Here is a 144,179-nt window from a genome sequence, read left to right as displayed (position 1 = left end):
GAGGAGGAATTTAGATTTGTTAGGAACTGGGCAACATTCTGGGGAAGGGGGAGCTTAATTCGAAAGGATGGACTCCACCTTAACTGGGATGAAACCAGGCTGCTGACACTAACAATATAGAGCAAGTGTTAACAACAGACCCTGCTAGTGCTGTGGCGACAGGAGATCAATGATATCCTTGATCTCACAATGGTTGAGGCAGCTGCTGTAAGCATGATGAATGCAAGGTGTGATTTACTGGGGTTGAGAGAATTAGCCCCAGTTAGGATAGCGGTGAACCAATCACAGCAGCCTTTTTCCACCATGGCAGATCAAAGGCCAGGTGGATGTCCTATTGTCTCTGTGTTTTAACAGTGAACATGCTTAAAGATATCACTGGAGTCTACTGTGGCATTTTAAACAATCTTTTTGCCTCAAGGATTGAGACAGGGCCTCTCTGCTCCAGCAATGAATAAGGAATTAAAGATTTCTCAATCTAAGTCCAGACAGGATGTTTTGAAGGGGGAAATGGCCATGATCTCCCAACATAAACTTACTCCAGCTGATATTCAGCCAGCGGTGGTCAATATTTTTAGAAACTTTTACTATCGTCAGCTAGATTAGCCCTGATATTCAATGCTGGGCCTGTCTGGGCACTGGCACTGAATATCAGGAACTAAATCTGGTGAAGCTGACCGCCGGAACTTATGCAGGTCCCAGACGATATTCAGCAGGGGTCCACATAAGATAGAAAGGGGGCTTTTAGGGGGGGAGGGGGAGACAGGAAAGGAATCATCAGCATTTAGAAATTAAAACTCAGTTATATGGGTCCTGGCCGATATTCCTCTCCTGGCTCTCCCAAAGCCCCCTTTCTTCATACCCTTCCCCACCAGCTCACTAGACTCAAAATCCTCTTCCCCATCTGTAATGCCCACACACCCATCCCAAACTAGATAGGCCCCCTTGGGTCTACCTTATAGCCCTGATGGTCCTATCTGGACGGGGGTAGGGTATGGTGGGCAGGGAGGGGGGAGGATTTTCAGTCTCGCAAGCTGGGGGAGGTAGCATGAAAGAGGTGGGCTTTTTAGGATTCAAGGGGGGATCGGCTGTCCTAAATTCACCTGCTTAGCTATGTGCATCTTGGCATGAAATATTGCCGGCACCCGCATAACCCCTGGCTCCTCCCCAGTGCCAGCCCCTGTGCCACTCTTGATCTGCCCACTTTTTTGTTGGGCAATATGTGGTGATATTCAGTGTCACTGTCTGGTTAGGTGCTGATAAGCGATTTAACCAGCTAGGAGAACTCCTGCTCAGTTAAATCACTTTGAATATTGGCCAGACTGTATATTAATTACCGATAATACTACATTACTTAAGAAGACTAGGAACTTTGAAAATGTGGCTAAGAAATGGAATCTCCATTTCATTCATTTTTATTTATTTTTTTGGATTTATTAACCACCTTTATGAAGAGATTCACCCAAAGCGGTGTACAGCTAAGTCTGAGAAATTTTCATCAAATAGCTTATTGACATATTGAAAATTCCTGCTGTTAGTTCTTCCTATCCATCATGCCTTTTATCTGCTATCATTAAGAAAGGAACGTTTGTCAAGGGAGCAGCATGAACAGTCGTAGATTTCGTTCAATTGTTTGGACTTATCTGCCATTTTGGAGAATTCAAGTGAATGAGTTGAACCAGCTACGCTGACTATGACTTTTGTGCAGGAACCTGACTGTCCCTAGGGACAGAATTTTAAGATTGTTTTCTGTTTGTTTTGAATTAGGAATCTGCTGCTTTCTAATTTAAAAATATTTCCTGATGTTGCAAGGGCTACTCAGAAGAGGAGAAAATGCTTCTTCGGACCGATGCTTCAGTTTCTGGTCCTTTGTAAATGCAATAATGCATAATTAAATATCACCGCGTTAAATTTGCATTGTTGATCCTGCACAATTGCCTCTTTTTCTTGGTGATAAGAGTGATCATGGATCTGCTCTCATTTCTAGAGCATCTGTTTCAATGACTTGAGAAACTTAAACCTATTCTACCTTTGCTTATCAGGAGACTTTCTTTATTTACATGTTTGCATTTAGTTCTTTTGTTTAATTTGTTATTTCTCTTTTTATTATTATTTATTTATTTATTTATTTATCATTTAAATTTAAATTTCAAGCAAATGCTTGCACAGAAAAGTAGTTAAATACAACATTGTTTCTACAAGAGAAATTTAACAAGAGAAAAGAATGAATACACATCACTGAGATTCATTACATATTATGTTTTTAACATACTCAAGTCCACAATCTATGATTCAAGATTTAGAAACGTGGAAAACTGAAGAAAACTGAAGAAAATACCAAGAAACCAGACAAATAATAAGAATCAACACAACCAAATCCCAAACGGAACCCTACAGACAAATCCAACTGGGGTACAAAAATGCTAGATCAGTGGTAACTAAAACATGGAATATAACAGACTGGATTACCACAGACAATCTAGACCTCCTATTCATCACTGAAACCTGGATTCATGACCTTAAAGACCCTATAATTTTAGATCTATGTCCACCGGGATACAAAATTACCCACTGGACAAGAAATGGAAAAAGAGGAGGAGGAATAGCAATTATATACAAATCCGAGTTCATCATCACAACAATAACCAAATCCATTTTACCTCAACTTGAAATTGCTTCAGTAAGAATTAATCACTCAAACCTGCAAGAACACCTTACCGCAGTCTTGCTCTATAGACCACCAGGTAACTGGAGAGAATCCCAAACATACCTAATGGACTTTATCTCGAATACTTGTGTCTCCAGCTCAAACCTCATCATATTAGGAGATATCAATCTACATCTTGAAGACCTCAACTCAACCAGTACCCGAGAATGTGAAGAATTCCTACAATTATGGGACCTTCATAGGACACACACACAACCTACCCACAGAAAAGGACACACTCTAGACATCATCACACACAACTTTGACCCCAATACAAACCTTATACTAACAGACACTAAATGGACACCCGTACTATGGTCGGACCACTATAAAGCAAATATCTCCCTCCAATCGCAAACTAAAGGACCACCGAAAAAACAAGAACGGAAAACCTACACAACGAGAGGAAAAATAGATCCGGCAATATTTTGGCAACAAATTTACCAGAACGAATGGACAATAAAAACAGACACAATCCATTTCCTCCTAGAATGGGACGACAGATGCAGATCCATACTAGACAACATTGCTCCAACCCAAACTAGAATCTCACACAGAAAGAACTCAACACCATGGTTCAATGAAGAGTTGAAAAAACTCAAAACGCAAGTTAGAAGGTTAGAACGAGCTTGGAATAAAAAGAAAGATGACACCACACTTAATGCCTAGAAACAACTTCAAAGAAAATACAAATACACCATAAGACAAACCAAAAGACTACATTACAAAACTATAATTGGACCTATTTAGAATTGTCTCTTATTATCTGCTTGTACATTATTATTCTGTCATATTATCATCATGTTGAACAAAACCCTGCAATACTATATGTTTATTAACTAACATTCTTCCACTATTCATGATGTATTGTAAGCCACTTTGAGCCTGCAAAGAGGTGGGATAAGGTGGGCTACAAATGCAACAAATAAATAAAATAAATAAATAAACTATGTAGTTACAAGAAAGATCACTTTTTTAGGACTATTACGTCTCACTTTCAATTCTCTTGGTTACCAAAAACTCAGTGAGATGTGTAGGCTAAAAAAAACATATTTTGTTGAATGAAATCTAACTATACATTTGCAAGGGTAATGCAAAAATAAGGAAGCTCCCATCTGTAGGACTCCAGGCCTACTTAAAAGAAATTGACTTCTTCTCTTTTGGTTCTCTTTTGTGACGTCTGGAAAAAGCCTTATCTTTAATTAAAAAAAAATCCTTATTCCTATTTTTAAAGAAGAGTCTCATCATCCATACTTTATCAGGTGCTAAGACAACAGTAGCAATCAATGTAGAGGAAATAACTTTTTCTGAATCAGAGGATTCTAGAAGTGCAGACACATCCAAAGGGGAATCTGAAATCTCTTGTAATCCTACCGATTTCACAGGAGGATAATATATCCGTGAAAAGGGAGGTATTGCTTCTTTAGGAATTTGAAGTATCTTCTTCATGTATTTTATTAACATTTCTTTTGGCGAAATTGTTTCAAGTTTAGGAAAATTGATAAATTGGAGGTTATTACTTCTCTGATTATTTTCAAGCGCTTCAATTTTCCTGCGCAAATTCGTTAAATCTTTAGGATTTTTTTTCCTTCTGATCATAATTTTGTACTTTCTCATTTAGTTGTTTAACATCGTCCGTAATCTTTACCATATTATCCATTAAAGTTTGAGTTCGTGTTTTTAACTGTTGAATTTGAGGGCATAAGGCCTTAACAAGAGTGGCAATCAAGGCCCACAATGAATCTAAAGTCACTTCAGATGGTTTTTCTAAAAAGGAAAAAAATTGTATAGGCTGATTATTTTGAAGAGGAGTACTTATCTCACTTCTCGTAGCCAAGCGATCTCCCGCAGATGAAGTTGTTTGTCTCGCAGCATTTTTGGTATCCAAAACTATGGAACTGTCTGAGTTAACTCCCAGCTGTTCCCGTGCCTCATGTCTACCCGATTCCTCCAAGGGCGACACCATCGATGGGGTACTCGCTCTCTGCGGTTGCAGGGGTGGAGTCCTCTGGTCTGGGCTCAGAGTTGTTTCAAGCACCGACGTCAACTCTGGGCCTCCACTCACTCTGGTAGACGCTAGCATGCCGCTCACAGACCTACTTTCTTGTAGGTTCTGTACAAACGAATCCATAGGTCCGGTCACCGGGACAGCATGTCGACCTGAGGTCACCGTGGAGGTTGATTTGCCCCTTCGCTTAGGCATAGCGAAGGCTAGGACGCGAACGCAAAGAACGCTGCTATCACAGGTTCAATCTAGTCGGCCATCTTGAATCCGATAATTTGTTATTTCTTAAGACTTGGGTCAACTGCATTTCCAAAAAATAGTGGACTTTATATTGGGGCCTTTTACTAAAGCGTTGCAGCATGGCAATCTATATCTATTCCAGACTAAAGTTTAAATCTGTTTAACATTTATTTGCCATCATATGTCCACAATCCCTCATAAAATCTGTGATATTCACACCCACATGCCTTCCATCGTTCAAACCCTATGTATCTTATTTGCATATATATACTCCGCTGTGTAATCAGAAAATTGACCTTTTGCTCACATACAATCACATATGGTCCATATAGAGTCCTCTCAGGATTTCTCAAGGTTCCAAGCGTTTACACAGCTCCAATGTTCTTCCAGACAAACCAATTTCTTTCGATCTTTAACATCATTTTAATTATGTTGGAACCATCGTTGTCTCACGGCACTTATAGATATACTCCAAGGTAAGTACAATGTTCTGCCTGTGGACGGCTATCAACAGATACTGATGCAGAGAATCACTCCAATTGAGTGTCTTTACTCATCCGGGTCCTCAATGCGAGACCGCATTTCGTACTTCCTTCTTCAGGAGGAAACGTATATCAGAATCTGTCATGTCGCAAAACCAATAGAACAATCGTGAACATATCCCTCATTCACAAACCCGTATTATCAAATTAACTAACATTTAACCATATATTTTAGCTGCTTACCATCGGGACTCTTTTCCAAGCACAGGCTGCCGAGCAACCTCACAAGACTGCATACTCAGCCCTAAAACAGCGCAGGGTTTATACCATACTAACCCTGCCCATAGGCGTGGCGCTGAACTACGTCAGACCCATTCAATTTCAAGATTTAATCCCTTGGGGGAAACCGTGTTCAACATTAAATAACTGAATAGTGTCATTTCCTCCTCATGCAGACTTCTCCATCTGGACTAACACAACACATTTTACATCATCAATATTATGCCCTTTGGCAATCCAATGATTAACCAACGGGGTATCTTATTTGTTATTTCTAATATTACTAATATGTTCTGCTAGCCTATTTTTAAGTTTTCTCTTGGTATGCCCTATATAGTAGAGTGAACAAGGGCAAACAATACAGTACACCACCCTTTCGCTGTTACAGTTGGTGTTCTTTCTTAGATAAAAGGGTCTGCCAGAATTGAGGATTGCTATCCACGTAGTGTCCATGGAATATTTACAGTATACACATTTACCGCAAGGGGAATGACACCCTTGCGATGCATACTGGTGTGGCCATTTTAACATCTCCCCCAGGTTCGATTTACGGCGATATGCTATCTTGGGATGTTCACTGAACACTGGGTGTATCTGCACCATATGCCAATATTTATGTATAATTTGGCCAATTTGAGGAGCATTTGAAGAATAAGGTAATACACATGCTAATGATCTTTTCGCGGATGTCTGTACAGGAGAAAATAACCATGGTGCCCTTTTTATGATACGCATAGGATATCCGTTTCCTGAATCTGTCCATCATATCAAGCGCCTGTATTTTGAAATCATGCAGAGACGTACGTGATCTCCTAAGCCTCAAAAATTGCCCGACAGGAACACCTGTTCTTGGCTGAGTGGAAAGATGATATAATCATGCAGCCTTCTGAACATAGCTTGCAGGAAGGATTCTATGAAATGGCAGGTTGCAGATTCTATAATGCCAGTTCTTGTCCCAATGACATGCTGCAAATAGCCTGTTACAAGCCTGGAAATTGGCTGTTGCAAGGAAGGTTAGCACTGTGGTGACCTTCACATGCACAGGCAAGGCATGATTTCTTAGGGCTGGGCCTCAAGGTCATCTTTTAGCAGCTCAAGGAGGTCAACAATGAAGACTTTATTAAAGCAGTACCTCTTCCTCTGTGAGCTGTAAAAGACCTCCAGAGAACTCCCACAAGATAAACCTTTGAATGACCATGTTAATAAACGCATTGCTGCTGTTATGTTCTGATCAGAAAAAATGTTTCTTAAAACAAGCTACTAAGTATTAGTATTCTGTAAAATGCTTCTCATACATTCTCAGATATTCAGGGGCTGTCAAAAAAAAAAAATTACCCCTCCACTCCTTAATTTCTCTGGCCAGTGGCGTTCCTAGCCTGGATGACAACCGGGGCGGATCGCCGATGCACCCCCCCCCCGGGTGCAGCACGCCCCCCCCCCCCCGCGAAATGACACCTCCCCCCCTCCAGTGAAATGACCGCCCCCTGGGTGCACGCCGCTGGGGGGTGCCGCCGCACACGCCTGTCGGCTCCGAGTACGCTAACTTCGCTTGTTCGCTGCAGCTCCCTCTGCCCCGGAACATGAAATAACCTGTTCCGGGGCAGAGGGAGCTGCAGCGAACGAATGAAGTTAGCGAACTCGGAGCCGACAGGCGCGCGCTGCGGCACCCCCCAGCGGCGTGCACCCGGGGCGGACCGCCCCCACCGCCCCCCCCCCCTTGGTACGCCACTGCCTCTGGCCTAACTCCCTACTCCCCTAATTGTTTTTTTTTTAATTGGGTACCCCCACAGACCCACTTCCTATTTTCAATCCCTGATCTGTGATGAAAAAAAATCAGTCTTCATGAAACACAGCTCCAGCTACCAATACCTTTTGTTGAAATTTTGAGTTCCTCCATTTTATGCAAGCTTATCTCATGCCTATTCATTGCGAGTATCTTGTAAACTTGATTGGCTGGGTGTGTCCCAAGGGCCAGGATAAGAACCACTGCTTTAAACCTGTCGGAGTGCAAGAGTACACCAATGTACACAAGTTAAGTGCTGTGTGCATGTTTATAAGAATGGCTATGGTCAAGATTTTGAATTTTTAGAAGCAAATGGACACATTTTTGAATAAATTGATATACTATCTATATAGTGAACATATTAGGAGGTGGGGGATGAGTCTATGATTAAGAAGAGACCACGAGCAAGTATTCACCTTACAGTGAAATGAAAAGAGCCGTGGCAGGCACATGAGACTCTACCTCACGTAACACTATAGAGTTGACTCGTTGAATACACTCGGTCATTAGTTTTTGTAATTTAGATTGATACTAAGTGAGGCCGTAAACTGTTGGGCAGTAATATTAAAGTAAACATTAGCAGAACAGCACAATTAGAGTAAACATAGTAAACATAGTAGATGACGGCAGAAAAAGACCTGCACGGTCCATCCAGTCTGCCCAAGAAGATAAATTCATATGTGCTACTTTTTTTTATTTGTATTGTCCTCTTCAGTGCACAGACTGTATAAGTCTGGCCAGCCCTATCCCCGCCTCCCAACCACCAACCCCGCCTCCCAACCACCAGCTCTGGCACAGACCCTATAAGTCTGCCCAGCACTATCCCCGCCTCCCAACTACCAGTCCCGCCTTCCACCACCAGCTCTGGCACAGACCGTATAAGTCTGCCCAGCACTATCCCCACCGCCCAACCACTAGCCCCGGCACAGACCGTATAAGTCTGCCCAGCACTAGTCCCGCCTCCCAACCACCAGCCCCAGCACAGACCGTATAAGTCTGCCCAGCACTAGCCCCGCCTCCCAACCACCAGCTCTGCCACCCATCCAATGACTCCAGATCATCAGGAATGGTTCAGCTGGTCTTGGTTTTGCCTCCACTGCATGATAGGAGTTATAGATCCTCTTTCTCTTAAGAGAATTAGAAGGCATATCTTCCAACTTTTCTAATAGGATTATTTCTGACAACCCTGCTGCATTATAGGGCCTGCAACACTATTTCAATAAGTAGAATCAGGGCCTACCAATACTACACAGCTTTTGAATGTAAATTCAAACCAAGAAATGGCCTGAAATGTCCCTACTGGAGGGAGGAGGGGGGGGAGCTTATTTTAATCCCTTGGCAATTAAACCATTAGCTATTAAACATAGATGCAGAGAGAAGCACAGAAAACCAAAAGGCTAAGCACAGGGCTTTCTAACACTGGGCTTTTAATTCAAGGACTGAGGAGGAGCAAAAGATTAGGCCGAGAGCCTCGGTGTAGCTACCATTGAGTGAGCATGACAAAACTGAAAAAGTTTTGGTTGGTCTTTAACTGGCTCTGAAACTCCCTTCAGGGCAGTGGATCTCAACCCAGTCTTTGTATGTACAAGATAGATTTGCTTACAGCAGAGGAGTAGCCAGACTTCGGCGGGTGGGGGGTCCAGAGCCCGAGGTGAGGAGGCACATTTTAGCCCCCCCAGCACCTCCGACCCCCCCCCGCCATTGCCGCCGATACCGCCTGCCCACCAGTCATTGTCGACCCCCCCCCCCCGCCGACGACCCGCTCGACCCCCCTCCCGCCGCCAACCCGTCGTCGCCTACCTTTGCTGGTGGGGGATCCCAACCCCCTGCCAGCTGAGGTTCTCCTCGCAAAAGGCTTCCTTCTGTTACTGACGTCCTGCACATTGTACATGCAGGATGTCAGACTCACAGAACGAAGCCTTGCAGATCAGCTGACCTGCAAGGCTTCGTTCTGTGAGTCTGACATCCTGCACCTTGTATGTGCAGGACATCAGAAACAGAAGGAAGCCTTTTGCTAGGAGGACCTCGACTGGCGGGGGGGTTGGGGTCCCCCGCCAGCAAAGGTAGGCGACGGCGGGTTGGCGGTGGGAGGGGGGGGGTCGAGCGGGTCGTCGGCAGGGGGGGGGGGGTTCAGGGCCAAATCCATGGGGGCCCAAGCCCCACGCAGCTATGCCACTGGCTTACAGTGGAGGCTGTGCATGCAAATCTATCTCAAGAATATTTATCCTGAAAATTTGAATAGCTCAATATGTCCAAAGGACCGCTTTGAGAACCAGTACTCCAGGAAGAAGGTCACTGTGCAACTGTAGGGTTGCCATCTCACTCCAAGTAAACCAAAATAGGTTTAGCTGTTTTTGTTTCTGCTCCACTGCATGCATGAAGTTGTAGTTCTGATTTTCTTAGTTAAATCTATGGAAAAATCAGACCTTTAACAAGCTATCATCCGCCAGTCTGATTGCAGTGGTGCGGGAATGCAAACCTAGCTCTGTCTACAGTGACAGCAATAATTTTGTTTAGAACAGAGGCAGGCACTTCCCTGCAGCAGCAGCTGTATCATGGGGAGGGGGGCAGTGTGTGTGTGTGTCTTTTTCTTCACCACCCTATTCAGAAAGAGGCAGAAGAAACTGTGGTTGCCCAATCTCACAGAGGTATAAAGATTTCCCCACCCTAAGGGATGCAGAACACTCAAAAGAGAGAAGGTAGGACTAGGGCTGACAACCTGTCCCTGCTTGCTTAATTAAAGCTTAAAACTTTTCCTACAGCTGTCCCTGGGGATTCTGTAAATTGTTTGTCCTTTGTTGCTTGTTACAGCTGAAGAAACTTTGACTCCTCTGGGAGGGAGAGCTATGTGCACGGTTTGTGCTGATTCTGTAGCTGTCCCTGTAATAAACTAGGGACAGCTATAATGAGAGGGAGACTGAAATGTGTCCTAATAGTTATGATAATGTTATAAAGACCCAGATGTCTAATATGCAGCTAGAGGCAAGCTAATACAGTGTGCAATAAGCAATTTCTTTCCAATGGTACAGAGATTTACAAATTAATTTGTTAGTGCTTATTTAAAAAAGCTGTTATACTTTTCTGCTCTGAAATCCACTGCATGCATGCTCAGATATTTCTGTGCTGGGGCTAGGGTGGTCACCTCATCCCAAGTCAACCAAACAGGGTTATCCGGTCCTGGTTTTCTTCCACTGCCTGCATGAATTTGTAGTTCTGATTTTCTTAGGGCAGTGGTACTCAACCCTATCCCTGGGACACACTTAGGGGCCGTTTTACTAAGCCGCGTAGGCGCCTACCCGCACCCAACATGCGTCAGATTGGAGTTACTGCCCGGTTAACACGTGGCCCTTGTGGTAATTTCAATTTTGGTGCACGTCTGAAAAATATTTTTTATTTTGTGACGGGCGGCAGCTATACGTGTCAAGTGGAATTTGATGCACGTAGACGATTACTGCCCGGTTACCGCGTGAGAACTTACCGCTAGGTCAATGGCTTGCGGTAAGGTCTCAGACCCAAAATGGACGCTCGGCGATTTTCATTTTGCCGCATGCCGATTTTCGGCAAAAATTTTTAAAAGGCGTTTTTTGTAGGTGCGCTAAAAGATCATTCTGTGCGCGCTCAAAACACACATCTACACTACCGCAGGCCATTTTTCAGCTCACCTTAGTAAAAGGACCCCTGAGTTTGTCTGATTTTCCAGGATATTCATAATGAATATGATTTGCATTCAGTGCCTACATTATAAGAAACTACTTTAGCTCATAGTAACATAGACTGGTTTGAGGTCACTGTCCTAATGGATGGTCCTATGGCACTCGACATTGAGCTGGGTCAATGTTCCTTGGGGGTACTGCTCATGTGGTGCCCTTATACCAGTGATTATTAAACCTGTCCTGGGGGAACCCCAGCCAATCAGATTTTCAGGATATCCCCAAAAATCTATCTCAAGCATATTTATTGTAGATATCCTGAAAACCTGACTGGCTGGGGTTCCACCAGGACAGGGATGGGAACCTCTTCCCTATACCATGCTAAAATCATATTTTTTTGTAATTTTTCACTGAAGGAAAACAAGTGAATACCTCAATTCTCAATACATAGGGTTAGAACACTGTTCTTAGAAAACAGGCTGATCCAGTGCTGGTTTTATCTCACCTCATGCCTGGAAATCAGTGGAAGACTCATAACTTCAGTATATCTCCACCAATCAATAGGATTGGTTCCACCTACCATCCAAAACTGGAGCCAGTTGGATAAAAATTGAACTGAATGATCAACATAAACTTTTTACAGGTGCAGTCGGTGAGTGAAATCCTCCTTTTCCAAAGAGATGATTTCTCTGATATTCAGCTGGCAGCAGTCAGCGTTTTAAAAACAATGCTGCTACCCACTAGTATTCAGTGCACCATAACTGAAAATCTGGGGCTAATTTTGCTGGGGCTGGCCACCAGAAATTTTGTGGGTCCCAGATGATATCCAGCCAGGCCCGCATAAGAGAGTTATGTGAGCCCCAGCTGAATATCGGCCGGGACCTTCATAACTTGTTTCTTGGTTTTTTTGCCTCTTTTTTTGTCCCCAAACCCCTGAAAAAGCCTCCCTCTTCTCCCTCCCCCCAGCCCACAAGTCAGGATTCTCTCCCACCCTCCCCCAGGAATGACTCCCTGACCCCCCACCCTTCCTGTGGTTCAGGTAGGACCCCCAGGTCATCTACCTTTCCTCCCTGGTGGTCTAGTGGAGGTGCTGGGGCAGAAACAAAGCCCTCTACTCCTGTCCCTTGCTGCAATTTAGAAAACATGGCTGCCGCGACCTTTTAGCTATGTGGTCCCGACCCTTAATATTGCCTGCACATGCTTAACCCCCGGCTCCTCCCTGACATCACCCCCATATTGTCCCTGACCTGTCCACTTTTTCTGAAGCTGGTCAGAAGTGATATTCAGTGGCCCTGCCCCTTTAGTGCCAATGAATATTGAGGGTTAAGCGGTGGTAAGTGATTTAAGTGGGCAGGAGAGGATTTCAGGAAATCCACAGTTAATATGCATGGGATAGTTTTACATGTATTGCCTCCATTGTATGCAAGTCTCTCTCATACATATTCATCAATGATATCTTGAAAACTGGCTGGTTTGGGAATCCAGTTAATTGGGTTAAAACCCACTGGGTTAGAGGAAAGACTGAAGTGGGATACCTTCAGAAGAAATAGTGGAATTAGAAAAGGTACAGAGAAGGGCGACGAAAATGATAAAGGGGATGGGAAGATTTCCCTATGAGGAAAGGCTGAAATGGCTAGGGTTCTTCAGCTTGGAGAAAAGACGGCTGAGGAGAGATATGATAGAGGTCTATAAGAGATACTTGGAATGAGTGTCAAAATTCTGGATTTTTCTGTTGCATTTCAGGCAGTGTCTAAATCTCAACTTTAATAACATTGAAAATGTTGTTTAAAAAAAAAATAACAAGCAACTATTTAGAAAAAAACCCAGAGGAACTAAGAAGACCACTGCCTGGGAAAATTAGCTAGTGTAGCCAAATTTTCAGGCATGCAAATCTCTGTCATGAATATTAATTGTGGGTATCCTGAAAACCTGACTGGCTGGGGTGCCTCCAGGACCAGGTTTGGGAATCACTGCCCTAACGTATTGGCCACTGTTGAAAAGAGGAAACTGGGCTTGATGGATTTTTGCTCTGACCTAATATGAATGTTACATAAGTACATAAGTATTGCCATACTGGGACAGACCGAAGTCCATCAAGCCCAGCATCCTGTTTTTAACAGTACCCATCCAGGTCACATGTACCTGGCAAAATCCCAAAAAAGTACAATACATTTTATGCTGCTTATCCTAGAAATAGGCAGTGGATTTTCCCCAAGTCCATTTTAATAATGGTCTACGGACGTTTCTTTTAGGAAGCCATCCAAACCTTTTGTAAACCCCGCTAAGCTAACCACTTTTACTACATTCTCTGACAACAAATTCCAGAGTTTAATTACACGTTAAGTGAAAAAAAATTTCTCCAATTCATTTTAAATGTACTACTTTGTAGCTTCATCGCATGCCCCCTAGTCCTACTATTTTTGAAAAGAGTAAACAAGCGATTCATTTCTACCCATTCCACTCCACTCATTATTTTATAGACCCCTATCATGTCTCCCCTCAGCCTTCATATTCCAAGCTGAAGAACCCTAGCCGCTTCAGCCTTTCCTCATAGAGAAGTCGTCCCATCCCCATTATCATTTTCGTCACCCTTCTCTGCACCTTTTCTAATTCCACTATATATTTTTTGAGATGTGGCGACCAGAATTGAACACAATATGCGAGGTGCGGTGACACCATGGAGCGATACAAGAGCATTATAATGTCCTCACTTTTGTTTTCAATTCTTTTCCTAATAATACCTAACATTCTATTTACTTTCTTAGCTGCCATTGCACACTGAGAAGAGGGTTTCAATGTATCATCAACGACAACGCCTAGATCCCTTTCCTGGTTGGTGACTCCTAATGTGGAACTTTGCATCATGTAGCAGAATCCAGGTTCCTCTTTCCTACATGCATCGCTTTGCACTTGCTCATATTAAACATCATCTGCCATTTAGATGCCCAGTCTCTCAGTCTCGTAAGGTCCTTCTCATAATTTTTCACAATCCTCTTGCGATTTAACAACTTTGAATAACTTTGTGTCGTCAGCAAATTTAATTACCTCACTAGTTACTCCCATCTCTAGATCATTTATAAATATGTTAAAAAGCAGTGGTCCCAGCACAAACCCCTGGGGTACCCCACTAACTACCCTTCTCCATTGAGAATACTGACCATTTAACCTTACTCTCTGTTTTCTTTTAACCATTTTTTAATACACAATTGAACACTACCTCCTATCCCATAACTTTCCAATTTCATCTGGAGTCTTTCATGAGGTACTTTATCAAATGCCTCTTAAAAACCCAGATACACAATATTGACCGGCACAGCTTTATCCACGTTTGTTCACCTCTTCAAAGAACTATAATAGATTGGTGAGGCAAGATTTCCCTTCACTAAATCCATGTTGGCTTTCAGGCTTATTTTCGAAAGTGATCGCTGGCCATTTCCCAACATAAATCGGGAGATGGCCAGCTATCTCGCAAAAGCGGCCAAATCGGTATAATCGAAAGCCGATTTTGGCTGCCTTCAACTGCACTCTGTCGCGGAAACGGCCAAAGTTGACAGGGGCATGTTGGAGGCGTGGTGAAGGCAGGACTGGGGCGTGGTTATTGGCCAAACAGAAATGGCCGGCTTTCGCCGGTAATAGAAAATAAATAGCTGTTTTTAGCGAGCATTTAGGTCACTTTTTTGGACCCTTTTTTTCACAAACAAGTCCCAAAAAAGTGTCCTAAATGACCAGATGACCACCGGAGGAAATCGGGAATGACCTCTCCTGATTCCCCCAGTGGTCACTAACCCCCTCCCACCAAAAAAAAAAGAACTTTCAAAACTTTTTTTTTCCAGCCTGTATGCCAGCCTCAACTGTCATACCCAGCTCCCTGATAGCAGTATGCAGGTCCCTGGAGCAGTTGTTAGTGAGTGCAGTGGACGTCAGGCAGGTGGACTCAGGCCCATCCCCCCCTCTAACTATTACACTTGTGGTGCTTAATGTTGAGTGCTGCAAAAAAACCCAAAACCCATTGTACCACATGTACCCCTTCACTCCTTAGGGCTATGGTAATGGTGTAGACTTGTGGGCAGTGGGTTTTGGCGGGGATTTGGGGGGCTCAGCATACAAGGGAAGGGTGCTATGCACCTGGGAGCTCTTTTTTTTTTTAATTTCTTTATTTATAATTTTTTTTTTGTTTACATCCAATAATATAAACTTGAAATATCAGCAATAAAATAAAGGTAATCAAATTACAATAACCTAAACAGGTTAAATTATACAGGAAAAAAAATAGTTTACATTTGTCCCCAATAAGTGGATCAAGACACTAGGAAATTTAAATCTATATAATTAATCAAAAATAAAACGGGAGGGGCTATGGATGTCTACAGCCGACGTTAACAGCACTGTAATTAGGGAAGCAACACAGTTGGCGACTTAACATTTTCTTTAGATGAGATAAATTCTAACAATTTCAAAGGGGAAAAAAATATATAATTATTCATTTCAAAAGTTACAAAACATTTACAGGGAAAGTTTCCCTGGGAGCTCTTTTAATGTTCTTTTTTAATTTGTAACAGTCCCCCCCTTAGGTGCCCAGTTGGTGTCCTCCCATGTGAGGGGGACCAGTGCACTACGAATCCTGGCCCCTCCCACGACCCAATGCCTTGGATTTGTTTGTTTTTGAGCTGGGCGCCTTCAGTTTCCATTATCGCTGAAAACCGATAGCGCCCAGCTCAAAAACAAACAAATCCTAGGCATTTGCCCCGCACAACCCGTATTATCGAAAAAAAGATGGCCGGCCATCTTTTTTCGAAAATACGGTTTGTCCCGCCTTTTCGTGTGGCCGCCCACGGAGATGGCCGGCCACGGAGATGGGTGTTTGCGTTTGATTATGCCCCTCCACGTCTCATTAATCCATGCTTTTGAATATTGTCTGTAATTTTTGTTTTTTATAATAGTTTCAGGGCAAAGTGAGTCTCTAGTATGCTGGTCTGTTCATATATCTCTACAGCATATGAAGGAACTCTTGTGACTCTTCTGGCAGTTGGATGACACTTTAAAAAAACTAATATACCTCTGGCATACAATCTAACTCACTAGAATTAGGAAGACCAGGATTGGAAAATCCTTTCTGCTGAAAACATGGAGTTGGGTGGGCAAGACTGGAGTTAAGAGTAAATCAAGAGATTGTCTTTATCTGCTCCCAGCAATGCAGAGAGGTGAACATCCGCCCCAAGTAGGGCAACGAAAGCAGTCATAAGGGTTCCTGTAGAAAGCTAATGACCATGTCACTGATAATCATGCAGCCAAAGTAAATAAGGGTGTTACAGAGATTTTTCATTCAAGATCAGCATGTCACATGTTTAAGTAGAAAAGAATGCATGAACAACCTATTTTTCAATCTGATCATATGTGGAAAAAAAAGTAACCCCTCTATTTACTAAGCTGTGCAGCGCAGTAATGCCAACACAGCCCACTCAAAGTGCATGGGCTGCGTCAGCATTACGGCACTGCAGTCACTAGTGCGGCTTAGTAAACGGGGGGGGGGGGGGGGGGGGGAGGGGTAAATTTGGCTGAATTATATGTATATGAACAAATTGGCAAGTCTAGGATTTTAAAAACAGTTAATGTTTATATTTATTTAAACTACTTTCTATACTTCTCTCCAGGTAAATCAAAAAGGTTTACAATAATGCAAGTATACTATTAAAAGTGTGTTTGGGGGGGGGGGGGGGGGGGGGGAGAAAACGTACAACATAATCATACAGAAGAAATAAGGAAAATAGACAGTGATGTCACCAATCACCTACAACTGAGCCATCCATCTTATATCAGTGCTTTTGCTCCAAAAAGACTGAAACACATCTCAAAAGAGCCAAATAAAATAATTAGGCCAGACTTAAACTCCTAAAATTCATCTCAGATCTGAGATATTGAGGCAAAGAAGATGCATGTAGTGAGGTGTACTGTAGCCCCAAATATTTAACAGAGAGTGATTCTCTAGCTGACTCTCCCCACTAGGATGGCTCCAAGGGATGTATTATTGATGTCACTGAGATTATACATAGTATTAATAGTAATATAGTAAATGACAGCAGATAAAGACCTGAACAGTCCTTTCAGTCTGCTCAAATGTCACCAGATACTTGCACACCCCCTCAACCCCACCCAACAGAATCCCTCCACACACTTGCACACATACACTTACACACTTCCCACTCCCTACATGTCCCACCCCTCACACCCCCAAATAGGCACATCCACATATACAGAACCCCATGTACACATGCACATACCTTCCAAATACATCCCACAAAATCCAGCACACATGCCAACAGCCTCATACTTCCTCCCTCTCACATAGACATCCATCTCCCTACACACCCCACTTTACTCTTCCACATTTTACATGTACACCCATGTCCTCCACCCTCTGCACACGCATAACCCATCCACACATCCAACATACACCCACTCGCCTATACTCACACAGATACAATCCCCACCCACAAATACCAAACACACAGATGCACCTTTACAGCAATATTTACTGTGTATAAACACACAATCAGACCCCAACAACACACATCTTAGAATCCCCTATATACATAGTCCTTTTGCACAACTTTCCCAATCACACAACCGCCTAAGCATCTCAGAGACATCTTCTAAATCAATGTTTCCATTCTGAACCTGTGGTGCACAGACTCCTGGGGTTCATGAGACCATTATAGGGGGTCTGTAAGACACAGAAAAGAGTAAAAAGTCTTTTCATGCTTACATAGGAGAGGTTGATGTAGAGACAGGATCAGGAGAGTCAGCAGTTATGGGGGCCAGAAGAAGCAGAAGCTGTGGGGTTAGGAATGGAAGTAGCTGTATATTTATTTAATTTGGATTTTGCTCACACCTTTTGCAGTAGTAGCTGAATGTACTTCCCTGTCTCTGGAAGGCTCACAATCTAAGTTTGTACCTAAGGTAATGGAGGGCTAAGTGACTTTGCCAAGATCACAAGGAGCAGCAGGGGGCATTGAACAGGCTACCTTGGGATGTCAAGACTGGTGCTCTAACCACTAGGCTACACTAGGCTCAAAGTAGAAGCAGTTGTGTGGGTGGGAGCTTAGTGGGGATGAATAGGGGGTATGATCAGAGGCAGCTGTGGAGCCTGGTAACAGGAAAACTGGGATGAGCATCAACTTGCAGTGTCTGGGACCAACAGTGCAACATCAATTGGTGAGAAGAGAGATACTAATGGTGAGCTGACTGGCTGGTAGAGTCCGACTGGAGAGAGAGAGAGAGAGAGAGAGAGAGAGAGAGAGAGAGAGAACAAGAAGAAAGAAGATAAGACAGCTAGTGGAGACAGTTACACAGTTGAGGGGAGGAGGTCCAGGAAGAATGGTGGGGATGAACAGGGGGTCCCTGAACATTTTAGAGAGTAATAAAGGGTCTACACAACCATAAATGATAGAAATCTTAACTCTAGATACATGCCCCCAACATACACAAATGCCACCACACGTATCACCTGCACACACAGCCCTCCCTCCTTGCCTGCACACATCACCCCCATCTATAAGAATCAGTGTATGCCTAAACTGTACATTTCTAGATCTGAAGGAAGGATGGGTCTCATAGAAAGAGATTACATCTATCAAGCTACTATTATAGGCCTCCAGGCTTATCTAATGTCATCACCATTTATTGTTTATTGAATTTAATATACTGTCCTTTTTGAAGGACAAGTCAGAGCGGTGTACAATAAAATCAATAACATTAAAAGCAGAACTCCATAATATAATAGGAAAGAAACACTCAACCAAGGGATACATAAATTACACACTCATTCATTCAGAAACTGTGGACTCATCATTGAGCGCCATTGTGCTCTCACTCTCCCTTCTCTAGATGCAAAATTATAGAACTGCAAAGGCTACTTCAAACAAATACATTTTCAATGCAGCATGGACTGTAGTATAAGAATGTTCTAATCGGAGGTGTTTTGGAAGGGAATTCCAAAGAGATGGTTCCAGAAAATAAAAAGCAGAGCTTTGGGTAGAAGCACAATTAGCTTGGTAGGAGAGGAGTACAAGTCTATTATCATGTAAAGACTGGAGATCCCAATGCACAAAAGATGCAGAAATATGAAAGAAAACTTCCAGAATCCACTTCCATCACTAAACATGGACAGGCATTCGGGTGAAAATCCATCAGTACCAAAGGGGAAGGAAGCAGCAGAATTCTCAAAGGAAGAGAAAAAAAAATTTCAAGGAATTGAATCAGCAGGGGAGAAACAACAAATGGTAAATGCATAAATACAGCGGGCAATATAAATTGTTACTCCAGGAGCCATTCATCGATCAACACTGGACACATGAATAGTTAAAGAGAGGTGAATTGAAATCTAAGGATTAGTGATAGATACTTGCATCCCAGGACAGTGGATTACAGACAAGATGGTTTAAAGCAAGCACTGAAAAAAACTGGTGCAACAGACATCTGTAGATTCTGTAAGAAAGAGCTAGAAACAGTTATTCATCTTGTGAGTAACTGACTGCAAAGTGCTGACGGTGGAAAATGTTTTATACTGAAAGGCACAACAAGGTGGCACATCTCATTCGTTGGAAACTCTGTAAGCATTACAACATCAGTGTACCGGAAAAGCATTGGGATCATGACCCTAAGAGAATTGTGTAAAACAAAGAGGTTATGATAACTTGGGACATTCCCATCCTGACTGATAAGAAGCTGGATGCCAGAAAACCAGATATAGTTCTAAAAGAGAAAAACACCAGAATGGCATTGATTAAAGAGGTGTTTGTCCCAAGTGATTACTTGGTGAATCATGTAGAGAGAGGAAAGATCCTCAAGTGCCAGGAAATGCAGTCCAAGAAGACTAAGAAAATGTGGCAGAAAAGATTGATTAGCCTCCTTCTTAAGATACAAAGCCAGTTGACAACCCTTGGTAGAATATTAAATGACTATAGTGTGTAATTCATGTATTTTGAAGAGAAGTAGTCCATGGGATTACATGAAGATAAAAGATGTAGTAAGAAGGGGTGGCATTTTTCCTGTAAGACTGATACAGTCACAGTGAGGGGTGTGTAGAGAGGATTGATATGGCAACTGGGCTGTACACAAGGGGAGAAAATGGTCTAAGAATGCTGTTATATGTCACAGTTTAATCTGAGAAGAGCAGCCCTGATGAAGCTACAGAGTAGTAAATTTAAAATGAATCGGAGGAGGGTCACGTGATGTGCTAGAGGGAGTGAGACGTGCTCACAGTCTCTCTGAGGCCCCAGAGTCCCCTTTTACAACTAAAATCCTGCAAAATGACTGAAAGATGACATTGAAACCCACAGTACGATCAAGAGCATATGGAAAAGTATTTAGAGACGCCAATGAGAGCTATGGTGGCGAGAAACACCAAGAAAGAGAAAGAAAAGGCCCGGGTGGTGGAGGAAACCACTGAGAAACAGCCATTTCAGGGCGGAGCGATCTTCACTGCGGAGCAGCTTTCGCAGATCACGATGGCAGTGGAGAAGGCGATGGAGCCGAGACTTGAGCGGCTGTCCAGTCAACTGGCAAATTTTGAAGCCCTGCAAGTGGAGCTAACTCAATGGGCGGGAGAACTGGAGCACTGGGTGTCGGAGCTGGAGGACAGTGTGGCCCCGGCAGTGCAACAGATTAAACAGCTGACCGCCACGATTGAAATGATGAACACGAAGCTTGACGATCTCGAAAACAGGTCACGACGAGCGAACCTGAGGGTTATAGGGATACCTGAATCGGTTGGAGATCGAGTACTGATATCGGTGCTGGAGATATGGCTTAAGGAGGAATTTGCTTTATCGGATCACGCGGGGCCCCTTTGCCTGGAGCGGGCACACCGCGTGGGCCGATTCCAAGATGGCCGACCAATGCCGAGAGCAGTGATCATGAGACTACACAATTATATTCACAAAGAGGAGATACTGCGTGGATACAGAATGAAACGAGAGGAGACAAAATACGAGGGACATCTGGTGAGAATATTCCAGGATTACTTCGCATCTCTGCAGGAGCGCAGAAGGGCGTTCACGCCGATCTGCAGCCGACTACACAAGCTACAAAAGCAGTTTATGTTGATATACCTAGCAACACTAAAAGTGAAATACGAGGACAGATGGAAGATTTTTGAGGCTAAGCCTGCAGCAAGTGAATTCGTGAAGGAACTGGAAAGTGCAGCGAGCACAAGCAACAATGCTGCCCCCAAAGATGGAGACTGAAGGACGTTAGGCGAGATGGAGAGAATCAAATGACGAATGGGGATTATGGTTAATTGTTGTGAGTATGCAGGAGGTCTGAAATAACCGAGACGAAAGGGGGATGACGGGGCCTTACCATCAAAGTGACTCAGAAGCCACAGGGAGAGATAGAAGGGGGGGGGGGGGGGGAGAGGGAAGGGGGTGGAGGGGGGCAAGGGGGGAGGGGACGAAGGAGAAGTATAATAGGACAGGAAGAGTATTGGGCGTTCGGACTGTTCAGGAGGATAAGGGAACAAAAAGCTCTGGAAGAGGACGGGGTAGAACGGAATAAAGCAGAGGTATAGAGATAGGAACAAGATAGTAGTGTTGTACCCTGGGGGGAGGCTGGGTGTCCCAGGGGAAGAGGGAAAAGGAACACAATGGTACAGTTCAGAATGGAATCTAGGCTAAAATGGTAGGACAAGGAGTGCGCCTGGCCTCATGGAATGTCTGTGGTATCACCTCTCCAGTTAAGAGGACAAAGATTTTAGCAGCGCTAAAACGACAAAAATCAGACATAGCTTGTTTACAGGAAACGAGACTCTCACAGGAAGAACACGAGAAGTTAAAGAGGCAGTGGGTGGGGAAGATGTTTTGCTCACCGGTGAAAGGGAGGAGGGGAGGAGTGGCGATTTTGCTACACAGAACATTGGCATGCCAGGCAAAGCTTATGTTCAAAGACGAGGAGGGCAGATATGTAGGCATAAAGATAAATTTACAGGGGAGAGAAATGTTGATTGTAGTCACATATGCACCTGTCACGAAAGAAAGAGGGTTTTACGTAAAGCTACTGGCAGTCTGCCAGAAACATGCACCACTCCAGATCATACTAGCAGGAGATATGAACCAGGTATGGGACCCAGAATTAGACAGGTCGGGGGGAGCATCAGGGACAAGGCCTGGCAGCTTATCAATTTTGGAATCCTTTGGTAGAGCCCTGGGGCTGGTAGATCCATGGAGACTGCTGCACACAGAAGAAAGAGATTACACGCACACGTCAAGAGCCTATCACTTGCAGTCGAGCTTAGACTACATACTTATATAACAATGCGAATTTTCCAGGTTGTTAGAAGCAACTATTGGTCCAGAGGAAATCTCGGACCACGCAATAATCTGGGTGGAAATAGAGAACACAAAATATTTTACGCAGTCGAGGAGCTGGCGCTTCCCATCCTACTTGTTTTCCTCCGCAGAATTTAATAAGTATCTACAACAGAAGTGGGCGGAGTTCTTAGAAACTAATCAGCAGCGCTTGGGAGAGCCGGGTTTGTTCTGGCCCACGGCAAAAGTGGTGTTGAGGGGAGATATTATCGCATTTGTCACCAAACGGAATCGCCAAATAGCGCAGGGAATCATAGTGCTGGAGCGACAGTTTCGGGTAGCAAAGCGGAAGTACATACAGACGCGCACGCAAGAGGGATAGGAATTGATGATGGCTGCAAGAGTGGCGCTAAACAGCCTTCTTCATGAAAGGCAGAGGTGCGCGCTCATATACAGGAAATACAGGCTCTATAAGTGGGGAGACAAAGTGGGGGGAATGTTAGCTCGGCTTGTGAAGGGGACGAGAAGATCGCATTTTATACCGGCCCTGCGATCCAGCACGGGAGAAACGATTACCAAGATGGAAAACATAGCAGAGATTTTTAGGCAGCATTTTGTTAAGCTGTACGAGGGGGAACAAGAACAGAAAGAGGAAAAGATCCTAATGCAAGAGTACCTGAGAAAGTCAGGAATAACGAGGCTGGAAACAGAGCAGATAGAGCATTTGAATAGCCCGCTGACAGCAAAAGAGCTTCAACAGGCTATCAAAGCATTAGACTAATTTGGCGCCCGGGCCAGATGGCTACTCGGGCGAATTCTATAAAATGTTGCAGGGGCAAATATTGGGACCACTACTAGATTTATATAACAGTGCAGTAGAGGAAGGTGGATTTCCCCTTTATGGAAATGAGGCGTTAATAAGCCTGATACCAAAACCGGGTAAAGACTCACTGCGTCCGGGCTCATATAGGCCAATTTCACTGATCAACGTAGATGTTAAGCTATTCTCAAGAATACTGGCGGATAGGCTGGCCCCCCTGCTGCCCCGGCTGGTGAAGGAAGATCAGGTGGGGTTTGTGAGTGGGAGACAGTCAGTACTTAACACTCGGAAACTGTTGGTAGCAATCATACAGAATGCGGCAGGAACATCAAAGAGGCTGGTGGTGAGCCTAGATGCAGAAAGAGCATTTGATAGAGTGTTTTGGCCGTTCATGTATGAAACCCTAAAATGGGTGGGAATACGGGGATGGTATTTTCAGGCAATCCAGACACTCTACACAAACCCAAGAGCTAGCTTGCTGGTTAATGGGGTAACAATGTGGGAGTTTTCCATAAAAAGAGGGACCAGGCAAGGCTGCTGCTATCGACGCTGCTGTTTTTGCTCTCCCTGGAGCCGATATTGTGTGTGATTCGGGCAACAGAAGGGATTCAGGGAGCTCAGATAGGCGAACACTATATCAAAGTTTTAGCATATGCGGATGATTTGCTATTAGTACTAGATGAACCACAGGCCTCCCTAGATTGCCTTCTAAAAGAGCTGGAATGATACGGAAGGTTATCGGGCTTTAAACTGAATCTGACAAAATCTATAGCGCTACCACTGACCAAAAGTGTAAAAGAGGAGTGGCGTGGCCACTTCCCACTACAATGGGCAACAGACAAATTACATTACTTAGGAGTGGAAATACCAATTGATTTGTCTAGGTTGTATAAAGCTAATGTGGATCCATTGCTTGCTGAGACCAGGCACACTTTACAACTTTGGGAGGCCTGCCCTCTTTCTCTAACGGGATGCATAGCATTGCTTAATATGGTGGTGGCTCCTCGCTGGCTGTATCGATTTCAAGTGTTGCCATTATTTCTGAGGCAGAAGAGAAACTACTTAAGCAACTTATGCAGAGATTTCTTTGGAGAGGGAGGCACCCCAGACTTTCAATAGAGGTGATGCAGAAGCCGAGGTGACATGGGGGAATGGGACTTCTGAATATTAGGTACTTGACGATATCTTGTGCTATGAGACACATTAGAGACTGGCTGGGGGGGGGGGGGGGGGGGCAGCAGTTCTTCACAGCGACGCCAATGGAAGCAGAGATCTCCCCAGCAGCACATCTTGCCTGGCAGATACACACATCTACTACTACTACTTAACATTTCTAAAGCGCTACTAGAGTTACGCAGTGCTGTACAGTTTAACATGGAAGGACGGTTCCAAAGAGGAAACTAGAATTAGGACTGCGGAGAAACCTGCTGGTACTTTCAGCCAGAGAGGCATGGCGATGGCTGTGCAGGAGACACCATTTTTCAGCAGCAGTAACCCCCTACCTGCCATTGTACAACAACCCGGATTTCCCGGTGGGAACAACTTCCTCAGAGTTCCGGCGGTGGAAAAACAAAGGACTACAATATATGTACCAATTGGTTAATGACGAAGGACGACTCAAATCACAGGAGGAGTTACAAGCAGAGTACAAACTGGAAATGAAAGACACTGTTGCCTACGCCCAGCTGCAACATTACCTGACAGTCCTGGGGTGGGAGCACTTGAGCGAAGATGTACAGGATACATTAAATGATGCGTTGACACTGGGATGACAACATCCAGTCCCTTTATGATATCACCACAGGCTCTTGCAGGATTCAACGGAGGACATAGACTGTAAGTATCGGGCACGGGTTTGGTCACAAGAACTAGGAAAAGAGCTAAAAGAACAAGAGTTTCAAGAATTCTTACAATCCATTGGGAACGGACCAGTCTTTGCACGCAACTGGGAACTACAATATAAACTGGCGATGCATATGTACATTTCCCCAGAGAGAGCATTTAAAGCAGGCTTTGGGGAAACAGAAGAGTGCCCAAAATGTAAACAAAAACCAGCTAACCTGGGGCATATGATTTGGACATGCCCGGGGATTTACAGGTATTGGACACGGATTCTGGCAGAGGTCAAAAAATACTGGGGCCGCACAGCACAACAGCAACCACTATTGCTATTCGGGATATTTGTACAGGCGAACCCATCATTACCAGGCTTCAAATCATTTATGAAGAAGGCAGTGCTGATAGGCAAAAAAACAATTCTTCTTTGCTGGAGGGATCCGGTGGCACCGACAATAGGACTGTGGTGGAATCATATGATAGAACTGATGAAACTGGAACGGTGCAGCGTCAGAGAATTTGATTCTGAAGAGGGGAGATCTCTGCAGAAGACTTGGGAAAGGTTCTGGAATACTTTACAACCAGCAGCGAGGAGTAGACTACTTAATTGACTCTCTGGAGTTTTGTCTTTGTGACTCACGCCCAAACTGTAAAAGAATGCTAGGTTTTAGGGGGGGAGGGGTGGTTGGGGGGAAGGGAGAGAAGACGGAGGGGCGGGCTGGTGAGGGAGAGAGAGAGCGGGGGAGGGGGAGGGAGGGAAAGAGAGAGAATGTAGTAGATAGAGTTGAGTAAGGTTATACAGAAAATGAAACATGTTATGTTATTGATGGAAAGCAACTCAATAAAAATGATTTTTAAACATAAAATGAACCGGAGAAAATATTTCTTTACTAAGTTAGCTTAGCAGGGTTTAAAAAAGGTTTGGATAGCTTCCTACAAGAAAAGTCCATAAGCCATTATTAAAATGGGGAAAGTCCACTGCTTATTTCTAGGATATGAACAAAAATAGAGCTGTACTACACAGAAAGCTACTACTGTAAGGACATGTTACTGTGGGAGGTGTACTCGATTTAACTTAGGAGAAGTCTCATATTTTTATGCAGCCAATTTCACATCACCTCCCGGTGAATCTCATTCCAAGGTGAGAATGCGCAAAAAAATGTAACGGTCTGGCGCCGTAGATTCCCCTTGATAAAGCGTCCTGCGAAACAGGGACCTGTTGGGGTAGGAAAGGCATGCCGACCGATACAGATAAGTAAAGCGCAGACCACTGTGATTTTGTCAGTTTTGCTCCTGTGGGCACATGATCACTAGTTATTGGGAGGGCAAGGATGGAGAGTCTATGATTAAGATTATATACAGCGCATGAGATTCACCGGGAAGTGATGAGAAATTGGCTGCATAAAAATATGAGACTTCTCCTAAGTTAAATCGAGTACACCTCCCACAGTAGCATGTCCTTACAGTAGTAGCTTTCTCTGTAGTACAGCTCTACTTTTATTTATATTGTTATTGCAAGCAGTATTGGTAGAGATTAACTGCGATCTATTGGCAGTATTTCTAGGATAAGCAGCATAAAATGTATTGTACTGTTTTGGGATCTTGTCAGGTACTTGTGAGCTGAATTGGCCACTATTGGAAACAGGATGCTGGGCTTGATGAACCTTCGGTCTGTCCCAGTATGGCAATACTTATGTACTTAAGAGCTGGATGAGGAGAGGTAGTTCATTCTGATTCATTAATGAGAACCAGATGGAAAGATATGATATGAGGACACTGGATTATGTTCTTTAATGAGTCAGTTAGGATGCAGTAAGGTGCAGCTAATATTTTTAATAGAGCTGGAATCAGAGTTGTGATACATCAAGGTCTTGTAACTATATATTACCTCCCTATCTCCATTTCACTTTCCTGCCTTGCCTTTATTTTCCTCTCCCGTCCACCCTTGCACAAATCCATGCCCTTCTCTTTATAGGTGTGCAACTTAGCAGCCAACTCCTTGGAACGTTCATGACTCAGCATGTAAATTGCTGACCTTCCCTCTTCAAGGAGATGATAAAACATGATGTCCAGCAGTCATTGTCAACAGTCTGCAGGCTCTGGGACAAACTCTATTTCTTTATCTTCCCCCATATTAGGAGCTGTGAATCTTTTACTTATAAAGTGGGACAACGTTGTGAAGCAGCAGCTTGGATTTTGGTAAGAGCATAAAGTGCACATTTAATGCAGAGGAATACATGGGCTTTTGACACCTGCTCCATCTGAAGAAAGGATATATATGATTCTCGTTGGATCATTCTTCCCTTGGTTAAATAAGAATATTCATGGCATGTATGAACACTGAAATACAGAAGAAGTTCATTTACAGGCTTGTTGTAGGATGTCAGATGTTTGACATGCTTATTTTGAAGCTAATGTTAACATAAGGCATGGTGTACTTTCAAATATTTGTTTTTTCACCTTCAGCTTTAGAAGGGTAGAAAGATTTCTTAAATTTGGCTAATGCTTTTAAAGAGCTGCCTCCATCGATACATAAATGTCCCTGTGAAACAATGATTTCTTCAGGTGATGCAGGTGAGGGTCTCTTTCTGTGACTTCTGGTTCACATATCTCATTTTAATGACTATGCATCATTTTCTTGCTCAGTTACTGTAGAGTGGTAATACATGTGGAAGCTCAGGATGTATTCTGTGTTTCTATTGGATGCTATATAGCAATGATTCTTTCAGATGATGTGTGCATCTATGTGACTGCTCTATCACTTCATACTCGCATGTCTTAATTTCTAATTTTTTGCTTTAAAAAAAGAGCTTTTTTTCTATACATCCCCTTACCACATGACACATATAATACAAGTAAAAAAAAGGCCCGTTTTTGACACAAATGAAACGGGCGCTAGCAAGGTTTTCCTCGGAGTGTGTATGTTTGAGATAGTGTGTGTGAGTGACTCTGTGAGAGAGAGAGAGTGAATGTGCGAGTGTGTGTGTGTGACAGAGAGAGAGTGAGACTGGGTGCGAGTGTGTCTGTGAGAGAGAGAGTGTGTGTGTGAGAATGAGAGTGTGTGCCAGGGGCCCCCCTCCCTCCCAGTTCCAGGGTAGGCCCCCCTCCCTCCGAGTTTCAGGGTCCCCACCTCCCTCCCTCCGAGTTTCAGGGTCCCCCTCCCTCCCTCCTAGTTTAGGAACTCTGTGGATATCGAGTGAATTTAATCAGTAGAAGAGACAGTGTACTACAGCAGCTGTTGTGAAAAACTTTCAGAGGATCTATCACTTTTATTGAGCTACATTATTTTAAAATTTAGATTTCATAAAATGATCAGATACCTACGTCTCCTTGCTACCGCCATCACTGCACTCATTGCGGTAGCCATCGTGGTAGCGGTGATCACTTGTGCCGTGGTCTTCTCCAATCAGAACCAGCAAGGTGGAGGTGGCAGCAGCATCATCAGCATCCCTCACATCATCTATACAAACAGTGACAATGAGGACGATGATGAGCCCACCATAGTGGATGAACTAGCCTTCAAAATGGGACGTGAGGGACAAATGGACAGCCAGAACCCAACAGTGATTTTACAAACACTCTTTAAAAACCAGACAGAATGGGCCCCAGCATGGAGAAGGGCAAAGCAGAGAGCATCCAACCTCAGCCTACCAATTCCTATGGATTATCTCACGGCTTTGGTTTTTTATATCGATAACCAGGCCTCCATTGCCAAGACACTGAAGAAGGTGCAGGGGGAAAGCAGCCATTTCCCACAGCCTGGGCTACAGATCTTGCACTTCCTGAGTCATGGCCTATGGCTTCTGAAACAATTCAACCCAGGCTGCTATTCTGGTGTCTATGGAGGGGTCAGCCATACCCTTGGGGTTCATGCTGGCTCCCTGGTGCGTTTTGACTACCTGGCTGTTTTGTCCCTTGAAAGGCAAGTCACACAGGATTCCAGGAATGGAAGTTTGGTGATTGTCTGCACATGTCATGGTGTCTTACTGCAGAATATCACGGAAAGCACCTTGGGGAAAATAGTGCTGATTCCACCTTATGAGGCTTTTAGAGTGGAGAGACATGAGGGATCCACCTATTATCTCAGCTCAGTGGGGACCTGCAGTGGTTACAGATGTGGTGTGTTGGAAGGTAAGGAGTTAAACCCAAATGGAGAGATGTCCATTTTCTGCTCTATTGCAAATATGAATGGTAATGATGCATAAGAGGCAAGTATTTAATATGGTCTGATGTTTAAGTAGGGTAGTCTTGTGAGCAACATGGGGTGGAGTGCAGAGAGTGCAATGATCAGCCTCCTGGGAGCGTAATGAAGGTGAAACAGGAATTCAATTTCATGAAGCTTGGGATAGACAAAAAGGATCCTCAGTGGTGGAGGCAGGGCCGGTGGAATGGGGTAAGCAGGATATGCACGGCAGGGGGGCGCCAACATTCGAGGGGTGCCAGAAACTGTCAATGCTTTGCTTATGTGTTGCGCTCCACTGCAGGGACGCAGAGAGCCGGGGCCGGGCCCGGGACAAGGCCGCCCCCGGGCCCCCTGCCCACCTGAGGTTGCCCCCCCCCCACTCGAGGTCACCGGGCCCCCCTCCATCCGCTGCCGGGCCCTCTGAACTAACCTTAAACGTCTCCGTCCTTTTACCTTCGCAGCAAGCAGCAGCAGGGCAGACCTCTCCTTCCTTCCGTGCCACGCCCTCGCGGACGTTACGTCAGGCGAGGGCAGGACACAGAAGGAAGAAGTGGCCTGCCCTGCTGCTGCTTGCTGCGAAGGTGAAAGGAGGCGCTTAAGGTTAGTTCCGGGAGCGACAGAGAGCGGGCGGGCCGGACTGCGACAGTGCCGGGGCCCCCCGGAGGCCCAGGCCCAGGGACCTTTGTCCCCCCTGTCCATAGGCGTAGACTGGGGGGGGGGCGAGGGGGGGCAATGCCCCCCCAAACGACGAGGCGCCGCCGCGCCATTAGTTTAAAAAAAAAAAAACACATGCAGGCACGCGCTCCTCTCCATCCGCTTGGCTTCCCTGCCCTCTCTGTCTGCGTCCCGCCTTCCTCTGACGTCAGAGGAAGGTGGGACGCAGACAGAGAGGGCAGGGAAGCCAAGCGGACGGAGAAGAGCGTGTCCGTCTACCCCTCTCTCTTCCTCCCTCCCTCCGGCGCAGGCAGCAGTCTTTTTCAGCGTTCCTGGCAGCGGTAGCGATGTACACGCTGCCTTCGGCTCTGCCCCAAAGCCTTCTCTTCAAGTTCCTGTTCCCGCATAGGTGGGAACAGGAACTTGAAGAGAAGGCTTCCGGCGCAGACCGAAGGCAGCGTGTACATCGCTACCGCTGCCAGGAACGCTGAAAAAGCTGAAGACTGTTGCCTGCGCCGGAGGGAGGGAGGAAGAGAGGGGGTAAACGGAGTCACAATCTTGGACCTCGCGGGGGAGGGGGCAGTAGAAGGAAGATGGATTGAACTGGGAGGGGTGGGGAGCAGAGGGAAGGAGCAAGAGATGGATGGGACTGGGAGGGGTGGGGAGCAGAGGGATGGACCAGGAGATGGATGGGATTGGGAGAGGTCAGGCACAGCAGAGGGAAGGAGCAGAAGATGGATGGGATGGAGGGATGGTGAGCAGAGGGAAGGAACAGAAGTTGGATGGGACTGGGAGGGGTGGGGTGGGGAGCAGAGGGAAGGAGCAAGAGATGGATGGGACTGGAAGGGTGGGGAGCAGAGGGAAGCCTACTGGAAAGAAGACACTGCATAGAACAGAAGACACTGGGACCAAAGCGAATAGAAAAACTAAATGATCAGACAACAAAGGTAGATAAAAGTATTTTATTCATAATTTATTAATTGAAATGTGTCAGCTTTTTAAAATGTGCATCTGTGATATTTTGCCTGTAAATTTCAATTCCTTCCTCCATATTAGCATATTCATTTGCATATGTATATATGCAAATGATATGCTAATATGCTCCGCCCATTCTTTGCCCCCCCCCCCCCCCAAATGAAACAGTCAAACTACGCCTATGCCCCTGTCCCCCCCTCTCGGCGGCCCTGACCACTGGCCACTGCTGCCGCACATTACAGCCCTCTCAAGTCCTACCTTTATGAGCCCACGCTGGTGGTGTAGTGGCCTCTGCGGCTGTGGGGGCAGGAAAGAATCCCACTCTTTCCTGCTTGTTGCTGCTGCTCTGCCTCTGCTCTGCTCTTCTGTGCTGCTGGCATTTTTAAAAAATGGCTGCCAAGATTGCCACAGGAAGTTCTTTCCTGCCCCCAAAGAAGCCACTAGACCACCAGGGCCCTTCAAGGTAAGATCAGAGACTCTAGCACCAGCCCTGGGTGGAGGAGTGAAGAGAAAAACTGGGATAAGTCACAGAGTCTCCTCAGTGGTGGGGGAGTGAAGGGTAAAGACTAGGACAGATACAGAGGATCCTCATCAGTAGGGGAGTGAGGGGTAAAACCTGAGACAAATACAGAGGATCCTCAGTGGTGGGGAAATGAGGGGTAAAGCCTGTAACAGATACCGAAAATCCTCAGTGGTGGTGGTGGGGGGGGGGGGGGGGCGGTGAGGGGTAAAGCCTGAGAAAGATACAGGATCCTCAGTAGTGAGGGAGTGAAAAAGTCTGGGGCAGTCACAGAAAAACTTGATGATGGAGGAGAATGAGAGAACACCTGGGAAAGAGACAGAGAATCTTAAATGGCACAGGTGCAAGAGGAATAAATCCTGAGGCTCTGAGATGTTTCCCGTACCCCAGGTTCTCAAGAATCTTTTCTCTAGCATTATTGTTTAAGGCTTTTTCATCTCAGTCACTTCTGTGCTGTCATCTTGTTCATTTACTAATTTTGTCTCCTGGCTCTCCTTTCCATTCTCTTTTCTTTTGAGCTTGTCTCCTGCTTGCTTCATCTGACTCTCCACTTGCCTTTCAGATGTAGTACCTGTGCCGCACAGGAGCTCATTTTCAAAATAGAAAAACATCCAAAAGTGGCACAAAGAGGCAGATTGTTTGCCACTATTTTCAAAACCTATTTTAAAACCTATTTTCTATGCAATTCATATGCAGCTCATCCAAATCACAAAGGATAGGATGGGATGGGGTGGGATTTGGGCGTTCCCAAAACTTGGACGTTTTTCTGCCATAATGGAACAAAATAAAAACATCCGGTACTAAAAGTTAGATGGTCTGGTCTAGACCTGTTTCAATCATGACTAAGTCACAAAAGGTGCCCTAAATGACCAGATGACCACTGGAGGGATTAAGGCATGCCCCTCCATTAATCTCCCAGTGGTCACTGACCCCCTCCCAAACCCCCTCCTCCCCCAAAGATGTGAATGAAACAGTACATACCTGCCTCAATGACAGCTTCAGATGTTATGGGCAGTCCTATTAGAGCAGCAAGCAGGTCCCTGGAGTTGCCTAGTGGTCAGTGCAGTGCATTCTAGAGAAGGGGACCCAGGCCCATATCTCACTCTAACTATTACACTTGTGGTACAAAGTGTGAGCCCTCCAAAACCCACCAAAGCCTACTCAACCCACATACATGCGTGGGATAAACATAAAGGAATCCTGTTCAGAAGGAATGGATCCTCAGAAGTTTAGCCGAGATTGGATGGCAGAGCCGTTGGGGGGATGCGGGGCTGGTGCTGGGCAGACGTCTACGGTCTGTGCCCTGAAAATGGCAGATACAAATCAAGGTAAGGTATACACAAAAAGTAGCACATATGAGTTTATCTTGTTGGGCAGGCTGGATGGACCGTGCAGGTCTTTTTCTGCCGTCATCTACTATGTTACTATCCAGCTTATTTTCGAAAGAGAAAAACGCCTATAGTGCGACCTAAATCGGGAGATAGACGTTTGTCTCGCAAAGGCGCCCAAATCAATATAATCGACAGCCGATTTGGGGCGTTTCCAACTGCACTCCGTTGTGGAAACGAATAAAGTTGACGGGGGCGTGTCGGAGGCATGGTGGAGGCGGAACTGGGGCGTGGTTATCAGCCGAGGAGAGATGGGCGTCTTTAGCTGATAATCGGAAAAAAAGGCGTTTTTACCGCGATTTTGGGTCACTTTTTTGGACCCTTTTTTTTCACGAACAAGTCCCAAAAAAGTGCTCCAACTGCCCAGATGACCACTGGAGGGAATCGGGGATGACCTTCCCGGACTCCCCCAGTGGTTACTAACCCCCTCCCACCAAAAAAACCCCACTTTAAAAACTTTTTTTCCAGCCTCTATGCCAGCCTCAAATGCCGTACCCACCTCCATGGAGACAAACAAAGCAGATCAATCAATACTATATCATAAAGCTTTATGATATAGTATTATACAAATATATATGTTTTTAATTGTATTTGATTTTATTTGCTTTTGTAGAGCCCCTGACGCAGCCCTTGTGGGCGAAACACAGTCTGTGTCGGGCGAATCTCTGAAAATAAAGTTTTGAACCATATCACTGATTGATCTGCTTTGTTTGTCTCCACGTTGGATTTTGCGGATCACTTGCCATCTTGTTTCTTAGTACCCACCTCCATGACAGCAGAATGTGTTCGATCCTGTCACAGCCTTTCCCTGCGTCAGATGTGGCTCTCGGGTGCAGTACAGGGTCACATCAGCATTGCATTGTGGTGGGTGTAGGGTATTGGGCTCCGTGATTTCATTAGCTTGTGTTACAGTCTCACGATGTTGGTAGTTGGTAGGCTCTTCTCCCATGGTGCTTTTCCCCCTGCCTACTGGGTCAGAGTGTGCCCTGTTCTGTTTCCTGTTGTAGTCCATGCGGTAGTGGCCATTTTTGTAAGCCAGTTTTAGTTCCCTTTCCTGTGTTAGCCACGTTACAGAACTTAGTTCTTCCCTTGAATGTGGCTGAAAGAGGGCATTGTACAGCATTCTGCCAGCTCTGACCTACTGCTTATCTCAGTACCAGGGAGACTCGTTGCCAGTGGGGCACAACCTCTGATCTGCAGTTAACTGTGAGTAAAGGCGGTTATTCCAATAAAGGACGTTTTCGGAGAGATTAGTCTTCATGTGTCAACTGGTGTGCCAATGTTATATAGCAGCAACCAGTCCTAGAGGCCTGCGCGTATGCAGGTCCCTGGAGCACTTTTAGTGGGTACCGCAGTGCACTTCAGCCAGGTGGCTCCAGGCCCATCCCCCCCCCCACCTGTAACACTTGTGCTGGTAAATGGGAGGCCTCCAAACCCACTGTACCCACACGTAGGTGCACCCTTCACCCCTAAGAGCTATGGTAGTGTTGTACATTTGTGGGTTTTGGGGGAGGGGGTTGGGTGCTCAGCACCCGTGGTAAGGGAGCAATGCATGTGGGAGCTTTTTCTGAAGTCCACCGCACTGACCTAGGGTGCCCAGTTGGTGTCCTGGCATATCAGGGGGGTCAGTGTACTACGAATCCTGGCCCCTCCCACAACCAAATGGCTCGGATTAGGACGTTTTTGAGCTGGGCGTTTTTAGTTTCCATTATCGCTAAAAAAAACAAACGCCCAGCTCAAAAACGCACATTTTTTCAAAAATACGGTCCGCCCCTTCAAGGACCCGTTCTCGGAGATAAACGCCCATGGAGATAGGCGTTTCCGTTCGATTATGCCCCTCTATGTATATGTGACACCTGTAGCCATAAGAGCTATTTTACTGGTGCACAGTTGGGCACAGTAGGTTTTTGGTGGGGTTTGGAGGCTCACCATATAATAAAAGGGGGTAATGGTGAGAGGTGCACGTGGGACCTTTTATGTGAAGTCCACTACAGTGCCCCCTAGGGTGCCCCACTGCTCTACTGGGATGTCTGCGTGGCCAGTATACTAAGAATGGCTTGTTTTTGTACCTTTTTCTCTTTGATTTTTTTTTTTCACGAAAGTGGTCCAAAAAGTGGTACTGAACACAAAAAAATCTAGCAAATGGCCATTTTCAAAACAAAAAGTGGGACATGTTTCTGGTTTGAAAATGGTCATGTTCACTACTGGAGTTTTAAATGTTTTTTTCGTAAAACATCCAAAGCTTGGATTAAGATGTCATGTCGAAAATGCCTCTCATAGTATGCCCCAAGAGATTTATTTATTTATTTACATTTGTACCCCGCGCTTTCCTACATACAGCAGGCTCAAGAGATGTGTCTTGAGCCTTTATTCACACCTTTTCAGTAGTAGCTCAAGGTGAGTTACACTGAAGTACACTATGGAGCTAATTTTTCAAAGAGAAAAACATCCAAAAAGTGTCATAAAGCACTATTTGGATGAATTTCTTCTCAAAACGTCCAAATCGGTATTTTCAAAACCTGTTTTGCAGACATCTATCTATGCATTTTGACTGCAGTGTGTCCAATCACAAGGGGGTGTGTTGGGGGCACTTTGAAGTGGGATCAGGGTAGGCATAGGACATGCCTAACACTTGGATGTTTTACACCATAACTGAACAAAATGAAAACGTCCAGGGTGAAAATCTAAACAGTTTGGTGTAGACGTGTTTTTAAAATGAATAATGCAAAAAAAAAAAAAGTACCCTAAATGACCAGATGACCACTGGAGGGAATCAGGAATGATCCCTTTACTCCCCCAGTAGTCACTGTCCCCCTCCCACCCACCCCCCAAAATGTGAATAAAAACATTCTCTGAGGACAAGCAGGCCATAATTCTCACAATTGGGTAATGTGATCCCACGTTGCCCGGTCCGGAGCTTTTAACAAGTTTCAAAAGAGTGTGAGTGCCTTTTTACGCACTGTGAGAGAGTGGTTACAGCAGTTGTTTTTCTACTGCAGTGAAGGGTGCTCGACTTCTTGTCTTGCTCTTCACACCACTTGGTCTGAAGAGCTTTTGAGTGCCTTTCGGCAGTTTTGGTTCAATATTCTTGGTGTACCCAGGCACCTTTATTGTTCTAGTATTTTTCCCCCATTTATAGGTTTCGTTTATTTTTCCCTTGTCATTGGGACATTTTTAGGCCTTGGCTCTGACCACTTTTTTTCATGGTTTTTTTCTGGGTGTCTTGCCCCTTTTTTGGCACCATAGTGTCACTTGATTTGGCTGCAGAAGTTTTCCCATCCATGTCCATAAAAGTTCCCAGTGGTTTTTAGCACTGTACCCAGTGCAATCAGACCATCTCTGGTAAGGACACCCATTCTAGTGCCTTCAGTGTTTAGGGCCTGACCATAGCCCTGCTAACTGTGTCCTCTGTCTTTGTATGAAGAAACGAACCCAGTTAGCCAGAGAGGCTTAACGAGAAAGGATTGTTGGAGCCAGGCCCGATTCCTCGACATCGGCATCGAGGTTGGCAGCAGCAGCATCAATGCTGAGTACTGCACTGGCATTGGGAGCGTTGGTTCGTATGGCTGCTAGGCCTATAGACACTGGGAGCAGTGGTGCATTGAGTGAGTCTCCACTTGCCTCGATGTTGACTGCTGTGCAGGTCCCCCAGGACCAACCAGCATCAGACCAGACCACGAGGCAACGTGAGGATTCAATGTCGTCCTCGTTGGCCTTGTCCTCATTTGCCTCGATGCTCAACTACCGGCGAAGGACAAGAAGCATTGGCATCAATTGCCTTTGATATGCAGTGCCATGATCTCTGGGATGTCAAGGGACTCAGCACCCTAGAAGCATCGGCACTGGAAGGACTGCTCCCCCTCTGAAACCTATAACTATATCTCTTCCTAACTCTTCCCAATTTTATTCCACTTCATAAAGCACTGTATACTTCAAGACCACATTGCCCATTTTCTGCGTTCATCACCTCAACATCCATTTTATTTTCTACCTAATTCTCAGCTCTCAATCTTCAACATTTCTTCCTTTCATTCAACCATCTCCTTTCTGAGTGCATCTCATCTTCGTCACTGTCATCATGCTTCTTCTACTGTTCTCCATACTCTGTTGTTGCTTCTCCTGCTCTCTGCTGAGGATATCAATCCCAATCCAGGCCCTCCAAATCAACTCTTACCCTAGACTTAAAATGAGCCTTCACACTCGCACCCTAGAGGCTAAACTACAAACTCTCTAATCTTATTTCTATTTTTCTCTTTTCTCCCTCTTCCTTTCCTTTCTCATATGCTCTATGGAATGTCCACTCTGTCTTGCCTACATTCACAACCACTTTCCCCAAAATTCTATAAATGGCACTTTAAATTATATGCACAAATTTGGGCACATGCGTGTGCAATTTAATTGAATAATGATCCAATTAGCATATATAATTGGACCCTAATCATCGAGGCTAATTGGCTTTAATTAAAATTTTCCAAAAAGGGGGCGCAGCCATGGGATAGTCATGGGCAAATCAGGGGCATTCTTACAATTTATATGCTTTGTTATAGAATAAGGGGGATCCATGCCTAATTTAGGTGTGAGGATTTAGACCAGAGTTCAGTTGGTGTAAATTCTCACACCTAAAAGTACTCATGGATCCTGGCGCTAAGTGCTATTCTATAAACAGTACCTAACTTTGAGCACTGTCTATAGAACAATGATTAATTCTATTTTTTTGGTGCTGATTTTTTGGCGCCATTTGTAGAATTTGGTCTTTTATCTCTAATACGCTCCACCTTCTTGCTCTAACTGAGATGTAGCTTTTCTCTAAAGACTCTGCTTTAGTTGCTGCACTATATTATGGAGATTACCTTTTCTCCTATACACCTCACCTGGTAGGTTGCAGTGATAATGTTGGGCTGCTATTCTTCTTGTAGATTTCAACCTCTTCTTCCACCTCAGTCTCACTGCTCTTCTTCCTTTGAAGTCCACTCCATCTGTCTATTCACTACATTACCTCTTTGGGCCACTGTCATTTATCAACCCCCTAGTGCCCTTCTCTTCCTTTCTCACTGACTTTGACTCATGGCTTTTCTTTCTTCTCGAACCATCCTCCCCTTTTCTCATTCTTTGGGACTTCTATAATCATGCTAATGATACTTCTGACCATCATCTTATAACTTTCACACTTAATCACCCTCTCCTTCAGTCTCATCCAATCTTCACTAATACATTTAGAAATCTTAGCTACTGACTCTTGCACTCTCTCTATCACTGTTTCACCACTCCTCTCATCCACTATGTTATCCAAGTCTGCCAATGAGGCTGTCTCTTGCTATAATACTATTCTCTTCTCTGCTCTAGATACTCTCACTCCTCCCACTTCCCATTCTGTAATGTGTACCAACCCCAGCCTTAGTTGACTTCTAGAATCCCACTACTTATATTCCTGTGCCCACTCTGCTGAGCGCCATTGGCTAAAACCCTGCACCCATGTTGACTTCAGATATTTCAGATTCTTGCTGATCTTCTTCCAGTCTGCTTTTGCACTTGCCAAACAATACTATTACATCCAGTTGACAAGGCTCCAACCCTCACCGTATCTTCACCATACTAAACTCCCTCTTCAAAGTGCCTCCACATCCAACCACCCCTTCTCTTTCTCCTCAGACTATAGCAGATTACTTCCACAACAAGATTCGCAAGATTAATCTTGAGATCTTCACCATGCAGTGGCATAGTAAGAGAGCACGGTGTTTGGAGAGGAGGGGGAAGATTGCAGCCCCGCCTCCTTACTATGCCACTGTTTGCCTCTGCTCTTCCCCCCCCCCCCTCCCCAGTGTGCACTGCATACTTGAACTGGTGGGATCCCCATGTCTAGCCATCAGAAGACCACCGCATGTGTATTGTGCCATTTACCTCCCCCATGCAATGCTGGGTTTTTGTACAACTAAGCATGCGCGAGGGAGGCCCACCTCCTGCATGCTTAAAAACTGTGCATGCATAAAGGGATGGGCCTCCCTTGAGCATGCTTGGGTGTTCAAAACCCAGCATTTGCAAGGGGGACAGTGAATGGCAAAGTATGTGGGCAAGAGGGATTCCAATGGCGGAGCTTGAGAACCCTGCCAGCCAATCATCTCAATTTCAGGGTGCATGGGACTTCTACCACACCCCTATAAAGACAGCACCCAGGATACTTCACTCTCCACCCCCTCTTACTACTTCACCGACACCAGGTCACCTCCAACTCCCCTGATCCCACTTCATTCTTACAGCCTTCAATCAGTCCCTGCCACCTTTTCTAGAATCACTGAATAGGAAGCTGAACATCATGTTTACTCCTTCAAACTCACTGCCTATTCTTCTGATCCCATTCCCACAGATCTACTCAGCTCTATCTCTCCTACTATCATTCTTTCACTTTCCACTGCAACTGTTCCTGATGCTTTCAAACATCCTGTGGTAAATTGCTCCTCAAAAAAGCTTCACGGGGCCCAATCAGGTTTTTCAACTATTGTCTATCTTCCTCTTTCCTTTCTTATCCAAACTACTTCAACTCATTTTTCACCACAATTTACTCAACTTTCTTTCATCTCAAGCTATTCCTGATCCATTACAATCTGGCTTTTTCCCTCTGCATTCAAAAGGAACAGTGCTTGCCAAAGTCTCCAGTGACCAGTTCCTGGACAGATCCAAGGGCCTTTACTCGGTCCTTATCTTTCTTGACCTCTTTGCTGCTTTTGACATAGTTAATCACCACCTACTCCTTAATATGCTGTCCTCACTGGGGATCTGTTCTTTATTGGTTTTCTTCGTACTCCTCAACTGCTATTCCACTACCATTAGAACCTAAGAACATAAGAATAGCCATACTGGGTCAGACCAATGGTCCATCTAGCCCAGTATCCTGTTTTCAACAGTGGCCAATCCAGATCACAAGCACCTGCCAGAAACCCAAATAGTAGCAATATTCCATGCTACCAATTCCAAGGTAAGCAATGGCTTTCCCTATGTCTATCTCAATAACAGACTATGTACTTTTCCTCCAGGAACTTGTCCAAACTTTTTTTAAACCCAGATATGCTAACCGGTGTTACCACATCCTCCGGCAAAGAGTTCCAGTGCTCATCTATTCGTTGAGTAAAAAAATACTTCCTCCTATTGGTTTTAAAAATATTTCCATTTAATTTCATTGAGTGTCCCCTAGTCTTGTACTTTTTGAAAGAGTAAAAAAGTGATTCACATTTACCTGTTCTACACCACTCAAGATTTTGTACACCTCAAACATATCTCCCCACAGCTGTCTCTTTTCCCATCCCCTTTATTATTTTGGTTGCTCTTCTTTGAACTTTTTCTAATTCTGCTACATCGTTTTTGAGATATGGCGACCAGAATTGAACACAGTAGTCAAGGTGAAGTCACACCATGGGGTAATACAGTGGCTTTATAGTATTCTTGGTCTTCTTTGCCATCCCTTTCCTAATAATTTATAGCATTCTGTTTGCTTCTTTAGCCGCACAGTCTGTATACTCAAGGCTCTGTCTTGGAATCTCTTCTCTTATCTCTATATTTATTCCCTTGGTGCTCTGATCACCTCCCATAGTTTTCAGTATCATGTTTATGCTGATGATTCCCAGATCTCTCTCTCCACACCAGAAATTTCAGTAGGAATCCAGGCCCAAATTTCAGCCTATTTCAGCCTGCTTGTCTGACATAGCTGCCTGGATGTTTCTCCACCATTTGAAACTGAACATGGCCATGACAGAACTTCTGATCTTTCCCTCTAAACTCATATCTCCTGTTCCCTCATTTTCTATTTCTGTGGCTAACACTCTCATATTCCCTGTCTCCTCAGCTCATAACCTAGGGTTCATCATTGACTCCTCTCTTTCTCTCTCTGCACATATCCAAGAGACCGCTCAAAGATGCTGTTTCTATAACCACCAAAATTTGTCTGTTCCTTTTTTGAGCACACAACCAAAACTGTAAACCACAGGTCATCACCTCATGCTTAGAATACTGCAGCTTGCTTCTCCCAGATCTCCCACTAAACCATCTTTCTCCCCTTCAATCTGTTCAAAATTCTGCTGCATGACTTATCTTTTGCCACTGTGGCTACACTGCCATAACCCCTCTTTTTGAGTCATTTCATTGGCTCCCTATCTGTTTCTGTATACAATTCAAACGTCTCTTACTGATTTACAAGTGCATTCATTCTGCAACTCCTCAGTATTCTCCTCTCTTATGTATCTCTCCCTTTACCCCTGGGACTCTGTTCATCTGGTAAACCAATCTTATCTGTACCCTTTCTCCTCCACTGCCAACTCCAGACTCCATTCCTTTTACCTTGCCTATGCCTGGAATAGACTTCCTGTGTTGGTATACCATGCTACATCTCTGGATCTATTCAAATGTAGGCTAAAAGCTTTTAACCCTTAACCCCTATTCACCAGTTTGTTACCCATGCTTATTGTAATCATTCTTTCAATAAGTAACTTCATAATCTATTATTTGTCTTGTTTATCTGTCTTGAATAGATTGCAAGCTCTGTCATAGTAACATAGTAAATGATGTGAGATAAAGACCTGAACGGTCCATCCAGTCTGCCCAACAAGATAAAACTCATTTTACATGGTATGTGATACTTTATATGTATAAAAGAAGTAGGAAAAGTAAACCAGGCTTGTCCAAAGAACTGGGACCAAACATATAATTGATAATAAAATCAACACAGTTTATTAATGTTTCCTGTTTTACTTTTCCCCACTTCTTTTATCTCTGTTTTTGTGCCCCGTATTGAGTTCTCCACGTACGTGGATCCTCTTTATACTTTATATATATATACCTGAGCCTGCCTTTCTCAGGGCACAGACCGTAAAAGTCTGCCCAGCACTGTTCCTGTGCTAAAAGTTTTGAAGCTAATGTCGTCGAAGCCCCTTAAAATTTACACTCCAGCCCATCCCTATTTATTCAGCAGACACATTCTCTTAAGTGTTTTGTATACAGCGCTGCATATGTCTAGTATCACTACAGAAATAATAAGTAGTAGTAGTAACTATTTCTGCTTGTTTTCTTTTTTTACAGATAAAACTGAAAAGTGTAAACCTAATCAGGTAGGTAACTTTGCTTTTCTTCTAGTAGATTAAAATCTTTGTAATACATTATTATTTAATACAGAAACAAGATATGATGACAAAGACTTGATAGCCTATCCAGTCTGCCCATCTAGACCAGCTACTAAGCTCTGCAATCCTTTCCTCTGTTTCAGAGAACATTGGTACTTATCCATTACTTTTAGTAATTTTGATACCATCTTCATCTCCACCACCTTTGCTGGGACATTGTTCCACCACCCTTTCTATAAAATAATATTTTCCTAGAGTATTCCTGAGTTTCACTCCTTTTGGGCTTATCCTACGATCCCTTGTTCCAGAGGTCCACTTAAATAGATATGCAATTATACCATCAAGTTGTTTAAATGTTTCTGTCATATCTCCTCCTATCCCTCCCTTTTTCTCTAGGATATGGGTATATATATTTAGGTCTTTAACTCTGTTTCCATATGCATTTTGACACAGACCATTGATCATTTTAGTAGCCACCCTGTGATCTGACTCCAGAATTATACACCGTACTCCAAACTAGGTCTCATCAGAGACTTATTCAGAGGCAATTTCACCTCCTTCTATGGTTTTGTTAGCTCATACCTTTTTCATTAGTAAAGGTGAGTTACATTAAGGTACACAAAGAATTTCCCTGTCCTCAGAGGGCTTATAATCTAAATTTGTACCTGAGGCAATGGGGTGTTAGGTGACTTGCCCAAGATCGCAAGGAGCTGCAGTGGAATTTCAAACCAAAATTCTCTGCTTGCTCGGTGCCCAGGGCCAGTCTTAGCAATTGCGGGGCCCTATACAGATCAGTTTGCTGGGGCCCCGCCCCTTGTTGACAAGATATGTTTTAAACATAAGTACATAAGTACATAAGTAATGCCATACTGGGAAAAGACCAAGGGTCCATCGAGCCCAGCATCCTGTCCACGACAGCGGCCAATCCAGGCCAAGGGCACCTGGCAAGCTTCCCAAACGTACAAACATTTTCTTTTCTTTCAAATAAAGACAAATCAAGCAAAACTTGTATACAAAAACGAATTCAAACATGAAAAATGCAATACCAGGAAACCTTTGGGTTTAAAAAGCAAAACCATGTGCACGTAAGGACTAGATAAATTAATTAAAATGAATCCCCTTAATATGCAATACTTGGAGGGGCATAATCGAACGCGAACGCCCATTTGTAAAAACGTCCATCTCCGAGAATGGGTCCGTGAAGGGGCGGGCCGAACTGTATTTTCGAAAAAAATGGACGTCCATCATTTTTTTTCGAAAATACATTGGATTAGGGCGTTTTTTGAGCTGGGCGTTTTTGTTTTTTAGCGATAATCGAAACCGAAGAGTCCCAGCTCAAAAACGACCAAATCCAAGGCATTTGGTCGTGGGAGGGGCCAGCATTCATAGTGCACTGGTCCCCCTGAGATGCCTCTATGCCAGCCTCAAATATCATACCTAGCTCCATGACAGTAGTATGCAGGTCCCCAGAGCAATTTTACTTTAGTTGGTGCTGCGCGGGACCCATGCAGAGAGGAAAAATTGGAAGAAAAAAAAAACAAGCAAGCAAGTGCAGTCAGGGACGTCCAAATTAAAAGATAGTAAAAGGGGGAATTGAACCAGCAACCTTTTGATTACAAGTTCATTGCTCTAGCCAGTGCACCACTGATTAAACATCCTTCCCTTTCCATTAAGTCCCTCCAAGTTTCTGTCAGCCAATCACAGCTCATTTAGCTGACATCTGTGTCAGCTAAACAGCGGTGATTGGCTGACAGAAACTTGGAGGGACTTAATGGAAAGGGAAGGACATCTAAGCACCTGAATAATGTGGTTCACTGGCTAGAGCACTGAGCTTGTAATCAGAAGGTTGCTGGTTCAATTCCCCCTTTTACTATCCTGCTAATTTAGACGTCCCTGACTGCACTTGCTTGTTTTTTTTTTTTCTTCCGATTTTTCCTCTCTGCATGGGTCCCGCACAGCACTAACTAAACTAAAATTACTTCGGGGACCTGCATACTGCTGTCATGGAGCTAGGGATGACATTTGAAACTGGCTTACAAGTTGGGAAAAAAGTGTTTAACATTCGTTTTTTTTGGTGGGAGGGGGTTAGTGACCACTGGGGGAGTCAGGGGAGGTCATCCCCGGTTCCCTCCGGTGGTCATCTGGTCATTTAGGGCACTTTTTTGGGACCTGTTCGTGAAAAAAACGGGTCCAACAAAAGTGACCTAAATTCTCTCTGAAAACGCCCTTCTTTTTTCTATTATCGGCCGAGCACGCACATCTCTGCTCAGCCGATAACCACGCCTCAGTCCCGCCTTCACCACGCCTCCAACACGCCCCCATCAACTTTATGCGTTCCCGCGACGGAGTGCAGTTGGAAACGCCCAAAATCGGCTTTCGATTATACCGATTTGGGCACCCACAAGAGAAAGACGTCCATCTCCCGATTTAGGTCGGAATTTGGACGTTTTTCTCTTTCGAAAATAAGCCTCTTGGTAGCAATAATGAAACAGTGATTGAATATTCAGATAGAAAGCAGCCTGAGCCAACAGATTTATTTTCCACTGAACATAATTAACTTGTACGAACTTGGCTGCTAATAGTGTGCTGAACTGGACAATCTTGGCACATTTAGCCACACCCTTTTACCAGCCATGGCGCATATAAACAGTAATCATTGAAATATTACACCAGTACAGAAGAAAAATAACTTGTTTTTTTGTCATTATAAATAATTTTTGTAAGCTGATATAGCTCCAGTATACCCAAAATGACACAAACCAGAAAAACAGAACGTTGCTAGACATTGTAAAATAAGACAGCAGATGTAACTTCTCAAATGGGATATATTCCAAACACTAAAATGAAAATAAAATTATTTTTTCAACCTTTGTAGTCTGGTGACTTTGTTTTTCTGATCATGTTGGTCCCAGTCTCTGATTCTGCTGCTCTCTATCTGCTCCCTTATCTCCACTTCCAGGGCTTCCTTTCCATTTATTTCTTTACTTTCCTCCTTTCTTATTCATTTCTTGCCTTCATCCATAGGTAAAAACTGGGTCCTCCGCGGACTTCACTGGAGGAAGTATAGAGTGGATCCAGCTTTTGCCTATTTTCTTCAGCCATGTGCAGTTTTTCACTTCTTTTCCCTTTCCCTCATCTCCGTCAGTATGCATCTCCTTCCTCTTTCTTCCCTCCCCTCCATCCATATGCATCTCCTTCCTCTCTTCCATCCATGTCCAGCATGTCTCCTCTCTCTCCTCCCCTCAATACATGTTCATCTCATATCCTCTCTCTTCCCTCCCCTCCATCCATATCCAGCATTTCAACTCTCCCCTCTCCTCCATCCGTATCTAGAATTTCCCCTCTCCCCTCCATCCATGTGCATCTCCTTCCTGTCTTCCCTCACCTCCATCCATGTCCAGCATTTCTCCTGCCCTCCCCTCCATCCATCCATAGCAACTCTCCTCTCTCCCCTGCCCTCCCCACCCATCCATGTCCAGCAATTCTTTTTTGCCCCTGTCCTCCCCTCTCATCCACATCCAGTGATTTTCCTCTGTCCCCTGCCCTCCCCTCCTATTCATGTCCAGCATTTCTCCTCTCTCCCCTACCCTCCATCCATGTGCATCGCCTTCCTGTCTTCCCTCCCCTCCATCCATCCATCCATGTCCAGCAACTCTCCTCTCTCCCCTGCCCTCACCACCCATCCATGTCCAGCAATTCTCCTCTGCCCTCCCCTCCATGTCCAGCGATTCTCCTTTGCCCCCTGACCACCCCTCTCATCCACATCCAGTGATTCTCCTCTGTGCCCTCCCCTCCCATCCATCCATGTCCAGCGATTCTCCTTTGCCCTCCCCTCTATGTCCATTGACTCGCCCCAGCCCCCAACTTACCCCCCTTTTCAGCCCCCGAGTTTCAGTCCCCAACCCCAGCCCCACCTGTGCCCTCAGTTTTCCACAGCCCTCCTTTCCTTCCAGCCACCCTGCGTTTAAAAAGTCGCAGCGGCGGTAGCGTCAGCAAAAAAGCAGGCTCGCCTCTAGCCTTTAAGCCTTCTCTTCTCTCTCAGCATGCACTGTGCTGCCTTCACAGAAAATGGAAACAGGAAATTGCATCAGAGACAGGTGGCACAGTACACGCTGAGAGAGAAGGGAAGGCTTAAAAGCTAGAGGCAAGCCTGCTTTTTCGCTGCTGCTGCCGCGACTTTTTAAACACAGGGCAGCTGGAAGGAAAGCTGAGGATCGAATTTGTTGAGCATCGTATTTGTCCAATCTTATTATTCCATATACACCAGCGCGGACACTGCGGTCATTGACAGACAACAAACTGGTAATTCCATCCCCATCTAAAGCCAGATGGGAATCAACGTGAACATCTGCATTCTTCTTCTTAGCCCCTACCCTCTGGAACTGCCTTCCTAAAGAACTTAGGCTTGAAAACTCCTATGCCCATTTCCGCAAAATCCTAAAAACTAATCTTTTTTGAGACATATTTGAAGATAATGTCTAATACTAAATTAAATATATAATAAGGGAAAGGGATAGGAGAAGTGAAGAGAGACGGAAAGAAAGAGAGAGAAGAGGAGAACAAGGGGGGGGGGGGGAAGAAAAAAAACAACAACGGAATTTTTAATATTTCTTTGTTTTTATTATGTTTTATGATGGTTATTATAATCTGAGTAATTTGTATGAATGTTCCTAATTGACTCTGGTTTTGCTTTGCTTTTCTATCAGAAATGGATTTCAAAGTGTGTTTTTATAGTATTTTAATATTGATTTTATTGTTATATTATATTGTAAACCATTCTGATTTACTTTTGTAATAAGTGACGATCTAGTAAATAAATAAACGATAAACGATGGCAGGGAGAGAGAGGAAGCACTGCAGGGCCCCTGGAGGCGTGAGGCCCTGTGTGACCACTCCTGTTGCCCCTGCCTAAGACCGGCCCTGTCGGTGCCCGGTGCTCTAAGCAGTAGGCTAGTCCTACAAATAGTTGAACTCTTTCAGCTGCTTGTGCTCCCTTTTCACCATCTTTGACCAATAGATGAGCTCTCCTATTGTCTGTGTTCCTGCCCACATCCCCTGACCGATAGATGAGTTCTATCTGCCGTATGTGCTCCCTTCTTTTTGACTTATCACATGTTAGTTTTGATGTGGACATTAATCTAAGGACAATGCACTAATATTTAAATAATGATATAGTTTTAATATATCATTTTTGTGTACAGTGCTTCACTGATGAAGTAGTCCATACTTTGGTATCTTTCTTTGAAAGATAAAAGATTGTGTTAACCATGTTTAGGACTTAAACTTGGCAAGCATGGGGTAATTCTCTACAGGTCTACTACTACTACTTATCATTTCTATAGCGCTACCGGACGTACGCAGCGCTTTACACTAGAACATAGAGAGACAGTCCCTGCTCGATAGAGCTTACAATCTAATTAGGACAGACAGACAGGACAAGTGAACGATAAGGGTTAGGACAGACAGGACATATCAGGGATAGGGACAGTTGAAGGGAGGATGAAAAGGTGAGGTCACCTGAAGTAAGGTGCTGAGATGCAGAGGCATAGATAGGTGGGTCGCCAGGGGAGCGACTGCTCCCCCAAATGGATTTCTGAATGCACCAGTACCTATTTTTCACGCGATCTGTCTTGTGAAAAATAGTCACCGTCGGCAGGCCACTCCCCCCAACGCCTCAATCTGACTACACTTCTGCTGGGATGATGCATACTGTGAATTCTATATCAGCAATTACTCACATACCCCCTGATTCTATAAAGGTTGCCAAAATTACACACACAAATTGAGACGCGGTTCTTATTTGCGCATGCAATCTAATTGAATAATGAGCCAACTATTGTCAATAATGTATTTATTTATTTTGCCATTTATACCCCAATTTATCCAGAACATACTCAAGTACAATGTGGCTAACAGTAAATAACAACAGACAAGGTTTGCAAAGCCATAAGCAAAATATCAACTATAGATCATTGATGGCCAGTTGCAATCTAAAATACTCCATTAATGCAGGGGCGTAGCCACGGTTGGGCCTGGATGGGCCCAGGCCCACCCACTTTCCCTCCAGGCCCGCTCACCCCACATCCCTCGCATGTCGCTCGCTGCCTTTTCTCTGGCTGCAACGGAAATTCTTGTCCTCCCCGCCGGTGCTGCCTCAGTCCCTGCATGCTACCCAGTACCTTCGGTCCCTGCATTCTTTTCTTCGATCGTCGCCGGCAGCGCTGCCATTCACACAGGCAGCTCCGCTCCCCTCTGCTGCGTCCATCTGGCCCTCTCTGATGCACTTCCTGTTTACGTAGGGCCAGATGGACGTGACAGAGGGGAGCGGACCTGCCTGTGTGAATGGCAGCGCTGCTGGCGACGATCAAAGAAAAGAATGCAGGGACCGATGGTACTGGGTAGCAGATAAGTTTGCAATAGTATCTGAAGAGGATGTGACCCCACTCAGTGTGAGTTCAGAAAGGGTCACAGCATGGAGATCTTGTAGATCCTAATGGTAGGCTTGCTGTATACCAGCATGGGCGGTAGAGAAACAGGGCTGTTGATCTTTGGACTTGTCCACAGCTTTTGACATGCTAGATCACAATATATTAATTGATCAGATGACTGCACTTAAAGCAGTCAAAATTCTTTAAGGGTGGGGGCCAAAATCATAACAAACCCAAAAGCCCAACACTCCACAAAAATTAAAAGATTGCAATATGTTTTAAGCAAGTTGGATTGAAAGAACAAAAACTTTGTATGAAGAATAAAGTTTTGTATGAGGAACTACACTGAATCCCCAGTATTAATGCTCATCATGGAGGGATATTGAGAACTTGCCTTCGTAATTTTATTTTTGTGGAGTGTTGGGCTTTTGGGGTTTGAATTGATTAGATGACACCAATTGGAAGTGGGGGGACTGTTTTTTCCTGGTTTGTTTCTTGTCTGGAAGATAGAAAAAAGCAGGTATTGGTGGCAAACGAGGGAGATAATGTGGGTGTGCAACAAGCTTTCCTGGGGGGTAGGGTAGGGCTCATACCTAGCAACGGTGAAGTATGGTGGGGAAGGGAAAGGCTGATGCTGGGAAACAGATAAATTTCATTGCTCTGATTATATTGCAAGATCCTATCATGTGTTGAGATATTTGCAATTATAGTGGCCTTATGTCTGGTCAAGTTTAAGATATGGGATAATGTAATTACATATTAAAATATTGTTTTTTTCCATTAAGTATGTATGTGGTTTATGTTGATGCAGGTCAGCAGTTGGGCAGGCTTAGAAACCCATCAAGTGCATTCTAAGGCATTAGTTTGTAGTATTCCAAGAAACACTATTCAAACCTATATACATAGTGCCCACCCATATTAGCTCTGGGCCCACCCAAAATGTCAGGTCTGGCTACGCTACTGCATTAATGGATAGAAGTGTTTCAAAGAGGAGAGTTTTCAGTCTTTTATGAAACACCAAGTAATCAGGCTGACCCTTGATTGCCATTGGCAGTGAGTTCCACCACTTAGCACCCTGGTATCTAAAGTCAGCAGAGTGAACTGACTTATAACGCACTCTCTTGTAATCTGGAAGATTACGTCTAAGGTGGTCCCTAGAACCAGAGGTTATATTGCATAGGGGAATAGTTATTAAGGGCTGCATATAATCCAAGCAATTATTGTCACCTAATTAGATTTAATTAGGTGTTACATGTGTAAAGTTAGGTGCAGGATCTGCACCTAAAATTTACATGCAGCCTGAAAAAAGGGGCATGGAAAGGGACAGTCAAGGGCATTTCAGGGCAGAACAGGGCCATGGTTTTAAGTTATGCATGTAACATAGTAACATAGTAGATGACGGCAGAAAAAGACCTGCACGGTCCATCCAGTCTGCCCAACAAGACAAACTCATATGTGCTACTTTTTGTGTATACCTTACCTTGATTTGTACCTGTTCTTTTCAGGGCACAGACCGTATAAGTCTGCCCAGCACTATCCCCACCTCCAAACCACCAGCCCCGCCTCCCACCACTGGTTCTGGCACAGACCGTATAAGTCTGCCCAGCACTATCCCCGCCTCCCAACCACCAGTCCCGCCTCCCACCACCGGCTCTGGCACAGACCGTATAAGTCTGCCCAGCACCATCCCCGCCTCCCGCCACTGGCTCTGCCACCCAATCTCGGCTACGCTCCTTAGGATCCATTCCTTCTGAACAGGATTCCTTTATGTTTATCCCACGCATGTTTGAATTCCGTTACTGTTTTTGTTTCTACCACCTCCCGCGGGAGGGCATTCCAAGCATCCACTACTCTCTCCGTGAAAAAATACTTCCTGACATTTTTCTTGAGTCTGCCCCCCTTCAATCTCATTTCATGTCCTCTCGTTCTACCGCCTTCGCATCTCCGGAAAAGGTTCGTTTGCAGATTAATACCCTTAATATTTGAACGTCTGTATCAAATCACCCCTGTTTCTGCTTTCCTCCAGAGTATACATGTTCAGGTCAGCAAGTCTCTCCTCATACGTCTTGTAACGCAAATCTCATACCATTCTCGTAGCTTTTCTTTGTACCGCTTCAATTCTTTTTACATCCTTAACAAGATACGGCCTCCAAAACTGAACACAATACTCTAGGTGGGGCCTCACCAACGACAATACTCCCCTGCCGTGGCCACCACTGCTGCTGTTGCCCTGCTGCTGTTTCAGCAGTGGCGGCAAAAATAGAAAAAAAAATCGCGAGGCTGCACCGTTCCCTTCCAGCTCACAGCAGACCAGCTCTGCCCCAGAAGAGGAAATTGTTAGAGGAAGGCAGGACCAGCAGCCACGAACAGGAGAAACAGTGCGGCTCCGCAATCTGTATTTCTGTTTTTGCCACCACTTTTGTAACAGCAGCAGCAGTGGTGGTGGCGGAGGCAGGAGGGTAGTGTGTGGGAATGGGCCCTCGGGCACTGCCCGGTTGCCCAAACAGTCAGTCCGCCCCTGTTTAATGGCAATTATGGGCTAGATTCAGTAAATGGTGCCTACAAAATTGGCACCGAACCCCCCCCCCCCACACACACATACACACACACACTTAAGTGGTATTCTATAAGCCGTACCTATAGCTCAGCGTGGTTTATAGAATAGCGCTTAAGCGTTATGGTCGCACGTAAATTTAGGCGTGACCATATGCACCAACAAAAACATGGTGCAAATGCCTACACCTAAATTTCAGCATGGAGCACCCTTATTCTGTAATTACATGCATAAAGGCTCTGCCCAGCTGCCCGCTGTTCTCCCCATTCCCACACACTACCCTCCTGCCTCCGCCACCACTGCTGCTGCTGCTGTTACAAAAGTGGTGGCAAAAACAGAAATACAGATTGCGGAGCCGCACTGTTTCTCCTGTTCGCGGCTGCTGGTCCTGCCTTCCTCTAACAATGTCCTGTTCTGGGGCAGAGCTGGTCTGCTGTGAGCGGCAGTGGCGTAGCCAGACAGCCAGTTTTGGGTGGGCCTGAGCCCAAAGTGGGTGGGCACAAAATTTTCTCTGCTCCGCCCTACCTCCACCTCAAAATATAAATACTTTAGCTAATGAGGATCCTCAAGCTCAGTCAGCTGAAGACTTTCTCTGAAGGTGGCCAGAACTCTCTTTTACCAAGCTTGGCAGGCAGCAGCAATGACCCTAAGCTACTGATGCCAGCACCCCACACATGCTTAGCTGTCGATGGCTCAAGGATGCTGTTGCCAGAGCTTGGTAGAAGGGAGTTCTGGCCGCCTTTGGAGGAAGTCCTTAGCTGGGGATGCCTGGGAATCCTCACCAGCTATACAGCAAGGGTTAGGACTGTTGTAAGACCTACTTGGCCCAGGCCAGAAAATAAAGGAGGGCTCCCCTCCCCGATTCCCTCTCCTCTTTGCCTCCCTTCCAATTTTCCACCTGCCATTACTATCACACCAACAGAACCTCACCAAACACAGAACAAGGGATCACAAATTAGAAATAAAAATATTTAGACAAAAATTGAAAAGGAACCCCAAGAAGTTAAACATAGCATTACTGCAACACTGGAGACACAAAACATGCATTTCCTTTTCTACAGAACACAATACAAAGACATTTCCTATGCACATTTCCAAAAACTAACATATTCCATTTAAAACATTTGAAATAAAATGCTTTGTCTGTTCCCTCAATATTCCTGCCTCTGACATGTTGGTCATTCCTTTGTAGCTCTTTTCTGCCTCTCTCTCACCCTTCTTTGTCTCCTTTTTACTTTTCAACTACCTATCAAATTTCCATCTTCTTCTTTCACCCACTAGCTCTCCCATTCCCCATCTTACTCCTCCCCATCCCTACTTTCTCTTTTTATCTTTAATCTACTCCCCATTACCATATTTCTACCCTCTGTAATCACTATCTCTCATTCATTTCCTTGCCACCCCCTCCTCCCCCTCTTGCCCTCTCCCGCAGGGTTCCACCATTCCCATCATCTTCTCCCTCCACCCTTCTAACCAGCATCTGATCCCCTCCCCACCCCATCATGGTAGCCTTATATTTTCCTGCCCCTTCTCTCTTCATTCCTGTTAAATAGTAATAGTAGTAGTCCTCTCCCCCATGGCCCAGCATTTCCCCCCTCACCACCTACTGTGTACCTCTCATCCACCCCCATGTCTATCTCCCCCTCTCATTCCCACTGTCCAACGTCTCTCTCCCCTTCCCATACAGCATATCTACCTTCCTCCCCTCTACCAGCATGTCTAACATTTCTCCCTTCCCTCCACCCCTATGCCCTCCTCTCCACCCCTATGTTTAACATATTTCCCCCTCTCTCCACCTATCCCCTCTCTATGCAGCATGTCTCCCTCTCCTCCACCTCATATGCAGCCAAGACTTCTCCCTTCCTGACCCCTCCACCCCTTTAGTGGATCTCTCCCTTCTTCCCCATGCAGCTTCTCCCCCACCCACCATGCCTCATCATTCCATCTTCCCTCCTCCCTGTGCAGCATCTTTCCTTCCATATTCTTCCCTTCCCCCCCCCCCGTGCAGCTGCTGTCCCCGTCTTCCCTCCCCCATTCCAACATCTTTTCCCCATCATCCCTTGCCCCGTTGCGTGCCACAACTTTCACCCCCATCTTCCCTCACCCTCGCAGGCCCGCCCAGCAGCGATTTCAATCGCAGGCAGCTCCTTCGGCTCGTACACGCTGCCTGCCGGCTGCCGCTCAAATCTCCTTGCAGCTACTAGCAGCACTAACCCGGAAGCTCAGAGGAGAGGCTTCCGGGTTAGCACTGCTAGTAGCTGCAAGGAGATTTGAGCGGCAGCCGGCAGGCAGCGTGTACGAGCCGAAGGAGCTGCCTGCGATCGAAATCGCTGCTGGGCGGGCCTGCGAGGGAAGATGGGGATGAAAGTTGCAGCACGCCACGGGGGAATAGATGATGATGGGGACCGGAGCCTCCGGAATCGCTGTGCTGCTGGGCGGGCCTGACCCCAAATTGGGTGGGCCCAGGCCCACCCGGGCCCACCCGTGGCTACGCCCCTGGTGAGTGGGAAGGGAACGGTGCAGCCTCGTGATCTTTTTTTTTCTATTTTTGCCGCCACTGCTGAAACAGCAGCAGGGCAGCAGCAGCAGTGGTGGCCGTGGCAGGGGGGTATTGGATGGGAGTGGGGATAACCTGGTCCTGATGTGCCAGTGGTAGTGGGGGTGTCCAGTGTGGGGGGGGGGCTGAAAAAAGACTGCAACACTGGATGGAGGGGGAGGGTGTGATTGTGAGGGTAGGGTGGAAGAGTGGGGATATGGGGATTAGGTGGGGTGATAGTGGGGACATATAAATTAAGCAGGGATAAGGAGGACTCCAGGTACAGGGTGACTGGGTGATGGGGAAGGACAGACGATGGGTGATTGGAAAGGACAGACGATGGGTGGAGAATGGAGTGGGGAGGGGAAACAGATGCCAAATGGAAAGGAGAAGAGAGGGGGCAGATGCTGGATGGAGGGGGAAGGGAAGACAGATGCTGGATGAGAAGGAGAGAGGGGACAGAAGTCAGATGGAAAGAGGGAGAGGAGGGACAGACACTGGATGAGGGAGAGAGAAGGGACATATGCCAGATGGAAATGGGGAGAGAAGTGACAGACACTGGATGAAGGGGACAGAGGGGATAGAAGTGGGAGATAGGATGCAGATGTTGGATGGAACTGGGGAGAGACAGGGGTCTGAGTGGATGAAAGTGAGGAGAGAGAGGGGCCAGATGCTGGATGGAGGATAGAGAAAAAGAGGAGAGACTCTGGATGGAAGTGAGGAGAGAGAAGGGTCAGATGCTGGATGGAAAAAGGGAGAGAGAGGGGGCAGACACTGGATGGAGAGGGGGAAGAGAGGGTGCAGATGCTAGATGGAAGGGGGGAAGGGCGCAGACGCTGGACGGAAAGGGGAAAGAGAGAGAGGGAGCAGATGCTGGATGGAAAGGGGGGGGGGGGGGAGAGAGAGGGATAGACGCTGGTGAGAGTTAAGAAGAGATTGAAGAAAGAAGAAACAAGAGACTGGGACCAACACAATTAGAAAAATGTAAACGGCCAGACAACAAAGGTAGGAAAAATAAATTTTATTTTTAGTTTAGTATAAAGTAGTGTGGTAGCTGTGTTAATAAAGAAAATGGAATTAAGATGATATCTTTATTGGACTAATGTTAATACATTTTTGACTAATGTTTGGAGACCCAACCCTCCTTTCTCATGTCAGAACAGAATACCTTAATAGCAGTATACTGTCCTGACCTGATGAAAGAGGTTCTGGCCTCTGAAAGCTACCTGGAAAATATATTTGATCCAATAAATATCATCATATTTTCCATTTTTTATTTTATGTGTATTTGTTAACCTATAGTATAGTGATTGAAATATGTCAGTTTTTGAAATTTGCATCTGTGGACGGGGGAGTTAGCAGCAGCGCAGCAGGTAGGAAAGAACTGGGATTGTGGGGGCATCGGGCAGTAGCCAGGTGGGGGGCCCAGACCACTCTCAGTCCACCCCTGCCATTAAAAGATCCTAGTGTAAGTCAGACGTTATGTGCCTAACGTTAGGCATAAGCACTAGTGTAAATGCTTGTGCCTAACTGCTGTCAGGTGCATAAACTGTACGCATAAGATGTAGCCACACCCCTGACCCACCCATGCCACTTTCAGGTCCACTCCCCCTTGTGCTATGGATTTTGCATACTCAATTTGTAGAATAACAACTAAGGGCAGTTACGTGCATAACTACAAATTAGTACCGATTAGTACCAATTAACATCAATTATTACCAATTATTGCTTGTTAAAGCTAATTAGCAGATAATTTAATAATTAAGTAATGTGCCTGACTGGTAATATTCCATAACCACTGTTCCCTGTAAGATGAGTGGGAGTCCTCCACCTACAGTCCTACCAATGGAGGGTGCTATTTCACTATCACATTTTTAATAGTGAGGGACAAGCAAGCTCTCCAGGACTCCAGGGACCCTGCCTGTCCCTAGTAATTGAAAACACAATGTGACTCCTGCTCAGCTTAGAGGGAACAATGTGCGTATCTTATGCGTACAGGTTTATAGAGCTGGGGGTATCAGTCCAATATTCAAAACTAGGTGTGTGGTGAGCACCCAATACTAATAACATAAGCCCTTACATTTTAAATTTAGGACTGGCTAAATTTTGGATCGACAAACTGTCTCTCTTTAAGATGAGTTGGAGCCAGAGGTGTTTCGAGGGTGGGGCCAAAATTTGTCTGCATAGTTGTGATATTTAGTCACTATCTGGTCAATATTCAAAGCAAATTTAAGCATTAGGAGAGGGCCCTGGCCACTTAAATTGCTTGTGTGCTTAACTGGTCAGTGCTTCTGAATATTAGCATAAACTAAATGCCGGCTGATCTGTGGATGGTCAGAGGATGGAGTCACTACTCAACTACCTAAGTTAAGCGGCCGTATCAGACCACATAAAATTATATATGCAGAGTCGCTTAAGCGGTTAAGTGCTGAATATCTCACTTAACCACATAAGAGACAGCTGGCTGCATAAACGTGGGTATTCAGTGCCAGTACGCGGACATAGCCCTGCATTGAATATCTGGGAATAATGCTGCGAGTGGCTAAAAAGCGCACATCATCGCCAGCTGAATATCTACCTCTGTGTAGATAAAGTTATCTGTTTAATGGGGCTGAACAAATAGAAGCTCTTACTTAAATAGTTAAGTAATTTCTTTATGTTTAGGATTGCATATTCAGTGGTCCCACTTAAATGGATAGAGCCACTAAATATCAAGCCAAGTGGATCATCTGATCTTTATGTGGAAGCTGTGTCTTTGAATTTAGATCCACTCAAGTTTAAACAAATCTTACAAGTTCTTTGTTCTGATGTACACATGTTCTCACTCTAACCTCTTGTTTTTAACAGGTATAGACAGAGAAGAATAAAGACATTGCCCTGCAACTGATTTCTGGTAATCTGGAAGCATTTCTCATGGCTGTTGTGTTTATATGCACATAACCTATCTCATCCCTAACAGGAAGTCTGAGCAGGGGGTTCAAGGATCTGCACTGTGCGATGTACAAAAGCATACTTTTAGCTCTGATTGAGCTAAAAAAAATAATTCAGTGCTATTTAACTGGCCAGGGTTTTGTGGTTATAACCAATAAACAGAAGTCATAAACATAATCTTCTTTGCTCTAGAAGATAATTCTCCACAATTTTCCTTTAGAAATTCGAGGTAGTAGATATTACTCAAAAAAGAGTCATTCCCTTTCTCCAGCACTTCCAACCTAACTGGTTACTTCCAAGAGAAAATGATCATCTGCCCTCTACTGGAACGAACACACAGGACTTCATTCATTTCCCTTCCAACTTGAACGTATATTCTGATTGCCTTTTGCAATGACTTCCCATACAGAGTTTATCCTCCTTTCCTGAACTGGGTAGATCCAGGCGTTTGTTGAGCTCAGTCCAAAGGGAAACACAGAAGCACTGGAACTCTTGAGACGTGGTGATACTGAGGCTCCAGGCTCTCCTCTCCTTTAGTTTTCCTGGGGCTTATTGATTTGGCCTCAATTCACAGAGGGGTCCTTTTACTAAGCTGTGGTAAAAAGTGGCTTGCGGTAGTGTAGGCGTGGGTTTTGGGCACGTGCAGAAATATTTTTCAGCGCACGTACCAAAAATGCCTTTTTAAAATTTTTGCCGAAAATGGACGTGCGGCAAAATCAAAATTGCCATGCGTCCATTTTGGGTGTCTGACCTTACCACCAGCCATAGACCGAGTGGTAAAGAATCTGTGTGGTAACGGCCTGCGTGCATCCGCTATGCTCGTCCGAAAATAAATTTTTCAGACGTGCATAGCGGACGCACGCCAAAAATGAAATTACCACGAGGCACGTGGTAGTCAGGCGGTAAGTTAATTTTGGCATGCGTTGGATGCGCGTAGATGCTTACACAGCTTTGTAAAAGGGGCACAGAATAATCTAGTATTGCTGACTTTTCATTTCGTTCTTTCTCATCCTTTAATGCACTGGGCAGAACCACTCTGCTACTTTCTTGGTAACAATCTGTTTTCCTCCATGTAGTGATATCTGTATCTGTCTGCTGGCAGAACCTTTTACTGGGGTGCACAGGACTATTCCACTGAGATATAAAGATGGGCAAAAGGGACTTGATATACCACTTTTCTGTGGATGCAATCAAAGTGGTTTACGTACTATATACAGGTACTTATTTTGTACTCGAGGCAGTGCCATAGCGAGGGCGGCTGACACCCGGGGCAGTTTGCCGCTGCGCACTCCCCCCTGGCGCATGCACCCCCCGGAGTGCATTCTTACCACTGGCGTGGGCGGGAGGACAGCTCCGCCCCGAGTGCACATCGCTGGGAGCTGCGTCGGCTCAGCTGGTTCCCTGCTCTCTCTGCCCCGGAACAGGAAGTACCTGTTCCGGGGCAGAGAGAGCAGGAACCAGCGGAGCTGACCCCCCCCAGCGGTGTGCACCCGGGGCGGACCGCCCCCCCTTCCTACGCCACTGACCTGAGGCAATGGAGGGTTAAGTGACTTGCCCAGAGTCACAAGGAACTGCAGTGGGAATCGAACCCAGTTTCCCAGGATCAAAGTCCACTGCACTAGGCTACTCCTGATTCACACAGGTAAGAAGCTCTTTTTACTAGGTAGGTAACTATTTGAAAATTGCCTTTGCTGAATGTCAGTAAATATATGCATGTTGCACTACAGTGTGAGTCCTTTTAACTGCGTTGTCGGGCAGCATTCCTGAGGGTGTGGTTAGCTCAGGTGTGGAAAGTAGCACACCTATGAGGTCATTTTAAAAGCACCTGGAAATAGTGGTATCTACATCTGTGGATCACATAAACATGTAAATGGTAATTCCAGAAAGTAACTATTTACAAGTGGAGAGCCCGGGGGCATAGAGATTTCAAGGGGGCATGGTTTAGGCATGCCATGTATTCATGTATTCCCAATTTTAAAAATGGGATACGCATACATTCAAACATATTTCTCTGTCAGGTTCTGCATCAGCTCAGAGGCAAACTCTGATTTTTAAAATGGGTTCATTTCGGGGGGGCGCTAGTGAGCGGCTACAGAATGGCAGCATGATTAAGGAGCTCCTCACCTCCCTGGTTTAACAACATGATTTAACCTTTCTAATTTGCAAGGAATACTTATAAAAATTATTTTCTAACTTTCGTCTGATGGCTACTAATCAAAAATTCGTCTGATGGCTACAATCAAAAATTGAAACAGCAATTGTAATGGGTTTCCAGCGGAAAAAGATCGAAACCGGATCCACCATATGCTAGTACTTATATAAAAAGGTTTTTTAATTTTGAAAAGTGCTCAGTTCACACGTCAATCATAATAAATGTGACTGGCTGAGTAGAGAACCATCATCGCACTTTGGCGTTCTCAATTATAAGGGATTATTCTATAGGGTCCCTTAACCTTATACCAGCGGACAAGCAAAGTTAAATATCGGTTCTAACTTTATGGTGAACAACAAGAAGTCAAATATATGCATCAGCAGGTGTTCTTGCTAATTAAAGGTATAGTGATGATATGACCATATCTAAATCAACAATGTCCAGAGCAGATGCTAAACCAATATCACAGCAACACTTTGCTGTGATAGTAAATAATCACCATAGAAAACCACCATGAAAAATGCCACCGGTGGCAAAACACTGTCCTCTGCGAACAAAGAAGAGCCATATAATAAACCACAAAATTAGAGTACTTATCTGCAAATTTGTGTGGCATGCCAAAGTGCCGAGGATGGGTCCGAACTCAGTCTAGGATGTAGTCCCCAAAACGATGTCACAAAATCAGGAAAAAATGATAAAAAATGGTGTCAGAGTAGTGAAAATCCTTACATCCCATGCTATTAGTCCTCAACTCAAGCTGCTGATTCGCGCTGTTACATAATCATCTCAATTCCCGCATCAGCTGAGTTTCAATATATCTTCTTCAGGAGGAAGTAACTATAAATCATGTAATGAGAGCTACAACTTATCTATACTTTATAAATCCTTAAATCAAAAATATTAACAAAAAGTAAAAACAAAAAATAACAACTAAAACTAACAAAAAATCAACCCTAAACATAAGATTTATATCCATTCCAAACAAAATACAATGAATATCATTAATCTGGCCACTTACCATGTGGGAACTCCAAACGAAGTTGATCAGTTTGAAATAATGAAGAGTGAAAACACTGGGGTTTAAATACCGGTGGGAATTAAACACACCCACACAAAACGTGTAAGGACGTGATGACCTCATCCTGCATACACCCATTCACTCATAAAATATAATCATCCATTTATAACCATTCAACTTCACAATTTAAGCCTTTCAGATGTACAGTATTCCATGTGTAAATGAATCGTTGTTCCTTGGTATTCAAAACCTCTGATATGTTACCCCCGTTGGGTATATTTATTTGCAAAAGAACAATAAATTTCAAATCTTGTTCCGTATAGTTGTGTTCTGTTCAATGGGAGAGGGTAGTGAAGCTTCCTCCCTACGGTGTCTCAAATTACTCAGATGTTCACAAATTTGTACTTTGATACTGCGTTTGGTTTGACCAATATAGTACAGGTTACATGGGCATATGATGCAGTATATTACATTTAAACTTGTACAGTCAGTATGTTGTTTTAACAGGAATGGTTTATTGAAACCTGGTATGTTAATGCGGTCCATTTGTATGGCATGTTTACAGAATTTACAATGGCCACACTTGAAATGTCCTGGCTGTCGTGTGTTCTCTAATTTGTGGCTGTTCAATAGTTCTCCAATGTTGCGACTACGAGTGTAGGCAAACTTTGGGTAATCAGTGAACTCTGGCTGAATCTGTAAAACATGCCAAAACTTCTGAGGAATCCCATGTACTTGATGAATCTGTGTTGAATAAGGTAAAACACATACCAGAGAATTGCCCTGTATATGGAGATGATCCAGTAATAACCCAGAAATTCAAGGAGTTCCTATTTGGAGTTCCTCAGTTAAACTTTCCGTGTATGCGGATGATATTCTACTGTATATCACTTATCCAGATAGATCTCTCCCCTTTTTGTCCAACTTATTGGACCAGTATGGCACCCTTTCTGGTTATATGGTCAATTGTTAAAAAACCGAATTAATGCCTTTGAATATTCATTGTAATAAATCACAAATAATATCATTCCCTATAAGATGGTGTTCAACTCAAATTAAATAACTTGGTGTTTATTTTGGGACCTCATGGGAAGACACAATTAAAATTAATATGGATTTACTCCTGAAAAATACTCGAGACACGTGTAATATTTGGTCCCCGTTATATCTCAGCTGGTGAGGGAGAATTGAAACTATTAAAATGGTTATTGCCCCACGCATTATATATGTAATATTACTTTTTCAATTCCCTAAATCTTTTTTTGAAGACTTAGATACTATGATTTCCTCCTTTTTATGGAAAAAATAAACCTGCTAGAATCTCGTTATCTAAATTACGAATGCCAAGATATTTAGGTGGCCTGAAACTACCAGATTATTTTCTTTACAAACAAGCGTTCTTGCTAAAAAGAGCATTAACTTGGCTAAATTGTCATAATATGGCTGTTTCTTTATGGCTTTTTATTGAAAAAACAATGGCTTATCCTTTCATATTAGACAAACTACCTTTATTGACATCACCGGCTATAACTACTTTATGGCCAATTATATATGACACTTTCAAGGCTATTATTACTCTAGAAGATTCTATTTGTAAACTTTCCAGGTCTTCTTCTCAGAAGGCCTCAATTTGGAGTCATTCTCATATAAAAATTGGATCTTCCCCTTTTATTTGGAAAGATTGGGTTTTACGTGGTATATATTGTATAGCATATTGTATATTGTATTGGAGGCTGTTGGTTTTATATGCTCCAAATGGGAGCTACATCGGACTGCCAGCTGCTCCAGAAAATTGTGTTATTGCTGGACCCGTTGGCCCCACCAGCTGCTGTCTTCTGCCTCCGGTGACCACCTCCACTTTCCAGGCTGCATGCTGCCTCTTCTGCGCGTTGACTGTGTTCACTGGGTCTCACTACAGTGCCTTGTTGGGAGCTGTTCCAGCCACTCTGTTACATCTCAGCATCTGGATTTCCACAGTCCATTTTAGACTCTTTTCCCTTTCCTTCCCTTCTTCCTCTGTTCCTTCTACCCTCTCTACTGTCATTGTATTGTTTTATCAGTTCATTGTAAGCCGCTTTGAGGCCACCGTCAGTGGTATAAAGCAGGGTATAAATGTTCTGCATAAATAAATAAATAAATAACAGATATTTGCTCCACGAATACTGTCATCTCTTTTGATGAACTAGTAAATAAATTCCATCTCCATAATACTCAGTATTTTAAATATTTACAATTGAAATCTGTTCTAAGTGGATGAATAAACAATATAATACACAACAAAACCTCAGATATTTTTCATATATTTGACTCTATTTCTAAAACAAAGGGAATGACCTCACAATTCTATTCTTTATTATTACCACATAACCACTCGAAAATTGAGTCGCTTCAAAATATTTGGTCAATGGATACTAATCATGTCATGTCTGATAAATTATGGAAATGGTTTTGGACTAAATCCATGAAACCTATTGCTTTGGCTCCCATATTGCAATCCCTTTTTTATTAGCACACAAAGCACTATAGACCCTAGTTAAACAGCATAAAATAGATTCTTCTTCATCCAATCTGTGCTGGTCTTGGATGAATAGTGGCATAGGTACATTAGAACATATATGTTTTTCTTGCCTTGATCTCCAAGCCTTCTGGACATCACTTTGAGATAGAATATGGACTATTCTTCATTTGAATTCTCCTCTTACATTTCATCTTATAATAGTTCGCTCTGCAGGGTTAAAACAAGCAGTTCATAATTGTAATTATAAATTATTTGACACATTATTGGCCATAGCACTCTCCACTATTATAAATAATTGGAAGAATCATAAATTGGTTTCTTTTTGCTTTTGGTGGGCTAATGTATGTACAATTCTTAAATATGAAAAAATCCAAGCTGAACGTAATAATTTTATACATTTGTTTCATAAAACATGAGACCAGGTAGCCAAATTTTGTCAACATTAAGATTAGGGATTTGTTATATGATGATTTAGGATGTTACTGTTCCTTATCTGCCTGTTAAAAAGGAAAGTAACCAACAAATGTCAGAAAAACAGTCATTAGATACATCTGCGCCTCTTGAATCTTCTGATACAAAACAAGTCACAGCAGCCACTTTGTTGGCTACAGTGGTGTTGGTTCCGGATAAAAATTGAATATTAAAGTTGTTTTTGAAAAATAGAGAAAAGACTTTTAAAGTCTAAAAATACAAATACAGTGCACTCCATTTAACTGCATGTCGGATAAGCGCATGCTCTGTTTAACTGCATGCCGTACTTCGGTCCTGTTTTTGGCATAATCAGTTTCTATGGGGACAAACTTCGGTTTAGCGCACCACTGATAAGTGCAAGATTCGCTTATATGCATGGTTCAAGACCGCTCCTCTGCAGGAAAGACTCCGCATAAGTGCATGCATGGAATATGGAAGCCGATTGGCGCGTGATAACCAACGAGATTTCAAATTTACTGCCTCTTTAACTGCCACAGGCAGAATAAGCGAAAGAATGCTGTTAAAGTGTGCACTGGGGTCGTCGTTGTTATCGCGGCGGAACTGTAAGACTTTAATACTGGCTGAACGAATAGAAGTTCTTAAAAAATTAGAAAACAAATAAAGTCAAGCATCTATTGCTAAAGAATATGGTGTCAATTCCAGTCAAATTTCACGTGTCTTGAAGCAGAAAGACCAGCTTCTGGAAGACTGGCAAAACAATACAAATCCACAACGGAAACGAAAACGGGCGGGAAAAGCTGAGGAGGTAGAAGATGCTCTTCTTCGGTGGTTTTCTCGAGTCAGGAGCAGACAGTTTCCTGTCAGTGGACCACTGCTTATGGAGAAAGCTAACCAGCTAGCTGAAAGTCTTGGACTAACTGAATTCAAAGCCACTGTTGGATGGTTGGGAAGATGGAAGGAGAGGAACAGCATAAAATTCAAGAAACAGCATGGTGAGAAACAAAACGTTGATGATTTTGGTGCTGAAAATTGGGTTGTTTCAGTTCTTCCTACCATCTTGAACGAGTTTGCACCTCATGACATTTTCAATGCTGATGAAAATGGTCTCTACTGGCGAGTGATTCCTGATGGAACACTTGCATTCAAACATACCGAAACTACTGGAGGTAAAACATCGAAGGACCGACTGACGATCCTCCTTTGCTGCAATATGGATGGGAGTGAGAAGTTGGAACCCCTTGTCATTGGAAAGAGCAAACAGCCCCTTTGCTTCAAGAAAGTTAAGCGACTTCCTGTGTCATATGAGGCTAACGCAAATTCATGGATGACTGGGTAAATTTGGAAGCAGTGGCTAAAGAAGTTAGACACTAGAATGCGGGCACAAAAGCGTCAGATTTTGCTGCTTGTTTTAATTGTGCTGCACACAGGGATGATGTCAGGTTGTCTAACGTCAAGGTGGTCTTCCTGCCACCAAACACTACCTCTCTGATCCAACCTATGGTTATTGGCATAGTAGCCAATTTCAAACAACATTATCGGGCTCTTGTGCTACGTCATCTGATGAGCGTTATGGATGACCAGATTGGAAAGGATAAATGTGCTGTTGAACTGGCTTGTAATCTATCACTGTTGGATTCCCTACATATGCAGAAAGAAGCCTGCAATCATGTTACACAGGCAACCATTGTGAGCTGCTACAAGCGGGCAAGCTTTGTTAAGGATGTGGAGGGGGATGCAGCTGTTGCAAACGTGTCAGATGAAGAGGTTATTGACATACCTACCAGTGTTACTGAAGAGGAGTTCCGTTGCTACGATCTACAAACAGCTGAAGACAGCACTGATGTCGAGATATGCGCCTGCACGCAGGCAACAACGGCTGATGATGTAACAGATGAAGAAATGAGCAGCGAGGCACATGCTGATGAAATTCAACAACCTCCTCCTGTCACTTTTGCAACAGTGCTGGAGAATCTTAACACCGTGCGGGCCTATCTGGAGGCCACTGGATGTCAGTGGTATGACAGTTTTTACTGTCTGGCAGATATAGTCTATGGAACTCACAGACCTAAGAGTGTACAGAGGACTATAACTGATTACTTCAAGTAAAGCCTAATGTCAGTTAACTTAGACTGTATACTGTACGTATAATAATAAACAGTACTGTATATATGTTTATCAGATGTCAAGCTTCTTTGGGTCACAACGGTTAAGTACACACTCTGTTTAACTGCATGCATTTCTTTGGTCCCAGACCCTTGCACTTAAGCGGATTGCACTGTATTTCCAGATGTATCGAGAGATACCCAGAAAAGATGGCAATAATTCCTCCAAATGAAAACTGAAGTGCTTCAGATAGGAGCCACTTTTTCCCTAAGATACCCCTGTAAATGCGTGATCAAACACCAATCAGTTAAATATGTTTATTATGAACCATCTCAGCCTGCAGCTTTTATAACATTTAAAAGGAACTCTGGAGGTTGATTTATTCAGCCTTTAGCAGCTCATGTAATGAAAAAAGGAATCAACTCACGTTTGATTATAAATATATTTAAAAATTTCCTTGATCTCCATTGTTGAGGAATCTTGGACTCAAATTGTGGACTTGAGAATGGTTAATAATAGATAAATCTTCTCTTTTTTTATTTTTCCTTTTTTTACTTAAAATGTATATCCTTAAAGTAACCAATCTTTTCTGTACAAGTGATGCAATGTCTTGTTTAAAATAGAAATGAGAAATAAAAAATAAAATAAAAAAGGATGTTACTGTTCCTTTTGTATGATTTTATGATAAGTAAACCTTTATTTTATAATTTCTAATCATTTGAAATTGTATTGAATTCAAAGTGACATTGCAATGTATGGAACTTTCTATATATCCTGTATATGAATGTTCATTGTTGGGTTTTTGTATACTTGATTATATTTTCTGAAAATCTAATAAATACATTTGAACTAAAAAAAATGGGTTCATTTCAGGGCAGAGTTTGTGGTCAGGGAGTGGTGGACCCGCTGTCTGCCGGGGGGGGGGGGGGGGCCTGGGGGGTGTCAGTTTCATTTTTGACTGAAACCGAGTGGTGAACTTCAGCCACAGATTCAGTTTCGGCCAAAATCAAAAATCTCAGTTTTGGTTGCCCTCTAAGGAACCCCTCAGCTTACCCTTGTGCTTCAGCATCAAAAGAGGTAAATTAGAAAATAAAGAAATTGCATATCATGAATCACATTCATAAGCATCCTACTTTGACACCATCGACTCCTTCCTCACTTTGCTAATTGAAATGATAAAAAGAAGTAGTGTTTAATTCTAGTTATAATAACCTGAAGCAGAAAAATTTTCTTTTGATAGTTTACCTGCAAGCAAGTTGTGCTTACTTATACCGCTGGCTGTCCTAGAATTATGCTGGATTGGGCCAGCGGGAAAACCTGGCTTGGACTATTACTTGTTGAAAGGCAACAAGGGTCCCAGACCCTTGCACTTAAGCGGATTGCACTGTATTTCCAGATGAAAGGCCTGATGGAGGCAGTACTTATAAGACCTGCAACTGCAGGAGGCACTCAAAGACAGATTGTGTGTAACTTTATGAAGTCTAGGCTGTGTGTTGTTTAATGTGGACTTACTAAAGGACCCTGCATCTTACTAACCCAGCTTTAGTTTGTGTCTCAAGGTAAGCAGTCCCAAAAAGCACCTGGCTTCCCAGTCCTGCTCCTATAGCCAGAGAGAGCACCCTGGCAGTAGTGGTATAATACAGTCATAGAATAGCATGTAGGCACATATTTGAAATATACATATGTATGTATGTATGTTGTCAGCTGGTCTCCCTTCCACCACCCGGCCAGGGTCAACCCTATTCAGCTTGAAGGGTTCTAAGCACTCCAGGACAATCGGGCTACGATCTTGTCCTAACTCCAGTTGCTCGGTTTCTGTAGCTCCTTCCAGTTAACCGCTGCACAAGCTGTCCTTACGGTAGTAGTTGAACAAAACGGGCAGCCGCTCCAATACTTTTATGTCAAAAGGTTTTTATTTACACAGGCTAAATCACACAGTCTTATTCCTGTTCTAACTTCATCATCACAGGACCGCTCCCCACCTGAAGCTTCTTACATTTTACTCCATCTCAACAATATAGTTTAAGTTCCTGTCTCAAACAATTTTAACCACAGTCCAGTTTTCCTCAGCACTACCTTCTGTCCTTGGGTAGTTTACTGGCTACTTGCACTTTTCCACAATCAGTTCACTTCATTGACACAGTCTCCTTCCACTAAGGAGCTTTAATCACAATTCAACCTTCCCAGGCACTACCTTCTGTCCTTGTGTAGTATGCTGGGCTAATCTCCTCCACAGGTTCCTCCCAAACTGCACCAGCTTTGCTTCCCCAATCTTAAACAATTCAGGTAGTACTGCAGCCAAGAACCCTTTCACCTTGCCATCTGGAGTCTGTGCTAGAGCTGAAACCTCCATGCTCTCCTCCTCCATCTCCTCCACTGCCCCCATTTTATCACATTCCATAGCCTCCTCCCCACCTAGTTCTCCCAGCTGCTCCCCAGCTTCCTGATCAGAAACCATTATGCCCCTCCCCCTCTATCTCCTGAGAGTCCTGCCTAGGGTCAGGTGGGTTCTGGGAATGGTAGTTCCTACCCTTGGTTAGCATTCTGGTCGGTCTTTTGGCCATTGGGGGGCGAATTCCATGTTTATAAGGAATCTGTGAACGAAATTTGCTCTTCCTCAAGAGCACACTTTCCTTCTGCCTCTGCCTTCGCCCTCCTTGAAGCAAACTCCTTTCAAACCCCTTACAATGTATATATATATATATAACCATTAAGAGACTCCAGACTGCCCAGAACACCGCAGCCAGACTGATATTCGGCAAGGCGAAATATGAAAGTGCTAGACCCCTTAGAGAAAAATTGCATTGGCTTCCATTGAAAGATCGTATTGCATTCAAGGTATGCACCTTGGTTCATAAAATTATTTATGGAGATGCCCCATCTTACATGTCTGACCTAATAGATTTACCAGAGAGAAATAACCAAAATTCATCACGCACCTTCTTAAACCTCCATTATCCCAACTGCAGAGGACTTAAATACAAATCTATACATGCATCTAGCTTTTCATACATCTGCATACAACTATGGAATGAATTACCGACCACTATAAGAACAACACGCGACCTGATGACCTTCCGGAAATTACTGAAGACCTACTTGTTCAAAAAGACGTACAAAAAATATCCCCCCATAAGAAACTGCCACCTAAGCTTCACTAGTTACAATTATAATGGAACTTTTCTAATTTGTCTATTTTAATTTACACCCTAATTTACTGTACATTTAATTTGTCCTGATATCATTATGTTTTGTTGCAACTATTTATCCACTTCTTCATAATTTTATTATGCACCTTAATAGCAACAATTCTGAAATTCTTCTCCGTTAATATGATTGCCATGATATTCTTATGCACCTTATCTGTTATCTATATCTTGATTTTCTTATTCCATCAATGTGATTGCTGTTGTATTATATTGTAAGCCACATTGAGCCTGCAAATAGGTGGGAAAATGTGGGATATAAATGCAGCAAATATATATATATATATATATATGCAAATCTACCAGTATTCTAATGGTTTGCATGGGTATGAGGCACCTAAAGCTAGGCACCTGCTTTACAGAGTTGTCTCCTAAGTACATTTCTGCTAACATGGATGCATGCACTATCTGCAATGTAATCACTATAGCACCTCCTGCTAAAAAGATACCTCCTTGACACCTTAAGTAGACGCCCTCACCTCCTGATACTCCCCCCCCCCCCCCCCCCCCCCCCCCCCCCGTGCACCATGTCATTCTTTCATTAGGGAATCTCATCTCTTTAGAAACCTGTACTTTAACAGAGATAGTGTTGGTGCCAAATCACCTTCCTCAGTCTTGATCTATAAACAGAAAGATTGCATCCAATGCAGGACACAAATGTTTGGTTTCTCAGAACAGGGCAGGGCTCTGATAATGGAAGGAACACTGTTGCTATTTAAAGGATCAATTGTTCCAAAAACCCAAGTGAAAACCTTCTCATATCTGCTATGATATCTCCTTGTAGAAATAATGATTGGGAGGAGAGAGGAATAAAACTGTACATGTTGACTACCAAGGTAGCCAGCTGGAATCAGACAGGATAGAATTGTCTGTGTGTAATAGCTTTCTTGCCTACAAAACGTGCTATTGTTTTGTTAAGAAATGTTCTGCAGTGCTTTAAAGCTAATGCTGTTTGAGAAATAGAAGTTAAATTAAGTAATAGAAGTTTATTTTCAAAATAATATTACTGACAGAGAAAAAAATTAATAAAATACAAACAAAAGTAAATAAAATGCCATTGTGCAACCGATGAAGAATGCAGTGAGTCACTAGGTATGATCTCAAGTGTGAAACAAGTAACCACTGAGGTTTCTGAAGATTATTTAGGAGCTTATATAAGACTGTTTTAAATAAGTAAAAGATTCTAGCACTGGGGTATCACTTACTGTATGTTTCTCATTCTGGATGTGACCAGCACATGAACATCCATTTTTCATGTATTTTAGAACAGGCTATATGTTGGCAGATCCTGTTCTAAAATGCATGAGAAATGGACATCCATACATGACATACTGACTTGGATGTTCATTTTATTTTCATTATAGTGTTTGGAATATCTTCACTTTGAGAATCAGGTGCTCAACTTTAAAAGTTTATATTTATTTACTTATTTATGGCATTTTATCGCACATTAAACATAAATTAGATTGGAACCTGGGATCATTTAAATTTTTTCCCCCAGGCTCTCTCCCCGGCTATAGCCAGCTCTGTAATTTGGGGGGGGGGGGCGCAGAAGGGGACCAGGGGGGCACAGAGGTGGATCGGGGAGAGAGCCTGTTGTTAAACATTTACCAGCACACTACTGTCACCCGCCCTTTACTCTCAGCAGTGTGATCCTTGGCCCTCAGCACAACTACAGATGTTAATATCCTTTACACTGGAACTTATTGTTTGCAGAGAGCCTGAGGGGCGGGGATGGTTACACAAAGGAGCAGACAGAGGACTTGGAGCAGGTGAAGAGCTCAGGAGGCAGCACAAATTCAAATAATAATACAGTTAGTGATGTCACCCACCACCAGTATCTGGTTTACAGAGGCCATTTTCGCCCTGTTCTGAGTGCTGGAAACTGATCTCCCAATGTACAAAGGAGCAGACAGAGGATTTGGAGCAGGTGAAGAGCTCAGGAGGCAGCACACATTCAAATAATAATACAGTTAGTGATGTCACCCACCACCAGTATCTGGTTTACAGAGGCCATTTTCGCCCTGTTCTGAGTGCTGGAAACTGTTTTACCACAAGTTGTCCTATTTTAGCACAGGGTCCTATTTTATATAATGAGACACTATATAAAATACATAGGCATTGCTATGGGGTGGAATGTGGTGGCAAATTCCCCCCCCCCCCCCCCAAAAAAATGACTTGCTAGTCCAGTTTCAATACTCACTGTCTAGCATCATGCAGTCTGGCATTTCTCCATATTCCCCATGCCCCACATGGTCTGGTATCTCTCTTGCCCCACCTCTCCCCTGGCAGTCCTCCAATGTTCCTATGGGTTACTAACAGCATCGACAAGGAAAACAAGCTGCTCAGTCAGCCCCACAGCATCCCCTTCCCTCTCTTGTGTCAGCTGCTGACAGTGCCAGTGGCTCACAGGAACACTGGAGGAGTGCTGGGGGGTGGGGTGGAAGGGTAAGAGAGATACTAGACCACATGGGGCAGGGGGAAGAGGGAGAAATGCTGGACTGCATAGGGAGGGGGAGAGGGAAGGAAGGGTAAGGGATATGCCAGACTGTGGGAAGGGGAGAAAGATGCCAGAATGCAGGGAAGGGTATAGAGGAACAGAGATGAAAACACGGGGTCGGGGGGGGGGGGGGGGAGGGATGACAAAAAGATGCTGGACTAGAGAGGAAGAAAGAGAGAGCTCAGATGATGGGGTGGTGAATAGAGGAGTAGAGATGCTGGACCTCCAGAAAGAGAGAGTTGTAGTACCATGGGGAGGGGGCATGGAAGAGACGGAGACAGATGCTGGCCATAGGGTGGAGGTGTATGGATGAGGAGTGCAGGAGAAATAGAAGAAAGGGGAAGAAGCTGTACACAGAGAGGGACAAGAGGGGTGATATAAGACACAGAGGGAGGGATGGGGATACAGATGCTGAACATGGGGAAGGGGACAGAGACAGGGACACATAGGGGAAATGCTGGTCAGGAAAGATATGGATGCAGAAGGAATGATGTGGACATAGAAAGAAAAAAATGTCAAATGATCAGGAGACTTGGAAAGAACAGAAGACGGATGGCCCTTAGGGATGGGAGAACAGAGCAGAAGATGGATGGGCCTAGGGGGTGGGAGTGAGGAGAAGAGGGGAACAGTGCAGAATATGGATTGGCCTAGGGGGTGGGGAAGGGTGGAGAGAGAAGAGGAACAGTGCAGAATATAGATGGGCCTAGAAGGGTGGAGAGGCAAAGGGGGCAGAAAAAACGAGAAAATGACTAGGGGTGGGGGAGGAGAACAGAGCAGAAGATGACTAGGACATGATAATTGTGTGGAAATGTTGGGGGGCAGAGCAGGGCATTATGGATGGGAGAGATGATAGGAATTTTGAGGGAATAATGAGGACTTGACAATTGGTAGATATGAGTAGGGGTGTTTTGATGATTTGGGAGAATGAGTGAAGGTGTGAAATAGGGGGTAAGAGAAGGGGGATAAAGTAGGGAGAAAGGTTGAGACATGATGTAAGTGACCTGGAAGACTAGAGAGGGGAAACAGAAGGGAAATGGGACTTGATATACCGCCTTTCTGAGGTTTTTGCAACTACATTCAAAGTGGTTTACATATATTCAGGTACTTATTTTGAACCAGGGGCAATGGAGGGTTAAGTGACTTGCCCAGAGTCACAAGGAGCTGCAGTGGGAAACAATCTCAGTTCCATAGGATCAAGGTCCACTGCACTAGGCTAGGATGAAAGGTATTGACAAGGGATGGTGGTATCAGGGAGGGGTATGAGAGGAAGGGGATGGGTCTCTGAAGGGGTTGAGTGAGGGTTATAATGGGGTTTAAAAGATGATGAAAGAGAGGCAAAAAGAGATGGGATAGAAGGTAAGAAATAGAAAATTGGCCTGGGAAAGAAGGAGAAACAAGAATGGAGCTAGGGTTGGTGAGGCGATGAGAGGAAGTAGAGGTTAAGTTAGGGCTGAGAAGTGAATATAGAAAATGGAAATGGGAGTGGGTAAAAGATGGGGATGGGTCAATAGGAGACTAGAGAAGGAGAGAAACAGAGGCGGAAATAAGAGTGCTGGCGAGGGGATAGAGGGAGATGGGAAATTTGGTAGATAGATGAGAGGGAAAAGGGAACTAAGGACTAGAGGGTGAAAGAAAGGAAGAATGAAGATAAAATCAAATGGGGAGATGTAAACATAGAGAGGAGAAAAGTTGAAAGGAAAGACCAGTGGCAGCCAGATTTAAAGAAGGAAAGGAAGAAGGACAAGAGGAGAGAGAAGGAATGGAAAGGCAAAACTGGTAAAAAATGACATAAGAAAAGAGACTGGGAACAGTCATTTAGGAAGAAAACAAATGCTCAGACAACAAAGGTAAAACAGAAAAGTATTTAATATTTTTTAAAGATTAAGGTGCATCTAGTTTGGGAAATATACATGTTTTCCATTTTTGTATTTTGCAGAGTATTGGAGAAAATGAATTTCTGTTTCTCTTAATCTCTATTGCAATGTCTGGCTTTCTTGGGTGGAGGGGAGAAAGTCTCCATTTCAGTTTTTGTGTGCAACATATATCTTTCCATTACAAAGCACACTGTGAAATACAAAACCTAAAAAAATTCCAACTCAACATACATGCAGCAAACCTGACACACAAAAGTAGCACTAATTCCTATGATTCAAACAGTAAGAACCTTATCTATGACTAGGCAGCACTGCAAATATTACACTTGACCCTAGAACATCAATAAACCTACTACTGGTAAAGCAGAATGAGTGGAACTGCCACAGATTTCTATATAAAATGCATGCAAATAGAATACCGCACCTTGATCACAGGCAAAACAGGTACATAGGAGCCAGCTCTGTGAATCCTGTGGGTGCTGAGCACCCCCAATATTGAGCAAGTGTGTTCACTGTGACCAGGGAGAGGCTATTTGTATTGTATCTGACACCTCCAATCATTTTGAAATGTTGGTACTTATGCACAGATAGACCCTTACCTAATATAGATCACAAATTAGAATAAAAATAGAAAAACAACAATTTAACTGATTTACAACAACACTAGAGAAAAAAATATTTCCACTTTTACTGAATACATTTCTGAAAACTAACATATTGCAGTTCATAAATGCAGAATAAAAACATTTTTTTAAACCTTTGCAATCTGGACATTTTATTTTTCCAATCATCTTGGTGCCAGTGAGATTTTCTCTTCTGCTTTCCTGTCTGTCTTCTACTAACTCTTTCCAGTGGCTGCTGTCCAGTTGTGACCTCATATGGTTCTGCAGTAAAATATTAATTTGTTTGAGCAGCATTGCTGAGGCCACAAAAAACTATAAAATTACTTCAGACTAAATATAATTTTGAAACAGTAGTGTTTGTATATGGGCATGCCATTCTGTATATAAGTTATTTGCAGTTTTAGATCTGTAGTATTATACAATATGCACAAGTAATCATGAATAGATCTTCTAAAATAAACATTTTTATCTCATTCAATGGACAGATCAACAAAGTTTCCAGGGAGTGTCCTGGATAAAACCCTACTAGTTTCAGGTGTAATGTGTTCGAGTCATCCAAAATTGATATTGTTGCCCATAAATGGATATTTCAAGAACCTTAGATAGGAAAGGAAGTCAAGATGGGTCAATAACTGGTAGGATCAAGAAAGAACGGTTAATAAAGAGGCATGAAGAGAGGCTATTGTTATTCATGTCTAATAGAAATGGTAGAAGACCTGTGAGGGGAGGAAAGATACATGCTGATGAGGCCATAATCCTCATGTTAGTCAGGTGTTTATTAAGGGACAAAGAGGTGGCTAGGTTGAAAGAAGAAACACAAGACAAAAAAAAAGGGGGGGGGGGAACCACTGAAGTTCAAACTCTGGGATATTTATAACAAAAAAATACTATACAAGGATGCTTTAAATATGACTCAATGCAGTACTGCATTTCGGTGCAGAGGGCGCCTGCCTCAGGAGCCTTACTACTACTACTACTTAGCATTTCTATAGCGCTGCCAGGGTTACGCAGCGCTGTACAAGTTTAAACAGGGGGAGGGACAGTCCCTGCTCAAGAGAGCTTACAATCTAACGGTAACAGACTACGTAGTCAGTGTAGCCTTAGGGATGAATAAGAATACTCATTTGTATAGTTGTCAGGATACAGCAAAAATTGCAATGACCACTATCTAACCAAGTAGTGTGGTAAGCTGACACAGAAAATTGCAGGAATGAGAAGGTGTTAGTGCAACAAATTAAAAACGACCTACTTGTTTAGATAGTGGTCATTGCAAATTTTTGCTGCATCCTGACAGCTATACAGATTAGTATTCTTATTCATCCCTAACACTCCTGAGGCAGGCGCCATACTGCGCCAAAATGCAGTACTGCATTGAGTCATATTTAGAGCATCCTTGTATAGTATTTATTTGCTTATAAATATCCCAAAGTTTGAACTTCAATGGTCACCCCCCCCCCTTTTTTGTCTTTTGTTTCTTATTGTTTTTTCACAAGGGGGGGTCCTTCAGCTTTTTGTTTTGTTCCTTAGCTTGAAAGAAGTCCGTTTGTGTATAGGCTGATGCCGGGAGAGTCGGCGTTCTTGTACGAGGAAGTGCTGCCAGTGGAGGAGACGGGCAGTGGGTGCTGTCGGGCACAGTGCGGGGTTCCTAAGCTGCGCTTATCGCTCCAGTCCCATCACAGGAAGGCCGGGTGTCCATGTCGCGGGAGGAGCCCCGGCGGCCGCAAAGCCGTGATCATTTCAGCAGGAGAGGAGCGCGGGGTGGTGGTACAGAAGGAGGGCTGTGTGATCCCAGGCCCAGCCCATTACATGGCAGCAGTGCGAGGCCCAGGGGACCAACCAATCCGCATTACCAGCTCTGTGGAAAAGGAGTTACCAGACTCCTTCAACTTCTTCTGCAGCCTGCTTTTTTTGCCTTGGCCTGTCCAGTCGTTGTCATCTCATCCCTTCTCTGCCATCAGAGCCTGGCACAGGCAGCAAAAGGGAGTCCAGCCTGCACCTTGGCTGCTAGATATCATCTGAAGTCCTTCCTACCAACATATTTGGACCATTTTGGACTTCTTCCACCTTTCCTGATTTCACTGTACTTGTAACTCCCCTGATCTGGCCAAAGCCTTATAGTGTATTTTCCCCTCCCTTCCCTTTTCCCTCTGCTCCTTCTACCCTCTATACTGTCATTGTAACTGTTCCCTCAGTTCATTGTAAGCTGCTTTGAGGCTGCTTTAAGTGGTATTAAGCGGGTTATAAATGTTCTGAATGAATAAATAAATAAATAAATATAGGTGGAAGTTAAGGTGGGGGAGGGTGGGGGAGGTGAGGGTGGGCAAAAAAATAAAGAGGGAACCTAAGAAAGGAACCAGACTTTGTCTAAAGTCTATGAGCTTAGAACTAAAGAACTTTGCAAAACATTGCAAAATTGTTAGTGAAGCGACATTATTAGTTTTGAGATAGTTAAAATTTTTCCTATGGTGCGAGTGAATACGTTTTGAGAAATAGTTCTTTCTAGCAAGCACTACCTGATTGAGACAATGGGTAAGAAGCATTTTGCAGAGATGTTTACTAGGAGATCTAGTTGTCTGTCGGCACCTTTTGGCCTGCCTAAAATGTACCCCATAGAAACAAAGACATTGGTAATACAAGTCATTGCAATAATTAACTGGGGTAGAATAGATGTGGATGGGGGTCAGGGTGTTTTATGGCAGTATGGTGATTGAAATCCCAACAGCTCACCTGCTCATCCACTGGTAGCTCAGAGAAATCAGAAGGGCAGTTTTCTAATGACTGAAGCTCCGTTGTAGTAATGAAGTCTCTCTTAAAAGGGTAAAGGCATATGCATTTATCTCACAGTGCTTCACAAATGCTCACTATAACCAGACCACGTGCCATGCTTTCATTAGAGAATCTAATCTCGTTAGAAACCTGCACTTTTCCAGAGATAGGATTTTAGTGCCAAATCTCCGTTCTCTGCCTCACTATTGATCTGTAAACACAAGGATTGCATCCAGTGCAGGACACAGATGCTTGGTTTCTCAGAATAGGGCAGGGTTCTAATAATGGAAGGAACACTGTAATGATCATTCTGCTAATTAAAGCATCATTTCTTTGAAAAGCCCAAGAGCAGATCTTTATAGATCTGCTATGATATCTTTTTATATAAATAATGATCAGGTTAAACTACTGGAAAAGGGAGAAGTGTGTGCGTCTCAATTGTTTAACGAGCCACTTAGTTATGATAATTGGCCGATAATGACCAATTATCAAAACTAATTGGCTATAATTGGAATTTACATGCACACTTCACTAGGCATATTCTGTAAAGAGGTGCATGTAAATTTCAACACATGCAGCCAAAAATGGGACACATTCATGGGTGCAGTGTGAGGTGTGCCAGGCCTATCTATCAAATCTACACACATGGATATAGAATTTGGGCCAGTGCACGTAGATGTAGGCGCAGGCATTTATACCAGCTTTACACTGGCACAAATGGTTGCACCTAAATCTACTCATGTCCACCCAGCCTAAGCGTATTCTATATACCATATCTGAATGTAGACATGTCTTATAGAATACATCCAGGTGCTTCCATCAGACGAACCAAGATTCCAGGTGCCATATTTAGAATCGGGTCCTAAGTGCTATTCTATAAAGGGCACCCCCCCCCCCCTTTATAGAATAGTATATGGTGCTGAATTCCATGCCTAACTTTAGGCACCAGACTTCTGCCTGCTGGAAGCTGGTGCCCAAGTTATGTGTATTGAGGCAGTATTCTATAAATTCATGTCCAGCTTTTCAGAACGCCCCTGACATGCCCATTGCATTTTGAGTTACAAGCTAGTAGACTTAGGCGCCATGCCTTATAGAATAGCATGCAGCTAGATGCATGTGCAAATTTTAATTAGTGCCAATTTTCATCAATAATTGGTTTTTGGCACTCAATTATTGATTGTTACGAGCTCATTAGCTAATTAATTTGTGTGCACATATTTGGGTGCCATATATAGAATCTGGGGGCAGGGATAAGTGTGCTGGCTGGAAACAGACAAGATAGAGTCTGTGTATAATGGTTTCCTAAGGTGAACTGCACTGGAGACTAAGGAAAAAGACCTTCCTCTTTCTCTCTTATAAAACATGTTATTGATTTGTTGTGAAATTTTCTGCAATGCCTTAAAATTAATTGAGAATTTGGTTAATAATTGCTTCTTGTTCTTGTTGCTTATCTTTTTTGGCCATGTGTTCTTTTAATTTCTTTTGGCAGGTCTCCTTGCCCTGTCTATCTCTCACATTACTGAGGTTACAAAATGTATATAAAGAGTCAGGGAGCCTCTCTGAGGCTCAGCACCGAGGACAGCGCTAATCATCGTGAAGGCCCTTGCCCTTGCATTCCTGCTAGGACTTGTAGTCCTGAAGAGTGAAGCCAAAGTCTTCAGCAAGTGTGAGCTGGCTTCTGCTTTCAAGCGCGGAGGTTTGGATGGGTACTATGGATACAGCCTTGCCAACTGTAAGCATTAATAATTTTCTTTCTTCCGTTATTTCTGTCCTTTGTTTTCACACTTGGTGCGTCGGCTTATCTTGGTATACACTCTAGTTTGTTTCTCATGAATTCTGTTCTTTCAACATTAATACATTGATTTCTTTGTTTTGGTTCACATCGTTCTCATTTTTTCACATATGTTCTTGATTCACGTTCTCTTCTTGTCTTGATACACATGATTTTATTGGGCAAATGCTTGTCTTTTCATCTTTGTACACGATGATGGCAAGTTTTAAAGCATTTTCTTCTTGTGAAGAATACTTTACATGCAAAAAAGGGCTGTTATCAAATTGTACGCTGATAATAATGCACCTACTTTTAAGTGATTTGCTTGTAGGAGTTCCCAGGAGCATAATTTGTTCAGTTTTTTTTTTTTTTTGAATGGGATCTGTTGGCATTCGCACCAGGTATCTGCTAATGCAGCTTGATAAAAGAGGCCGAAAGGTTGCTTCTTAAGCACATACTGTGGCACTACAGAATGAAAAACTTTAAAAGCCAAAACTAACAATTTTAAATAACAACGTTTCTCAATAGACAACCAATGCAAGGAAGACAAGACAGGAGAAATATGACATTTCTTTATCATTTTCAGGGCAGTGCATCGGTAGGTACATTCTATTACTCAAATTCTCTTTTTCAATAATGCACACTATTGACATTGTTTTTTGTGGGTTAACGTTAAAAATGACATGGGAAATATACTTGATATTTCTCATGTTCTTTCAAATGCATGCACATCCTTAGGGATCATTTTACTAAAGTGTTCTAATGGATTTATTGTACACTAATGATAAGAATGCGCTAAATGAAAGGACACCCATTATATTCCTATGGGCATCTTATTATTTAGCGTGAATTTGTTAGCACACCTTAGTAAAAGGACCCCTTAGTCTTTCCATGATTCTATAATATCTATGGAAATTAAAATTATATGCGTTAATTTTTCCATCCCATGGTATAAAGGAATGTAAATGACTCCAGGGGAACTTTTAGATCTATACGAACACTTTTGAACACTAGTCAATCTAAAGCTTATCAAAACTCTTAAGGTGTTTCACTTTCACAAGGAGAAAATCCCTCAGAAACCTATTGGATTTGCTCAAATCCTTGGTTTACAATGGCAGGACTTTTATGCTGTTGTTAAGTTTCTATCATCGGGAAAAAACTCCTTGTATTTGCTTTATTGCTTTTTAACGTATTTTAACTCAATCGTCTTTCAAAATACCTTTCAAAATATCTGTATATACTTCTTAAGTTTTTAGTCAGACTGTATACATCAGTGCCAGGAAAAGAAACAACAGCACTTAGCTTAAAGTCTGACGGGGCCGCCGTTTCACCCGTGTGGCTTCTTCTGGAACGTGCACAGTTTTGCATAGAATATTTAGATCTCCCAGGATTATCAGTCAGTACAGATTTTGTGCTCTCTCAAGTGGTCTCAGAGATTCATTTTCTGTTTCTCCTTCTCTTTTAGGCAATGGCGTTCCTACCTTCGACGGCACCCGGGGCGGATCGCCGATGCGCCCCCCCCGGGTGCAGCGCCCCCCCCCCCTGGTGAAATGACACCCCCCCCCCATGGTGCACACCGCTGGGGGGGTGCCACAGCACGCGCCTGTCTGCTCCCAGTTCGCTACGCTCACTAAATTCTCTCATTCGCTGCAGCTCCCTCCCTCTGCCCCGGAACAGGAAGTAACCTGTTCCGGGGCAGAAGGAAGGAGCTGCAGCGAATGAGAGAATTTAGCGAGCATAGCGAACTGGGAGCAGACAGGCGCGCGCTGCAGCACTCCCCCAGCGGCGTGCCCCCGGGGCGGACCGCCCCCCCCCCCTTGGTACGCCACTGCTTTTAGGTTCCCTTTTACAAAATAGCACTAGCTGCTGTTGATGCAATAATGCCGACTGAGCCTATTCACTTTGAATGGGCTGTGTTGGCATTGCCACGCGGCAGCAGCTAGTGAGGCTTTGTAAGAGGGGGAGTTCTAGATTCTTCTATATTTTACAGGGATGTGTTTGGCCTATTATGAAAGCCGCTACAACACTGCAGCTGTGAACAACAATGGGCCCAGCAGGGATTACGGTGTATTCCAGATAAACAGCTACTGGTGGTGCAATGATGGACAGACCTCGGGCAGCAAGAACGCATGTGGCATCAGTTGTAGCAGTACGTACTGTCAATTCATTTCCTTCTGTCTAGCATAATATACTTTTGTGTTTTTATTGTTTCTGTGAGAAACTAATTTCACTAATGATTCTCAATCTCCTTCTCCTTCTGTCCTAAGTTATCCAGCCAGCAGACAGAATGTTACCAGTATCTGGATAAGTTCTGGGTCCACCATGGCTTCACCAACTCTCTGTACTGACACTATTTGCATGGTGCAGAGATGTTTTGTGAGGATATTCAGAGACACTATCTGGACAATGCCTCGGAATATCCCAGTCATTAGCACTTATACAGATACAGGTGCTGTTATCTGGACATGAGCTTTTGAATATTGACCCATAAATATCCTCAAATCTAAAGCTCAAAAACATGAGTAAACAAATGAGATTCTAATGCCTACCAAAACTTGAAGTTATCAACCACCAAACACAATTCTGTTGAGAGAGCATTTCATAATAAAGAGCTATGTAGGAAAAAAAAACCCTGCAATCTAGTACAGACCAACTTATACATTATTGGTGGGAGCAATAAGGGAGCACAAATAATTCACTGTTCACCTTTATTTAATATACTGCAAATAATGGAATATCTAAGCTGTTTACATTCCAAAATTAGGTCAAGGGTAGTGAAATTGGTGAAGATGTAAGATAAGGATCAAAATTACATGGGGAACTTATAAAACTCCAAGAGGAGAAAGAGTTAATTAAAATTTAAAGTAACAGAAAAAATAGGATAGGGAAAAACATGAAGTAGGAAAGGGAAGTGAAAAGAAAGACAATTGACATAAGTGAGTAACAGCGGCAGATCTGCTGCTTGGGCAATGGAGAAATACTAAATTATAATCATTGGGTGAATGAAATTATGATCGTTGGATCAATGAAGGAAAAGCTTTATGGAAAAAATGAGCCTTGAAAACAGTTTTAAATCTTAAAAGTGAGAGTTCAGATTGGAGGTGAAGGGCAATATCATTCCACAGAGCAGGGGCGTATCTGTAATGGGGCCAACGGGTGCCTGGCTCCCATACATTTGGCCCTGGCCCCCGCTACCGCAGCCAACCCCCCCTGTGCCGCCAATGGAAGCCTATAGGGGGGGCGAAAAACGGCCCCCGCACTTCGGGCTCTGCCCCCCCCCCCCCCTACCAGGGAAAGTCAGATACGCCCCTGCCACAGAGTGGGCAAAACTACTGAAAAAGATGTGGTTCTAGCAAGATTTGAACGCACCTGAAGGAAAAAAGGAACAACCAAAATGTGATGTTGAGAAAAACGTAGTGTACATATCAGTGAATAGGGTATGAAGTGTTTGTACAAGAACAGCGGAAGATCGGAATGAAGTGCTTGAAAGGTGATAATGGTAATTGTGAGGAGAATCCGGTATTGGACTGAAAACCAGTGTTCTGCATGGAGAAGGGAGGAAACACTGTAAACGTTTTTGGCACCATGTATCAATTTAACTGCTGTGTTTTGGACTAACTAACCTGTGGAGTTGATATAACGGAATACCATGAAAATTGAGTTAAATAATCGAGTCGAGAGATAAGTTTCAAGTTTATTTAGATTTACTAATCCGCAGGCTGGGAGTACCATCTAGGTGGCTTATAATTCATTCAATAAAAGCAAAAAATTAAAATGTGCATATAAGACAGACAAATTGAAAGTGGGGAAAGGGGGGGGGGGACTCCATATTTTCAAGTAAAAGAGGGGAAAGGGAAAAAACAGTAGCCAAGGATTGAACCAGAAGCCGCAAAGAGGGATCTAGCAAGATATATTTGACGGAGCACAAAGAAAGACCTCTTGACCATTGATGAAATATATGACTTAAAACTAAGATGATTGTCAAGATGAACCCCAAGGAATAGGTATTCCTGAGATTGAAGGAGTCACTCCGTGATCTAAACTGCTAAGTTAGAACTTAAGGTTTTGGGGCAGTTCTGTATCAAGATGCCTCCATGTGGGTGCCCCAGTGCAGCATGGGAAGTGCCTATTCTAAAATGACTTCTGAGCACCCCCAACTCCATTATAGAATACTGTAACCCCCAAGGGGTTAAAGTTTTAAAAACTTACTTGGGCTGGGTCGGGAAGAGAGAAGTGATGCTGGATTGCTGCCGATGTCGGTGCCATCTGGGGAGCTGGCATCCACAGTCCGATGGTGTGGGGGCGGAGCAGCAATGCCGAGGCGCCTTCGATGATGTGGGAGGTGAGACTGAGGCGGTGATTTGGAGAAAAGTAGTGTGGGAGTGTCCACAGCTTTGGTGGCATTATGGTAGCCGCTTTGGGGAGAGAGAGGGTGGTCTGGAATGGTGGTGTTGGCTGCGGTGGTAGCGGGAGCGGCAGCGCTGGGGTGGAGAAGGCAAGAGGAGGCTCGGGAGGGCTCAGGAGGGTGCTGGGGCACTGATTGGCCCTGCGTCAGCTACTGACATTGGCATGGTGACGTCAGACGTGCGTTTTGACGCAGGGCCCGAGGATTCCCTGTTCTTAAGGGAACCGGCTCTTGGTAACAAATAGAACCGGTTCCGAAGAGAGAAAGGGACCGGCGGGGGACAGGAGGGAGTGGGAGAAGTGCTTCGATGCACTCTCCCAGCGTTTTTTATGTTACCAAGAGGCCTGATTCTGAAAATAGCGCTGCACTCGCTAAAGAGAGGACCGGGTGCAGAGGAGAAGGCACGAGCTCGATGCCGGCTCGTGACAGGGCTAAGCAGAGGCTTGTGACCAGAATAAAGAGGGATTTTGGGGTTTTGAAAACAACAAAGGTACAAACTTTATTATTTAATTAAAAAGCTGTTGAATATGGTTGAATTTGAAATGTTTATATTGTTTTAAAAATGTTATAATGCTGTGTTAGGAGGGCTAATTGTGGGAGAGGCTCGTGGTTAGCTCGAGCTCCAAGAGTGATGTAAGGGAAGTTCTAAACTGTCTTTTGGTTCAGTTGGGAGGTAGGCACGAAACTGTACAGACCTGTGTTAATGGTCTGAAGACAGTTGGTTTGGAAAACTTGTTTTAAAAAGATTCTGAGTGCTTAAAGTATCGAGAGTGTGTGGAACGAGTGCTTAAGAAAAATTAATGAGTTTTAAGAACAGCCCGCGGGTTTCCTGGCTGTGAGTGTGAGAGCTGTCAGCTGTTTAATAAGCTGTGGTTTTATTTGACAAGTAGCTTAATAAATCAAAGTAAAAGATTAATGGTTTATTGAGCTGGGAAGAATTGCACTGTTAGAAAGCGGTCACTTGCAGTTTTTAAACTAAAACTGCTGACTGTGATACTTTTTAAATTCTTTGAAAACCAAATGTGACTTCTGAAGAATTCTACGAGGTAATGTAACCATCAAATAATATAACTGATGGTTATTTGAACCCTTAGGGATTTTACCCTCACAAGAATTCTGAGAGTGGAAGAAAGTGTCCACACACTCTCCTGTAGAATAATTAAAAGTGGGAGGGATAGCGCAGGGTTCAAGAATTATATGTTTTTTTAATGGGGTAAGCTAGACTAGGGAAATACTAAAATCTTCATTTTTATAAACTCAAGTAATCACACTAGATAGATTTTAGGGTTTATTGAGTTTTTTTTAGCTCAGTGTAGTAGGTTCCCTGGTTCCGGAGGTCCTGCTTCCTGACACCTGGCTCCTGAGATTCCTGTCACCTGGCTCCCAGCATTAAAGAAAGGTGAAGAAAAGAAGTTAAACAAGAAAGCTGGGAACGTATCCTTAAAGGTGTCTATTCAAGACAAAGAATAAAAGACTCTTAAGTGAGCTCTTCTATATACTACAAAAACACTATAGACCTGTTACTTACCTTACACGAGATCTGAAAAAGAACCTAAACCGAGATAAAACAAAAGAACAGAGAATCAATTCCTACTTACTTAAAAGAAACAGAAAGAAAAAAAATAATTTCTAAAGTACTATCTTTCTTAGAACATAGATTGTTGCTGTTGTTTCTAGGGAAACACTTATCTGATTTGATTTCTTTGTTTGGTGGTGACGAAGGAGACTTGTGTCATTCTAATAGAAAAAGAAAATATTTAATGTTATCTGAAGTTATTCATAAACAAATAAATGTAATTACTTATGAAACATAAACTTTGCTCAACTGAGTTCTTTTAGTTTACTTCCCCTCTCGTTTTAGAAACTAAGAGGGCGTGGTTAGTTTTAATAATTACTTCTCAACACTATAAACTTTCTCATTGTTCACCCGAGGTATTATTAGGGTATTTGCAGGGAGTACAATTGAGAACAAAGTGGGAGGGTACAATACTAGCACAAAACCTGCACTGGTGCACATAAATTTAGCTGTGACCATTTATGCCAGGTTAATGGCAGTGTAACTGGGTGCCCGTACAAGTGCCATGCAACATTAATAACATAGCATTCCATAGATTATGTGTAATTTAAAGATCTACCCATGCCTCTCCCATGCTCCAGCCACATATGTATCCCCTTGCAGTTATGTATTATAGCACTTACACACTATCTGGTCCTCATCCTTTTCCCTATTCTTCCCATCCTTCCCCCATTACCTATCCGTCCCTACCCACTATTCCCACCCCTATCTTCCTTTCTGGATGTGTATGCTCTCTTGACTGGGTGTATTTTCTTTCCTATTGTGATTTGTAGTTCTTTTCAAATTAATACTGTTGTAGGTTTTCAGGCTGCAAACCACCTGGATCTGCAAGTTAGGTAAGGCAGTATAGTACGTCTAAATAAACATAAACATCTCATAAAATAGCATGTAGTGCACTTACACACACATGTGCATTAAAATGTGCAAGGCATACATAGCTACATGCACACCTTTTTAATCTTTTGTGCCAAATAACTTGGCCCTGTGCAAAATAGAGCTTGACAGACAAGGCCCAAAACCTTGCACTGAGCTGTGAATCGTATAGGAAGCCAAGGAATATGCACTAATACGAGCCTCGAAAGGTGTCCCCTAATCCAAATGTGCCACTGAATTTTGAATTAACTTCAGAATGTAAAAAGATTTCCTTTGGTAATCCCTAAAAAGGGAACTGCAATAATCAATTTCTGAAAATAGTAGACCTTGAAAGGCCCTTTTAAGGTGAGAAATTGCAAGAAGCCAGTTAATATGACTTCTTGAAATTCAGCTCACAAGTAGCAGCATCCCTAAACACTTCACCATGGGTATAAAAGGAAAAGAAAGCCTGCCCAGAACTAGAAGAGTGTCTCGATCTATTAGATCCAACCTACTGATCCACAGGACTGGGACTGGACTTCAGTTTTGGTAGAGTGGAGGGAAAATTAATTATATTTCATCTACTTGGAGATCGTTGCTAGAAATTATTGGCCCCAAATTGTGGGAACCAATCAACTCTGTTACCATTTAAGAGGTTGCTCAGATCTCATTTGTTTATTCAAGTTTCTGTTCCAGATAGCAAGTAGTTGTGTGTGGGGGTTTTTTCTCTCCATTTCTCCTCTTTTCTTTATTGCATTGTAAACTGCTTTGAAGCCTAGTACAGACCATATAGCGGTATATCAAGTGGAACTAAACAAATAAAACCAAAAAGGTCATGAATCTAAGAGCAATAAATCTGCAAGTCACTGGCATAACACTAATGAACAAGGGAGCAATTCTATAACATTGCATCTATATTTATCTACCTAGAGGGATCCTATATGGTGCCTATTCTATAAAGTAAAGTAGGCACCTATTTATCATTTATAGATTAGAAGCATAACCAGTTAAATATTTATCTTTGATGCTTTCACTTTCTCCTATTCCATTAATTATGGCGTTCCTTTCACACTTTTTTTTATATTGAATTGTAAACCACTTAGAAGGTCATCCATATGGGCAGTACATCAAATTTTAAATAAACTTGGAAACTATAATCGAGGTACAGACACTTATATCAGCCATAGAGCTGGTGTAAATATTCATACCTAAATGCCTGAGATACACATGTAAATTATAGTATTCTATTAGATATGTGCTTAAGGGTAGGTTCTGTCCATGCTTCGCCCAAACTCTGCTCATCTGTATTCTGTCAAATTTGTGCAATATAAGACATGCAAACATTTACAGAATAGCATTTAGGCAGATTTTCAGCATTTATGCCTACATGTGTTCTCACATGTGCATATTTAATCATGTATGTGCATTTTGGTGTTTAAGTGTTAGTGCCCATTTTATAGAATTACCGTGATTAGCTGGAAGACCAGGGGATTCATTTTCGAAACAGAAAAACATCCAAAATAGCAGATGAAAGGTGTGGGTTTTTTTGCCAAAATGTCCAAATCACTATCTTTGCAACCCATTTTAAGATGTTAAGATGTACATATGCAGTGCCTCCAAATCACAAGGGGACATGTCAGGCGTATGTTGGGGTGGTATTTGGGTGTTCCCAAAACTTGGACATTTTCCTGCCATAATGGAACAAAACAAAAACATCCACGGCTAAACATTAGACATTTTGGTCTAGACCTGATTCTATTATGACAAAGTCACAAAAAGGTGCCCTAAATGACCAAATGACCATTGGTGGGATTAAGGCATGACCCCCCCCCCCACTTACTTCCCCAGTGGTCACTGACCCCCTCCTGCCCCCCCCCCCCCAAAGATGTGAAAGAAACAGTGCATATTAGCCTCTATGACGGCTTCAGATGTTATGGCCAGTCCTATTAGAGCAGCAAGCAGGTTCCTGGAATAGTCTAGTGGTTGGTGCAGTGTAGAGAGGGGACCCCGGCCCATATTTTATTCTGCCTGGTACACTTGTGGTGGAAAGTGTGAGCCTTCCGAAACCCACTAAAAACCTAATGTACCCACATATAAGTGATATCTGCAGCCATAAGGGCTATTGTAGTAGTGTGCAGTTGGGTATAGTAGAATTTTGGTGGGTTTTGGAAGGATCACCATACAATATAAGAGGGTAATGGTGATATATGTACCTGGGATCTTTTATGTGAAGTCCAATGCTGTGCCACCTAGGGTGTCCCACTGCTCTGCTGGGATGTCTCTGTGACTAGTCTACTAACCTGCTTATAATCGAAATAGAAAAACGCCTATATTGTGACCCAAATCGGGAGATAGACGTTTATCTCACAAAAACGAATAAAGCGGTATAATCGAAAGCCGAATTTGGACGTTTTCAACTGCACTCCATCGCGGATGCGGACAAAGTTGATGGGGGCGTGTCGAAGGCATGGTGAAGGCGGAACTGGGGCGTGGTTATCGGGCGATCAGAGATGGGTGCCTTTCGCCGATAATGGAAAAAAAATATGCGTTTTAGCGAGAATTTAGGGCACTTTTCCTGGACCCTGTTTTTCCACGAATATGGCCTCAAAAAGTGCCCTTAATGACCAGATGACCACTGGAGGGAATCGGGGATGACCTCCCCTGACTCCCCCAGTGGTCACAAACCCCATCCCACCACAAAATATGCCGTTTCACAACTTTTTATTTTCACCCTCAAATGTCATACCCACCTCCCTGGCAGCAGTATGCAGGTCACTGGAGCAGTGATTAGGGGGTGCAGTGGACTTCAGGCAGGTGGACCCAGGCCCATTCCCCCCCCCACCTGTTACACTTGTGCTGATAAATGGGAGCCCTCCAAACCGCCCCCCAAACCCACTGTACCCACATGTAGGTGCCCCCCTTCACCCCTTAGGGCTATAGTAATGGTTTAGACTTGTGGGCAGTGGGTTTTGAGGGGGATTTGGGGGGGCTCAACACCCAAGGGAAGGGTGCTATGCACCTGGGAGCTGTATTACCTTTTTTTTTTTTTTTGTAAAAGTGCCCCCTAGGGTGCCCGGTTGGTGTCCTGGCATGTGAGGGCGACCAGTGCAGTACGAATCCTGGCTCCTCCCACGAATAAATGTCTTGGAGTTATTCGTTTTTGAGCTGGGCGCTTTCGGTTTCCATTATCGCTGAAAAACAAAAACGCCCAGCTCAAAAAAAGATAAACGTCCATGTTTTTCGAAAATACGGTTCGGTCCGCCCCTTCACGGATCCGTTCTCGGAGATAAACGCCCATGGAGATAGACGTTTCCGTTCGATTATGCCCCTTCACGAATGCTGCCCCTCCATACACTCCAATGGCTTGTTTCTATGCATTTCATCTAGCAAATGACCATTTTTCAAACAGAAAGAGAGACCTTTTCTGGTTCAAAAATTACTAAGATCACCACATGATTTTTGGATGTTTTCAGCAAAATGTCCAAATTTAGAAGTCATATTGAAAATGCTCCTCCAAGTAACCTCCAGGGATGGACAGAGGTAAACATTAAACAAACCAGGAAACAAAATACACCCCAGAGGAAACGTACAGCAGAAATGATTCAATTGACAGGATTTTCATCTCAGATAACAGAATGAGGGCTATTGGACAGAAAGCACTAAAATCAACACCTCTGAAACCAACAACATCGAATATGGATAACAGAACCTCATGACTGCCTTGAAGTGGTTAATAAATCCCCATAAATAAATAAATAAACAAACAAACAGGGTCAAAGCCAGTTATTAGATCTAATAGAATCAGCAAGGAGGACTTTCTATCATCCAAGTATATCTAATATCATCCAATAAGGATAACATAGCATTTGAAATTTAACATCTACATTTCATTATACAGTTAAATTTAGTAGACTGAATTCTATGGGGGAGGAGCACTGGAGAGGCATAGGTTGAAAGAAATAGAAAGTCAAGCAGCAGGAAGTAAGTGTCTTAAAAGTCTTCAACCATCCTCCTTGCTGTCTCTTTGCATCAAAAATGCAGGGCTTTTATTTTGAGGGGGTACTGAGTACCTGCACCTTTTCCATTGTCTGCTAACATTGACCCATGGAACCCAAGTTTTAATGAAAGAGCTCAGGCTCTACACACCATTTCTGCCTTGTCATAGATTCTATGACTGGTTGTAGGGGGTCTGGCTATTGTGGGGTGGGTCCCTCAGTGATCACCCCACTCCTGAAGAGTGGCCTAGCATTTGAGTACCGGTACTTTTTTGCTAGAAAAAAACACACTGCAAAAATGAAACATAATTCCTCAGTAAAAGTCTGAGCCATTTCATCCCTCTGTCCATTTCTTAAAATATTGAAAAATATCTCATGGAAAGAACACCCCCCACCCGGTTTCACACGCTTAAAATATTTTTAAATTACTTCTGCAGAAAGTGAAATAAGATAAGAAAAAAAAAAGAAAGTGAAAAGAAAATACCCCTGCAGGATCCTCCTTCCCTCTTATCCCATTTTAGGGGATCCATAGCCAGCATATACTTTGGCAAGTACAGAAAATGGAGAGGAAAATTTACTGCTGAGAGAGTTTTTTCTCTATCAAGGGTTCGAAGTGAAAGAGAAAGGGACGGGATTGTGGCCCCACTGGAGTATTATTTTATTTTTCAGGTGCTGGGATGGAAGAGGAGCTTTTAAAGAGTACGTGGAGGGGCATTTTCGAACGGGGATGACCATCTCTAAGGGCGCCCAACTCTAAGGACAGTGCCACGAAGGGGCGGGGTAACGCGTATTATCGAAACAAGATGGACGTCCATCTTTCGTTTCGATAATACGGTTGGGGACGCCCAAATCTTGACATTTAGGTTGACCTTAGAGATGGTCATCCTCGATTTTCAGCGATAATGGAAACCAAAGACGTCTATCTTAAAAACATCCAAATCCAAGCCCTTTGGTCATGGGGGGAGCCAGCATTTGTAGTGCACTGGTCCCCCTTACATGCCAGGACACCAACCGGGCACCCTAGGGGGCACTGCAGTGGACTTCACAAATTGCTCTTAGGTGCATAGCTCCCTTACCTTGGGTGCTGAGCCCCCACAACTCCCCCCCCCCCCCCCCAGGTTCGCCTGCCTGAAGTACACTGCACCCACTACAACTGCTCCAGGTACCTGTATACTGCTGCGATGGACTTGAGTATGGCATTTGAGGCTGGCAAAAAAGTATTTTTAAACTTGTTTTTTATGGTGGGAGGGGGTTAGTGACCACTGGGGGAGTAAGGGGAGGTCATCCCCGATTCCCTCCGTTGGTCATCTGGTCAGTTCGGGCACCTTTTTGAGGCTTTGTTGTGAAAAAAATGGACCAAGTAAAGTCGGCCAAGTGCTCGTCAGGGACGCCCTTCTTTTTTCTATTATCGGCCGAGGACGACCATCTCCTAATCACGCCCCAGTCCCGCCTTCGCTACCCTGCCAACATGCCCCCGTGATCTTTGGTTGTCCCCGCGAGTCGTGACGGAAAGCAGTTGAGGGTGTCAAAAAATCAGCTTTCCATTATGCCGATCTGGACGACCTTGCAAGAAGGACGCCCATCTCCTGATTTGTGTCGAAAGATGGGCGTCCTTCTCTTTTGAAAATAGCCACTTAAAAGTGAACTTTCAAAAAGATTTGTGCAAGTTATTTTGGGATTTACATAGACAAATCTTAAATTGACACCTAAATCTATGCAGCTCCTTCTGAAATTATTCCCTTAGGGGGCAATTCTACAAAGGAGACGCAGCTCATTGTGACCTTAGGCAACTCACTTAATCCTTTATTGCCTCAGTTACAAAACTGAGGGCCTCTTTTACAAAGCCCTAACCCCATGGATGTTCTTCCCCCCACCAACAGAAGATGCCATAGAGGTTCCTCACTCCACAAAACCAATGCCTCCCCTTTCAAACAGTGCCTCTATCCACCTATAGTCCCCCTACCCCAGACCTACCTTCAAGATTCCCTGGGTCTAGGTGGGAGCAGGCAGGAGCAATCCCCAGTCACTCCTGCCCATGCCAACTGTGTTAAACATGGCACTGGCAGCCCCTAGTGGTAGTTCTGTGGTACTACCGCTAGAGTCGGGTTTCCATGTAAGGTACAGCCTGCACAGTGTGTACATTCTAATACTAATTGTATCAAATCTAGTGTCATACTTACATCAGTCTCTCCTTATTTCCCACATAATCCAAAGCACCATTAATATCCTCTACTACAATCAAATCAGAAAATATTACTGATACCTCTGATGACAGAGCTAGAAAATCCCTGAACAATTTGACAGTATCCTCAGGGGCTTGATAAAAGAGCAATAAACATTACAGCCTAGCTACAATGTAGATCAGAATCCTCACCACACAATAGATGGATTTCTAATAGCATCCCCTTTTCTTCTCGTGGTGAGCATTGAACAGGGCTTCCTAGCCTATGGGGCATAATTGCTTAACAATCACCATTCCATTTTCAGATAGCCAGGATTCTGTACTGATTAGGAAACTAAGCTCCATTAAATAATGTATGAACTGACTCTTATGCTGTGCAGGTCTTGCATTAACCAGGATTCTCTGAGGATTACCAGATGTGTCATTGTATCCCTTCTACTGAAAGAAACCTATATATCTTCTCCAAGTCGTGAACGATATAGGGCTGGAATGGGGGAGACTCAATAGTTGAAGTGTTTCTTCACAGAATAGATGCTGCATAAGCTTAACCTAACAGATGGAGAGGGTTGGGCAAAAATGAGGTCAGCAATTGTGACAGGAAAGGTTCAAAGTATCTTTGGCACAGAGGAAGTGAGTGCTAAATTCATAGAATAAGTAGAATCTGAGGATTACCAATGGAAGGATTAATGGGCCAGAGATGTAGTGGGCCTAAAGGTCTATTTTGAGTCTTCATACCCTATACTTTTATGTTTCCATCCCTCATTCTATTTTGTTTTTATTATTTCTGCTCTCTGTCACCGATTTTCTATGTCTTAAGACATCCATTTAAAGAGAATGATTAAGACTGTATTATTATGGATTAAGAACTGGTTGAAAGATAGGAAGCAGAGAGTAGGATTGCGTGGCCAGTATTCTCAGTGGAGGAGGGTAGTTAGTGGGGTCCCGCAGGGGTCTGTGCTGGGTCCGTTGCTTTTTAATGTATTTATAAATGACCTAGAGATGGGAATAACTAGTGAGGTAATTAAATTCGCCGATGACACAAAATTATTCAGGGTCGTCAAGTCGCAGGAGGAATGTGAACGATTACAGGAGGACCTTGCGAGACTGGGAGAATGGGCGTGCAAGTGGCAGATGAAGTTCAATGTTGACAAGTGCAAAGTGATGCATGTGGGTAAGAGGAACCCGAATTATAGCTACGTCTTGCAAGGTTCCGCGTTAGGAGTTACGGATCAAGAAAGGGATCTGGGTGTCGTCGTCGATGATACGCTGAAACCTTCTGCTCAGTGTGCTGCTGCGGCTAGGAAAGCGAATAGAATGTTGGGTGTTATTAGGAAGGGTATGGAGTCCAGGTGTGCGGATGTTATAATGCCGTTGTATCGCTCCATGGTGCGACCGCACCTGGAGTATTGTGTTCAGTACTGGTCTCCGTATCTCAAAAAAGATATAGTAGAATTGGAAAAGGTACAGCGAAGGGCGACGAAAATGATAGTGGGGATGGGACGACTTTCCTATGAAGAGAGGCTGAGAAGGCTAGGGCTTTTCAGCTTGGAGAAGAGACGGCTGAGGGGAGATATGATAGAAGTGTATAAAATAATGAGTGGAATGGATCGGGTGGATGTGAAGCGACTGTTCACGCTATCCAAAAATACTAGGACTAGAGGGCATGAGTTGAAGCTACAGTGTGGTAAATTTAAAACGAATCGGAGAAAATTTTTCTTCACCCAACGTGTAATTAGACTCTGGAATTCATTGCCGGAGAACGTGGTACGGGCGGTTAGCTTGACGGAGTTTAAAAAGGGGTTAGATAGATTCCTAAAGGACAAGTCCATAGACCGCTATTAAATGGACTGGAAAAATTCCTCATTTTTAGGTATAACTTGTCTGGAATGTTTTTACGTTTGGGGAGCGTGCCAGGTGCCCTTGACCTGGATTGGCCACTGTCGGTGACAGGATGCTGGGCTAGATGGACCTTTGGTCTTTCCCAGTATGGCACTACTTATGTACTTATGTACTTATGACTCAGTGAAAGGCACAGAGGAAGATCTTATGTACATTCATTTTCATTTACATCTGTGTAATCGCACATGTATTTTATCATTTAGATTTCTTAAATGATGACATCAGTGATGACATTGTTTGTGCCAAAAGAGTTGTGAGAGATCCCCAGGGAATGAATGCTTGGTAAGTATCTGTCCATATGGTCATATTTTGTGTGTAGACAGCAAAGCTCTTCCAGAAGAATAACAGGAGGATGACTAAATAAAAGCAAAAACTTTGGGACCTTTTTACAAAGTCGCATAAGGGCCTACGTTTGTCCAGCACATGCCAAATCAGCATTACCACCCAGCTACTGCGTGCCCCGGGTGGTAATTCTGAATTTGACGTGGTGCTTACCCAGTGGTAAATGGCAGTGGACGCGTGCTTCATGCCTACAGTCTAGGTAGCATGTGAGACCTTACCGATAAGCCAATGGGTGACAGTAAGGTCTCAGGCCGAAAATGGACACGCACTAGTTTTTATTTTGCCATGCGTCTATTTTCCAGCCTCTTTAAAAAAGGACATTGTTCCAGGACCCAGCAAAAACTGGCCCAGCGCATGCCCAAAAGATACATTCACATTGCCACAGGCCACTTTTTGTCTTGGTTTAGTAAAAGGGTCCTCTTATTCATGAAGAGACCTGAAACGGCATAGTGTTTCGGCAAAATGCCTCCCTCAGGGGTCTAAAACTAATAAGAAACATATTGTCCTGTTTCTAGTGGTGAGCCCTTAGGTTCCCTAAGGCCCCGCAAGACCTCAGAGGACAGCCGTGCACCCCGAATCTTCACCCGCGGCGGCCGCCGTTCACCAAGGGTTGAGCCCCCAGCTGCAGGCGGCCAGCAGGACTGCTGGAACCGTGGGGTGACGGCTGACCTGGCTGGTAATTAGTAACGCAGTCTCTGAAGGGTAGCTAGCAAGGGCGGCTAGCACTCCGAGAGGACAAGTAGCACAGTCTCTGAAAGGTAGCTAGCCAGGGCGGCTAGCACTCCAAGAGGACAAGTAGCACAGTCTCTGAATGGTAGCTAGCAAGGGCGGCTAGCACTTCGAGAGGACAAGTAGCACAGTCTCTGAAAGGTAGCTAGCAAGGGCGGCTAGCACTCCGAGAGGACAAGTAGCACAGTCTCTGAAAGGTAGCTAGCAAGGGCGGCTAGCACTCCGAGAGGACAAGTAGCACAGTCTCTGAAAGGTAGCTAGCAAGGGCGGCTAGCACTCCGAGAGGACAAGTAGCACAGTCTCTGAAAGGTAGCTAGCAAGGGCGGCTAGCACTCCAACAAACCCACTGTGCCGGCTTCAGCATACATGAAACGGAAGCAGTTGAGTCCTCCTGTCCTCCTGTTTAAATGTCGCGCCGCCCTGCCCCCTCCCCGGGCGAGGAACCAACCAACCAGGACCCGGAAGGCGATGGAGCCTCAGGATTGGCTGGCCCACCTTCCAGGCGGAGTTTTAGCCCCGGCGCGCCAATCCGGCGTGGGGTAGGTGGAGCCTCCGCGCCGGTCCGCCCCGGGAGGCGTCGGCGCTGGCGGCGCCATCTTGGCCGGCGCAACGCTCCGCTCTCCGAGGCCGGCGCTCACTCCAGCGGGTCGCCGGTCTCGGCCCGACCCGCGACAGCGCCGGCCTCTCCGGAGGTCCATCCCCGCAGCCCCGGATGCCGCGAGGGCCGCCGACCATCACCCCCCACAACAGGAGCGCAGGTAGGAACGTGGAACGGGACACATATAGTAGTAATCAAAATATATATACTAAAAAAAAACAAATATATATAGTCTTGTAATTATTAATTTATTGTTCTATTTTTAAAATATTTTATATACTGCATATGTTTGTTCTTTTTTATTATATATATTTTTATTTAGTCTCACTCTATTATTCTTCTGGAAGAGCTTTGCTGGCTACACTACCCCCCCCCCCCAAAAAAAAAAAACCCTGGTGGCCCAGCGGACCCACTGACCCCCCTTTCCCCAATTTAACACTATATCCTGATGGACTAGTGTAATCCCACCCTCCAATCCCCTCCTCATACCTTGTATAGCTGGAGGCAAGAGGAAGGTCTACTCTCTCCTGCCTCTGGGCCCACCCACTGCAAAATGGTGGTGCCTAGCTCCTGCCTGGGGCATCCTGGGATGCACTGGGAGGGGCTAAGTACCATATAAGGAAAAAAAACTCCTTATATGGTACTTTGGGACAATAGAGTCCTGTTTTAACTATTTCACTTGTTTGGAACAGTCATTTGTTTTTTTTTGTGTTTTTTTCCCCTGAGCAATAAGAAGTTTTAAATTCAATGCCGTTTTTGCAAGTCAAGAATCCTTTTCTAGGATCCATGTTGTAGATTTAAAGAGATATAGTTCCATAAATATCATAGTTATGAGTACAGTGCAGATAGTTCCTATATATTTGTCTGCACTATATTAATTCTTTAGATCAGGGGTGGGGAAAACATTTGGCTTGAGGGCTACATTGGGAGTCATTACTGGTTTGCGAGATACAGCAGAGGAGTCTGTGATCTAAGGAGTGGAGGTACAGTGGGTTACTAAAGCCAAAGGATTGTGTGTGTTGCTTAATGTGAGTTTATTTTATTTTTATTTGTTACATTTGTATCCCACCTTTTCCCACTTATTAGTAGGCTCAAAGTGACTTACATAATTCCAGAGAGGTGGTTACAGACTCCGGTGTGAGCAAATACAGAATAGGGGTTCTATTACAGTGACAAGTAAAGTAAAGAAGCATCGGTAAATAGGTTGGGATGATTCAGACAAAATGTTAGGGTGTGATCATGCATCGGGGTTGAAAACTGTCTGTTTCCTGATTAAAATGCCATATTTCATTACTCGGTGTTTATGTCAGATACTGTGGGGTATGCCTTCTTGAACAGGTGAGATTTTAGTTTTTTTCAGAATTCTAGATGATTATTCGTAGATTTCAGGCGTTTTGGTAGAGTATTCCAGAGCTGTGTGCATATGTAAGAGAAACTTGACGCATATATTGATTTATACTTCAGGCTTTTACAACTTGGGAAGTGAAGAGTTAAGTACATTCTGGCTGATTCAATTGTGTTTCTAATTGGTAAGTTGATTAGTTCAGACATATAGCTTGGAGCTAGACCATGCATTATTCTGTGAACGAAGGTACAAATCTTGAAAGTGATACGCTCCTTGATTGGTAGCCAGTCTAGTTTTTCCTGGAGGGGTTTTGCACTTTCAAATTTCGATTTTCCATTGATAAGCCTGGCTGCCGTATTCTGAGCAGTCTGTAGTTTCCTTACGATTTGCTCCCTGCAACCCGCATATACTCCATTGCAGTAATCAACATGTGTTAATAGCATTGTTTGAATCATGTTGCGAAAAGTTTCCCTCGGGAAGAATTGTTTTACCCGTTTGAGTTTCCACATTGTGTGGAACATTTTCTTTGTAATGGTGGTGGCTTGGTTCTTTAGTGTTAGGTTGCTGTCAATAATAATGCTGAGGATTTTCAGGTTATCTGAGATTGGAAGAGTGTGTTCCGGGGTATGTATGGTTGTGGGGTAGTTTGTAAAATGTTGAGATGAAAGAATAAGACATAAGTACATAAGTACATAAGTAGTGCCATACTGGGAAAGACCAAAGGTCCATCTAGCCCAGCATCCTGTCACCGACAGTGGCCAATCCAGGTCAAGGGCACCTGGCACGCTCCCCAAACGTAAAAACATTCCAGACAAGTTATACCTAAAAATGCGGAATTTTTCCAAGTCCATTTAATAGCGGTCTATGGACTTGTCCTTTAGGAATCTATCTAACCCCTTTTTAAACTCCGTCAAGCTAACCGCCCGTACCACGTTCTCCGGCAATGAATTCCAGAGTCTAATTACACGTTGGGTGAAGAAAAATTTTCTCCGATTCGATTAAATTTACCACACTGTAGCTTCAACTCATGCCCTCTAGTCCTAGTATTTTTGGATAGCGTGAACAGTCGCTTCACATCCACCCGATCCATTCCACTCATTATTTTATACACTTCTATCATATCTCCCCTCAGCCGTCTCTTCTCCAAGCTGAAAAGCCCTAGCCTTCTCAGCCTCTCTTCATAGGAAAGTCGTCCCATCCCCACTATCATTTTCGTCGCCCTTCGCTGTACCTTTTCCAATTCTACTATATCTTTTTTGAGATACGGAGACCAGTACTGAACACAATACTCCAGGTGCGGTCGCACCATGGAGCGATACAACGGCATTATAACATCCGCACACCTGGACTCCATACCCTTCCTAATAACACCCAACATTCTATTCGCTTTCCTAGCCGCAGCAGCACACTGAGCAGAAGGTTTCAGTGTATCATCGACGACGACACCCAGATCCCTTTCTTGATCCGTAACTCCTAACGCGGAACCTTGCAAGACGTAGCTATAATTCGGGTTCCTCTTACCCACATGCATCACTTTGCACTTGTCAACATTGAACTTCATCTGCCACTTGCACGCCCATTCTCCCAGTCTCGCAAGGTCCTCCTGTAATCGTTCACATTCCTCCTGCGACTTGACGACCCTGAATAATTTTGTGTCATCGGCGAATTTAATTACCTCACTAGTTATTCCCATCTCTAGGTCATTTATAAATACATTAAAAAGCAACGGACCCAGCACAGACCCCTGCGGGACCCCACTAACTACCCTCCTCCACTGAGAATACTGGCCACGCAATCCTACTCTCTGCTTCCTATCTTTCAACCAGTTCTTAATCCATAATAATACCCTACCTCCGATTCCATGACTCTGCAATTTCTTCAGGAGTCTTTCATGCGGCACTTTGTCAAACGCCTTCTGAAAATCCAGATATACAATATCAACCGGCTCCCCATTGTCCACATGTTTGCTTACCCCCTCAAAAAAATGCATTAGATTGGTGAGGCAAGACTTCCCTTCACTAAATCCGTGCTGACTTTGTCTCATCAGTCCATGTTTTTGTATATGCTCTGCAATTTTATTCTTAATAATAGCCTCCACCATCTTGCCCGGCGTTGTGGTTTTTCTTTATTGAGTTTTAGTTTGAATGTCATGGCCCAGGTATCCATTAGGCTTAGGCTGTTTTTATTATATTGGTGATTTCTGAAAGGTTTGGTTTGAAAGGTATGTATATTGTGACATCAGTTGCATACAGAAAAGGGTTAAGGCCTTGATTGAAAAGAGACTTGGCTAAGGGGGTAATCATTAGGTTGAAAAGGATGGGTGAGAGAGGTGAGAGAGGTGATCCCTGAGGTACTCCACAGTCGGTTTCTCAGGGTGGAGAGATGTTGGAGTTTGACTTTACTTGATATGACCTTGTGGTTAGGAACCCCTTGATCCATTTGAGTATATTCCCCCCGATTCCTATCCTGTCGACTATACTTAGTAGTATATTGTGGTCTACCATATTGAATGCGCTAGACATGTCGAATTGAAGTAGGAGAATGTTTTTACCTAGTGCAATTTCTTGCTTGAATTTGGCAAGAAGAGATACCAGTACAGTTTCTGTACTATGAAGGGGTCTGAAACTGGATTGTGATTCATGAAGTATTGAGAATTTGTTGATATACTCCGTGAATTGTTTGGCTACGATACTTTCCATCAATTTGGTTGCCAGTGGGATGGATGCCACAGGACGATAGTTAGTGATATCATTTCATTTCTTCTTGGTGTCTTTTGGTAATGGTGTAAGTAAAATGTTGCTTTTGTCCTTTGGGAACAAGCCTTGCTGGAACATGTAGTTTAGATGGGATGTAAGATCTGCAATGAATCGGACAGTTGGTGATTTCATTAAATAGTTGTGACATGAGCAGATGAGAGTTTTCTGGTTGCCTGTGCAACTATTTCGTCTGTAGTCTGGATGAAGTGTGACCAAGACTGATCTACTAGGTATTCTCCAGAGTGTGGGTCTAGTTCATCAAGGAAGGTATCAAGGTTAATGTTTTCATGAGACATGGTTTTGCTTATGTTGGAAATTTTTTCTTTAAAGTATTTGGCAAGTTCTTCTGCTGGTGGAATGTCGGTATTTGATATGGTAACTGGTTTGGTGTCTAGTACTTTGTTCAGTAGTTTGTATAATTTCTTCATGTCCTTGAAGTCAGTTCCAATTTGTGCTTTATGGTAATTCCATTTGGATTTTTTAATCCCATTTTTGTATTTTCTTTGTGATTTTTTCCATGCGTTTAGTGTTTTTGGTGTTTCTACTTTTTCTCTTTCAAGTGGTCTAGATATTGTTTTTAATATTTTCAAATCATCGTTGAACCAAGGTGTTTTATTGGGTTTGTATGAGGTTTTTGTTCATATAGTTGCTATGTCATTTAAATTGGAAATGCATCTCTTTTCCAATTCCACGAGGAAGTATTCAGAATCGGCTAAAACTGACCAGTTGTTGTCATATATCGATTACCAAAATGTTTTTGCATCTACACGAATTCTTATATTTGTAAGTTGTTTTTTCTTCTACTTGGTGATGTCCCTTTTTCAGCCAATGTAAGGTTAGGTTTAGTTTGAAGTGATCGGACCATGAAATGTCAGACCATTTATGTCCTGTTATTATGAAGTTGGACTAGTAACTAGGTATTCCCCTGTGACACCTGTCTTGGCACATGCCTCTTTGAGGTTTTCAGTATAGTCGCATATAATTGCTTTAGTCAACGCTAGCAAATCCCATTAGCTCTTTCATACTGGTCCTAGGATCCACAAGAGCAATCATGTATGAGTGGAGTGGATGATTAGACTAGTGCTTGGAGCACTGGGATGACAACCAGGAAAGCCTGGCTCAGTGGCGTTCCTAGCGTGGATGGCACCTGGGGGGGATCGCCGATGTGCCCCCCCCCGGGCGCAGCGTGCCCCCCCCACCTGTGAAATGACACCTTCCCCCCTCCCCGGCGAAATGACACCCCCCCGGGGGTAACCTGTTCCGGGGCAGAGGGAGCTGCAGTGAACGAGCGAAGTTCGGGAAGTCGGAGCCCACAGGAGCGCGCCACGGCACCCCCCAGCGGCGTGCACCCGGGGCGGACCGCCCCCACCGCCCCCCCCCTTGGTACGCCACTGGCCTGGCTCAAATCCCACTGCTGTTCCTTGACTTGGGGACAAACATAGTTTGTAAGGCCTCTGGGGACAGGAAAATATGTACTGCAACTGAATGTAATTCATGTTAAGCTACAATTTTAAAAAAAGGTGTGAGCCTAGTCCAAATACATAAATTAGGTCAAGGGAGGGAATAAGTTAGTACCTTCAACCACAACTCTGGGAGCTGAAGAAAGCTAATGTAAGTAAAGGCCAACTTTTACCCTGTTACATTGGTGGTTGGGTACTGCCTAAGTGACAGTTGACAGATTGTTTCTATAAGGCCAGCAAATTAGCTGTCAGTGTTTACCTTCTGCCAGCTGTTAATGTAAAGTATTAGTATTGATACAGGAGAAGCTGTCAGCAACATGCAGAGGTAGCCTCCCAGATCAATTTTGCTGACAAACTTAGATGTACTGAGACCAAAACAAGTACAGGGAGTCCGAGAGAAACAGCAGCAGAGGAAGCTTTGCAAAATGCTTCAAAAGTAGCAGGGTCTCAAAGAAGAGCAGTAGTGTCTGAAACAAGAGGCTCTAGAGGGCTCCTGCTGGATTAGCTCTATGTGGAATGGGGAGAGGAGACTGACAGGACAGCAGTGTGAGGTCTATGTGAATGTGTCATTAGTAGGGCCAACAGCACAGTAAAAAAAAAAAATTGTAGCAGTGAAAGGATCCTTTTACTAAGGTGCGCTGAAAAATGTCCTGTGCTGTAGGCACATGTATTGGATGCGTGCAGGTCCATTTTTCAGCGTGCCTGCAAAAAAAGACCTTGTTTTTTTTCACTGAAAATGGACGTGCAGCAAAATAAAAATTGGCACGCATCCATTTTGGACCTGAGACCTTACCGCCACCCATTGACTTAGCAGTAAGGTCTCACACATTAACTGGGCGGTAATAGTCAGCACGCATATACTGCCGATTACCGCCCAGTTGGCCCCACCCAGTAGAAAATAAAAAATATTTTCTGCTGTGCATATCAGACACACATAAAAAATGGAATTACTGCCCAGGGCTCATGGTAGCCGGGCTGACGCGTGCTGGACGCACGTAGGTACCTACTGTATGCACCTTAGTAAAAGGGCCCACAAGTAAGGTGAGCCACTGGGCCAATAGTAGTAAGAAAGCTGTCTTAGATTTGGGAACTGCCTGAGGGACAGCAATGGCCTGTGGGCTGTAGTTTGCTGACCCCCACTTTAGATTCATAGATAGGGTTCTAACCTTTTAAACTCTCTGTACTCTATTCAGGTTTAGGGCAATTTTCAAAGTCATTTCTACTTCAATGAGATTGATAACATCTGCAACCATGTATCAGTCAGGTTACTGAGTGGAATCAAGCATGGTTAATCCTTTCTTTGGTTTTTAGGGTTGCCTGGAAGAATTACTGCAAAGGAAAGGATGTGAGCAGCTTCACATCAGGATGTGCACTCTGAGGCTAGCATGATAACACCTTCTACTGCATTGGTTCTGGACATGTTCATGTGAATTTTCTATAATTTAATACACTATTAAATCCAACTACCATCTGCTATTCTTTGGTTATGATATGAACACTGCAAAAAAATTTAAAAATAAAAAGAGGTGCACACTGAAGCACCGAGTCGTCATCTGTGGTTGAATTAAGTGGAGTGCAAATGAGAACTAATTGGTAGGAATGACATAGGATACGTTCATGATTTTCCTAACATTAGTTTTACCAAAAAACTTATGTTAACTCATTAAAAGAAAATATTTTATATGAAGGAACTCTCTCGATAGCAGGGTCCATCAATGGATTTGCACCCAAGGTTCCAATGACCTCCGCCTATCTGTTCTCTTCTTTCTTCACTCATAGCACAAATTGGAAAAAAATATTTTTTCACTCAACATGTAATTAAACTCTGGAATTTGATGCCAGAGAATGTAGTAAAAGCAGTTAGCTTAACGGAGTTAAAAAAAAGACTTTGCTAGCTTCCTAAAAGAAAAGTCCATAAGCCATTATGAAAATGGACTTGGGGAAAATCCATTGCTTATTTCTAGGATAAGCAGCATAAAATGTAATGTACTGTTTTGGGATCTTGCCAGGTACTTGTAACCTGGATTGGCCACTGTTGGAAACAGGATACTGGGCTTGATGGACCTTCGGTCTGTCCCAGTATGGCAATACTTATGTATTTATGTACTTATCCCTTCTGGAATACACTCATACAAAGTACCTCCTTCAGTATTCCAGGTCCTGAATAGGGTTTCTTCCTTTTTGCCACTTTGGCTTGAGGGTCAAGTGCCTGATTCATTCCTTATTTAGGAAGTAGACAGAAGGTTGGGTAAAATCTCTGCCTCTTATATTCCATTAATGCTGGATACAACTCAAAAGTTAAAGGAGACTTCATGCAAGATAAAACTCAAATGGGCGGAAGGCTGAGCTCTTGAACATTTTCCACCACCACTGTTGGAGTCTCTGATTTATACAAGGACAGGCAGTACTATTGCGACCATCCCAGAAGGGGGATGTGGTAACCAGATGGTAGAAAACTCTTCTCTGCTGTGACATTGGTATGATCCCCTCCTGAATGATGACGTCTACTGGGCCAGTGAAAGGATCCTTTCATATATGAAAACACTTAATTCATGAAGGGGCCTGTTTATTAAAGCATTGCAATGTTTTTAGGTGAAAGGGGATGAGCTCAGCATGTAGTGAGAAAAGCTGTCACATTAATAAGTGTTACCACATGTAACTTCAGTGGCTGTTATCATAGAAGTAGCTAACATAACTTCTAGTAACAAATTGCCTTACAATTAATGAATATTATTGTAACATACATTCTGTACCACTCTTTACCCTTCTTTACCCCTTTCCCACATTTAAATAAAATTATGCATTAGCAGGGCAATTCTACAACAGGGTATCTACAATTAGATAAGAGCCTATTCTTATCAAGTAATGCAGGTACCTATTTTCCTTTATAGACTATTAGCCTAAGTAGTTATAGAAGTGAGCACATATGTCAGCCATATAACTGGGGAAGTGTTAGCACCTAAATGCAGCAGATATGTGCGTAAAATATACCAGCCAATGTTCAGCATGGTGATCAATGGTTTTGAAGCCACTGAGAGCTGCACGCTGAATTAAGCTGAGCCATGTCTGGGCACTGGCATTCAATATCCGGGTCAGATTTTGCGAGCACCAGCTGTTATTCAGACTGGTGACCAGGTAGTTCAGTGGATAAAGCTGGGATAGTCGTTTTACTGTTTTGACGTTATCCACTTGTTTAACCAATCAGTGGCCTGCATATTGCCACTAACCATTTAAGTACTTCCTGTATGCAAGCTCCAACCATAGATCACCGCAGCTCAAACTGGGCAGTACTGCAGCAGTAAGTTAAGTGCCACTGAATATCCCCTCCCAGCCTGCTTAGCATGTTTTAACCAGAAGGGAGCCTGTTCTGTTTGATTAAGCCTTTTGAATTTTGGATGCTTAGTATTCTATAAGTTATGTGCAAAAGTTTGGGTCTCACCTAAGCTCTGCCCCTGTGTATACTTCCTTGCAAATATTTGCTAAGTTAAGTGGGTATTTGCTGATCAGTGGAACGTGGACAATTATGCGCTTATTTGCAAAAGTACCTCCACAGCGAACTGTCACATATCTAGAACGTTTTTATATAGAAAGTATGGACTATCAGAGGGTGAGGCACTATGGATTACAAATTTCATCTAATATCAGTACCGAGATCTTCTTTGGTCCTTTTTCTTTTTATAATTATCAAACATATATATATACAATAGTTTTAAGCAAAATCTTATCTTATCCATAGATTTCTTTTTAGACACAGAGAATAAACTTCTGACATAATGCTATGTTTCATCATCAGCTGTGTCAGGGAAGAATTTTATAAATCTTAGTCTTCTTAAGGTACTCATATGTGCAGTCAATATTCATAATCTGGTAACATAGCGCTATGCTAGACGTTTATTCTCTGTGTCTAAGAAGAAATAAAAGTTCCAGTGATTCTAAAACCACAGCTTAGTCACTCAAAGATCGTTGTCCAATTTGCTGGTGACAAGAACATAAACTACTGCAATTAATGGATCATTTTACTAAGGTGCACTAATGGATTTAGCGTGTGCTAATGATTAGAGTGCGCTAAATGATAAGATGCTCATTATATCGGGAAGCGACGAAGGCGGGACACTGAGCCTGAGCTGTGCTGAAAGGGCAGGGAAGCGATGAGGACATGAGCCTGCCTGCCTGCTTGCTCTCTTCACTACCGCCGGTTCGCACTGCGACTTCAGTAAATATTAGATTTGCAAGAGGCAGAACGGAAAGTTGGTGAGCTGAGGGCCGGCAGGTGGGGATGGGGTTGGAACGCTCTCAGGGGCAGGTGGAGGCTGGGGCTAGTCACAGGACATGGAAGGGAAGGAGAGGATAGAGGGGAAAGGAGAATCGCTGGACATGGTGGGGAGGACAGAGAATCGGTGAACATGGATGGGAGGGAAGAAGGGACAAAGGAGAATTGCTGAACATGGATGGGAGGAGAGGGCAGAGGAGAATCACTGGACATGGATGGGATGGGAGGGCAGGGGAGAAAGGAGAGTTGCTGGACATGGATGGATGGAGGGGAGGACAGGAGAAATGTTGGAAATGCTGGACATGGATGGGATGGGAGGGCAGGGAAGAGAGGAGAATCGCTGGGCATGGATGGGAGGGAAGTATAGGGGCAAAGGAGAATCGCTGGACATGGATGGGAGGGGAGGGGAGGGGAGAGAGGAGAGTTGCCAGACATGGATGGATGGAGGGGAGGGCAAGACAAATGCTGGACATGGATGGAGGAGAGGGAAGAGAGGAAGGAGATGCACATGGAGGGAGGGAAGGGGAAGAGGAGAAATTCTGGACACGGATGGAGGGGAGAAAGTTGAAATGCTGGATATGGATGGAGGGGAGGGAAAGAGAGGAAGGGAGATGAACATGAATGAAGGGGAGGAGAGAGGAGAAATGCTGGACATGGATGGAGGGGAAGGAAGAGAGAGAAAGGACAGGAAATGCATATGGATGGAGGGGAGGGAAGAATAGGAAGGAGATGCATAGTGACGGAGACGAGGGAAAGGGAAAAGAGGAGAGAAACTGCACATGGATGGAGAAAATAGGCAAAAACTGGATCCACTCTATACCTCCTCCAGTCAAGTCTGCGGAGGACCCAGCTTTTACCTATGGATGTAGAGCAAGAAATGAAGAAGAAAGGGGGAAAGTAAAGAAATAAATGGAAAGGAATCCCTAGAAACAGAGTTAAGGGAACAGATAGAGAGTAGCCCAATCAGAGACTGGGACCAACATGATCAGAAAAACAAAGTCACCAGACAACAAAGGTAGAAAAAATAATTTTATTTTCATTTTAGTGTTTGGAATATATCCAATTTGAGAATTTACATCTGCTATCTTATTTTGCACTGGGTATACTGGAGATGTAACATCTAACAGAAATTATTTATAATGAAAAAAATTCAAGTTATTTTTTTCTCCTATACTGGTATAATATTTTCTATGATACCTGTTTATATGCGCCATGGTTGGTATAAGGGGTGTGGCTATCAAAGGGGCAGACCCATAGGTGGTGGCCCCGCCTATAATGAGTACTGGTACCTTTTTTCCTACAAAAAAAAGCACTGGGCACCAATGAGATGAAATAGCAGAGAACTCTGAAGACAATATCAGAGGTGGTGCTCCCCTGAGAGAGTGGTGTGGCTATGGGCACACAGGATGTGTTCTGGTCCTACTGTATGGTCGTGGTGAGCAGGCAGTGGCTAGGGGGTAGTATGGTACTGTGCTGTTGGATTGATGAGGGCCATTGTTTCCAGTGGGATGTAAGTGCACATGTGTCCCCATACATATGTCTCCTATGGCTGGGCAGGAGATGGCAGGGGACCCTGTCATAGCTTCCGATCCTTCAACCCACCTCTGCTGGGACCCCCAGGGTAATGGTGGTTCTTTGCATCAAGGTGGGAAACCTAGATTTGGGGCCTTCTGTCTATGGGATAATCATGGTAGCTGTTTTAAGGAGCTGACTGCTGGTGGGGGCTGCACATCAGCCCATAATTCATGGTCATACTTTGGGGTGCTCATGGAAGAAAGGGAGTATATACATAGGTGGGGTTTTCATGGTGGTTCTTAGGGGTGCACCATAATCTGGAGCTTTTAGGAGAGATTGGGCCTTGAGGGATGTCTCACAGAATAGCATATGGCCCTTTGAAGTTGACAGTTGTCTATCCAATGAGTGTGATTTGGAGCCTAGACAAGTCAGCCATTTGGGGCGGGGGCAGGAATGCTGTGAGGGCCCTACGTGGTCAGTGTACTGACCCCCTTGATCTGTTTCTTGTCAGATGGATGTTTGGTGTAAGGGTTGGGGCTATGGTAGCTGAGTACAAGGGTCATGGATTCAATTCCCTCTATGGGTGTTTGTGATGACTCTTATTTCCCATGTCATAGGGGCTACAATGTGCTAGGTCAGTATGTGTGACAAGGTGGCCACTTTTGTAATGGTGGCTAGGGTATGGGGACCCATATGCTTCCGCCCCTCCGGTCCTTCCCATCTCATCTCATAACTTGGGGTTTGGCTGCAACACATTCACAGAGACATAGGGGTTTGGGGCACACTGTAGGGAAGGTAGCTGCATCCTGAGGACTGATGGGGGGGGAGGATGCATTATAAGAGAGATATGTGTGTGGTACTTATGTTGTGCCCTGAGCCGCTGCTGCATGCGCCGGATCATGCCTGGGTCCTCTCTCCCAATGCACTGGTACTGGTAAAGCAGCAACTCAATGTTATGGAGGAGTCTATAACACCTGAAAAAGACACGTTGGTGGAGAGAACGTTGAAGGACTGGGCCTCCTTGGCATCACATATATTATTATTTTGACTACCATGTTATGCACTGCTCCTCGCAGGCTCAGACACATTGCACCAGGCAGATTAGGGGGGAGGCTGAGGGGATGAGTATGCATTACACAGACATAGGTGCTGTGTGAGCTGAGGTGGCCATGGAGACAGAGGGTGGCATGGTGGCCTTTCTGTTCAAGGTGTGAGCTAGTTATGTGAGGTGGGGATGGGCAGTGGGGTAAAGCTAGTGTGATTTGGGGTTTCTCTTAGTGTAGTCACCAACTGCAAATGTTCCCATGTGGCCCAGGATCGGGAGAAGGAAGCGGAGCATATATGTGCAGCCCCTCATTGTTGCTTAGTATGGATAGTGGAAGGGGGCCCCCATACTAACTTGTCAGGAACAGCTCCTGGCAGGTTAAATAGTGTTTTAGCACCTAACCACGGATATTCTCGTGTTGAATATCTGTGGTTAGCAACATGGCTGGTTAGGCACAGATAGTTAGTGCCAAACCAGCTATGTTTAGCATTTAAAATAGGCCTGCTATTTATGCGGCCTACCTTTAACCTCTAAACACTTAACCAGTTAGCGCACTAAACACCAAGATGCCCATTATATTCCTATCAGTGTTTTAGTGCTAAGCGTGTGCTAATCATTAGCACACTCTAAATCCACTAGTGTGCCTTAGTAAAAGGGGACCTAAGTGATCAGGATGTAAAGGATAGTTAGGGAAGAGAGGTACAGTGGGGTCCCCATCTGAGATGCCCTAAAAGCAAGAAGCAGGATCTTAAATTTCACTCAATATTCCACTAGGAGCCAATGATGGCTTTTAAGTCATGTGGTTGCACTTGTGCAAATGGCAGGCTGGAAGGATGACTACATTTTGCAAAGTCTGTATTTTCTTGATGGTCGTTTTGCTGACACCAGAATAAATGATTTTACAATAATCAATCTTGGTTATGAGAAGGGCCAACAGGAAGGAATAAAATGACTCAAGATCAAAGAAAGAACGGATTAAGCGTAGCTGACATAAGACAAAGAAACCAGTCTTACAGAGTGAAGAGACTTGGGGACCAAATGAAAACTGAAAATCTAAAATGATCCCTAGATAATGCAAATTTTCACAGGAGAGTTGTCGGTGCCTAACAAAGGAAGGGTATTAGTTGGACTGGTATAGTGGCCAGAAAGCCAACAGGCTTCAGTTTCTCCACAATTTAACACAAAATTATATTTGTTTAGTCATTGGGCTGTGGCATCCAGACAACATTGAAGGGGAAATATATCTGGGTTATCACTTTCGGTACTGGATATGATTTGATTTATTTACTTGATATGCCGCTTAGTACAAAATAGTTGTAAAGTGGTTTACAATAAACTTAAAATAGTATTAAAACAGTTACAATGAGCAACTAAAAATGATTTACAATATAACATTATAAAAAAATAAAACCCCAAAAGGATAACACTCCAAAAAGAATTTAATAAATATTGCAAAACCACAGAAATCATACAATTCCAAAGACATTTGTAAAAAGCCACGCTTTTATAGCTTTACGGAAACTTGCATAACTATTAATATCAATAATTTTCCTTTGATAAAGAATTCCAAATAGATGGTCCAGCATAACAAAACGTTTGCTTTCTGGTTGATGTCAATTTGACCAAAGTCAATGAAAGATGATGAAGAGAACATTGTGAAGAATGTAACTGATACTGTAACTGGTAGCTGCCAGATTATCACATCTGAAAAATATTTAGGAAGACCAATTTGCAAGACTTTGAATACAAGGTACAATATTTTAAAAGCAATTCTTGCTGACACAGATAACCAATATAATTCAGTCAATACTAGAGTAATGTGATTAGATTTTCTCTTTCCAGTATCTAAACGTCCCGCTGTATTTTGAATTAATTACAATCTTTTTATGTTAACTTGAGTGATACATTGGAAAAGTATGGTGAAGAAGTAAAATATCATCTGCAAAGTAGTGGAAAGAAATACCCGATTCATTAAAATGTATAGCAAGTGGGCTTGGGAAAAAAATTAAATAGTATAGGAGAAAAGCTAGAGCCTTGTGGAACACCACAGGAGAGAAATTATTAGAATCTCATACAGAAGTGATTACCTGAAAAGATCTATTTGATAGGAAAGGCTGAAAACAGTTAAAAGAGAATACCTGTTATGCCTAAAGAGCACAATCAGGGCAGTAGGAGAGAGTGGTCAATGAGGTTAAATGTGGCCAAGAGGTTAAGGGAGACTGCAAAAGTGATTCCACCTTTATCTAGATTAGAAAGATCCTCACTTAGATTGGATGTCATAGCAGTCTCAGCACTGCAGCATGGTCTAAATCCTGCTTGCTGTGGGTGAAGGGCTAAAACCAACTTTACAAATTGTTGGAATTGAATGTAAACTACCTTCTCAATAACCTTTGATAGGAAACAGAGGTTTGATAAAGGGCAGTAATGATCCGGGAGGGAAAGTTCCAAGGAGGGTTATGTTAGGATGGGTCTCAGAACTGCTGCTTTCCATTGGGTGGGAATTTGACCTAGGGTAAGACTGTGACTAACCATAGAAAATAGTAGAAGGAGGAGCCCAAGGTTATCTAGTTTAGTCTAGGCAGGTGGTATTGGGTCTTATGTATAAACAGTGGATTTCATAAATGAAAGCCTTCCTAAGAGATCATAAAGTTTGAATCTGGAAGAAAGACCAAATAGCAGGCAGCACCTGAAAAACCAATAGGACAAGGGTCAGTAGGTAGTGAATCAGTCTGAGACAGACAGAAAGGCAGGGTTGGCACCACTGGAAAGGAGGCTATCAGATTTCAGATTTGATTACAGAAAAAGTTAGCAATGCAATTGGCAGATTGACAGTGTTTCCTCCACCTCCTTTTAATGAACAAAAAATAGAACAGAGTTGCTAGATTTGAGAATCTTGGTAGAAACATATTGTTGTTTGGATTTTTTTAAATTGAAATTGTGGTGTTGATCTCTGAATAGTTTCAGAGCAGTAGGGACTGGACCTTCATAGACATTCTGCCTGCCTAACCTACCATTCAAGCAAGCGCAAATCACCGTGGTACCAGGTAATTTTATAAACTAAAAAGGCATCAATTGTGTGCAAATTTTACAGAATAGTAGTGCCAATTTGCAAGATTGGCACCACTAATTGGCACTTATACCTGCATTTGCACTGGCATTTGCATGGTGCTATTTTGTAACCAGATGTGCGCAGGTGCCATGATATGTAAGTGCAAAGGGGGTTGGATACTTGGATGTGTCATGGATGTGACACCTAGAGATGCAGACACACGGCTGGTGTAAGCTAAAGTCACACCTTTATTTTGGTGTGCCAAAGCAGTTTTGCTCTAGCATTCTACAACAGCTTTGGTCTTCAAAGCCATTATAGAACTTGTACTCAGTGCACCTCATTGTGGCAGCCTCCTCAAAGTCACAGGTCATTGAATTGCCCCCTAAGTTTTTACCTGAAACACTGAAGGATTAAAGGCCTCTCGCTAAAACCTCGCTAGCGAATCCCGTGCAGCAATACTGACTAAGCCCATTAAAGTGAACATGCTTTGTCGGCATTGCCGTGCTGGGAATCACTAGAGCAGTTTGGTAAAAGAGACCCAAAATTACTTACTCAAGATCACAAGGAACAGCAGTGGAATTTGAACCTGGCTCCCTGGTTCTTATATACTGTCAGAAACTGCTGTGACACAGAGGACTATTCAGTGCCAGAAGGAGATCATGTGTTGACCTGTGTTCTGTTCAATTGGGCTTATTTTGAAGATTGTGATGGCCCCTGATGAAGGCTAGTGCTGAAACTTGGCCAAGTAGGGTTATTCTTCAATAAATGTCTGTTTGCGAACCTTCAGTTGTTTCCATCTCTCCTGGACCACCTCTGCTTCAACTTGTTATCCTGCAGAGGTTTTCTACTTTTTCCTTTTCCTCCCCTGGTTCTCAGCCAGCTGCTCTAACCATTAGGCTTTTCTTGCACTCAGAAGGACATAAGAATAGCCATACTGGGTCAGATCAATGGTCTATCTAGCATATTATCCTGTTTCCAACAGTGGCCAATCCAGGTCACAATACCTGGCAGAAACCCAAATAGTAGCAACATTCCATGCTACCAATCCCAGGGCAAGCAGTGGCTTCCCCATGTCTGTCTCAATAGTAGACTATGGACTCTTCCTTCAGGAACTTTTCAAATCTTTTATAAACTCAGATATGCTAACCACTGTTACAATGCATCCTTCGGCAAAAAGTGCCAGAGCTTAACTATTCGTTGAGTGAAAAAAATATTTCTTCCTATTTGTTTTTAAAGTATTTTCATGTAACTTCCTTGAGTGTCCCCTAGTCTTTGTACTTTTTGAAAAAGTAAAAAATAACATCTACTCATTCTACACACCACTCAGGATTTTGTAGACCTCAATCATATCTCCCCTCAACCATTTCTTTTCCAGGCTGAAGAGCCCTAACTTCTTTAGCCTTACCTCATTTCAGAGGAGTTCCATCTCCTTTATCATTTTGGTCACTCTTCTTTGAACCTTTTCTAATTCCACTATATCTTTGAGATACTGCGACCAGAACTGAACGCAATACCCAAGGTGATGTTGCAACATGGAGCGATACAGAGACATTATAGTATTATTGGTCTTATTTACCATCCCTTTCCTAATAATTCCCAGTATCCTGTTTGTTTTTTGACTGCCACCCCACATTGGGCAGATGATTTTAGTGTACATAAGTACATAAGTATTGCCATACTGGGAAAGACCAAAGGTCCATCGAGCCCAGTATCCTGTTTCCAACAGTGACAAATCCAGGTCACAAATACCTGGCAAGATCCCAAAAATGCTTATCCCAGAAATAGTGGATTTTCCCCAGTCCATTTAATAACGGTCTATGGACTTTTCCTTTAGGAAGCCATCCAAACCTTTTTTCAACTCCGCTAAGCTAACCGCTTTTACCACATTCTCTGACAACGAATTCCAGAGTTTAATTACATGTTGAGTGAAGAAACATTTTCTCCGATTCGTTTTAAATTTACTACATTGTAGCTTCACCCTAGTCCTAGTATTTTTGGAAAGCGTGAACAGACGTTTCACATCTACCCGTTCCACTCCACTCATTATTTTATAGGCCTCTATCATATCTCCCCTCAGCCGCCTTTTCTCCAAGCTGAAGAGCCCTAGCCACTTTAGCCTTTCCCCATAGGAAACATCCCATCCCCTTTATCATTTTCGTCGCCCTTCTCTGCACCTTTTCTAATTCCACTATATCTTTTATGAGATGCAGCGACCAGAATTGAACACAATATTTGAGGTGCGGTCACACCATGGAGCGATACAAAGGCATTATAACATCCTCATTTTTGTTTTCCATTCCTTTCCTAATAATACCTAACATTCTATTTACTTTCTTAGCCGCAGCAGCACACTGAGCAGAAGGTTTCAACGTATCATTAACAACGACACCTAGATCCCTTTCTTGGTCCGTGACGCCTAACGTGGAACCTTGCATGACATAGCTATAATTCGGGTTCATCTTTCCCAAAGCATCAGTTTGCACTTGCTCACATTAAACATCATCTGCCATTTAGATGCCCAGTCTCCCAGTCTCATAAGGTCCTCTTGTAATTTTTCACAATCCTCCCGCGATTTAACGACTTTGAATAGCTTTGTGTCATCAGCAAATTTAATTACCTCACTAGATACTCCCATCTCTAGGCCATTTATAAATATGTTAAAAAGCAGCGGTCCAAGCACAGATCCCTGGGGAACCCCACTAACTACGCTTCTCCATTGAGAATACTGACCATTTAACCCTACTCTCTGTTTTCTATCTTTTAAACAAATTTTAATCCACAATAGAATACTACCTCCTATCCCATGACTCTCCAATTTCCTCTGAAGTCTTTCATGAGGTACTTTGTCAAACACCCTCTGAAAATCCAGATAAACAATATCAACCGGCTCACCTTTATCCACGTTTGTTCACCCCTTCAAAGAAATGTAGTAGATTGGTGAGGCAAGATTTCCCTTCACTAAATCCATGTTGACTTTGTCTCATTAATCCATGCTTTTGAATATGCTCTGTAATTTTGATCTTAATAATAGTCTCTACCATTTTACCCGGCACCGACGTCAGACTCACCGGTCTATAATTTCCCAGATCTCCTCTGGAACCTTTTTAAAAAATCGGCGTTACATTGGCCACCCTCCAATCTTCCGGTACCACGCTCGATTTTAAGGATAAATTACATATTTCTAACAATAGCTCCACAAGCTCATTTTTCAGTTCTATCAGTACTCTGGGATAAATACCATCCGGTCCAGGAGATTTGCTACCCTTCAGTTTGTAGAACTGTCCCATTACATCCTCCAGGTTTACAGAGAATTCATTAAGTTTCCCCCTTTTACTCCTCGGTCATGTGAAGGGGCATAATCGAACACGAACGCCCATCTCCATGGGTGTCTATGTCTGAAAATGGGTATGTGAAGAGGCGGGATAGACCGTATTATCGAAAAAGATGAATGTCCATCTTTCATTTCGAAAATACGGTTTGGACGGACCAAATGCCATGGATTTGGTCCCTTCTAAGATGGGCGTTTTTTTTTTAAGCGATAATGGAAACTAAAAACGCCCAGCTCAGAAACGTCCTAATCCAAGCCATTTGGTCATGGGAGGGACAAATGTACAACACTACCATAGCTCTTAAGGGTGAAGGGGGCAACTACATGTGGGTTTTAGAGGCCTCCCATTTACCACCACAAGTGTTACAGATGGGGGGATGGGCCTGGGTCTGCCTGCTTGAAGTGCACTGCAGTACCCACTAAAAGTGCTCCAGGGACAGGACTTGTTGCTGCTGTATAACCTTGGCACAGCAGTTCACACTAATCTCGCTGAAAACATCCTTTATTTGAATAAGCACGTTTACTCACAGTTAACTGCAGATCAGAGGTTGTGCCCCACTGGCAACGAGTCTCCCTGGTACTGAGATTAGCAGTAGGTCTGAGCTGGCAGAATGGTGTACAATGCCCTCTTTCAGCAACATTCAGGGTAAGACCTAAGTGCTGTAACGTGGCTAACACATTAAAGGGATCTAAAAGTGTCTTACACAAATGGCCACTACCTCATGGACTACCGGAAACAAAACAGGGCACACTCTGACCTAGTAAGCAGAGGGAAAAGCACCATGGGAGTAGAGCCTACCAACTACCAACATCGTGAGCATTTAACACAAGCTAGTGGAATCACAGAGCCCAATACCCTACACTCACCACAATGCATTGCTGATGTGACTCTGCAGTGCCCTTAACAGAAAAGGTGTCACACTCACCCAAGACCCACATCAGAACCAGGGAAAGGCTGTCAGATGATGAACACATTCTGCTGTCATGGAGGTGGGTACGGCATTTGAGGCTGGCATACAGGCTGGGAAAAAAAGTTTGTAAAGTGGGTTTTTTTTGGTGGGAGGGGGGTTAGTGACCACTGGGGGAGTCAGGGGAGGTGATCCCCGATTCCCTCCGATGGTCATCTGGTCAGTTGGGGCACTTTTCTGGGACTTGGACCTGAAAAAAAAGGGTCCAAATAAAGTGGACCAAATTGTCGTCAAAAACGCCCTTCTTGTTTCGATTATCAGCTAAAGACGCCCATCTCTCCTCGGCCGATAACCATGCCCCAGTCTCGCCTTCGCCACGCCTCCGACACGCCCCCGTGATCTTTGTTCATCTCTGTGATGGACTGCAGTTGAGGACACCAAAAATCTGGTTTTGATTATACCGATTTGGGCGCCCACGGGAAACGGACGCCCATCTCTCGATTTGGGTTGAAATATGGGCGTCTTTAACTTTCAATTATGAGGCGGCTAGCGGTCCAACCAATTCTTTTGCCGGCTTCCTGCTTTTAATATACCTAAAAAAATTTTTACTATGTGTTTTTGCCTCCAGCGCAATCTTTTTTTTGAAGTCCCTCTTAGCTTTCCTTATCAGCGCTTTGCATTTGACTAGACATTCCTTATGCTGTTTCTTATTATTTTCAGTCAGTTCCTTCTTCCATTTTCTGAAGGATTTTCTTTTAGCTCTAATAGCTTCCTTCACCTCACTTTTTAACCACACCAGCTGTCGTTTGGTCTTCCGTCCTCCTTTTTTAATACGCGGAATATATTTGGCCTGGGCTTCCAGGATGGTGTTTTTGAACAGCATCCATGCCTGATGTAAATTTTTGACCCTCACAGTCGCTCCTCTAAGTTTTCTTTTCACAGTTCTTCTCATTTTATCATAGTCTCCTTTTTTAAAGTTAAATGCTAACGTATTTGATTTCTTATGTATACTTACTTCAAAGCTAATATCAAATCCGATCATATTATGATCACTGTTATCAAGTGGCCCCAGCACCATTACCTCCCGTACCAGATCATGTGCTCCACTAAGGAATAAGTCTAGAATTTTTCCTTCTCTCGTTGGCTCCTGTACCAGCTGCTCCATAAAGCTGTCCTTGATTTCATCAAGGAATTTTACCTGCCTAGCGTGTCCCAATGTTACATTTACCCAGTCAATATCGGGGTAATTGAAATCACCCATTATTATTGTGCTGCCCAGTTTGTTTGCGTCCCTAATTTCCTTTAACATTTCTGCATCCGTCTGTTCATCCTTGCCAGGCTGACGGTAGTACACTCCTATCATTATCCTTTTCCCCTTTACACATGGAATTTTAATCCACAGTGATTAAGAAGTGTTTTGTTTCCTGCAGAATTTTCAATCTATTTGATTCAAGGCTCTCATTAATATACAATGCTACCCCTCCACCAATTCGATCCACCCTATCACCACAATATAATTTGTACCCCGGTATGACAGTGTCCCACTGGTTATCCTCCTTCCATCAGGTCTCAGAGATGCCTATTATATCTAATTTTTCATTTAGTGCAATATATTCTAACTCTCCCATCTTATTTTTTTAGGCTCCTGACATTCGCATATAGACATTTCAAACTGTGTTTGTTGCTCCTATTTACATCATGCTTAGTACTTGACAGTATTAACTTGTATTGTCTACAATGACACCTAAATCTTTTTCTTGGGTGCTGACCCCCAAGGTGAACCCTAGTATCAAGTAACTATCATTCAGATTATTCTTCCCAATGTGTATCACTTTGCATTTGTTCACCTTTAATTTCATCTGCCATTTGGATGCCCAGTCTTTCCTAAGGTCTTCCTACAATTTTTCATAGTCTGTATGTGTTTTAACAACGTTCAATAGTTTTTTGTCATCTATAAATTTATTCACCTCACTCCAAGGGCACTTCCCTTATGACAAGGATAGAAAACATCTCACCTGAGATAGTAGTGAAGACTCGGACACAAGGATCATCATGAAAGGCTGTCACTTCTGTAATGTCACAGGGAGGCTCCAATATTGCTAAAGGTGTCCTTTCAATCTAATTGGAATTCTCATGTGCTAAAATGCAATGCATGGAAATACTGCTTCACAAAGTTTCACTATAACTAGATCTCCATGCCATGCTATCATTAGAGAATTACATCTCTTTAGAAACCTGTAATTTTCCAGCAGCAGAATGTTGGTGCCAATCTCCTTTCTTTTCCCTCACTCTTGATCTGTAAACAGTATAGGCCATGGATGTTTGGTTTCTCAGAACAGGGCAAGGCTCTGATAATAGAAGGAATGCTGTTGCCTAAGACCTTTCTGCTGCTAATTAAAGCAACATTTCTTAACAATATCCAAGTGTAGACCTTTTCAGATCTGCTATGATATTTTCTTGTAGAAATAATGACTGAGTTAAACTACTGAAAGAGGGAGGAGCTAGGAAGGAAACAATACATGTCATTGAGTGATTGGAAAATGTTCTTCAATATCTCAAATAAATGCTTGAGTAATTAGTTAATAATTGATTCTTTTTATTGTTACTTTTCTTTTGTTTGTCACATTTATGTTGAAATTCATATTGGAATGCCTTCTTGCCTTGTCTATCTCTCATATTAATGAGAGGACAAAACATATATAAAGAATCAGGGAGCATCTCTGAGGCTCAGCAGTGAGGACAGCATTGAATCTGCTATTGCAGGGATTTGGCGGGCTATAAATTCTGTAGCATAGCATAGCACAGACAGTGCTAATCATGAAGCCCATTGCCATTGCATTCTTGCTTGGACTTCTAGTCCTGAAGAGTGAAGCCAGAGTCTACAGCAAGTGTGAGCTGGCTTCTGCTTTGAAGCGTGGAGGGATGGCTGGCTACCATGGAATCACCCTTGCTAACTGTAAGCACTAATAATTTTACTTTCTTCCATTATTTCTGTCCTTTGTTTTCCACCAGGTAAACATTGGTATACATTCTTACTTTCCTATCTAAGTAGACATCCTCATATATTCTTTTGTCTTGGTTTACATTCATGATCACATTCTTTTCTTGTTGTGATATACGTGGAGGGGCATAATCTGAAGGGGCCGCCTATCTCTAAGGGCGCCCATCTCCGGGAACGGCTATGAGAAGGGGCGGTCTGAACCGTATTTTCGAAAAAGATGGGGGGCCATCTTTTCTTTTGAAAATACGGTTGGAACCGGCCAAATGCCTAGGATTTGGGCGGATTTGAGATGGGCACCCTCGGTTTTTGGTGATAATGGAATCCGAAGGTGGCCATCTCAAAAACGAACAAATCCAAGGCATTTGGACGTGGGAGGGGCCAGGATTCATAGTGCACTGGTCCCCCTCACATGCCAGGACAGGGCACCCTAGGGGGCACTTTACAAAAATTTTTAAAAAACATTAAATTGCCTCCCAGGTCCATAGTTCCCTTACCTTGGGTGCTGAGACCCCCAAATCCTCCCCAAAACCCACTACCCACAACTGTACACCATTACCATAGCACTTATGGGTGAGGGGGGCATCTACATGTGGGTACAGTGGGGGGGGGGGGGGGGGGTTGGGGGGGGGTCAGAGGGCTCCCATTTACCACCACAAGTGTAACAGCTAGGGGGGGTATGGGCTTGGGTCCACCTGCCTGAAGTGCACTGCACCCACTAAAAACTGCTCCAGGGACCTGCATACTGCTGTCATGGACCTGGGTACGACATTTGAGGCTGGCATAGAGGCTGGGAAAAAAGTTTTTAAAGTTCTTTGTTTTTGTGGGAGGGGGTTAGTGACCACTGGGGGAGTCAGGGGTGGTCATCCCCGATTCCCTCCGGTGGTCATCTGGTCATTTAAGGCACTTTTTTGGGACTTGGTCGTGAAAAAAAAGGGTCCAAAAAAGTGGCCTAAATTCTCGGTAAGAACGCCCTTCTTTTTTCCATTATCGGCCGACAGCGCCCATCTTTTAAGCACACCCCGGCACGCCCCTGTCCCGCCTTCGCTACCCTTCCGACACGCCCCCGGGAACTTTGTTAGTCTCCATGACAGACTGCAGTTGAAGACGCCCAAAATCTGCTTTCGATTATACCGATTTGGGAACCCGCGAGAGAAGGGCGCCCATCTCCTGATTTGGGTCGGAAGATGGGCGCTTTTCTGAAAATCAACTGGATAGTTTTCTTGGTTCATATTCTAGTGGTCTCATGTTGTACTTGTCTTTTTTTGTAAAGAATACGTTACATACAGAAAAGGGCTATTATAAAACTGTACAATAGCATACCCAAATTAAACGTAGGTGCACAGAAACTGCATCTACTTTTAAGGATCAATTCATACATGTTCCCAGGGGCATAATTGGGGTGGAGATGTAAAGCATGTATTTTTCTCTTTAAATATATGTGTAGATACATAGCTTGTGCTTTGGAATACTGACCCGTAAATATTCTCAAGCCTAAAGATCAAAACTTTGAAAAAACAAATGAGATTTTAATGTCTACCAAAACTGAATTCCGCAAATGAATTTCTCTTGGGAGAACATTTCCATAAATAAAGAGTCAAACAGAAAAAAAAACTTGCAGGTGCTGATATTCAGACCACAGGAGTTAGCCCGGCTAACTCCAGCAGTCAACGGTGATACCGGATAGTCAATGCTGGGCTGTTTCTGGTGACCAACACTGAATGTCCAGTTTATTTCTGGCCACTAAGAACATGGGGGCCCTTTTACTAAGCCACGGTTAAAAGTGGCCTGCGGCAGTGTAGGCATGTGTATTAGGCATGCGCTGGGCCAGTTTTTACCGCATCTGCAAATAAGATTTTTTTAAAATGTGATAGGAAAGCAGCATGCATCTAAAACCAACCTGAGCCCTTAATGCCACCCGTTGTTCTAGCAGTAAGGGCTCATGCATTACACACAGTGATCGGTCGGCGCATGCCATCTGCCAATTACCGCTGGAAACGACGCACGTGGGAGGAAATCAAAATTCATCCAGGTTTTATGAGCACATGCCAAATCTGAAATTACCGCCAGGGGGGCATGCTGGCCTGGCAGTAGTCTCATTTGAACACATGCTGTATGTGCGTACAGCCTACCATGGTTTAGTAAAAGGGCCCCATAGCTGGTCAAGTCAGTGTTCAGCACTGGTCGGCTAAGTTCATAGCAGCCAAAGGTAGACCTGCTATTGATGTGGCCAGATTTGGCTGCCAAAATTAGCCAGCAATGCAGTGAAAATCAGCAGTTAACCGGTTATATCATGCAATATAACCGGCTATCCGCTAAGCGCTAACCGGGAATATTCAGCAGGAGACGGCCGGCTATCTCCTGCTGCATATCGGCAGATAGCCGGTTAAGTACCATTTAACCGGCCAGGTGCCGTTCCTGGCCAGTTAAATGGTTTTGAATATCGGCTGGGCAGTCTATTAGAGGAACGGGTATGTATTTGAATGAGAGAATTTGTGTGCTTCTTGGGGTGCCAGTTTTATAAAGAAATATTGACATCTATATTGTTTTATAAAATAAATGTCTTTTCACAACTTTGACATAGGTATCCTGTTATACAATTGCACCCAATTTGCTTTATTCTTTAGGTTCATGCTCCTTTTATTGAATTTTGATTTCAGATGATATCACTTTAAAATGAACACGAAAATATAGAAAATGAAGCTACAGAGAAAAATAGAAAATAAAGAGAAAAAAACTCTATACTAAGCCCCCCCCCCCCCCCCAATTAATGAGAAAAAAAGAAGAAACTAAGGAGCCCTTTTACTAAGCCGCATAGAGGGGCATAATCGAATGGCGCCGGCCAAATAGATGGCCGGCCATCTATTTGGCCAGCGCAACAAAGAGCAGCCCCAAACCGTATTATTGAAAAAGATGGCTGGCCATCTTTCATTTCGATAATACAGTTGGCGCCGGCCAAATATCAGAGTTGGACGGGTTTGAGATGGCCGGCATCGGTTTTCGCCGATAATGGAAACTAATGCCGGTGATCTCAAACCCGGCCAAATCCAAGGCATTTGGTCATGGAAGCAGCCAGCATTTGTAGTGCACTGGTCCCCCTGACATGCCAGGACACCAACCGGGCACCCTAGGGGGCACTGCAGTGGACTTCAAAAATAGCTCCCAGGTGCATAGCTCCCTTACCTTGGATGCTGAGCCCCCCAAAACCACCCCAAATCCCACTACCCACAACTCTACACCACTACCATAGTCCTTATGGGTGAAGGGGGACACCTACATGTGAGTACAGTGGGTTTTGGGGGGGGGGGGTTGGAGGTCTCCCATTTACCACCACAAGTGTAACAGGTAGGGGGGATGGGCCTGGGTCCACCTGCCTGAAGTGCACTGCACTCAGAAAATACTGCTCCATGGACCTGCATACTGTTGTCAGGGAGCTGGGTATGACATTTGAGGCTGGCATTGAGGCTGGCAAAAAAATATATTTTTTTTTGGTGGGAGGGGGTTGGTGACTATTGAGGGAGTAAGGGGAGGTCATCCCCGATTCCCTCCGGTGGTCATGTGGTCAGTTGGGGCACCTTTTTGAAGCTTGGTCCTGAAATAAAAGGGACCAAGTGAAGCCAGCAAAATGCTCGTCAAGGCCGGCTTTCTTTTTTCCATTATCGGGCGAAGCCGGCCATCTCGTACCACGCCTCCATCCCTCCCCTGTCCCGCCTTCACTACCCTACCGACATGCCCCCTTGAAGTTTGGCCGACTCCGCGACGGAAAGCAGTTGGTGCCAGCCAAAATCGGCTTTCGATTATAGCGATTTGGCCGGGTTCAGGAGATCGCCGGCCATCTCCCAGTTTGTGTCGGAAGATGGCTGGCGATCTCCTTCGAAAATGACCTGGATAGGTTCCTACAATTGCACAATGCCTGTCAATTTTGAACTATTGCCCAGCTACCGCGTGGCCTGGGTGGTAATTCCATTTATTACTTGCGTTCAGTACACGCGTTTGAATATATTTTCTATTTTCGCATGTGTAGCGCTAACCATTAGCACATGCTAACTGTGTAAGCACCCATGGCGCCTACACAGTTAGCGTGCACTAATTTTTGGCACATGCTAAAAAATCTAGCGCACCTTAGTAAACAGGTCCTTTAGTCAGTCTAGACCAAAACATTTAAATTGTAGCCATGGACATTTTGGTTTTGTTCCATTATGGCAGAAAAACGTCCTAGTGTTAGGAACTCCCTAATCCTGCCTCCGACATGCCCACTTGTGATCTGGGCATGTTTATCTATGCAGACAAACTGCATAGATAAACATCTGCAAAATAGGTTTTGAAAATAGTGATTTGAACATTTTGGCAAGCAAAATGCTCAAATGCTACTTTATGCCACTTTTGTAAACATTTGTTTTTTTGAAAATGAGTCTCATACCGCCTTATTTTCAAAAGAGAAAGACGCCCATATTTAGACCCAAATCGGAAGATGGGCGTCTTTCTCCCGTGTGCGCCCAAATCGATATAATCGAAAGCTGATTTTGGGCATCTTCAACTGCAATCTGTCGCGTAAACGGCCAAAGTTGACGGGGGCGTGTTGGAGGCGTGGTGAAGGCAGGACTGGGGCGTGTTTATCGGCCGAGGAGAGATGGGCGTCCTTGGCCGATAATCAAAAAAAGAAAGGCATTTTTAGCGCGAATTTGGGTCACTTTTTTTGGACCCTTTTTTTTCACGAACAAGTCCCAAAAAAGTGCCCTAAATGACCAGATGACCACCGGAGGGAATCGGGGATGACCACCCCTGACTCCCCCAGTGGTCACTAACCCCCTCCCACCCAAAAAAAACAACTTTAAAACCTTTTTTTTCCAGCCTGTATGCCAGCCTCAAATGTCATACCCAGCTCCATCACAGCAGTATGCAGGTCCCTGGAGCAGTTTTTAGTGGGTGCAGTGGACTTCAGCCAGGTGGACCCAGGCCCACCCCCCCCCTACCTGTTACACTTGTGCTGGTAAATGGGAGCCCTCCAAACCGCCCCCAAAACCCACTGTACCCACATCTAGGTGTCCCCTTCACCCTTAAGTGCTATGGTAATGGTGTGGAGTTGTGGTGAGAGGGTTTGGGGGGGGGGAATTTGGGGGCTCAGCACCCAAGGTAAGGGAGCTATGGACTTCAGAGGTAGTTAACTTTTTTTTTAAATTGTTACAAGTGCCCCCTAGGGTGCCCGGTTAGTGTGCTGGCATGTGAGGGGGTCCAGTGCACTATGACTCCTGGCCCCTCCCACGACCCAATGCCTTGGATTTGTTCGTTTTTGATCTGGGCGCCTTCGGTTTCCATTATCGCTGAAAAACGATACCGCCCAGCTCAAATCCACACAAATCAGATGCATTTGGCTGGCACAAACCGTATTATCGGAAAAAAGATGGACACCCATTTTTTTCGAAAATACGGTTTGTCCCGCCCCGTCATGTACCCGTTCTCGGAGATAGACGCCCATTTAGATGGGCGTTCTCGTTCGATTATGCCCCTCATAGTAACCTATGTAACTTTGTAAGTCTATGTGCATTGAAAATGAGCCTCTAACAGGCTCATTTGCGAAAGAAAAGGACGTCTATCTTTCGACATAAATCGGAAGATGGACGTCCTTCTCCCAGAGACTTCCAAATTGGTATAATCAAAACCCGATTTTGAACGTCTTCAAGGGGGTGTGGCAGAGGTGTAGCGAAGGCAGGACTTAGGCGTGCCTAACACTTGGACGTCTTTGACCCATAATCAAAAAAACAAGGACGTCCCTGACGAACACATGGACGTTTTCACCCGGACCTGTTTTTCTTACAAATAAGGCACAAAAAGGTGCCTGAAATGCCCAGATGACCACCGGAGAGAATCGGGATGACCTTCTGTTACTCCCCCAGTGGTCACTAACCCCCTTCCACCCTCAAAAAACATCAGAAGCTTGTCAAACAATTTCCAATCAGAGTTCCTGGTCCTCCTCAGCTGCTCATTCTTCATAATGATGGGGTCCTGGTCTATTCTTTGCAGTAGATGATTGGAGGGTGGTTGTCCCAGTTCTTTGAGGAGTGGACCAATATTACCACAGATCAATGGGTTCTAGAACTTATCAAAGAAGACTACAAATTAGAATTGTCCTCTCTCATTGTAGATTTTTTTTCTTGAAATGCCCGTGCAAGAGTTCTTGCAAGCGGGCAGTGATTCTTTCCACTCTTCTCTTTTGAAAGGACATTGTAATGGTGGTTCCAGTGCCCTTGTATGAGCCCGATCAAGGCCACTACTCTGTTTACTTTGTGGTGCTGAAGAAAGGAGGGATTTTCTGTCCTGTGTGCAACCTCAAGAATGTCAACAAGTTTCTACAGGTCATGCATTTTCGTATGGAGACCTTATGCTTGGTTATGGCGACTGTTCAGCCTACGGAGTATCTCACTGGGACTAGATCTAAAAGAAGCATACTTACACATTTCCATTTAGCCATCTCATCAGGGCTTCCTCAGGTTTGTGATTTTGGGGTCAGCACTTTCAGTTCTAGGCAATGCCCTTCGACCTTGTGACAGCTCCTGAACCTTTTCCAAGGTTTTGGTAGTAGTGGCATTTCTGAGGAGATCAGAGTACACCCCTATTTGGATGGCTGGCTGATCACGGCTTCTTCAGCTCAGGAGAGTCATTGAGCCGTTGCCAGGGTGATTTCTCTCTTGCAATCCCTAGGTTGGATGAACAACTTCCCCAAAAGTTCCATCTGGGAGTTCGTTTCAACATGGCTCAGAGCAAGGTATTTTTGTTGGATCAAAGAAGGATCAAATTGCAGAACCAGATTCACCTCTCGCGCATTGGATTATGTCTAGGTTCTGGGCTCCATGGCAGTGAGGTTAGATGTGGTGCTGTGGGCCAGAGCTCACATGTGTCTACTTCAGTCCCTATTGAGCCAGTGGACACTGGTTACTCAGGACTATGACCATCGGCTGTTGTGGACTCAGGCACAGAGCAGTATGTTATAGTTACAGTTTATTGAACTTGTTTAACTGCTCTAGCTGCAATCTCCTCCGTGGCATGTCTCTGACCACTCTATCCTGGATCGTGGTAGTCTCAGATGCCAGTCTGTCAGGATGAGGGGCACACTGTCTCTAGCACAACACTTAAGGTCTATAGATCGAAATGGAGTCGTTGTGACCCATTATCCATTTAGAGTTAAGAGCAGTTTGCAAGGTTCTTTTGGCCTTTAAACACATTCTACAGGGAAAGCTAGTTTGCATTGTTTCAGACAACATGACAATGGGGGCTTATATAAACAGGCAAGGAGGCACTTGCAGTGCTCTTCTAGCAATGGAGCCTAGCCTGCTCACTTAATGGGTGGAGATACACTTACAGCAGATCTCGGCTACCTACATTGTGGGAACATTTAATATTCAAGCAGACTAGCTCAGCAGGCACTCCTTGGACCTGGGGGAGTGGGAGCTGTCACCAGAAGTCTTCCACCTGATCATTTAGAAGTGGAGTAACCCAATCTGGATCTTATGGCTTCTCATCTAAACGCCAAGGTCCTCGGGATTCTTTAGCAGAAGTTCAGATCAGAGAGACTAGACGCTTTTCTCAAACCCTGACTGGAAGCGCATCTTCTTTGTGTATTTCCTCCATGGTTGATGCAGTGGCGTTCCTGGACTCGATGGCACCTGGGGCGGAGCGCCGATGCGCCCCCCCCCCCGGGTGCAGTGCGCCCCCCCCCCGCTAGATGACACCCCCCCCCCCGGGTGCACGCCGCTGGGGGGTGCCGCGGCGCGCGCCTACTCCTCCAAGTTTGCTAAACTTCGTTTGTTCGCTGCAGCTCCCTCTGCCCCGGAACAGGAAGTAACCTGTTCCAAGGCAGAGGAAGCTGCAGCGAACGAACGAAGTTTAGCAAACTTGGAGGAGCAGGCACACGCCACAGCACCCCCCAGCAGCGTGCACCCGGGGCGGACCGCCCCCACCGCCCCCCCCCCCCCTTGGTACGCCACTGGGTTGATGATAGGTAGGGCCCTCTCCATAATCCCCCTCTTCATCGAGGATTGGTAATTGTGATTTGCACCAGACTAGTCCAGGAGACTGTTGCATGCAGAACTAGTTCGTCTCCTAATGGACAAGCCATTCTGGATGCCCTTGTGTTAGGGGTTGCTTCTTCAAAGGCCCCGTTCAGATGGAGGTTCCATCCCGCTTTGGTCTTGTGGCATGGCTATTGAGCAGTTGAAGTTAAACACCTCAGAGTAAGCTCTTTTTTAAATTTCTACCTTACTCCAGGCAAGAAAGCGTTCTACCTCTTTTGTTTATGCTTGGTTCTTGCAAACCTTTGAAGCATGGTGTTCTAAAAGAGTTTGGTCCCCTTTACAGGCTTCCTCTCATTTTGGCCTTCATACAAGAGGGCCTTAAAGGTCTGGTTTACTATTCTCTAAGAGTACAGGTAGCAGCCCTAGCTTGTTATAGAGGGCGTAATTGTAAATCTTCCTTTGGCCGCTCATCCATCCTCTCTGTCATCCTGGCTCTGAGTGGAATCTTAATCTTGTGTTTTAGTTACTCCAGAAGGCACTGTTTGAGCCTCTGAGGAAAATTACTCTGAAAAACCTCAAGTCTGTTTTTCTGGTCACCATCTTGTCCGCACACAGCATTCTGAGTTAAAGCGTTGTCTTGTAGACAGACATTTCTTAGTTTTTCTGAAGCAGGAATAACCATTCACACAGTTCCTTCGTTTCTATCCAAGATGATGTCTGCATTACACTTGAATCAGACTTTGTTTCTTCCATCATTTCATGAGGAGGATTATCAGGCTGATTTTAAAATACTCCATTTGTTTGATATTCGTAGAGTTCTCATTTAGTACCTTTGAGCTACAGATGAGTTTCGTCGCCGGGCCACCTTTTCATTCTTTTCTCAGGTCCAAACCGTGGAAATTCGGCCTCCAAGCCAACTGGGTTAAGGTGACTATTAAGATCTTTCAACTCCCTGGGTGGAATCTCAGGCTTACTCATCAGACGAACCTGTAGATTGGCCACATGGTCCTCAAGGCATATGTTTTCTAGGCACTGTGGCTTGGATATCGCAGCTGATTCAGAGGTGTCTTTCGGGGCAGCTATTTCTGATTCCCGCCCTAGGTAAGGACTGCTTTGTTATATCCCATAAGTTTCTGGATGCATCTGTTTCTGATGACCAGGAAAGAAAACTTATGTCTTACCCGATACTTATCTTTCTTCTAATCACAGCAGATGAATCCAGAATCCTTCCCTACATTTTTTTCAGTGATGCTATCTGTAATTCAAGTTCTTTGTTTTTAGAATGTTACATTTTCCTGTTCTTTGTCCCAGTTGTAATTTTGTTCATCTCTGTTCTTTGTGAGGAAGGAGAAATATAATTTGGATCCTCAGAAGCTTAGCAGAGATTGGGTGGCAGCACCGGTGGTTAGGAGGCAGGGCTAGTGGTTGGGAGGCGGGGCTAGTGCTGGGCAAACTTCTACGGTCTGTGCACTGAAAATGGTAGATACAAGTACATAAGTATTGCCATACTGGGAAAGACCAAAGGTCCATCAAGCCCAGCATCCTGTTTCCAACAGTGGCCAATCCAGGTCACAAATAACTGGCAAGATCCCAAAAAAGTACAAAACATTCTATACTGCTTATCCCAGAAATAGTGGATTTTCCCAAATCCATTTAATAATGGTCTATGGACTTTTTCTTTAGGAAACCGTCCAAACCTTTTTAAAACTCTGCTAAGCTAACCGCCTTTACCACATTCTCTGGCAACGAATTCCAGAGTCAGGTATACATATAAAGTAGCACATATAAGTTTATCTTGTTGGGCAGACTGGATGGACCGTACAGGTCTTTTTCTGCCGTCACCTACTATGTTACTATCACGCTTATTTTCGAAAGGGAAGGACGCCCATCTTGCGACACAAATCAGGATATGGGCGTCCTTCACGCAAGGGCGCCCAAATCGGCATAATCGAAAGCCGATTTTGGCCGTCCACAACTGCTTGCCATCGTGGGGTCGACAAAAGTTCACAGGGGCGTGTCAGCAGGGTAGCGAAGGCGAGACTGGGGCGTGATTAGGAGATGGGCGTCCTCGGACGATAATCGAAAAAAGAAGGGCGTCCCTTACAAGCACTTGGCCGACTTTACTTGGTCCATTTTGTTTCACAACCAAGCCTCAAAAAGGTGCCCCAACTGACCAGATGACCACCAGAGGGAATCGGGCATGACCTCCCCTTACTCCCCCAGTGGTCACTAACCCCCTCTCACCATAAAAAACAAGTTTAAAAATACTTTTTTGCCATCCTAAATGCCATACTCAGGTCCATCGCAGCAGTATACAGATCCCTGGAGCAGTTGTAGTGGGTGCAATGCACTTCAGGCAGGTGGACCTGGGGGGGATTTGGGGGGCTCAGCACCCAAGGTAAGGGAGCTATGCACCTGGGAGCAATTTCTGAAGTCCACTGCAGTGACCCCTAGAGTGCCCGGTTGGTGTCCTGGCATGTCAGGGAAACCAGTGCACTACAAATGCTGGCTCCTCCCACGACCAAAGGGCTTGGATTTGGACGTTTTTGAGACAGACGTCTTTGGTTTTCTTTATAAGCGAAAACCAAGGTCGCCCATCTCTAAGGTTGGCGATCTCAACATTTAGGTTGACCATCTCTAAAGTCGACCTAAATGTTGAGATTTGGGCGTCCCCGACCGTACTATCGAAACGAAAGATGGATGCCCATCTTGTTTCGATAATACGAGTTTCCCCGCCCCTTCAAGGCGCCGGCCTTAGAGATGGGCACCCTTAGAGATGGGTGCCTCCATTCGATTATGCCCATCCACATTACTATTCAGCTTATTTTCGAAAGAGAAGGGCGCCCATCTTCCAACACAAATCAGGAGATGGGCGCCCTTCTGTCAAGGCTGGCCAAATCGGCATAATCGAAAGCCAATTTTGGTTGGCCTCAACTGCTTTCCATCGCGGGGACAGCGAAAGTTCAAGGGGGTGTGTCGGCAGTGTACAGAAGGCGGGACGGGGCTTGGTTAACAGATGGGCGCCCTCGGCTGATAATGGAAAAAAGAAGGGCGGCCCTGATGAGCATTTGGCCGGTTTTACTTGGTCCATTTATTTTCAGGACCAAGCCTCAAAAAGGTGCCCCAAATGATCAGATGACCACCGGAGGGAATCGGGGATGACCTCCCCTTACTCCCCCAGTGGTCACCAACCCCCTCCCACCCTAAAAAAAAAAAAAAATTAAAAACATTTTTTGGCAACCTCTTTGCCAGCCTGAAATGTCATACCCAGCTCCATGACAGCAGTATGCAGGTCCCTGGAGCAGTTTTAGTGGGTACTGCAATGCACTTCAGACAGGCGGACCCAGGCCCATCCCCCTCTACCTGTTACACTTGTGGTGGTAAATGGGAGCCCTCCAAAACCCACCCGAAACCCACTGTACCCACATGAAGTGCCCCCCTTCACCCAAAAGGGCTATGGTAGTGATATACAGTTGTGGAGAGTGGGTTTTGAGGGGGATTTGGGGGGCTCAGCACCCAAGGGAAGGGAGCTATGTACCTGGGAACAATTATTGAAGTCCACTGCAGTGCCCCCTAGGGTGCCCGGTTGGTGTCCTGGCTCCTCCCATGACCAAATGGCTTGGATTTGGCCAGATTTGAGATGGCCGGCCATCTCTAAGTCCGGCGATCTCAACATTTAGGTTGACCTAAATGTTGAGATCTGGCTGGCCCCGACTGTATTATCGAAACGAAAGATGGACGCCCATCTTGTTCGATAATACGGTTGGCTCCGCCCCTTCCTGGGGCCGTCCCCAGAGATGGGCGCCCCTGTTCGATTATGCCCCTCCACGTTACTTAACATTAGAATTAAAATTAAAATAGGAAGGAACAAGAGGCAGGGAAAAGAGAGTGAAAAGAAAACAAATTGACATGCGTGCATAGGGGATAAACTTGCTGCAAGGGGTAGTGAACGAGGAGATTTATAATTACCAAGGAGCAGAGGTAAACGCTTTAATAAAAAGGTGAGCTTTAAGAAAAGTTTAAATCTTAGAAACAAGAGTTCAGTTCAGAGATGTAAAGGGATATCATTCCATAGGGTGGATGGAGGAGTGGCCTAGTGGTTAGGGTGGTGGACTTTGGTCCTGAGGAACTGAGTTCAAATCCCAGCACAGGCTGCTCCTTGTGACTCTGGCCAGTCATTTAACCCTCCACTGCCCGCTGCATTGAGCCTGCCATGAGTGGGAAAGTGTGGGGTACAAATGTAACAAAAAAAAACTGAGAATGAGGTGTTTTTTGCAAGATATGAGCACACTTGGAGAAACAAGGGCACTACTCAAAGATGCTGTTGGGAGAATGTATGAGATTTATTTATTTATTTCCAAAGTTTTCTATACCACTCTCACTGATGGGCAGAGCAGAATGGTGTACAGGCTACATAACAAAAACAAGAAAGGAACTCCATTAAAACAAGCAATCATACCAAGGGGGAAAATAAGAAAGGGGTAGGAAGGTAGAGGGGAAAAGAGGGTAGGCAGCCTACGCAAATTCAGATGGTAAATTCAATCACACTGTTTGTCCATAAGCTATTTGAAAAAGCCAAGTTTTAAGTAATATCTTAAAATTCCTGAAACAGAGATCACTATGGAGGGTTAGTGGGAGATTATTCCAAGTATGAGATACTAAAGATTTATTTGTTGCATTTGTATCCCACATTTTCCCACCTATTTGCAGGCTCAATGTGGCTTACAATATTACATCATGGCAAGCGCCATTCAAGAGTAGATAAACAATTGGTTACATACAGAAAAAAAAACAAGTGTAAAGATGCCCATAGGAATACATTTGCAATAATTAACAGTGCACTATCAGCAGTTAGACAATGAAGGGAGCTAACAGTTGCATCAGTCGCAATTATGCTCTGCTTCTCAAAATATTTCTCATCCTTATAGTACAATAGTCAGTAGAATAAGGGGCTATGATAGGATCTGTCAGATACACATACCCACCCGTCATATTGAAAGAAACCTTGGAGATTACCTTGAGACAGCTAAAAAGCGAAACATGGATCTATGTCGGTGACAACTGGTCTCTACTATGTATATGTTGATCTGAGCTAAAAGCTAAGTACCCTTTTGATTGGAACAGATATTATGCTATATATGCAAGGAATAAAGAAAAGATTAGAATGCTTTTGAAAAAAATAAAAAACATATAAAAACTATTGAGAATAAAATATGGACTATTGTTAAAGCGTTAAAAATAGGATTAAGGAGGATTACGGTACCGCCCCTATTATGTGCTTGGCTCATTGAATTATTCAGCCAAAGAGGAGATGGGTACGTATATCTGACAGATCCTATCGTAGCCCCTTATTCTACTGACTATTGTACTATAAGGTTGAAAAATATTTGGAGAAGCAGAGCATAATTGCGACTGATGCATAAGAATACATTGGCCTCTAGTGCTTAGCGTGCACCCATTTTTAGCGTACACTAAAAACGCCAGCGTACCTAAGTAAAAGACCCTCTATATGTCCACCGTTTAGTTCTGCCCAGCTCAAGACATGCCTGCTTGGAATCTACACATCATAGTGCCTTTTTCTTTCTAGCATCCCATACTTGGAATAATCTCCCTCTAACCCTCCATAGTAATCTCTGTTTCAGGAATTTTAAGTTATTACTTAAAACTTGGCATGTGCCTCAGGAAGCATAAAAACCTAGCAGTATGGGATAGTAAGCAAGGAAAGGTAATCCAGAGTACCTAATCTTAGGGCCTTGAAAGTGAGAATAGCAACCTTGTATGTGATTTGTGGTTTGATGGGAAGTCAATGTTATTGTTTCAGTAAAGGCATAGTGTGGTTGAAGCCATCGGCATTGCACAGTAACCTAATATTTTGCAGTGTTTGCAGTGTTTAGAGTTTCTTCAATGTAGTGTGAGGTAGACCAGCGTAAACTATATTACAATAGGCTAGACAGGAAGTGAAGAAAGAGAGGACCAGTGCATGAAAATGTTTAGTGTCAAAGAAGTGGCGAATTGCGTGTAGTTGATGGAAGATTAAAAAAGATATAATGGAATTAGAAAAGGTTCAGAGAATTGTGATAAAAATGATAAAGGGGATGGGACGACTTCGCTATGAGGAAAGGCTAAAGCGGCTAGAGCTCTTCATCTTGGAGAAAAGATGGCTGAGGGGAGATATGATAGAGGTCTATAAAATAATGAGTGAAGTGGAACAGGTAGACGTGAATCTCTTGTTTAAATACTAGGACTAGGGGGCATGCAATGAAGCAACAAAGTAGTAAATTTAAAACGAATCAGAGAAAATATTTCTTCACTCAACGTGTAACTAAACTCTGGAATTTGTTGCCAGAGAATGTAGTAAAAGTGGTTAGCTTAGAGGGGTTTAAAAAAGGTTTGGATGGCTTCCTAAAGGAAAAGTCCATAGACTTGAGGAAAAGCCAATAGTTCTAGAATAAGCAGCATAAAATATATTGTACTGTTTTGGGATCTTGCCAGGTACTTGTGACCTGGATTGGCCACTATTGGAAACAGGATGCTAGGCTTGATGGACCTTCGGTCTGTCCCAGTATGGCAATACTTGTGTACTTATGTAAACTAACCTTGATCAGGTGTGATATTTGAGGTAGAAACGAGAGAGAAGAATCAAATATAATGCCCAAATATCCAAAGCCATAAACTGCTGAGAGTGAGGTGCCAAAGAGTGTGATAGGTGAAGGGAGGGAGAGCGATGTGCCTGAGAACAAACAGTTAGTTACAGATGCAAGGCACATCTGCAGTGGCATGAGAGAGGGGGAGACAGGAGATGTGGGTTTGAGCAGAAGAATGTCATCAGCATAGAAATAGGCAGAAATCCCAAAATACTTAATAAGGGCAACAAGGGGACTCAGGTAGAGATCGAAGAGTAGCAGAGAAAGGATTGAACCCTGTGGCACCCCATGATGTAACTCCCTCTGTTTAGAAGTTGTGTCAGAAAGAACGACCTTAAAGTATGATTTGAAAGAAAGGAGGTGAACCATAAGAGGACCATACCAGTAATCCCTAAAGAAGATAGACATGAGAACAGGAGGGAATGGTTAACCAAATCAAAAGCTGTGGCAGGTCTAAGGATAATGCTAAGATAGCCCTGTGTTGAATAAGAAGAGTAGGAGACTAGAATGAAGAATTTGGATGGTGGTAACAATAATCTTAAAGAGAACCCGGTTTTGGATGGGCAAGCAGTGTTCTACCTAAAGGAAAGGGGAGATGCTATTAAACTTTTTGGCACTGTGTATCAATTTAGCTGCTGGGTTTTGAATCAGCTGTAATCTATGTAATTGGTATAATGGTAGACCATGAAGGAGGGAATTACAGTAATCAAGACATGAGATTACCAGGGATTGGATAAGAAGGCGGAGGGAGGATCTGTCAAAGAGAGATCTTGCAAGACATATCTGGTGGAGCACAAAAAATGATTTCTTGATAATCAAGGAGATGTGAGATTTAAAAGTAAGATGATTATCAATAAGGACTCGAAGAATTTTAATATCCTCTTTAACGGGTATGGGCACTCCTGAACTAGAGGGGATTGAGGTGAGACAAGAATGACTCAGTAGAGAAAAGAAAAGAGCTGTGGTTTTAGAGGGATTTAGTTTTCAGTTGATGTTAAGGGATATAAATGACTCCAGACTTATTCAGCCAGTACAGAGTTTGTGCTCTCTTATGTGGTCTCAGAGCTTCACTTTCTATTCCTCTCAAAACTTCTCTTTTGGTAAACCTAGTTCTTCTGTATTTTACAGGGATGTGTTTGGCCTATTATGAGAGTGGCTACAACACTGCAGCTGTGAACAACAATGGGCCCAGCAGGGATTATGGTATTTTCCAGATAAACAGCTACTGGTGGTGCAACGATGGCAAGACCCGAGGCAGCAAGAACGCATGTGGCATCAGTTGTAGCAGTAAGTACAGACAAATCATTTCTTTCCTTCTTAGAATAATATATTTTGCTTTTTATTATTTATGTGTGAAACAGATTTCATTAATGATTCTCGGGCTCCTCTATTGTCCTAAGTTATCTGGATAACAAACTGAATACTGTCACAATCCAGATAGGTTTCAGAACCTCCTTGGCTCACTCACTCTCAGCCCCAGTAAGAGTCTTATAATACTGAGGCAGTTTGTAAGGGTATTCAGAGACACTAGCCAGATAATGCCTCTGAATATCCAGCATCGCAGAACTCATCTGGATAGCAGGTGCTGTTATCTGAACATGTACTTTTGAATATTGACCCAAAAATAATATCAACTCTAAAGATCAAAAACTTGAGTACACAAATAATATTTTAATGCCTACCAAAACCTGAAGTTATTTTCCACCAAATGGATGTGGAGTGGCATGGAGGACTAGCCTAATGGTTACCAGGGAAGCCATATTTATAAATCCTACTGCTGCTCCTTGTGATCATAGACACCACTATGGGGTGGCACAGGATGGCAAATGCCACCCCCCAAAAAATAGCTTGCCACACCTTTGCCACCCCAGATTCACCAGGCATCTTCCACCTAGTTTCACTCCCTGTCCAGCATCTTCCACCCGCCCTCCCCTCGAGGTCCTGCATGTCTCCCACTTCCCTCCTCCGAGCATAGACTGTACCGCATGGTGGCTGAAGGGGAGAGAAGGATGCCATATCAAAAGGAAACAGAGATGCTTGACCACATGGGAAGCAGGGAGGGAGACAGATGTTGGACTGCGGGAAGGGGAGACTCAAGGAGATATGCAGGCCCTGGGATGGGGAATGCAGGAGAAAGGGAAGAGAGGGAAAGAAGTTGAACATTAAGAGGGACCGGTTCACAAAGGGGTGATGCTAGACACAGAGAGAGGAATGGAGACAAAGCAGGCAGGTTCTGAACTTGGGAGAGGGATAGGGATGGATATTCAGAGGAGAAATTACTAGACAGAACAGAAAGGGATGCAGAGGGAATGATGGTGGACATGGAGAGAGAAGAAATATCATATGGACCAGAGACCCTAGGAAGAGCAGAAGATGGATGGGTCTCAGGGATAGGGGAACAGAGTAGAAGATGGATGGGACATAGGGAGGGGAGTAGGGGAACAGAGCAGAAGATGGCAGGGACTTGATTGAGTGGGAAAGTACTGGAGGGCAGAGCAGCGAATAATGAATGGGAGGGATGGAGAGGGAATTTTGAGGGGATAGTGAAAACCTCACAATTAGTAGGCATAAGTTGGGGTATGTTGATGGGTTGGGAAATGAGTGAATTGGGTGGTAAGAAAAAGGGGATGAAGTATGGAGAAAAGTTGAAACATAATGTGAATAATCTGGAAGACTAGAGAGAGGATCACAGGCATTGAAAAGGGATGGGGGTACTGAGGAGGGTATGAGAGGAAGGAGATGAGTTTCTGAGGGATTGAGAATGGAAATGGGGTAAAAACAAAAGTGGTGAAAGAGAGGCAATAGAAGATGGGGAAGAGGGTAAGAGATAGAAGAGACTAGGACCAGCCCAATCAGAAAAAATAAAATGCTCAGACAACAAAGGCAAAAAGAAAAAAAATTATTTTTATTTAATACTTTTTAAGGATTGAAATGTATCCACTTTGGAAAATGTACGTATATTCTAATTTTGTATTTAGCAGAGTTCAGGTGGAAATGCATTTCTGTTTCTCTTTTACTAGCATTACACTGCTTACAGAATCTGGTTTTCTTGGGAAGATCCATTTCAGTTTGTGTCTGGATGTTTTTTTCTGGTTCCCTATTCTGTATTAGGTGAGGGTCTGCCCATGTATGGCTGAGATAAAGAATTCTGCTAGCATGTAGTTTGTGTCTGTGGAGGGATAACAGTCCACCTTTTTCCAGTTTCTCGATATCAGGTACATTGGTATTCTAGGGCCCAGTGTAATATTTACAGCACTGTTAGCTCTGTTATGGTTTGGTAAATTTTCTTTTATAGGCTTTGAGTGATTCCTTTTGCAGGGTTTATGTTATTTTACAAAGCATCTGACCTGTATGAAAGTAGGCTCTGGGGCATTGTCACCCAAAATAAAAATACTCAGGACCGGTTTCCACATCCTGTAGAGTCGCCACACAAACAAAAGCCCATCTGATTAAAAAAAAAATGTCCTGCAGCATTTGCTGTTTCTGAGGTGATAATCACAATCTGAATATTTTTTTTCTGGTGACTTGTAAGGGGGAAAGCTTGCTTGTTGGGGAATATGGAATTTGTGATAGAGAACTGGAGTTTCAGGGTTTATCCTAAGAGTCTGACCAATCTTGTAGAGAATCCAGATTCTGCTCCCTCATTGAATAATGTGTTGAATGATGCTATCAATTATAATGGCGGTCTTATCAGATAGTTAAAACTGGTTGGTTGGATGGCAGGGTATGGGGGTGTGATCTTTATAGATAGAAGGTCATGATGTCTTCTATTGGTAATTTAAAGGTAGGGGAAAAGTGGGGTATGATGTGCAAAAATGTTGTTTTCTTTTGCTCCCCTCCCCCATGCATAGCTTGCCACCCTGTTGTCATCCCAAATATTTCTGTCTAGAGAAACCAAAGCTTGAAACCCCCTTTTAAACTGAGAGGTAGTAAGAAATTCATGAATACACCAAATAACTCAAAAAAGCATATTTTTTTGAATGAAACGAAACCACTTTTTGAATGAAACGAAATATGCTTCTCAAAATTTAGTTCACAAGTAGCATCACTCCTAAGCACTTCATTATGGTATGAAAAGAAAATAAAGCTTGTCCAGAAAAAGATGATCGGTAGATTTCCCCTACTGATCCACAGGACCTCAGTTTTGGTAGAGTTGAGGGAAAATTAATTATGTTTTATCCACTTGGTATTAAACACGCATTAGTTTTTGAAAGAAAATCAGAAAGGTCATTAATCTGAGAGCAACAGGTCCACTAGTCATTTAAACAATAAAGTTCAAAGACCTAATAATCTCCAGTAATGGGCAGAGGTAAACATAAATCAAACCTGGGAGCAAAATAAGCCTCTGAGGAAATCTACAGTACAAATGAATAGTTTAATAGTTTAAAAGATGTGGAGCTTGGAGAAAAGACGGCTGAGGGGAGATATGACAGAGGTCTATAAAATAATGAGTGGAGTGGAACGGGTAGACGTGAATATCTTGTTTACTGTTTCCAAAAATACGAGGACTAGGGGGCATGCGATGAAGCTACAAAGTAGTAAATTTAAAATAGATCGGAGAATATTTTTCTTTACTCAGCATGTAACTAAACTCTGGAATTCGTTCCCAGAGAATGTGGTAAAGGTGGTTAGCTTAACAGGGTTTAAAAAAAGGTTTGGATAGCTTCCTAAAGGAAAAGTCCACAGAGCACTATTAAAATGACTTGGGAAAACTCCACTGCTTATTTCTGGGATAAGCAGCATAAAAGGTATTGAACTTTTTTGGGATCTTGCCAGGTATTTGTGACCTGGATTGGCCACTGTTGGAAACAGGATGCTGGGCTGGATGGACCTTTGGTCTGTGGCAATACTGATGTATTTATGCACTTATTCCTTCTTGATTAAACATAAGATCCTAACCCTCTCATTCAAAGTTCTCCATATAGGATCCCCTTCATGCCTGTCCTCTCTGCTCTCCCCATATACATACCCACCAATCTCCTGCACTCTGCTAATGGGTATCATTGAGCACTTCCTCTGATGAACTGCTCATGTTTTATTCTTTGTGCTGCACTAACCAGATAGAGAAAACATTGGACTGTTCCTGCTGGTTTCATGTTAAGCCCCTGACTCAGCCCTTGTAAGGGTTAAACATGGACATGTTGGGTGGTTAGAGGAAAGTTGTTTACTGATTTTATGTATCTACATTGAATACATTTTGTTTTATTTTACTACGTGGGTCTGCTTTTTTTTTTTCTTCTGCAGCATTTGTGATGGGACAGGTTGAAAGTAACTTTAGCACAGATGAGGTGAATTCATAGATCTGAGATCACCAAAGAAAGGATTAATGGGTCAGAGACTTAATGGGTTGATCTTCTATCATCATACCCTATGGGAGAAATTCTATAAACTGGAGCCTTGATGAAGGTGCCACAATGGGGCACAATTAGTGCCAATTCTGTAATGGCTTTGAAGCATACCAAAGTATTATGGACTACTGACACAAAGCCGCTTCGGAGTGCCAAAATCAATGCTACTACTACTACTACTACTACTATTTAGCATTTCTATAGCGCTACAAGGCATACGCAGTGCTGCACAAACATAGAAGAAAGACAGTCCCTGCTCAAAGAGCTTACAATCTAATATGCTATGTCATGTCAATAGCTGGTGTAAATTGGTATGCCAAAATACACCATGCAGTGTATACATCTGAAAGTATTCTATGCAGAGGCGTAGCCAGACCTCACGGTGGGAGGGGGCCAGAGCCCGAGGTTAGGGGCACATTTTGAGTGCTGCCCCGCCACCCCCCACTGCCCCCACCACCCCGCCGCTGCCCCCCACCACCTCCACGCCTCGCCTCCTCACCCCCACCACCTCGCTCAGCGTCAGCGTGCACAGGAGGAGGAAGAAGAAAGAAGAGCAGGGGGCAGGCAGCAAACACGGCTGCACCGTAGACTGAACTAAAGAAGGCTTCAGCTGGCGGGGGTTGAGGACCCCCGCCAGCCAAACTAGGGGCCCAGATGAAATTTTCAGGGGCCCAGGCCCCATGGCCCTCCATAGCTATGCCCCTGATTTTATGAACTGTGCATGTCACTAGATAAAATGCCCATGACACATCCATGTTACAACCGCATGTCCACTTTCTTTGCAGTCCCGCACTATCCAGCTCATAATCGAAAGTGAGTAAAGGTGGTTATGCCAAAGAGATTAGTCTTCAGGTGTGAACTGGTGTGCCAAAGTTATACAGCAGCAATAAGTCCTAGAGGCTGTATGCAGGTCCCTGGAGCAGTTTTAGTGGGTTCAGTACATTTGCGGGTAGGGGGTTTTGGTGGGGGGTTGGGGGGCTCAGCTCCCAAAGTAAGGGAGCTATGCACGTGGGAGCTTTTCTGAAGTCCACCGCAGTGACCCCTAGGGTGGTTGGTTGGTGTCCTGGCATGTCAGGGGGGCCAGTGCACTAAAAATGCTGGCTCCTCCCACGGCCAAATGTCTTGAATTTGGCCGGGGTTTGAGATGGCCGACATAACTTTCCATTATCGCTAAAAAACTACGCCAGCCATCTCAAACCCTGGCCAAATCCAAGGCATTTGGCTGGCCGGAACCGTATTATCGAAACAAAAGATGACCGGCCATCTTTTTCGAAAATACGGGTCTGGCCAGCTGTTTGCGGCGGCACCAAAATACATCGCCGGCCATGTATTTCGCCGGCGCTGTTCGATTATTCCCCTCCACTGCACCTATGCATGTCTGTTTACAGAATAATGCCTTGCCAATTAATGGCAAGGCATTATTCTTTTCCAGAGATGGGAAGGCGGTAGAACGAGAGGACATGAAATGAGGTTGAAGGGGGGCAGCCTCAGGAAAGATGTCAGGAAGTATTTTTTCACAGAGAGGGTGGTGGATGTTTGGAATGCCCTCCTGCGGGAGGTGGTGGAGATGAAAACGGTAACGGATTTCAAACATGCGTGGGATATGCATAAAGGAATCCTGTGCAGAAGGAATGGATCCTCAGAAGCTTAGCCGAAATTGGGTGGCGGAGCAGGTGGGGGGAAGAGGGGTTGGTGGTTGGGAGACGAGGATAGTGGAGGGCAGACTTATACGGTCTGTGCCAGAGCCGGTGATGGGAGACGGGACTGGTGGTTGGGAGGCGGGAAGTACTGCTGGGCAGACTTGTATGGTCTGTGCCCTGAATAAGGCAGGTACAAATCAAGGTAAGGTATACACATATGTTTGTGTTATAGGGCAGACCGGATGGACCGTGCAGGTCTTTTTCTGCCGTCATCTACTATGGTACTATCCAGCTTATAATCAAAAGTAATCGCCGGCTATTTCCCGACACAAATCGGGATATGGCCGGCAATTTTGCAAAAGCGGCGAAAAGCGTATAATCGAAAGCTACATTTGTGATAGCTTTGCGCTTTCCCATCGCCTCGCCGGCGAAGGGGCGTATTGGCGGCGAAGCGAAGGCGGGACATGGGCAGGCTTGGGCGTGGCTACCAGATGGCCGGCTTTCGCGGATAATGGAAAAATAAAACCCGGCGATAAGCAGTATTTCGCCGGGTTTACTTGGTCCTTTTATTTTCACGACCAAGCCTCAAAAAGGTGCCCCAACTGACCAGATGACCACCGGAGGGAATGGGGGATGACCTCCCCTTACTCCCCCAGTGGTCGCCAACCCCCTCCCACACTAAAATTATTAAAATACAAATCTTTTTTGCCAGCCTGTATGCCAGCCTCAAATGTCATACCCAGCACCTTGACAGCAGTATGCAGGTCCCTGGAACAGTTGTTGTTGGTTGCAGTGGACTGCAGAAAGGCAGAGCCAGGCCCATCCCCCCCTACCTGTTCCACTTGTGGTGGGTAATGTTGAGCCCTCCCAAACCCCCCAAAACCCACTATACCCACATGTAGGTGCCCCCCTTCAGCCCTTAGGGCTAAGGTAATGGTGCACACTTGTGGGCAGTGGGTTTGGGGGGGGGATTTGGGGGACTCAGCACACAAGGGAAGGGTGCTATGCACCCGGAAGCTAATTTGGTTGTTGTTAAAAGATGTTTGAAGTGCCCCCTAGGGTGCCCGGTTGGTGTCCTGGCATGTGAGGGGGACCATTGCACTACAAATGCTGGCTCCTCCCATGGCCAAATACCTTGGATTTCGCAGGTAGGATTTCGCCGGCAGTTTTTTCCATTATCGTGGAGAAACAAAAGTGGCAATCTCAAACCCGGCGAAATCCAAGGCATTTCGCCGGCCCACACCGTATTATCGAAAAAAAGATGGCCGGCCATCTTTTTTGAAAATACGGTTCCGGCCAGCTGTTGCGCCGCCGCCAAAATAGATCGCCGGCGACCTATTTCGCCGGCGACGTTCGATTATTCCCCTCTATGTTACTATGTTGTGTTCATTGGCTCTCTATTCTGCAACATTTGTACACTATTAGTGGCTTCTTTAGGTTCAAATTTATAGAATTGCCTTTCATACTTCTCTCTCGCTCTCTCTCTCTCTCTCTCTCTCTGACACACATTTATGAGAATGATTAAAAAAAACAGGGTGAAAGAACACACAGAGGAAGATCTGAAAAATAGAGAATAAGAGAAGAGACATATGTTCATTCATTGACTTGTTCATTCATTTTTCACTTACATCTTATGTGATCCCACATGTGTTTTATCATTTAGGTCTCTTGAATAATGACATCAGTAATGACATTGCTTGTGCCAAAAGAGTTGTGAGAGATCCCCAGGGAATAAATGCTTGGTAAGTAACAGTCATTAGTGTGACAACTACATGGGATTCTGATGAATAACAGTTTTTGCTTCCATTATTTTCTTTCTGACTTCTAGATAATATATCTTTATGGTTTATGGTTTATTACAATGTGTTATACTGTCTAGCTTATCCAGATCACAGCAGTTTACAATTCAGTAAAAACAAAGACAAATCTCAACATAGTGGTCCATGCCATGGTAATGCCATGACTGGACTGCCGCAATGCCCTGTACTCTGGTCAAACCAAAATGAGTTTGGAGCAGCTCCTACTAATTCAAAAGGCTGCAGCACAACGGATAGAAGGTTGCAAGTACATCACACCCTTCCTGCAAAAGCTACACTGGCTACCGGTACTTTACAGGGCTAAATGTAAAACTCTAAGGGCCCTGTTTAAAAGGCGCACTAGCGTTTTTAGCGCATGGTATAAATTAGTGTGTGCTAGCCATGTAGATGCCCATAATATTCCTATGGGCGCCCACACGGTTAGGGAGCGCTAATTTTTAGTTTGCGCTAAAAATGCTAGTGTGTCTTTCTAAACAGGGCCCTAAGTTTGAGTTTTAAGGTTCCGAGACAAAATGGGCCAGAATACTTAAAGGATACGTTAGAAGTGTATACACCTCTGAGATCTCATCATTAACCGTACCCTCAACAAAAGAAATTGCACAATGTGATTCCCATCAGTATGGAATTTTCTCCCAGAGGGGCTAAATCTAACTCAGAATTACCTCTACTTCAGGAAGTAGATGAAAGCCTGGCTCTTCTCCCACACCTTTAATGCATAGTAACATAGTAGATGACGGCAGTTAAAGACATCCACTCTGTCCAACAAGATAAACTCATATGTATACTTGACCTTGATTTGTCCTTGCCATTTTCAGGGCACAGACCATAGAAATCTGTCCATCATTGGCCTTGTTCTCCAACTTCTAAGTTGTCATTGAAGCCCCACTCCAGCCCATCCAAATCTGTCCAGCCACAATCAGGACACAGACCATAGAAGACTGCCCAGCACTGACATTGCTTTCCAATTACTAGTGTTGTCTTCGAATCACCACTAAGCTTGTTTGGCTCCACACCTTCTATAAAGGATTCTTTTGTGTTTAAGTTATCAAGGTGCAGTAAAAGATTGACTTTTATTACCGCATCTTGATTTCTCACGGGATTCAGCAGCCTGTGGTATCTCAATCCTGTAGGTTGATGAATTCCATTTTAAAGAAATAAAGCTGCTTGTGAGCCCCCCCCCCCCCCCCCACAAGCGGTAATATTTCAGCTGCCTGGGAGCATAGGATTACAAAGTCATGGCCCAATAGGATTTACAGGCAGGGTCCCCCCCGGCTTCCGGGCACCCTCTGGCTGAATTCCCCCCCCCCCCAAAAAAAAAAATCCTACTCTCTCCCCCAGGTCTGTGGGCAGGAGTGATGCCTAGTCAATCATGCTCAGTCTAGCACTAGCCATAAAATGGCACCCCTAGCTGTGGTCTTGCACGACTACTGCTAGGGATCATGTTTTGCATCTCATTACTATGTAACCCGCAGTGATTTAAATATCACTACAGGAAATTTTAGGGCTGCATTAGGACCCTTTAAGTCACATTAAGAGGCAAATAATGCAACTTAAAGCCCTAACTTCCCCCTAAATACCTAAACATGTGTATTTATAAACCTCAAAAAGTGCTATCATGCATTCTTCCAGACACCAACAAAGCTGCTTGCCAATGACAGGTAAAACTATAAGGGATATAACATTAAATAGTGTCTTTGTAAAAGAAAAGAATAAAACGAAGACCAATAATAAATACATAAAACATGAGGAATCCATGTTTCTAGCGGCCATGGCAGCCATTTTAGAGAGGTTGTCGCAATGGGCAGGAGTGAGTCGGCATCTCTCCTGCACATTTCCCTTCTGGACTACCAGGGCAACGGACAGGTAAGCCCACTAACATTAGAAGGGAAGCTTGCAGTTCTGGGGGGGTAGGGGTTGGGGTGAGGCAGGGGAATATAGCAAGGGGGGAGTGGGCATCCTGAAGGAGGCACATCCATTTCTGCAGGTCCCAGTCAATATTCAGCCAGGACCCGCATAAGTTCCGGCAACTGGCACCCTAGGAATTAGCCCCGAATACTCAATGCTGGTGGCTGTTTAAAAAAAACACTGACTGTCACGGGCTGAATAACGACCGGTTAGTTAACGTGTCTTTTGCAGGTGAAAAGATTGATTGTGCTGTGGATAGGGTTCTAATGATGATCCACTTTTCAACACTCTGTACTTTGTTCATGTTTAGGGCAATTTTCAAGGTCATTTCCACTTCACTGAGATTCATAAACTTCTGCAACTATTTGCTAGTCAGATTACTTAGTGGAATCTAGCATGATTAATTGTACTGAAGCACAATGTAACCCTTTTCTTTGGTTTTTAGGGTTGCTTGGAGGAATCACTGCAAAGGAAGAGATCTGAGCAGATTCGTCTCAGGATGCAAACTCTGAAGCAAATATAATAACTGCTTATACTGCATTAGTTCTGCATATAACTTGTGAAGTTACAATCAATTAATAAACTGTTAATTCCATCTAGCATTTCCTATCCTTTGATTATGACATAACCACTGCAATACAAAATTAAAAATAAAACCTGATGCATACCAAAGCACTGAATCACTTGCCTGGTGTTTTATTTATCTATTTATTCATGACATTTATACCTCACATTAGCCTTAAATAGACTCAAGTTCAATGTGGCCAACAAACAAACAATAAAGTGAATAAAACATAATAATGTACAGAATATAACACAAATTACAATAATTTCAAGAAGCAAATGAATACATGCGCAATAAGTAACCAGGGATTTAGACTATCTCAAGGACAAAAGTAATTTAGGGTGGCTGAAGTAACAGAGTGTCAATACGAGTTAGACTGTCATTGGTAGGAATACACAGTTATTTGAAATGGCAAATGAAATGACAATGATTATCCTTTCAGTTTTATCAAAAAACTTATTTGAATTCATTTTTTAAAAATGTAATATGTAAGAGGGTATCCTGGTAGCAGAACAGTGTAATTCCCTTGCCCATAATGTCTTGTCTGTTTGTTTTACCTAGATTGTAAGCTCTTTGAGCATGGACTGTCTCTCTATGTCAAATGTTCAGAGCTGCGTGCGTCTGGTAGCGTATATAAATGCTATTAGTAGTAGTAGTAGAACAGTGTCTATCAATAGATTTGCACCTAAGGAACACCCACAAAACATTTAGGACCCATTTTACTAAAGCCATGGTAAACAGTGGCCCATGCTTGATTTGGTGAGTGAAATTGGCGCACGCTGGGCCACTTTTTACCATGGCGGGAAAAAGCCATTTTTAAAATGGAGTCAAAAAACAACAAGGTAGGCAATCCGCCAAATCCAACGTGAAAGATAAAACAAAGAGCAGATCTTGAAAAAACATACTGTCTTTTATTTAATAAAAAGCTCCCAGGTTATTAATTATCTGTGCCTGACATGGCCATGTTTTGCCTGGAATATTGGCTGTGTCAGGGGCAAAACAACTAAAATCAAACATACAAAGATTTATGTATTAATAAACAAACAAAAAGAACATTTTAGATGGGTAAATAAAACACGGATGAACTGTTTCATAAACAAACTATACAAAGTTTTACTTCTATATTAAAGCATAAAAAAGACAAATAAATAATAGCAACATAAAAAGGACTATGCAGGAACCACTTATCTCTACTACTACTACTACTTAACATTTCTAGAGCGCTACTAGGGTTACGCAGCGCTGTACAAATTAATAACTAAGGACGGTCCCTGCTCAATAGAGCTTACAATCTAAAGGACGAAATGTCAAGTTGGGGTAGTCTAGATTTCCTGAGTAGAGGTGTTGTGATTAGGTGCCGAAAGCGACATTGAAGAGGTGGGCTTTGAGCAATGATTTGAAGATGGGTAGGGAGGGGGCCTGGTGTATGTGCTCAGGGAGTTTGTTCCAAGCATGGGGTGAGGCGAGGCAGAAAGGGCAGAGCCTAGAGTTGGCGGTGGTGGAGAAGGGTACTGAAAGGAGGGATTTGTCTTGAGAGCGAAGGTTACGGGTAGGGACGTAAGGGGAGATGAGGGTAGAGAGGTAAGGAGGGGCTGCAGATCGAGTGCATTTGTAGGTTAGTAGGAGAAGCTTGAACTGTATGCGGTATCTGATCGGAAGCT

At 43.8% G+C, this 144,179-nt stretch overlaps 3 protein-coding genes across 5 annotated transcripts; all 3 read left to right on the top strand.

The window, feature by feature from the left end:
- The first annotated feature begins 27,143 nt into the window (after window positions 1-27,143).
- Window positions 27,144-77,211, top strand: LOC115463431 (ecto-ADP-ribosyltransferase 4-like). 3 transcript variants are annotated; one of them, XM_030193909.1, is made up of 5 exons: window positions 27,144-27,301; window positions 28,401-29,233; window positions 41,886-41,914; window positions 56,292-56,337; window positions 77,057-77,211. In XM_030193909.1, the coding sequence occupies exons 2-4, from the start codon at window positions 28,411-28,413 to the stop codon at window positions 56,295-56,297; spliced, it is 858 nt and encodes a 285-aa protein (XP_030049769.1). In that variant the 5' UTR covers window positions 27,144-27,301; window positions 28,401-28,410; the 3' UTR covers window positions 56,298-56,337; window positions 77,057-77,211. The 3 variants fall into 3 exon arrangements, with proteins under 3 accessions (XP_030049769.1, XP_030049770.1, XP_030049768.1); XM_030193910.1 differs by lacking the exon at window positions 77,057-77,211 and adding an exon at window positions 57,452-57,592; XM_030193908.1 differs by lacking the exon at window positions 77,057-77,211 and having other exon boundaries at window positions 56,292-57,005.
- On the top strand, window positions 75,327-101,003 carry LOC115461983 (lysozyme C-1-like). The gene is made up of 5 exons (XM_030192032.1): window positions 75,327-75,330; window positions 77,138-77,299; window positions 79,329-79,487; window positions 92,451-92,529; window positions 100,789-101,003. Exons 1-5 carry the CDS (start codon window positions 75,327-75,329, stop codon window positions 100,853-100,855), a joined length of 471 nt encoding a protein of 156 aa, XP_030047892.1. The 3' UTR covers window positions 100,856-101,003.
- A 15,293-nt stretch (window positions 101,004-116,296) lies between these two features.
- Window positions 116,297-142,633, top strand: LOC115463430 (lysozyme C-1-like). Its single transcript, XM_030193907.1, has 4 exons — window positions 116,297-116,548; window positions 132,372-132,530; window positions 139,895-139,973; window positions 142,399-142,633. The coding sequence occupies exons 1-4, from the start codon at window positions 116,410-116,412 to the stop codon at window positions 142,463-142,465; spliced, it is 444 nt and encodes a 147-aa protein (XP_030049767.1). The 5' UTR covers window positions 116,297-116,409; the 3' UTR covers window positions 142,466-142,633.
- The last annotated feature ends 1,546 nt before the right edge of the window (window positions 142,634-144,179 follow it).

This window comes from Microcaecilia unicolor, chromosome 2 (genome assembly GCF_901765095.1).
Source record: "Microcaecilia unicolor chromosome 2, aMicUni1.1, whole genome shotgun sequence".
Taxonomy (NCBI): domain Eukaryota; kingdom Metazoa; phylum Chordata; class Amphibia; order Gymnophiona; family Siphonopidae; genus Microcaecilia; species Microcaecilia unicolor.
Note: the sequence above shows the minus strand (reverse complement) of the source record. Positions and strands in the feature narration are given on the sequence as shown.

What these genes read in the sequence shown, in the direction of transcription:
- LOC115461983 (XM_030192032.1), top strand. An exon ending in ATGTGGCATCAGTTGTAGCA is followed by an intron (nt 79,488 to 92,450) that starts GTACGTACTGTC and finishes TTTATCATTTAG; the next exon opens with ATTTCTTAAATGATGACATC. An exon ending in CCCCAGGGAATGAATGCTTG is followed by an intron (nt 92,530 to 100,788) that starts GTAAGTATCTGT and finishes TTTGGTTTTTAG; the next exon opens with GGTTGCCTGGAAGAATTACT.
- LOC115463431 (XM_030193909.1), top strand. Translation starts at nt 28,411, where the DNA reads ATGATCAGATACCTACGTCTCCTTGCTACCGCCATCACTGCACTCATT. An exon ending in CAGATGTGGTGTGTTGGAAG is followed by an intron (nt 29,234 to 41,885) that starts GTAAGGAGTTAA and finishes CTTTTTTTACAG; the next exon opens with ATAAAACTGAAAAGTGTAAA.
- LOC115463430 (XM_030193907.1), top strand. Translation starts at nt 116,410, where the DNA reads ATGAAGCCCATTGCCATTGCATTCTTGCTTGGACTTCTAGTCCTGAAG. An exon ending in ATGTGGCATCAGTTGTAGCA is followed by an intron (nt 132,531 to 139,894) that starts GTAAGTACAGAC and finishes TTTATCATTTAG; the next exon opens with GTCTCTTGAATAATGACATC. An exon ending in CCCCAGGGAATAAATGCTTG is followed by an intron (nt 139,974 to 142,398) that starts GTAAGTAACAGT and finishes TTTGGTTTTTAG; the next exon opens with GGTTGCTTGGAGGAATCACT.